General features: G+C 35.6%; 11 protein-coding genes across 15 annotated transcripts; 7 read left to right on the top strand and 4 right to left on the bottom strand.

Annotated features, from left to right (window-relative positions):
* Positions 1–6,600: 6,600 nt before the first annotated feature.
* c12.2 (von Willebrand factor A domain-containing protein c12.2) lies at positions 6,601–12,520 on the top strand. Its single transcript, XM_036362464.2, has 10 exons — positions 6,601–6,991; positions 7,243–7,502; positions 7,569–7,736; positions 8,223–8,387; positions 8,465–8,620; positions 8,689–9,031; positions 9,089–9,335; positions 9,406–11,544; positions 11,604–12,035; positions 12,097–12,520. Exons 1-10 carry the CDS (start codon positions 6,757–6,759, stop codon positions 12,194–12,196), a joined length of 4,245 nt encoding a protein of 1,414 aa, XP_036218357.2. The 5' UTR covers positions 6,601–6,756; the 3' UTR covers positions 12,197–12,520.
* A 1,348-nt stretch (positions 12,521–13,868) lies between these two features.
* Positions 13,869–37,477, bottom strand: LOC106621569 (mitogen-activated protein kinase kinase kinase 7). The gene is made up of 10 exons (XM_014240497.3): positions 36,862–37,477; positions 36,672–36,785; positions 35,826–36,014; positions 35,576–35,755; positions 35,375–35,510; positions 35,073–35,254; positions 34,561–34,968; positions 34,460–34,481; positions 14,586–14,944; positions 13,869–14,526 (listed from the first exon to the last, which is right to left on the bottom strand). The coding sequence occupies exons 1-10, from the start codon at positions 37,171–37,173 to the stop codon at positions 14,284–14,286; spliced, it is 2,145 nt and encodes a 714-aa protein (XP_014095972.2). The 5' UTR covers positions 37,174–37,477; the 3' UTR covers positions 13,869–14,283.
* Positions 37,478–37,719: 242 nt separating this feature from the next.
* On the top strand, positions 37,720–39,953 carry LOC106621561 (27 kDa hemolymph protein). Its single transcript, XM_070110332.1, has one exon. It carries the CDS (start codon positions 38,182–38,184, stop codon positions 39,118–39,120), a length of 939 nt encoding a protein of 312 aa, XP_069966433.1. The 5' UTR covers positions 37,720–38,181; the 3' UTR covers positions 39,121–39,953.
* Positions 39,954–44,167: 4,214 nt separating this feature from the next.
* On the top strand, positions 44,168–46,278 carry LOC106621565 (xaa-Pro aminopeptidase 3). Its single transcript, XM_036362459.2, has 6 exons — positions 44,168–44,186; positions 44,246–44,356; positions 44,419–44,684; positions 44,753–45,560; positions 45,627–45,757; positions 45,817–46,278. Exons 2-6 carry the CDS (start codon positions 44,299–44,301, stop codon positions 46,105–46,107), a joined length of 1,554 nt encoding a protein of 517 aa, XP_036218352.2. The 5' UTR covers positions 44,168–44,186; positions 44,246–44,298; the 3' UTR covers positions 46,108–46,278.
* On the bottom strand, positions 46,166–54,211 carry LOC106621564 (general transcription factor 3C polypeptide 1). The gene is made up of 13 exons (XM_014240490.3): positions 53,886–54,211; positions 53,625–53,821; positions 53,420–53,559; positions 53,152–53,361; positions 52,803–53,085; positions 52,237–52,601; positions 52,082–52,175; positions 49,190–52,024; positions 47,486–48,222; positions 47,268–47,421; positions 46,791–47,203; positions 46,439–46,710; positions 46,166–46,382 (listed from the first exon to the last, which is right to left on the bottom strand). Exons 1-13 carry the CDS (start codon positions 53,971–53,973, stop codon positions 46,267–46,269), a joined length of 5,904 nt encoding a protein of 1,967 aa, XP_014095965.2. The 5' UTR covers positions 53,974–54,211; the 3' UTR covers positions 46,166–46,266.
* A 374-nt stretch (positions 54,212–54,585) lies between these two features.
* On the top strand, positions 54,586–61,229 carry LOC106621570 (probable ATP-dependent RNA helicase DHX34). Its single transcript, XM_036362456.2, has 12 exons — positions 54,586–55,545; positions 55,620–55,986; positions 56,052–56,200; positions 56,267–56,488; positions 56,547–56,744; positions 56,802–56,996; positions 57,062–57,198; positions 58,054–58,647; positions 58,711–58,943; positions 59,020–59,299; positions 59,389–59,510; positions 59,581–61,229. Exons 1-12 carry the CDS (start codon positions 54,778–54,780, stop codon positions 59,769–59,771), a joined length of 3,456 nt encoding a protein of 1,151 aa, XP_036218349.2. The 5' UTR covers positions 54,586–54,777; the 3' UTR covers positions 59,772–61,229.
* pcm (5'-3' exoribonuclease pacman) lies at positions 60,564–67,819 on the bottom strand. Of its 2 annotated transcripts, none has more exons than XM_036362453.2 (19): positions 67,655–67,819; positions 67,346–67,460; positions 66,838–67,275; positions 66,336–66,777; positions 66,039–66,268; positions 65,864–65,979; positions 65,612–65,804; positions 65,377–65,550; positions 65,027–65,317; positions 64,688–64,956; positions 64,449–64,599; positions 64,209–64,377; positions 63,910–64,142; positions 63,516–63,830; positions 62,994–63,342; positions 61,939–62,903; positions 61,631–61,861; positions 61,434–61,568; positions 60,564–61,374 (listed from the first exon to the last, which is right to left on the bottom strand). In XM_036362453.2, exons 2-19 carry the CDS (start codon positions 67,418–67,420, stop codon positions 61,309–61,311), a joined length of 4,842 nt encoding a protein of 1,613 aa, XP_036218346.2. In that variant the 5' UTR covers positions 67,421–67,460; positions 67,655–67,819; the 3' UTR covers positions 60,564–61,308. The 2 variants fall into 2 exon arrangements, with proteins under 2 accessions (XP_036218346.2, XP_036218348.2); XM_036362455.2 differs by having other exon boundaries at positions 67,781–67,798.
* Positions 67,820–68,365: 546 nt separating this feature from the next.
* On the top strand, positions 68,366–70,753 carry dsh (Segment polarity protein dishevelled). 2 transcript variants are annotated; one of them, XM_014240484.3, is made up of 2 exons: positions 68,366–68,418; positions 68,480–70,753. In XM_014240484.3, the coding sequence occupies exon 2, from the start codon at positions 68,831–68,833 to the stop codon at positions 70,583–70,585; it is 1,755 nt and encodes a 584-aa protein (XP_014095959.1). In that variant the 5' UTR covers positions 68,366–68,418; positions 68,480–68,830; the 3' UTR covers positions 70,586–70,753. The 2 variants fall into 2 exon arrangements, with proteins under 2 accessions (XP_014095959.1, XP_036218343.1); XM_036362450.2 differs by having other exon boundaries at positions 68,367–68,498; positions 68,554–70,753.
* Positions 70,754–74,273: 3,520 nt separating this feature from the next.
* On the top strand, positions 74,274–77,148 carry LOC106621562 (uncharacterized). 2 transcript variants are annotated; one of them, XM_036362449.2, is made up of 6 exons: positions 74,274–74,874; positions 74,941–75,553; positions 75,772–76,189; positions 76,249–76,427; positions 76,492–76,676; positions 76,736–76,853. In XM_036362449.2, the coding sequence occupies exons 1-5, from the start codon at positions 74,700–74,702 to the stop codon at positions 76,673–76,675; spliced, it is 1,569 nt and encodes a 522-aa protein (XP_036218342.2). In that variant the 5' UTR covers positions 74,274–74,699; the 3' UTR covers position 76,676; positions 76,736–76,853. The 2 variants fall into 2 exon arrangements, with proteins under 2 accessions (XP_036218342.2, XP_014095961.2); XM_014240486.3 differs by having other exon boundaries at positions 74,278–74,874; positions 76,492–76,646; positions 76,736–77,148.
* A 622-nt stretch (positions 77,149–77,770) lies between these two features.
* LOC106621563 (uncharacterized) lies at positions 77,771–80,884 on the bottom strand. 2 transcript variants are annotated; one of them, XM_014240489.3, is made up of 4 exons: positions 80,748–80,884; positions 78,902–79,209; positions 78,675–78,785; positions 77,771–78,222 (listed from the first exon to the last, which is right to left on the bottom strand). In XM_014240489.3, exons 1-4 carry the CDS (start codon positions 80,826–80,828, stop codon positions 78,063–78,065), a joined length of 660 nt encoding a protein of 219 aa, XP_014095964.2. In that variant the 5' UTR covers positions 80,829–80,884; the 3' UTR covers positions 77,771–78,062. The 2 variants fall into 2 exon arrangements, with proteins under 2 accessions (XP_014095964.2, XP_014095962.2); XM_014240487.3 differs by having other exon boundaries at positions 77,773–78,222; positions 80,685–80,884.
* Positions 80,885–87,845: 6,961 nt separating this feature from the next.
* Ttc26 (tetratricopeptide repeat domain 26) lies at positions 87,846–91,131 on the top strand. The gene is made up of 7 exons (XM_036362447.2): positions 87,846–87,932; positions 88,019–88,153; positions 89,034–89,443; positions 89,505–89,952; positions 90,027–90,359; positions 90,669–90,796; positions 90,865–91,131. The coding sequence occupies exons 1-7, from the start codon at positions 87,930–87,932 to the stop codon at positions 91,061–91,063; spliced, it is 1,656 nt and encodes a 551-aa protein (XP_036218340.1). The 5' UTR covers positions 87,846–87,929; the 3' UTR covers positions 91,064–91,131.
* Positions 91,132–124,694: the final 33,563 nt, after the last annotated feature.

Here is a 124,694-nt window from a genome sequence, read left to right as displayed (position 1 = left end):
AAATTTTTATTATAGTAAAATTGCGCTCGAACCCATTCTTTACTCGCTTGAGAGCACAGGTGCGCGCCTTTTGGATTTTGAGCGAATTCAGCTATTTGAAATACAAAGTCTTTGGAGTCGCTCAATACGCCAGCTCGCACACTGCCTCCAACCGGCTTTATGCTCAGTGTATTTCATGCTCTCCAAACACACAAATTGCCGTTTGTTTTATGCACCATCGCACGCACATAACTTTCTTTTGTTTGCTCTCTGCAAACGCTTTACTGTATGGCCTATCAGCGCATCCGCCAATCAGCGGCGCGCTTCTCTTGAAGTACCGACTTCCACTTGTTGTTATTCGGCGAGAGTGCATGCGAAGTTTTACACAGTAAAGACTTATTGTGTTTTTTTTTGCTGTTCACTTCAATTACCACATCGTTGTGTGTAGTTGGCATTTAAAGTGCTCGCGCACGCTGATTGGTTGCCCTCGTGTATATAAAAGTAAGCACCACTCCATATGTTTGAAAGCGCAGTGCCTTGTTTGTTACAATGTTTGTGTGCTCATGCATAGTTATGTATGTGACGTGGAGTGTGAGTTTTTATTATATTGTGGTTTGTTGTTTTTTCAGGCTGTGCTTGTGCCAATGAATAAATGAAAAAGGTTGGGCCTTCAACACGCACACTCGCTTACACACACATACAGCAGCGCATACAGGAATAACAACAACTGGCTGTGAGCATAAGTGTGGAAATTTATATGGGGCGCAGTAAAATGTATATTTGTATGAATATGTACATACTGTTCGCTTTGTATGCGCTCTTTACTTTTTATGTGATTTTTGTTGCTGCGTCTCTTGCGCACAGATTGTTGATTGAAAAATAAACCAGTTTTTGCACATTCGTAGATATGTCTGTGAGTAAAAATTTGTGTTTTTGTAATTTTATATTAATTTCTTTCTTGTTCACTTGGCACATTGACATATGGTCCATGGAAGATTAATATAATTAATAAGTACACACATGCCTTTTAGATTTGTTCTGAAGGAGTTTCTTAAAATTTTTTTGGTTATAATACGTAAAACATAACTTAAAAAAGGATACCCACACAAATGTAGGAGTTCAAACTTAAAATTGTATAGTTAGAAATAAAATGTTATTGCCATTACTGTCATTCTTGAGAGCTTGGTTTTTCATTTCGCTTACGACAGCAGCTATTTCTTCGCCACTCTGTTTTGAAATTTTCCTTTAGGATAATAGAATATACGTTAATATATGTGTGTGTATGTACATATGAGCTATGTTAATTTTCAGTGAAGAAGAAAGAGAAGTTGGGGAACCGGGCCTCGAGTTTACAGTGGGCCCGGTGCTATGCAACAATTTTTTGCCGATTTTTGCTCAAAAGAAACTGCACAAATATTGTTAGGAGCGAAAGTGAGGCAAATGATCTAAGGCGTGAGCATCCCTGCTTTAGATGATCAACTTTCATACCATTGCTCGATCAACTTTTTAGCACAAGCTTTTATAAAGTATGCAAATTTGACCAAAAAAAAAAAAAATAACTTGATTAATGCAAGTTGAATATTCGGCAAATAATCTCTCATACTATGATAATATTGTTGCGCAAATGACCATGTGACGTCGCTTATAAATTTTTTGTTATTTTCAAAATTTATTTCCCTATAATATTTTGGAGGCCAGAGCAAGCTCAGAATTTTATTGGCGCATTTAATCTGCATCTAATGGCAGATTTACATAGAACTTTAGCTTCGCTTTGCGTCAGGCATTTACTTTGACAAAAAAAGTGGATGTATACAGCAAGGCGAAGCAAAATGTTGGACAAGTCTCATCTTTTTACGCTTACCCAAACAACTGTCGACATTTTTATTTGAAAGAAACACTGCAAGCAAAGAATTCATTCTGGCATAACCTTGGATTTTTCGCTTCGTTTTTAAAGTATAAATTGTCAAACAAAGCAGAGAAAATTGTATGTAAATGGGCCATATCGCTTCCAGTTTTTGTCGCTTCAAATACTAAAACATAGTCTGGAAATATTTTTCAAATATACTGTGCATACTGTATGTATGTACATTAATACGTTTATGTTAAATACACACTCGTACATACATACTCGAATATACGTTTGTATGTATTGTAATACTGTGCTCTCGGCTCGGTACCAAACCAAGTTTTTCAAGAGATTGAGTCATAAGTAAAAAAGTTAGCCTCCAAAATCGAAATATTTGCCATATTTCAAAATGGAGTAATTTTACTCAAATAAATTAGTAAAAATACGGGCATTATCATTTCTCTTATTTCAATGGTGTATATCATTTTTCGGTCAAACTTATATGACTGATGCTATAAGGGCTGGCATTCTGATCTTCAAAATCAATAACCATTTTCTAATTGAAAAGCTACTGGCCCGATTATTGAAAATTTGATTTCTGCAAAAGTCGATTTTGCCGTACAGTGTAATTGAATGAATGATATTTTTCAATACATACTTTGGAATCTCTATGTTAGTTTAGGTTATATAAATAAAAATAAGAAATATATTTAATTAAACAAAGCAAGGAGAAAATCACATCACATAAAAAGTCTGCAGTTAAAATTTTAATTAAACTAATCTAAGAATATTATATTTTCTATTATTATTTTACATACATAAGAAAACGAGGTTTACATTACTGAGAGTGTTAGAGATCGTAGTTCAGGAAATTTTCAAAATATTATACAATGAATTAAATATTTTATAAGAAAAGTTTTTGTAGAAATTTAGAAGAAACGCCAAATATCCTATCTGTAAGTGCAAGATTTAATCTTATTATAAGTATTTTTATACTATTGCAACATGTTGCCACAGAGTATAATAGTTTTTATTTTTATTTTTTTTTTAATAAATTTATTTTTAAAAGCATATTCAACTAAATTTTCATATTGGAAGCCTTGAATATTTTCTTATCCATATGTACATACTTGTACATGTGCATGTGTATTTTATCTGAAATACTAAGAGCCATTTTCTCAATGTACATACAAATGAACATTTGTATATTAAACACATAAGTATAAGAATTCAACTTTTTAAGGTTATGTTGAATGCTTCAAATACTGTATATAAATGTAGAAAGATGGAGTATTGGTTGCGTAAGCCATAACTTAACTGTTAGATGGTTCCTAACCAGACACTGAGAAAACGGTCCTAAACATTCTTAAAATATATATTTCATTTTATGCAAACATTAATATGCATATATACGTACATTTATATACATTATTTGAAGCTTTAACATTCAGCATAACCTTAAAAAGTTTAATAACTATGCATACTTAAGTGTACAATATACAAATGTTCATTTGTATGTACATACATACAAGTATATGCCATATAGCAAAAGTTCATTTCTCAGCTTCACCATTGAAGAGTATTTCTCGCTCCTACCATTTATTACCAACATTCAGTTCCACTCCGCTTTAACTTTTGGTAAATAGTACATACTCGTATAGCAGTATGTACGCTCATAAGCATATAAATACATATGCATGTATGTATGTATGTTGAAATATATACTCGTTTGGTGCAGCCTTTTTTCAAAAGATGGATTAATTTTCATTACTCGCACAGACTTTTGTGGTTAATTAACGTTTTTACTATTGAATGGCACAAAGTATGGTAAGTAAAAATCTTTATTGTCATTTCTGCTTTAATAGAAGACGAGAATATGCAAATGTTGGAATGCGCAGAAGGTATGAAATTTTTTTAATAAAGCCACTGCTTTGTTTGTGAAATAGTTTAATTTCAGGGTCCATACTATTTGGACATGTGCAGTGGAGAGCAAAACCGTAAATATGTTTGCTGAAAGCGAATTGATGTGATTTCTAGTCGGATATATGAAAATTTGCAGCTTATTGAGTGGTTTTTCGAAACAGTACCAAAATCAAAAAAAAAAGCGTATCGGAAAGCGAGTACTTCTAGCGTATATATGGGTAATATGCGCTAATAGTATACCTATCTTTAGGGATATTTTCCTCGCTTTTGTTATGTACCTCTTAAAGTCCAACAATTGAGGATATTAATAAGTTTTAAGATGACTCCAAAGTGCTAAATGATTTAATGAGAAGCATTTTTTGCCTGCAATGCGCTTTGAGATGCGTGAAAAGTGACCTTTAATGGGAAAAAAAAACTTTGAGATATTGATCACAGCAGGTATAACACCAAGGTCTTCACCTCTAACCACTAAACAACAGAGATCACAAAGGAAATTACGACGTTCTGGAAATAAAACCAATATTTAGGACTTAGCCGGACGAAATGATAAAGATAGGCAGGAAATTATCAAAAATAGAATGTTTGAAAATTTAAGTTCTGGAAGAGACTCATATATGACTGAACTTAAGCGGTATTAATTTGATAGCAATTACAAAAAACGTTAACTTCAGCTGCACCGAAACTCGAATAACCTTCACAAGGGTATTTCTTATAGCATTAAATGGTATAAAAATATCTTTTTTCTTGATATTGATCGATCAGTTTGCATGGCAGCTACGTGCCACAATGGTCCGACCTGAACAATATAATCGTAGACTGTAGTGTTGCCTTGGCCAATAATTCATACAAATTTTCGTGAAGATATCTTGTCAAATAAAAATGTACGTACAAAGACTTGATTTCGACCGATCAATTTGTATGGCGGCTATATCTTATATTGGTCCGATAATGAGTAGTGTGCAACTTTTGTTTGGTAAATGACCCTTTGTTTACATTTTATGCGGTCCCCTTGACCCTTTTATTTATTTACATTTAGCCAAGTCCACAACCTTTGTTAACATTTGGGGTCTTTGAGCCTTTTGCTTACATTTCGTGCATATAGACGGACATGGCTAAATTGACTCAGCTCGTCATGCTGATCATTTATGTACTCATGTATACTTTATAGGACAAACTTAATATACCCTGTTGTGGGTATAAAAATATATTTTTGGCATCGTTCCTAACTCTATAGAATGCTCTCGATGTGAAATATGAGTGTCCTAACTATCTAATTTATCAAACGATTGAGTTGTTTCCGTTCTTTCTAGTTAATTTCAGAATTTATCGTTTTTTTTTGTTTTTGTTAATATATCTGTCTTACGTTGTTATGCTATATGTTTATTTCTGAAAAAATTTAAGTTCTTATAATATAATAACCTTTCAGAAGTGCATACATACATATATATGTGTGTATATGCCGCTATTACATGTATATTGTTGCTATATGCTTTTACGCTTAGCTTTGTTTAATCTTTTATTGTTTTTGTTGGAACATTACTTGTGATTTAGTTCTGTGGGAAAATAAATTTTTGATAAAAATTACTCGACTTCAACCGGAAAAGCAACATATGTGACACTACTATCAACAGCTGAAGCTTGCAAGCCCAGACATACATATATACATACGTCTATATGAGTAAATGTATGTATATAGATATGTATTTCAGTCGTCGGCATGTGGATGTGTAGGTGAGCATGAAAGTAAGGCAGCCTAATGAGACATTAATTGTCAATAAAACAATTGATAATTAATTAGCGCTAATTCAAATTGGCAAATACGACGCTGTCTCCTAAATTAGAACACTTAAAGGGCACACCTAGTTTGCTTGATTTTTTTTTTAAATTGAATTTTACCCACAATTTTTTTATTCGGATCAAAAAACTGGTAGTTCATTGTATAGAGATAGGCATGAGTGCCTTTCCTGCCGGGTATTTCGTTTGTTTAGTATTATCAACTAAGTACGTTGATCAATCCTTAAGCGAAGTGTAAGTATAAGTTCCCATTTGATAAAGCTACATATGTATATAGTGTGGAATATTTGATATAGTATAGTATGTATTTATGGGTCTGTTTATGAGAAATAATTTTTGTATATTCCCACTACACAAGGCAGAAAATTTAAATAAATTGCGTATTTTTTTCAATGAATAATAAATGCTGATTTGATAAACTGTGTTCTCATGATAATTTCAGATTAAATTTTACACAAAGTTTCCAAATTTAGGTATCTACGATTGTATTAAATTATTCAAAATTCTTTTTAAAATATTTAGGCCTAAATCTATTGCATCAGTAAAGGAATTTAATAGAGTCCTTAACACCTCAGCATCTTAGTTATTATAAGATCATATGATTGTAGATAAGTTACAGTTACTTTAATTCATTTGTTTACGGGAAACTATGCTTAAATTTTATTCGAAATTGCTGAAATTAGAGAGTCGGAAGTTTCGAAGTATATGGCGCCTTAAAATATTTTTACTCATAGTGAAAAGCAACAATAATTAAGGACAAATTAATACAAATATGCACATATTTGTTAAGGTTTAAACCAGAATAACAAATAATTAATAGTAGTCAAAAGAAATCAGAAAATAATTATGTAAAACTGTTTAACGTTATATTTAAAATAGTAATCTCTCGTATTACTTGTTACATTAAAGATATTCACCAGGTTTAACCAAAAATAAACATCGAAAACGAGTCTATCGGCAGTAATGAAAATCGATATATTGTTCTCAGTTCTAACGAATAAAACCAATAAAACTTGCAATCAGCTGTTGATGTTTACGTTTCATATTCCTTAATTATAATAAACGTGCGTGAGTAGTGTGTTTTTGGTTTTGTGCTTCGTTATCATTTCGTTTATTTATTGACAAATTAAAATATACAAAAGCGGCTTCGACTAATTATTAAAATAAGAGTATAGACAAATTACAACAATTTTCAAGTTTTCCAAATTAGTGAAATGCTTTTATTATTAAATCGCATAACAAAACCGACAAGTGCATTGCTATGGCAAAATATAAAGATAAACGTGAAACCATTTGCACCCGTTTTTATGAAGTTCTATAATACAACGTCAGAGGAAGCAATGGCTGTTAGCGATAAAACCAAAGTTACTAGTGAACGAATTAAAATCGGTGATGTAATCAAAGATTTAAAACCACCAACGAATCCAGAGCTAGTGCCACAAAAATATGGTAAGCAGCGTGACAAGTTTTGATGCGTTTCTATAATCTGTGAACAAGTCCAAAGTCCAATCGATGACATACAATCTTCGACGATCTGTGGTCCAATTACCTAGGGAAAATAGCTTACAGACAATTGTTTTTTTTTTTTTTACAATTTGCAGGTATTAAAAATGTGATGTTTTTAAGACTACAAGATAAAGATATAATAGTATATGTGAAAATTACATAAAAAATGGTGTAAATTATTTGTTTCCGCGCAGTGCAATACAACGAGGATGGCACACTACAGCTAACACAATCATCGCTACACCATTTGCGTTGGATGCTGCAGAAGGATATCTTAAAACAGGATATGTTTCTTATTGGTCAGCCTGGTTCACTACGGCGGCAACTGGCCATGCAATATCTAGAATTAACGCAACGCGAATTGGAATATATAGCCTTAAGCAGAGACACCACCGAGAGCGATCTGAAGCAGCGAAGAGAAATTAAAGATAAAGCTGCTATTTATTATGATCAGGTTAGTTTGCAAGCACTTAGTGTTATGAAAGAAATATATTCCAATACATTTTTTTTTGTTATGCAGTGTGCTGTGCGTGCTGCCGTGAACGGCCGTGTTTTAGTGCTTGATGGTGTGGAGCATGCCGAGCGCAATGTGTTGCCCATATTAAATAATTTGCTGGAAAATCGTGAAATGCATTTAGAAAATGGCAAATTTCTAATGGCACCCGAACGATACGATAAATTGTTGGAGGTAAGTGGTGAACACGAATTATATATTTAAGTTTGCCACGAGGTTTGTAACACCCAGAAGAAAACATCGGAGACCCTACTAAATATATTTAAAAAGTATTAGCATGAGTTGATTTAGTCAAGTCCGTCTGTACATACGCGAACTAGTCACCCTGTTTTTGAGCTATCTGTCTGAAATTTTACACTCGCACAGTTTTCTCTCCAAGAAGCTGCTCATTTGTTAGAACCGCTGTTGTCGGACCGCTATTGCTTATAGCTGTCATACAAACTGATAATCAAAACCAGTCCTTGTATGAAAAGCTTTTTTATTATACTAGATATTTTTACGAAATTTGGCATGGCTTATTTTCAAAGGCAACGGTACATTCTCCGCTTAAATTGTTCAGATCGCATTACTATAGCATATAAGCTGCCTTACAAACTGACCGATCAAATCAAGTTCTTGTATGATTTTTTTCTGACATTTTTCTTTTTATATTTTTTATAGACTTACACAAAGGAGGAATTGGACAAGTTAGGCGTGCTAAGAGTTTCTGAAGATTTTCGTGTGGTTGCGCTTGGGCTGCCTACGCACAAGTATAAAGGCACACCATTGGATCCACCTTTGCGTTCTCGTTTTCAATCGCGTAATGTGTCACATCTTGCATTCGACGTAAGTTCAAAAACTTTATGACACAACGATTTTTGTAACTTATTATCATATATAAAATGGCTGTTATATATTTTTAGGAAATGCTAATCGATCTACAGCATGTTGCTGCAAATGTACCTGTGGACCAGCTGAAGAGTTTAATTAGTTTTGGTATGGCAATTCAAGCTGCTGATCAGGCGGATAATCTGCCAGATTTTGCACTAGACAATCTTCATTTGGTGGCTGAAATGATGGTATTTGATGACACCTTCTCACTTATGTTTTTATCTACAACTAGTACCAATTTTAAATTTAATTCTAGCAACAAAATCCGCACATCAGCGTACATGATGCCATTACACGCATCTATCCATACCAGACTTGCATGAAGAAAGAGCACATTGAACGCGTCAAGACGTTATTAAATTCTTTAAAAATCAATCCATTAGAAAGCAAACCTGTGAAAAGTATCGCTATAGCCAAACCGAACGAGCAGACGCCTGATGTTTTGGAATTCCAAATCGATGATGTCTCCATCTCAGCACCTGGCAGTCATCGCGTAGTTGCACCGCAAAAGCTGCAAGAATTCGTAGATCTTGACCACCAACGCAATGTCTTAGCAGCAATGATACAAACGATTGCCGTGGGCGATGTTTGTTTGATTGGTAGAAAGCATTTAAAAAAATTTGCAAACATTTTGTGACCACTTTTTTTTCGCTCAGGTCAAAAGGGTGTCGGAAAGATGACGCTCACAAATCATTTGGTACACTTACTGAATCAGTCGGTGGAGACATTGATACTCTATGAGGATATGACATCACGTGATTTAATACAACAACGCATTACTTCGCCGGAGGGTGATACAGTATGGCGCGACTCGCCGCTAGTACGTGCTGCAAAATATGGCTCCATCGCCGTGCTGAATGGCGTGCATCGTTTGCATAAGAGTACGGTTACTTCGCTGCAACGGTATGTATATACTTGAAATTTATTGCTTACCCGCAAAAAAAAAAATTACTATATATTTTTACAATCGCAGTTTAATACAAGATCGTGAATTGCAACTCTGTGACGGCACAATAATGCTACATGCGGATCGTTACAACGCACTCATACAGCAGGGACACACTAAACTAGAATTGGCCGAAAAGAATATAATGAAAATACACGATTCATTTCGCATAATTGCGCTGGGTGAGCCGCCCAATCCTAGTCAACCGACACCAAACTGGCTTACATCAGAAATGCTAAGCCTATTTCTCTTCCTTGAAGTTCGACCACTACGACAGAGTGAAGAGTATGAAATTATACGCAAACTTTACGGAGATGTTCATGAGGATATACATAAAATCATTAATTTGTCACACAGTTTGCGTGAAACGCATGACACCACACTTTCGAACCTCGCTGGTACATTGTCGACACGTCAACTTTTGAAAATCGCGCGACGCATGTCAGCCTGCCCCGGCAGCAGCCAACAAGCGAGCACTTTAACCTCCGCCTATGATATACTGCAGAATACTTTTCTCGCCAAATTCATGCCCGCGCTGCCGCGCGCCGCACTTGAGGATGCCATAGCCCGTGCAGGCATCGAGAAGAGCAGCGTACGCGCGGGCGTACGACGCGAAATCAATATTGTGAACAATGTGTTGACCATAGGCAACACGACTATGCCGTTGGTCGCCACAGATGCCGAGTCGAAGGTGCCAAGCACGCTATTCTATGAGATGCCACAACATGTGGAGCTCTTGGAGCGCTTATTACAAGATTTCCTAATTGGCGATCACTTGCTGCTGGTGGGTAATCAGGGTGTGGGCAAAAACAAGCTCATCGACAAGCTGCTGCAGTTGATGAATAAGCCACGTGAGTACCTGCAATTGCATCGTGATACGACTGTACATAGCTTGACGGTGCAGTCGACACTACGCGATGGTCAGGTCATCTATGAGGATAGTCCGCTTGTAAAAGCCGTTAAGAGTGGGCATATATTGGTTATCGATGAAGCCGATAAAGCTCCCGTGAATGTGACATGTATATTGCGCACGCTCGTCGAGAATGGCGAAATGTTTCTCTCGGACGGCCGTAAAATTGTGCCAGCCGGCGAAGCGGCAGCGGCTAGAGATGCTGGTCATACTGGTGAAATCATTGAAATGCAGCCGAATTTCCGTGTTATAGTGCTGGCCAACAGACCGGGCTTTCCCTTTCTTGGCAATGATTTCTTCGCTTCCTTGGGTGACGTCTTCAGCTGTCACGCCGTTGATAATCCCTCACCTGATTCAGAAATATATCTCCTGCAGAAGTATGGCCCCTCAGTACCGTTGAAAACGCTCGCTATGCTGGTGAATGCCTTCGGCGAACTGCGCACAATGGCCGATGAGGGGCTTTTAAACTATCCATACTCTACCAGAGAGGTGGTAAATATTGTTAAACATTTGGAGAAATACCCAAATGAATCCATGTCCGAATTGGTAGGCAATGTATTAGACTTTGACAAATATCAACCCGAGGCACTGGAACAGGTGACTACGGTTTTGTCCAAACATGGTCTACCCATCGAAGCCTATGCACGTAACGAGCTGTTTGCATTGCGTCGCAAGAAGGAAATTCAACTGACGGTGGAGCGCAAGAGTGGTCTGGGTGTCTCCGGACCCAAATACGGTAAAGTGGATCCGAAAAATGAGCCGCATGTGGGTGGTAATACTTGGGCCGGCGGCACCGGTGGTCGCGACACTGCTGGTCTCGGCGGCAAAGGTGGTCCGTTTCGTTTAGATGCTGGGCACAAAGTTCATCAACTCTCCGATGCGGAGAAAGATGATATACCTGAGGAAGTGAAGCGTGCAGCACGCGAAATGAATCGCAAGGCGTTCGAGGATAAGTTGAAGGAGATACGCATGTCAGCGCATGATCATCAATTATATGCACAATTCAGCGAACCCATACGAAAACAAGTGCAACAGCTGAAAGCCGTTCTGGAGGCCATGCAGACGCAGAGTAAGGAACGACAATGGCAGAAATATCAAACACACGGCGAACTGGACGACACGCGTTTAATTGAAGGTATTACGGGCGAAAAGAACATCTATAGACGACGCGCTGAGGCCAATCCATGGGCCGATCACGTGCAGGAAAAACCAAATCGTTTGAAGTTAGTGGTCGATGTTTCCGGTTCCATGTACAGGTAACTGTCCTAGCTTTGAACCGCTTAACATTATCTAAAATTATTTTTTCGTTGTGCAGATTCAATGGTTACGACGGTCGTTTGGATCGTGAACTCGAAGCCGTTGTCATGGTTATGGAAGCATTCGAGGGATTTGAGAAGAAAATCGTTTACGACATCGTTGGTCACAGCGGCGAAGGTTGGGAAATACCTTTCGTTTGTGCTGGCAGTCCGCCGAAAACGGATAAGGAACGTTTCGAGACCATACGCATGATGCATGCACATTCGCAGTTCTGTTGGTCCGGTGATAGCACGGTCAAGGCTATTAAAGAAGCCGTGAACACATTGTCGAACGAGGAGTACGACAACTCAATCGTGGTCGTGCTTAGCGATGCGAATTTGTCACGTTACGGCATACAACCGCGAGAAATGGCGAAGGCGCTGATGAATGGTGAGCCCAAGGTTAAAGGTCACGTGCTATTCATTGGCAGTTTGGCAGAGGAGGCGGTTGAGTAAGTTTACTTAATTTGAGTTACGAGCATTTCACTCTACTTATAACTGTTTTCTTTGCAGAATAAATGCACAAATGCCAGCAGGTCACAGTTACGTCTGCATGGACTTGACGAAGTTGCCACAAATTCTCAAGCAAATCTTCACATCCTCATTGTTGTGATAACTTTTTACCGTTAATTTGTATAAATATGTTTCTTTAGCAAATATTAGTGTAAGTCGAAAGTAGTTGAAATTTTATAAAATGTAAATTTACTTTGCATTGTGTGTATATATGATTGTGTATACTTGTACAAGTAAAGTGTTGATAGTTATATATGTACATACATATATTTAATACGACTATAATATTTGTTGAAAATCGTGTTTATTTTTATAACCAGTGAGTGCATTTAAAATTCATTGTTAGTATATTTGTAAGTAAGAAGAAAAAAAATTGATATATTGAAAAAAAAAATTTTAAGCAAGCTTTGAAAACTGACATTTATGTAAATCGTTGTTATTATAATTATTTTCAGTTATGCATTAGGGTGGCTTGCCAAATACTATACCTATGGTGACTTCGTTTCTACCAAAAAGTTATACTTTTTTATTGATCAGCTCATATTTGTAGCGGTAATATTATTATGGAGCCGAAAATTCGGTCTGTGCACCTAAAACTATGCAGAATAAAGTTTATTTCTCAAATGCTCTGTGTACGCAAGAGTCCCCGAGGTTAACCGGTCTGCGTTAACCGAAAGCACACAGGTTTATGTCCTACCAATGATTGTTCACATAAAATAATTTACTAATATTTTTTGGATAGTATTTTATGCTGCAACAACAATAACAAAAACATCATATGTTCGCAGAGGCCGGATTAATTTCAAACATAATAATTAAATACCGTATATTTGGTTAGTTCGTTCTAAATTCTTATGGTTTGAACCAGAACTCTAATTTTAATCCATTAAGGCCATTAAAAAATCTCTGAGTTGAAAATTATTTTCATTAACATAACTCCTTCTAGGTCAAATAAAAGAGAGAGAAAGCGAAACTTTTTGGCGATTTATTTCTCAACATAATTTCCTATTAGCTCAATAAACTTGATGCAGTGATGTTCCAACCTCTTTAGCTCATCTGAAAAACTCGTTTTCTGGAGGTTTGTTAAGTAGGTATTCTTGGCAGTGATAACCTTCTTATTACGACATAAATGTTTGTTCGGCGTTTGACTTTCTTAGGTCTGGAAATATAAAGAAGGCGCACAGTGCCAAGCCTGAAGAAATTCGTTAATAAGGTTCTATTTCGACTAATTTGACTGTGGCGATCACGGAGATGTAAAATGGTGCATTGCCATGATTGTGTCAAATCAAACCAATAACTGGCATAGTAAGGCCTCATGACCGTTTTGCTCTTCTCCAAAAAGACGATGTAGATCACGCCTTGTGAATTCCAAAATGCATTCGCTTAAACGTCTAAAAGGACTTCGCCTTCTTCGGTGAAGGTCCGTCCTCTTTCGACTACTCCTTGATCTCTCGTGTATCGACGAACATAAAATGACACAGTAACTTATTCGGATTGTTCTTTCACAGCATTACACAGTGCTGTGAAGTGGTCTTGCAGTAGAGCTTGTTATCTGAAGAGAGAAGACGAGGCACCCATCGCCCCGACAGCTTTCTCATGTCCAATATTTTACTAAACCAATTTATGACGGTCGTCGTCGAAGAAGAGGGGTCGCCGTATACAGCATTCAAACGCTTTTTGATTCCATTGGGACATTTACCTTCTAGACACAAGAATCAACCGATATTGCTCCATTTCTATTTCTCTAAAATCCGCCGGATAAGCCGTTTCAATGTGTTTTATTTAAAGGTAATATTTATTGAAATATGTTGCACTTACAATTAATTATAGTCAATGTGGAAATATTGACATTTTTATATTTTACACAACCACAAAGGGCTTGTCTAACGAAGACAGTACACAAGAAGACAATTGTCCTAACAAATTCACACATACATTGGCTGCATTCACACATACTTATGTAATACTACAAAATTAGTTTTGCTTTAATGACATGGCTAAGGCGAATATTTTCATGACAAAACACTAAGGGTTTCTTCAAGTAGTCTACTCTTTTTTGGTTTTATCTTCTTTGAAAGCTCACAGAAACGACTCCCTTTTGTGAGAGCGTCATAAATTACTAAATATCACTTAAAATTATGTAAATAAAATCGTATAACTTAAATAATATTTTTAACGCGCCTCTAACTACGCATTCTGATTGGGTTGTATGACGACCCAACCGTCGTCGGCCAATGCTTCGGGCGGTTGTTGCTGTTGTTGTGCGCTCACACCAACGCTTGACGGCGTCGTTCTCGCATTTCCAGCGAGCAACTCCATTTGTTGTTGCGTGACGTTAGCGCCACTCGGCCGCACCGCCGGTCGTGCCTGTTCGGCAAGTAGGTTTTCACGTTGTTGCTTCAAATTGTTGTAGAGCTCCAACAGCTCTTGCTGTAGAAATGGAAAAAATTATAAATCAGTGTTTATAAAAGAATAATGTGCGTGCTCACCTTTTCCTTAATTTTCCTTAACATCTCTTGCTTCTTTTGACGTTCTTCTGGATCCAAGCCTAAGATAATTTTGTCTTTGAAATCCTGCGCATAGTAGAGTCTCGTGTCCACACGCAAATATTCTTTGGCTAAACGTCGGTGCTCTCTGTAGATGGCTTGTGATTCTTCGTTATCGGGTATCGGCTGTTCGGGTTGTAGTTCGGGATCTAGCATTTCAGCAAGCGGCGGATCGTCGCTGTCATCATTGTCATCCACATCATCATGTGTGGCCGCATTGAAGTCGCTCTCAGCCATGGAAGTACTTGTCATCATCGGCTTGGTTTCGGTAACGGTGAGTCCCTCTTTGCCATCGTTCTTTGCTATAAAATAAAAAACAATAAAAGTTAAGCGCTTGCTTATTAATACTAAATATATAATATATAATTAAACTGCTATATATGTATATTTTTAATTTGATTAAACTAGTCGTAGTTATTTATGGTGGAGTATTAACCCGGCTATAGTAAAAAAAGTTCGTTTTGTTTCCACGAAGTGCGGTGCAAAATACCGGAAAGCCAAGGCCAACAAGTTGTCAAATTGACAAAAAGTTACCAAAAATATTTTAGGAATGTTTCATGCTGCCACAGCAACAACCACAAAACAGCGACTAACTGATATGAATCTTTTGAAAAATGGTCGAATGATACAAATAATGAAATATAATAAAAAAAATTTTAATCAAAAATTATTATAAGAGCCATTCTCAACAACAACCCATGCGTTTTTTTTTATTAAGCTTATAAACTGTGAAGATCCAATTTTATTTCTTCCGTTCTGTCTAAACTAAAAATTGAACTAATATAACCCTAAATGTAGGCAACGTTTTATATTTTATATGCTGAACAATAATAAAATCATAAATAAAAATAAATATGTAAAATACAATATTATATCGACACACATGATGGTCGGACTTTCTGAATGTCCAAAAGAGATATGATCAGGGGTGTGAGTTTAGTGATCACTAGACATAACGTCTTCTGTATCTTTATACAGAGAAAGCAAGAAAAGGTAAGCTGTAATTTCGCAGAATCATGGCAGTAGAGGTTTTGTTACGAGAAGAGTAAACGAAAGTTACGATAAATCTGTCAGCTAACCAAGCACATATTTGAGGAAATAAACAAATTTTTCGCACAGTTAAGGAAATTTCATGCACGATTTTAGAGCAAAACAATTGCGAAGCTAATGCGAAACGTAACGAACTGCCAAACTTTCATAGCAAACACAAGCAAGGCCCTTCACTTCTTTTGTTCATGATGTCATAAATAAGTATGGTGAGCCACAATTGTAGTGTCAACTTCTATCATTTTTAGATATTTTTATTTTAAAGTTGGGGTTCCAGGCGAACATTTAGAACAGACGATAACATAGCTATATATTTCAACTTTTTACTATAATTAGCATAATACAGACTAATTTTAGCACGAAAAGATCTAGAAGTTTACTACATACACATTTTAGTAAATGAACTGGATGTAGACAGAATAATATATTTCATCTAAAATAATTTATTTACTTTAAAAAGTAGTGAGCTATCGGAAATTGTAGTAAATTAAAAAAATACGAATAAGTTGAATTTTTGAATAAGATATCATTAAGATATTTCAAACTGTAAACTTTTAAGTGAGTTTGAGCTTCTTAACAAGACAGTTACAATTAATACTGGTTATCATATTAGTCATGTTCGATTCGCCACTTCTTTGCTTGCTATGTTTGAGCTCTGTTATCTTGTAGAAAACAAATAAGTTTAGTTTAATAGAGTTGTGGATAACTTTTTATTTTTTTTTGACAGCTTGACAGCTTTTCCTATAACTATGTAGAGTTGCACATTTTATAAATAAAAATTTTTGAATTAAAAATTTAAAATTCAAAATTTAATTTTTAATTCAAAATTTAATTTTTAATTCAGAAATTTAGATTAAATTCTTTTTATTTTTTTGATTCCAAATTTTATTTTAAATTTTTAATCCTTTATTGGAGATAGATTTTTTTTCCAATTTGGCATTTGGGATTAAAAATTTAAAAATTATTTCTAAAATTGATTTTCGGCATTACACATTAAAAAAAAAGTGAATTCAAATGTTAATTAAATAAATTTTTTAATGCATTATTTCCAACAATGCCTATAACCTTTATATTAATTTAAAAAAAATTATTACTGTTAATACATACTATAGATAATCCAACAACTGTGAAGATCTGTTTGATTTGCTGTCGTCATTATTGTTGTAGCATCACACATTATTTGCTTTTGTTTTTGTGCACTATTTTGTTTGTTTTTTTGGTTTGCGTTGAGTTTTTACAAAATATGCCAGCAAATTACCAACATCTTTTCTGGCAATTTTTGTATTAATACTTTCTTAAATTTTAAATTAAAATTGTTTGCTTATTACTTTTGCTTGAGTTTTGGTTTGGGAGTTAAAAACAAAACAAATTTTTAATCACCTATTTAAAATAATAACTATTAAATGTTTCGGTGACTCAGTTCAATGCAGAGCTGCACTTTCGTAATTTCTTACTGCTGTAATGGTGCAACAATTTTATTGCGGAAGTGATTGTGGATTTCAAACACTAAACGAAAGATTTTACATGCAGATTATGCAAATAGTTTTCGTAGTACAAATCCATGTCTAGAATTATCCAATGTTGAAACACAAAAGAAAAAATTTCTAAACAATAATTAAGGTTTAATATTTGTTAAAGCTTGAAAGGTGTTTTTCAAAGCTGTAGATTAGAAACTCTACCAAAACTAATATAGGAGATTATCTTGTATCTAAAATTGTAGCATCAATCAACATTGTGAATTCTACGACACTCTCAGAACTAGAATATAACCTATAAATATCATCTCAAGTTTGAAATGACAATAAAGGATCATTCAAGGCGTCAAAGAGTAATAGGCACAGTGTCTATTAGAAGGCAATGCCCACTACCTACTCGTTAACCTTTAAAAAAACATTTGTGTGTATTTGCATTTAGATAGATTTAAGCTGTTGCCACATGTCTACAAACTAAACCATAACCGTTGCCAAAAAAGCTGGGAACACCAGAATGGACAAAGATTTATATTCGAATAAGAACATAGTTCACCAAATCTATATTTTATGCCACTACAACAACAACACATGTTTGGAGATCACTTATTTTCCATCAGTAACAACAACAACAAATGTTTCGAGCAATATTTGGAGGGCCGCGAAAGCTGTTAAAATGCAATTGGAAATGGGCAAAAAGCAAATTTACGGCGTGTAAAAAATTTTACATTACAAAAACACCGAAACCGAACATAAGAGATATTTTACAACAACATCATTCAGAAAAAAAAAATAATTTATATATATTTTATTTTTAATTTCTTTAATCTTTAAATTGCTGCTGCTCCATAGCATGTATTTCACACTCAACACAACAAATCATTAAAAGCACACATCTCCACATTCACAAGTTTTTGTTTACATGCGTGTTGCGCAGCGCGATTAGGAAAAATCGATTGGACATCAATTATGTAAAGCATTTCTAGCACTGAATTTACACAAACAAACATACAGATTTCAAAAATTTTTAATGATTTTTCGATAATTCGAAATAAGTTTGAGTTTTACACTAAAAGCTCGAACTAAATAGTTATGAGAAATATTTCGATTTTCCAAGCGGCACAAATATTTAAACATATATATGTATGTATGTATGTGCGTAGGTGCAGAAATGGGGCAATTATTAAATGGATACCGCGCGTACAATTCTAACGCCGACGAGAATTCTTCGTACAATGTACACAATCACGCTCGCTCACAGACTGAGACTAGCTACACGATCTCAACGTCGCCGACAGCAAGAACAATGAGCTATGAGTGTGACAACGGATGCGGATCAGCATCCCCATCGAGATTTCCACTCCACATCGAGCAAAGTAATTATACAATTATGCACATTGGCGACTATATGCAGGTATGTGTGTAGGAGTATGCATGTACGAGCACGTATATGAGCACGTGAAATCGTGAGTGACGGAGAGCCATAAGGAGCTCATGCAAGGCGGCTCTTCTCAATTTGGACAGCGTTGACGTCATACAAGAAATACTGTGAAGGTATGTGCCCGCTGACGACTCATCACAATGAAAATTGGTCGTACGCACAGTGTGTTAAACATGCTGAAAATGTGATTAAACAGTTTTTGGTATATGAAAATAATATATTTAATAACAATCAGTACATAAGAGATAATTCGCCAAGCTGTATGGGTTTTCAGAAGTCTCTGATAAGTTTGACATTAACCCTTGGGTATTATATGGACCTGTAGATTTAAATTTTTATATTTATGCAATAAGATAAATCCACACCACTCATTTCTTCACTCAATCTAGAGCGATAGACGTGGCAAGCTTTCTTTTGATTTTCGAAAATTACGTCATGAAAAGAAAACTGTGCTGAAAAAATGTTTAAGATGCGCTATAAAATTTCGCTCGTTAAAAAAATGTGTTTATAATATAGGCAATAGCGAGCGACATGAGTGTTAAAAAAACAAAGTTGTGAAATTTAAGACATATGATGATGCAGATGATGGAAAATTTTATGATTTGCTGATTCTTTACCCCGTTGATAAATGCAGGGTGTCATATTGACCCAAAAATAAGTATTTTTATTATCTAGCAAAATATTACACATTGTTTGTCCTCCCTTTACTCATCTAAATGTTATTGGTTTTACGTTAAAGAATCCACTTTGATATATGAAACTAAACAGATTCACCGAAATAGTAAAATATCGCGATGAAAGTTAGTACACAGTCAAAACACTTAAAATCCAAAACAGCTTTCATAGGCGGGCCTAAGCAGACTGCAATTCTGCCCACAAAACGGCAAGCTCTAACCCGGCCCAAAGGTTTATAAGAGAAGTTGGTTTTAATTGCTTGGAATAGGCTTGGACTCTCTCACTAATGAGTTTAATGTACACATCTCATAGACTATGAGAGCTAACTTAGCCAAAGCCTTTAATTTCAAAACTTCATGCTTCGGTTGAAAATATACTACATACTTAAATATAATATGTAAATATGTCTGCCTAATAACTAACTAACAGTTCAATGGTCCAATGCACTTTTTTAACTCCAGTCCCGCCCTCTCTCTGCTCCTACTGCATTTTAGTTAAGATAAAGATTTCATGATGTCCATCAACCGGCTGTCGCTCACGAATCGAACGTGCGGACAACCAACCACTAGAACCACTAGCGGCCAACGTCACGACGGACACTGACGCGCATATTGTTTTCACTTTTAAAGCATATGCATTGTGTTTGTTGTACAATACTTTGTATTTGGTAGGTTTTTTAGAAATGTTTATTTAGAAAACATGCTGACGTGTCAAAGTGATTTCTAAATTTGGGACAAGAGCCAGCGCAAACAAGTGATCTACGACAACTTAAGAACGTACATTTGACGTATATACTAAGTATGTATATATTATATGTAAGTAGATATGTGCTAGGTGGTAATATTTATACATGTACATACGAATGTATCCACTATGGTATGTGGAAATATGAACGATAATAATCACAAATTTGTCGATGTTATGGAAAATAGTTTACATGAAGCGAAATTTCTTCAATAATGGTAGTAGAATTGATCGCCTGCAACGAAATTGCGTTGCGTAACAAAATACGTCACGCTCGCAGTGTACGAAAGGAATAATTATAAAGCGAGCAATTATGTTTGGTTTAAAAAAATTTGGAAGCTTGCCACCTTAGATATATATTAGACGAGTGCTGCCACTTGTTAAAAAAAAGAAATTAAGTCTAAAAACTTTATAAGATAAATGATAACAAATGAAAAGTAAAAAGAGATTTTAAAATTGAAAATATGTTTTTTTTTTCAAAAGAGTTGCCACATCTTTACTTTTTTTTTAATTTAAATAAATTAACATAAATGAAATATAAAAAAGTGCGACTCAAACTAAATACGTTTAAGAGTTTTCTCTCGAAGTTGTTTCTATGAAGGGTTGCCGGCTAAAAATATTAGCCCAAAAGAATTATGAAAAATTCAATAACACTGTTTTGGAAAAACGGTATTTGAGAACTCATTGTTGAAAGAAACACTTTGAATAGAAACCGAAGTTTAAACCCATTTCATTTATTTTTACTTGTGATTTAAAAAAAAACATTTTTTTTGCTTATATAATACATATGTACATCGAATGTACATATGTAAATTTAAAAATATTCTTCGAGTTAATCCGGCAAATAGTTTTGGAGACATGAAAGTATTTGTAAGAAGTTTTTAACCAAGTGTAATCGGCAGAGCAAGTGATCAAAATTTCCGAAATAGCTGGACCGATTGACAGAAATTTTTACACGATACTTTTAGATATATGTATATATATAATTTGATTTATTATATATAATATATATTTATAATATATATCAGGTATGAGCGAAGGAATGTGAGTTTTCATAATTATTTCGATTTTTGTAATTACTCCAAAATGTTAATTTTTTCACAAAAAAATGATTTTTGGGAAGCCGCCATTTTGCTAAAAATCATAATTTTAATTTTTTCTATCATTATCTGTATTCTTCTTTTGTTATTGTATAATAGTACATTTTTTGGTTTTTGGATTTAAGATAGAGAAAGCCAATAATATCATTTCTAAAATATGATATTCGATTCTAAGCAAAAGAAAAATAAACGTTTTCTAATCTCTGAAAATTTCAGCTGTTAATGTCTGTACTACTTATACCGCTACTTATTGCATTCGATATCTGTGATATACTCATTGAAATCCCTTCTTTTGTAAAGTGACAACGAAAAATGTCGAACTTTGAAAATTTTTATTCGTAATAATTACAACAAAAGCAATGTCGTCTAAATTTTAGTTTTGAAACTTTGTTTTTTAGAAAAAATATCTAAAAAAATATAACATTTAACTTACACACCTAAAATTATCTCTGATTCAACCACATTTTATTTTTTGTTACTTAATTTTTTTTTTTAGAAATTATGTGCAAATTATCACTTTTTTGTCTTGACAACTTTTCGGAAAACTTTGCTTATAATAACCATAAATTTCTTCTTTTATTTTAATTTACAATAAAAACACTAAACGCACATCTGCTTGCATTAATTTGTACTAATATTAAAATACACATTTCATTTCGCTCGCGGATCACCTACACCGGCACACACCTCGATAATATCCTTCTAATTAATCGCGGCGATAATGACTCATACGGCGGTGCGGCGGTGCGGCGCGTAATAGTGCGTTGTCAAAATCGCGCTCGATCTCCTCGATTTGCTATTTTCGTACATTGAATTGGTCCGTGGCGTTGAATGGCTCACTACAAACATAAATCTCAATTATTGGGCGAGAAAACCCCTCATGAAATTCGTTATGTTTGTGCGAAGTGAAAGAAAACACAAACTTTCCTATTTAAAGACTATTTATTAGGAGATTTATCCATTGCACATATATGTTAGTACAATTGTGTATATTTTATATAAGTATATACACTTATACATATTTATACATATATATACGCGTATATGAAAATTCACATGTTTTTGAATCGGTCAATTTTTTGGACTCGCGGCCACACTTTTACTTTGCAGCAAGAAAAACTATAACTTTTTCGACTTTGTTTGTGTTTATGCGATAAACCGAAAGAGCAAATTTGAAAAATCGTACACAATTCCTGGAAGAATGGAAAGTGTTAGACGATGGCGAGGTATTTCCAAAAATTGGAGTGTTTTGGTGATTTTCTCGGAATAACACTTTGTAAAATAATAGTGATCGGTTTTTCTATAGCATGACATGGTGTGGATATTCATGAAGAGGGAAATAATTTAAAAGAACGACAAGAAGTCATAAGGAACAAATGGTGGTGTATCATTAGTTTTTGGAATCTATAATAATAAAATATAAGGGTAATAATAAATAGATTGAAATTTTTGGAAGTTTTAGCGGTATTTCCAGTGTGTTTTCAACTTGAAAATACTTATTTTAAAACAAACAGCTAAAGAGATGTCCTTTATGTAAGTAGAACTATCCCTGCACAATTAGAAAGTAGGAGAAGCAAAAGCACGATTCGGAGGGGAGCTTTGCAGTTTCAGATATGTATATAGATACGGGCATATTTCAGCTATTGTCACTACTGTCATTTGCAATTTTTTACAAAATTCATTACACCGATGAGTTGAATTAAAACTTGTATCTCCCCTACTTGTGTAATTATATCAAGGCTCCGCCAACACAACTATAAAGTGCAGCTCGACTAAGCCTACAGGTATATAAAAAATATCTAATTTTCTAAATCGAAAACGCCTGTTAGATCGCTTCATTTTATAAAAAGTATGTTCGACATTAAACGGCTTGGGTGACAACCAGTTCATAAAGTGTGTCTCAGGACAATTTTTGGTACGAAAAATTATATATATACATACATATCTAAAGACAAAATATGTAACATATCCAGCATTATTTTTGACATGAAATATGTTTTTTCATTTGTCATATTTTTGACACTTGTAAAAGAGTAATTTGTGCTCTCTCTGATTAGCACACCCAAGAGAGCTTTCTACCTTTATGAAAATACAAATCAAGCCTAATATTGACTTATATGTAACGGTCGTGATTCACGACCTATTAATAATGAATAAGTGGGAAAGAACGCAGCTGTGACATGAGACAGTAATGAAAAAAGTATTTACGAAGATGCGTAATTAATATTATACATTTTGATTGTATTTCAAAAGTGGCTGTTTAAAAAAATAAATTTAAAAAAGAATAATAATAATAATAATCTCAGTTTTTAACTACCTCTAAATGACTTATCACTTAAAGTGTAAGTTCTTACATTATAAAAAAACTCCTAAAGTTCCTCTTAAGGAAGGCCTACTGTAAATACATATATGTAAACATCCATCTGTCGCAATTTTATTGCTATCTGCCCATATAGCATCTAATGAGTCATATGAATAGTCAAGTTGCCATTGGTTGCTCATCCTCATCTTCACAGACTGTAGACAAATAGATGTATGTATGTGTAGAGTGCGAGATTTTTATCCGCTGAATTTCGAAAAATTTTATTATATGTAGGTATGTACGTAAATGGAAACAAATCAAATAATAAAAAAGCGATATTTTTTAGGTTGTGTATACCAAGCTGAAAATATTGTTGTTTTCAATTTAGTTGAGCTTATGTTAAGCCTCATTAAAATAAAAAAAACTTCATTTATTCGATTTTCGTAACCGGAACGGATTCGAATAGTCACTGTGGCGTCAAAATTGTGCCAATAATGTATGGAAGCCGTCAGTAGTCGGAAAGTTGCATTCAAAGAGTGCATTTGGTTATTTACAACTTTCAAATATTTCAAGTATATTCAAAAAGTGAAGTAAAGTTGCAACTAAACCAGTTTTTTAACATTTTTAGTTCATTGCAAACAGTTGTCAGTTTAACTCTCGGTGCGTCCTAGGTTCAAATCATTGCCTAGAAAATTCAAAAATTTTAGAAAAACTTGACGCGAAAAATTATTTCAAAGCTCAGTTGTATACACGAAATGACACATAATAAGAGCATCGCATAAGCACTCGGAAGCGGTTTACAATTTTAAGGGTCATCCTCATGGAATATAGTTACGGTTTTTACAAGTTTCTTGCCGCCATCTGGATATATGTAAGTAATTTAAATTCACCGGATCAAAAATGAGCCGAACTGGTCGAGTTAAACAGCACGCGCAAGCGGAATCTATAAAAGTTTTTTTTCAAGCTTAGTACAACATTTTTTATGTTCGTGTGAAGTTTGATCTCCATATATTAATTAGTGAATGTTTGACAGCTGCTTGTTTACGACGCAAAAAGTTTTTTATGGCGGTTTTTACTATAGAAAAACAAATTTAACGAGTTTTCTTGAAATTTTGTGTTTCCAACGGAATCAAGCTTACGGAATCTTTGCAAATGTTGCAAAAGCGTTTCGTCGAGTTTATTTAAGTAAGACATCGAAAACTTGCCTCATGCGCTTCGTCCATCCATCTCTGTTAATGACGATAATATCGAGAAAAATCAAGAAGTAGTGTCTCAAAATCATCGTGTTGGCATGAAAAAGATAGCAGAAGGTCTCAACAACTATTATGGATCGACTCAACACATTTTGGTTAATGTTTTGGGTATGAAGCTAAACTCGTACAAAAATATCTGAATCTTTTGAAAGAACTACATCGAGTAGAGGTCGCAAAAGAGCTGCTTCATAACGTAACTGAGCACCCTACATTCCTCAAAGGCAACATTACTGGTGGCGAGAAGTGGGTTTATGAATATGACGTCGCAATTGTGCAACAAGCCAGCAACAATAGCGCATGCCAACGTTGATTTCAATTCTCCATACGCCTCGTATGAGATGACCTTCGTTGCTTTGAGCGAATTTTGGTATTTTCGATTTCGGCTAATTTTAATTATGGAAAAATCGAAATCAACGTTGGCATGCTTGCATTGGCTTAAGAGCCTATTTTGAAACGATAATAATGATCTGTATTAAAATATGTGAAACATTTTTTTTTTATTAAACTTTGAAGCCTAATGAATATTGTATTTTTATTATTATACAAATACTATTTATCATTACAATTAATTTTAATTAAAACCCAAATATTTGGCATTCTTAGGCGCCCCGAGCATTCCCCAGCCCTCGTATTAGATCGCCCGTGCAATACCGCTACGTCTTTTCTACTTTCCCCCCAAGTTGACAATATTTCAAAGCAAATGCAATAATTTACAATTTCACAAGCATCGCACATTAACATAAATGGCATTTCGACATGCATAAATCAACAATTATATTACAGGTAATTTCAATAAAATATCACTTTGTATGAGACATTCATTTCGATGCAGCAGATGCGGCGCACTCAGCAAATTTTTGCACAATTAAACAATTTTCGTTCAACGCTTCTCAACAATGAACAGACAAGCCTATATAATACACACACAGACGCAATCATATGCCATAAACATATATACAAGTATGTACATACAAGTATATATGTCCGCATGTAGTGCAAATGATCGTGATGAGTCTGCAAGTGAGCTAGTGTGAAGGCGGCGCGCGGGCTGTGGATGAATTCTTCATAAATTATTGAAATTGATGAAAAATATACTTTTCACGCGCACCGTGTGAAAACTTAGAAAATTTATATAGTCATAAATATTTTGTGAGGAAAATCGCCGCAGCTTTTTGCGGTTCAGAGAAATCGACACCACACACACATACATATGTACATATATATATGTAGATTGTATACAAATTTACTGCAGTGCCATTAATTTGGCCCAACAGTTTTGATATTTCGGAAAGTCTTTGATTTGGACATTAAGGAGACGTGCTTCGAAACATACATACACATACATATAAACATATTCATACACATATGCATTGGCGAGCGCTTTGCTACAGAAACATCAAAATATTTTGACTGGTTGAGCACTTCTTCACCGTTGATTTACTGAAGTGGCGTAAATGTCGCTGACGAATCCATTTCGACTTTTGGCTGAGTCAGTGCGGTTTCAGCGCGAGAGCTATAGTTTATGGGCCAAACGAATGGTGTTGTAGCAAATGAAAATTGAACTGAAAATTATGTGTACATACTTGTATATATGTATATGTATATGTATTAATTTATATATTTTGAAATACATATAGCAACTTTTTTCCTGTCCAGCAATAATGAAATAAAAACTAAAAGGTTTCTCTTATACGTAACGTTGCCTACTATTAGGCGCATAAGCTTAATTATAACTTAAACTACTTATGTGTATAATTCTATAGATCTGTTATTTATATCTACACATATCTTGTATTCATTTTCTAACATCAAAAGCCTTTTTAATGCGTAACGATGCCTATAATTAGGCGCACATGCACTTTAAAATGCTTAAAGGTAAACGAAAATTTCAGCAGTTAGTTCCGAGGAGAAAATTAAAAAAAAATATGAAAACCCGTTAACTTCGGTTGCACTAAATTTAGAATACCCTTCACAAATAAAAAAGTTTCCATACAAGAACTTGATTATGAGCGGTCAGTTTATATGGCAGAAAATTGTAGCGTTGCTTTGGGCACTGATCCATGCCAAATTTCGTGAAGATATCTTGTTAAATAAAAAACTTTTTCATACAAGAACTTGTGTTTGATCGTTCAGTTTGTATGACAGCTATATGTAATAGCGCTTCAATATCGGTAATTCCGACAAATTAGCAGCTTCTTGGGGAGAAAGGACATGTGCAGAATTTCAGATCAATATCTCAAAAACTTTGAGGCTAGTTTATGTACATACAAGCAGACAGACTTTATAGCGTCTCCGACGTTTCCTTCTGGGTGATACAGACTTCGTGGTAAACTAAAAAATAAGAGATATATAGAGGTTACGTTTTTAGGGATTGCTTAAGATAAAACAAAAACATCGCTTCTCGAATAAGTTGCTCATAATAATTCAAGTTGTCCTCATGGACTTAAACCGACTTGACCTACTTTCATAGTCGCTTCTACATAATCGGAACGGTCTCGAATTTTTTTCTAACCAAGGTTGACAGTCCTTGCTTAGACAAAAATACTCGGGAGCATTCTCAATAAATATTTTTGGAATAAAACATTCCTACAACAATAATAGCAACTGAATTTTTGCTTTCGCTTTTTTTAGGTCTGATGAATTAAAACGTCTAATATAAATGTGTTTGTGTGTCTTTTGAAATCGTTTTTATTCCTATAATTTATAGAATTATAAATACGAGCATTAACATAAATATGTGTTCTCTTTTAACTTGACTGCGAGATTGTGCGTATTTTTGTTGGTTTTTATAATTCAGCGTATTCACATAAATCTCCTAAGAATTTCATTTCTAATTAATACGTATATTTTGATTTCTAATTTGACTAAAGTGTTTTTCTTGGAATTAAATGATTAGAGGGAAAATTAGCTGTATATTACCTTTAAAAATGTTGGCAACATAATTTATTAATTTGTTCACAATTTCAAAAATTTTGGATATGCAATTTTTGGAAGTGATATTTCTTTAGTATTAATCTTTCTTAGATGACAATTCACATATCATACGTTTCAGCAAAAGGAAATAGCGTTAAAAAATAAATTCCTCTATTCCATAAATTGTTATTAAAATTATTGAAACATATGTTCCTAAAATTTGAAATGAAAACACTGACTCGTGACGAAGCAGCTTTCCTTCTTCTTTAATATAGCATTATCAAATTCATTTTATTGATTAAATTTAATAACAGTAACCGCTCTCAAAAACTAAATTTTATAGAGCTTCATAAGTTGTGTACCCAAATTATATAGATTCGTTTAGTTGATTAATATTTTTTAATAGGCCGCTTTAACACGTTCTTCAACTGTAAGTAATTTTAAATCTCTTTATATTTTACTCAATTTAAGCATTTAGCAACTCTTTCAAAATATGTTCGACATATTTCCATTTTAGTGTGATGTATGTACATCTCTATTGTTATATTTTATGTATTTTAAAAATTCAATTTCATAAAAATTAAAGTGAAAACAGGTGGCAACTTTGTTCAAAAAATTATTTTTTAACCATAACTTTTGCTAAAAAACTAGGATGCTGGAAGTGCTATCCTTATTATTATTATTTTTTTTTCACATGCAAACAGTTGGCAACCCTTTAATTTGATTTTTGAATTTAAAAAAAAGCTCTTTTAAAATTTCTTTGACAAATTTTCATTTTAATTTAAAGTACATATTGTAACATTTTAAAAATTGAATTGCATAAAAAATTCAAATAGGTGGCAACTTTTCTCAAACATTTTTTCAATCATAAAACTCGGCAAAAGTGTCTTTAGTGTTTATTTACATATATTGTACATATTTTGCATGTAACTTCTATTTTGTGTGTGTGACGACAGATTGTTTGTCACGTAACTTCGTTGCAGGCAATCGATTTTACTACCAGGTCTTAACAATTTTCACTTCAATAAAAAAAAATTTTAGTTAAAATGTTAAGTTGCATAATATGTTCTTTGAAAATTAATTACTGTTTTGCCGGTAATGAACTATGCCGGAGACACTTGTATAATCGCTTAACATACTAACATACATATTCGTACAGATAAAGTACATGTATGCATTAGTGTTAATTTATTTATTTGTATTTGTATTTTTTGTATTTGTTTATTTATACGAAAATATGAAAAAAATTAAATTTTGGTAATTCTTTGGAGCTTCTGAATGCGAAACCAGTTTGTGTGTGGCAACGCTGTGCGCTACACAACATCGTCGCAGTCGATTGATTTTACTACGGTGCCTAATGAAATTCCACAACAAACATGTAAACATTAGTAGCGAAAGCATTTGCAAATCAAACGAATGCCTAAATAACGTGAAAAAGTGATAAATAAGTAAAATTGTTAGTGTGATAATAGAAATTTCAACGGTAAGTCTTCCAATTTAGTTACTCGATTCTAGTAAAATGAAGATAATAAATGTCATAATTCGCGATTCCACAATCACAGTTGGTCGACAACAATGCCAAAAACAGCTGCGGAACGGGCGAAAGCGTACAGAGAAAGAAAACGAGCGATGAAACCACCGAAAAAGCAGGCGAAAAGTGGAAAACAGCGAAGCCAAGAATACAGGGAGAAGAGAAAATTATTAAAAACAAACGCCAACGAAATTACTGACATAAATGGGGTTGCCGAACTACCAGCTGATGAGGGGGCAACAAGCAATAGGCCAGCTAGTAAACAGACTAAAACATCAGCACAACGAATGAGAGAATACAGAGAGCGAAAACGTACTAGCAAACCACCGAAGAAACCGGCCAAAACTAATACAGAGCGGAGTCAAGAATTTAGAGCTAAGCAAAGATTATTAAGCCCTGACATTCGTAGCATTGCTGCCATGTATGTTGTTGCTGAATTGACAGCCGATCAGGGACCTGCGAACCAAAGCGCTGACGCCTTTGAGTGTTCATCGAAAAGTTAGGAAGATTTAACGCTGAAATATTCTCAATATTGATACCTCTCTAAGCTAAATTTAAAATTTACGACACACCTAGTGAAGCCTTAACCATTGCGGACTTAGTTCTAGGACCTCAGTTTTTTTTTTTTAATTTTTGCTTTATGTGAAAATTAGCTAAAATTAATTAAGCACAATTTCAGAAGATAGCTTTAACGGTAAACTATATCGGTCAGGGAGTAATGTTAATTTAATTAAAATCTTTTCTCGATTTTGTTATTTTTTTCTGAAATTTTTCATAGTATATAGTACATATGTATATTGTTTGTACAATTATGTAAAAAATCACAATTGCAATAAAATATTTTAAAACTCATTTAGAATGTATTTAATTAAAAAATTGAAAGAAGTAACTATATCATAATTTTAGGTAAAAACTAAGCATCATTAACAGAGCACACATATTTTATGGTTTTATAATTTTTGCGCTGTTTGGGAAGTTAACTCTTACAGAGTGCCCAAAATGGGGATGCGAAAATAAATAAAAATAAAATAAAAATCATATTTTTTAAATAAATACGATTTTGAAACCATAAAACAGTGGAAGAATATACTTTCAAATGAAATTTTATTAAGAACTAATTAAATAACAGTTTAAAACAGTGTAGCTCCACAAAATAGACAAAGGAAAGCGTAGTGAACAAATGAAACACTTGTAAATAAACTTATAGAAGTTTGTGAAGAACTGTGGAATTATTGAATTATATTTCATAGAACCTGATTTCTTTCGATTTTGGCTGTAAAAGGCGCTAACAGATTAAAGATTTGTTGAGAACTTGAAACAAGAAACAAAAATTAGCGTTGGGGGTGTAGAGGCAAGTAGAAAAGGTCTTTGGTCTCTGGTGGAGCTAGTATTAAATTAGCAAATTTATGTTAATAATTAAATGAACAAAGTTTGGCAATTTTTTTTTTGCTCCCAGTTTAAAGTCGATTGACCAACTGTTCGCCACCGAAATGCCAGATGCTATTGCCAACATGGCTGGTGACTCATTGAGAGCATACTGAGTGATGGCGTGTCTTCAGAAAAGCGACCAAAAAAAATATACTAAAATAAAAAACTCAAACTACGATGTATACATATGTATATACATACATAAATACATTTTTACAAAAAATTTCAATCCATATGAATGTAAATATGTATGTAAAGGAAAGTGAATGATTGTTTGTGTTTTCACTTTGAGAAAAGTGGGAAAATTGTTTTCAGCTCGTCGCAAAAATCGTCACGCGGCACAGCCTCACAGCCTCGGCGGCTACAAATAACAATATAAAATACTGATACAAACACAAACACTAGAGTATAAGAGATATGTACGTGCATATGTATGTACATATGAGTAAAACAAAAAATAAAAAATTTCGCGAAATTCTTGTAGACAAACATCGCGGCTCATTTTACGACTGCCGCCAAATACTAGACCAATGAAAATTTCTCCGCACTAATAGTATTTTGGGGTTGGTGGGTCTGTGGAGCGGTTCGTAAGAGATGAGGCAGAAATGCTTTGACTGCTTACGCATCACAAAAATGTTTTTTGCACACATGCGTTGCAGATTTACTGCAGCGATACAAAATTGCATCGCAAATTTTTAATGATCTACGTTAATTCGGTCGCAGTGTTGGCACTCTCTCGCTCTTTGGCGAGGCCCCACCGCTGGCATAACACTCTCGCGTAATGCGGAGTATTTTGGGTGCGCACGGAAACGCAAATATGAAACTTAGTCGTTTACAGACAAAGATCTAAAGAAAAATATGTAAATAAAATAATGTAAACTAAAAAAAAATTTAATACAGAAATGTATTAAAGAGATAAAATGTAATAATAAAACTAAAAAAGGCGCTGAATTTTCAAAAAAAAAAGAAATAAAAAAAAAATAAAAAGTAAAAATATTAAAAAAAAAAGCAAATCATCGAGTTAATAAAATATAAAGATTTTAAAAAGAGAATATATTAAAATAAAATAAGAAAGTAAATAAAATAATTAACTAATATTTTTTTAATGAAATTTTGGAAAAAACATATTTTTTAGTTTTTGCATATTTTGGTTAGTCTATACTCTTAGAAATAACATTTGAACATTTAAAATTAATAATTTAGAATTTTTTTAAGTTAAATGTTTTTAAGGCACTAAAAATTTTCTGATATTAAGTCTTGTACTACAGATGAATAAATTTTCTACAAATGAAGAGGTTAAAAACGATTTTTTTTTCATATTTTCAAAGTTTAACTATTTAAGAACATGTCTACGAGAGAACTTTGGTTAAATTGAATTATTTTTGGAGATATAGAGATTTTACTAACTCGGCCTCCAAAATGGTTCAGCTGGGTCTAATCGAACAAAAGATTTTACGTGACTGTACTTTAAATGCGTTTTTCTCAGACCAGACTTTTTCAATACGGCACCCACGATTTCTCGAGTTCTACTGGACCGATTTACTTGAAATTTTCAGAGAATCTCTTTATAGACCTTTCTTGAGTATGAACAAGCCTCATCCCCAAATTTAGCTTTTTAATATTTTTAAAAAATACGAGAAAATAAAAGAAATGGTAAAAAAAAATTGTTTTTTTCTAAAACAGTCGCCATTTTGTCCAAAAAAAATTTTTTTACTTATCGCTAGTTCATACAATTGCGACATCATTGCAGATTGAGAATCTTTTTTTTTTCATTTCAGATGACTAGGATTTTTAATTTTTTGTTTTTTTAATTTTTCTGTACTTTTGTAACAATAACATTATAAATAACTGATAAAAAATCGATAGTAAAATTATTGATTGCCCTTTTTAACGACACTTTAAAATTTACCTAAAATTCATTCTCTAAACTAGAAACCCCCCTCAAAATATACATGATAATGCCAACAAGGTATGCCCCTTTAACTTTTGCTTTCAAAATAATTGTAATTTTATATTATTTTATAATTAAAATTCAATTAAATCTTAAAAAAAAACACTAAAATTTTTCTGATATTAAATCTAGTACTACAGATGAATAAATTTTCTACAAATTAACTGTATTTGAGCTATACAACTAGAAATAAAAATCAGCTGATACTAACGGTGCTTAACACAAATATTTTCAAAACGCTGTATTTCTAACGTAAAATGACAACAACAACATAAATTACAGTCTCAGAAATGCCGCACAGACAGATCGCCACCAAAAAAAAAAACAACAACAATATGAGTCATTTATAAATAGGAACACAAATGCAACTTTAAATATGTACGTATGTAAGAGTTTCTTATTTGTAAGAATGTATGTATGTAAGGACATTTCTTCATCTTTAAAAATAACCTATGTAACCATCTGTTGTGATTTTCGTAAGCTGCTTAACAATTTTGTTTTATATTATTTTATAACATGTCGTTATTAATCTTTTTATAATGCTTATTGTGTGTGTTTTCTATAATTAGTTTTTGTTTTTCGTAAATCGCGTTTGAGTGATTGCAGTTTGCAAAATGCACAAGTCTATAGCGGTTTTCTTCTAGCGTAAAATTATAAAACAATATACATATGTAAAAAATATTTAAATTTCAAATTAAAAAAAAAAAATTTCAGTTCTTAAAGAGTTTTAAATTAAATTTTTTTTTTTAATGTTAAATTTTAATAATTTTTATAATTTAAATTTTTTTTCTGTTGTGATTTTTGTTCTTAACTTGGAAAACTTTTAACTTTTTTTAAACAAATTTATGGAATTTAGTGCAAATTACTAAAAAAAATATTGTATAATAGCCATGTTGTTGTGGTAACGCCAGAAAACTGTTCAAAACTAATTTTGAAGCAGTCTGCCGAGTCAACGGCTATTGAACGAACAAAAATCATGTGTTTGTAGACTCGACTCTGTGGGAAGTTTCTTAATTACATTATTGTAACGGTGCAATGAATCAGTCAATCGCTTAGTTGAACTATATGTACTGCTAATGCCCATAGAATGTGTATTCAGGTAAAAATTATAAATCGTAACGGTATCTGATGGTCAAATATCAAAATTTTCAAGAGCGATGCAAAAATTTTCAAAGTCAGAAACAATTTTTTTAAACGTACAAAAATTACATGTTTTGTGGCAAAACAGGGTTGTTGCACCAAAAACTCCTAAAAGTATGTTTGGGAAAATTAAAAAAAAATATATTTCAAACTACTTTTTTAATGCTTGACAATTAAATGGCTAATGAATTCGAGTTTGTGTCACAACTTTAATGTACTGCAAGAAATTCTACACAGTAACGGTTGCTGTTAACATGATTTTACGCCGGAGTGTTACATTTACAGGTACATTTGAAAAAAAAAATCGGTCGGGTTCTGTTAAGCGAACCACTTAGCTTTTACCACTATAAGAACCGGTGCATGTTTGTTACTGAATTTTGGTTACTTTGGTTTAAATTATTATTATTTTTTGAGAGGATATCTCTTTATAAATATAACATAACAAAAACAAAAAAATTATTGCCAGTTGTCAATTTTAAGTTCACATATTGTTTTATTTGAAAACTCAAAATAATAATTATTTAGTTTATAGTTTGGCTCAAAAGACGACTCTGCAACTCTGATAAACTCATAGCTTTTTTTTTGCAAACTCTTTTTCTATTGGGCTTATGGTTTGCAGGAATTTCTTGGTTTACAAGAGTTACCAAAGGAAAGCGATTTTCTAAGTTCTCTCTCACCGTCTGCTTTTGATAGCAATCTCATGTTCTACTTATATCTTTTTTTGAATATTGCTAGTTTTTAAAATTCGTAAGTAAATAAAAATTGTAGTATATTTGTAGAACTTTAGAAGAAACTATGTAATTTTAGTACTAAGTTCACTCACCCCGAAGTAAGTCCCAAGCATGCTGTATAAACACAAAATAAAAATAAAGTTATAAGTTATATATAACTCAATTTGATATTAAATGTATGTGCTTAACTCACAGGGTCCACATCGATTGTCAGTGGATTCATAATGAAATTAGCTTTTTGCGTTATGCCGTTAAATATATTTTCATAACATTTTGATGCCGAGGGTGTTGGTGTCATATTGAACATATCTCCACTAGTGTTCCGCTGACTTAAGGAGGATTCAGACTCTTCGGGTATAGCATCCCAACATGTTAGTCCAGCTATATGTGCGGTTGGTATGGCTGTTGTTGTGGGCACTATAAAGTTGGTATAACCATCTGTGCTGTTTGTAGGTGTTATCGAGGAATCTGTGGTGTTTGTGTTGTCTGCAGTATTTGTTGGCGTTAAATCTAATGAAGTGCTGGAGTTTTCGGTGGACCTTAGACTGCTGAAATCAAGTTGATAACTGTCAGTCGATTGTGTGGAATCTGTGCAGACAATCTAAAAGTAAATATAAATTGTGTGAAATTAAATTGGTAATATTAGTACATTCAGCAGGTCACTAAGTCAAATCTTTTTGTGAGTTTTCTGTAATATTAACCAACCTGAAGATGTTTAAATTCATATTCTAACGGTTCATCAGCTCCAGGCAAATCAGCGGTTACCCTTTTCATAAAAGCCAACACTTGTGCCATTGGTGGACGCTCCGCTGGCTCCTTAAGCCAACACGCTTGCATAAGATTTTGTATTGGTTGAGGAATTTTAGGATTCATTGGGGGACGATGGCCTGCAATAAGTGAGTTGAAAAAAAGTATTATCCAAAAAACTTTCGTGATTCGATTGTTGAAAAATTTTGACTATAATTTTGACAAAAGAGACACTAATCCCTTGCTGCCTATCTGCTCACCTTTGTGTATTTGCCATTGTATTGAATAGGCGTTTGTGATTTCGGCAAAAGGCTGTTGACGCATCAGCACCACCCATAGCACTGTGGCCCAACTAAAAACATCACATTTTTCGTCATATTTGCACGATGAGAAAACCTTAAATTTTAGCGAAAATATTTCAAAATTTTTGTGAATAAAATTATCTAGCGATATAAATTCACCTCCGGGGCCATGTACACAGCCGTTCCTCGATTATTAGTCATCTTTGTAGCTTGGTCTGCAACAGTTCCGAAATCACAAATCTTCAAATGACGCCCCTTGTTTGTAAGTAATAAATTCAGAGGCTTTAAGTCACGATGAATTAGAGGTTTGGGTTTCATTGCATGCAGATAGGCAACACCCTATTTAAAATAAATATTATTTTACCGCTATAAGTAGAACAAGTAATGTGGTTAAATAAGGTTAGTTTACCTCTGCACATTGACAGGCCCAACTCATAGCATGCGCCGTCGAATAGTAGGGTTTCACTTTACCATGCAGAAATGTATGTAAGGAGCCACCTTCCATAAACTCCATTATGAGGTATATTGATTGTTGATTTGCAGTTATTGCATAAAGTTCTATAATGTTGGGATGGCTTACACGAGATAACTGTCGTACCTGTATATATGAGGAATAAAAATAAAAGAAATTTAGAAATACTTAAAATATATATATTTTTGATCATACCAATTGAATTTTACCATAATCAAATAAAAACAAGAGGAAACGTAAGCTTCGGTTGCGCCGAAGCTGGTAAACCCTACACAAATAAAGTTGTCATACAAGAAATTGATTTTGATCGGTCTGTTTGTATGGCAGCTATATGCTACAGTGGTCCGATCTGACCAATTTCTTCGAAAATATTGTACCGTTGATTTGGACAATATTCCATGTAAAAACTAGTGTCAAATAAAGACGTTTTCCACACATACATGCTTTTGGTCGTTCAGTTTGCATGGCAGCTATATGCTATGATTCCGACAAATGTGCAGCTTTCTAGAGAGAAAAGGACGTGTGCAAAATTTCAGATCGATATCTTAAAATTTGGCAACTAGTGCGCGTATATACACGGATGGACGGACAAACGGACATGGCTAAATCGACTCCGTTCATCATGCTTATCATTTATATATATACATTCTATAAGATCTCCAACGTTTCCTGCTGGGTGTTACAAACTTCGCGGCAAACTAAATACACAATGATCAGGGAATCACTTATCATATATATTTTTCATATAGAAATTATGAAAAGCGAAAAAATTACGATAACTACCTCGGTTTCAATAGCTTCTGCTTGGTCCGGATTAGCCATGAACTCTTTTGCCGCTACCTGTCTGTCTTGCCATTTAACTTTGTAAACTACTCCAAAGGAACCATGTCCGATTTTCTGTAATAAATAGAATCATGTATATAAATGTTTTTGGGACAATTTGCAGTATTTTTCACAATATATTTCCACATACTTCTTCGAACAAAAGATCTTCAAAAGATATGATAGGTTTAAACTGCTCCAAACCTTCAGTTATACAAGGCAGATATGTTGAAAGAGTTGGTTTTGAAAGAGTAGGCGAGGGCGATGGTGCATTTATCGTCACCGCTTTGGTTTTTGGTGTAGTCACCATTTGTTCTGGTGTATTACTTGTGGAATCTTCACAATTTAAGGATGGTGAGGATGGAACACCCGCTGTAGCCGTTGTTGTATCATTTTGTGACGAAACATCTTCGACATCCGTTCCAGCAGTCATGTGGTCGGTGATATTTTCCAACTCTGCCATCTGCAGATTACACTTTATTTGGAATAAATGGTGTATGAACGGTCCACAGCTGTTTCGATATAGGATAATGTAGCTGGCGGTTTCAGCGTTGAAACGCAAATTGTTTTGCTTTTATCTTTGTTAACAACTAACACATTTTGGTTCTTCAAATACACATAATTATTTTTATATGTTGCCTTAACTTAATAACGAAAACTATTAGTTTATGTGTTATTACGAGCAAACTACAATCAAATGGAATAAATAAATTAAATTATTAGAAATTAAAGTTACGACAATTTTCAATTAAACTTATTCACTTCTTAGTCGGTTATCAGCTGTCAAAAATGTAGGATGTCATGTTAAAGAACACTTTGAAATTAGTGTTTAAAGAAATGTGCGACATCTATCTGAATATAGAGAAACGTCAGAGAACGTCAAATTAGACCGTATGCATAGACCAGAGAACGTAAATATAATATACGTTCTCTGCACAGACCGTGGGAATAGTAAAGTGCATAACTTTTTTACTGTGCGTTCTTACATTCCGTTTTACCTATAAATTCGCTACCTGAGAAGTTTTCCTATTCGATTTTTTGTTATAAATACCATCGCTAAAATATTCAATAATTCAATAAATAGAGACAGAGTGGACAAAGCATTGCAACTTGTTATTTACCAAGCATTGCAATCTCAATCCATAATCAACAAAGGCCAAAGGCGAGAACAACTGAAATACGACGAGAGTAATTTTGTCGTTTTCTTTAACGCTTTGTTTTAATAACCAACGAAGCGGCCCTCACTCATTCGTCGATAGAGACTTATAATTATTATCAACTCAATTCGTGAATCAGCTTTACCATCGAGGTAGATCATTCAGTCTTTGTGTGCCAGCGATATATTGTAGTTGATGTTTCAGTTAAATTGTGCATTGTTCCAGATATAAAACAAAGTGTTCCGTACGCAAAAGCTGTTCAAAATCTGAAAACCTTAGTGCCTTAGCAACTGATACCTGCCGAGTAGAGCAAAATGAAATCGTCACCAATAGCAAAAACTTTGCTGCCGATAGCTTATTTTATAATCGTCATTAATTGTGTTTTGGGTAGCAGCTCTTCGTCAAGCGACATAGACCTAAGTCAAATAAATGTTAACGACCTAAAGCAAAGCTTACCTGCAGAGTTTGCCAATACGAATTTGACACTGGAAGACGTTAAGTCTCTAGTCCGCGACAAATGTATTGAAGTAGCTGGCAAAGAAGAGGGCGAGACAGCATATACTGATATTGTAAACGCTGTATCAACGCTTTCCGAATGTGCTACAAACATACTTAACTACACTGCACTGCAAGCGGAAATTGAAAAGGCAAGCCCGGATGGTGAATTGGATGTTGTTTTTAATAAATATTGCAACAAACAGCCCGAGGCGCTAAGTTGCATTAGTGAATTCAACAATAAATTAGCGGTGTGCCTGGACAAAGAGGAGAAGGAACATCAAGATGTATTCATGCGCATCGTTAAAAGTCTACTCAGTTTCATATGCCACAAGGGCGGTGATCAAATAGCGCTATTTATAGCAGAAAAAGGACCAGAGTGTCTGGATTCAAAGAAGGATGATATTCAAAATTGTATCAACAGCACATTATCTGGTTATATACCGAAAAATGGAATTGATGATATCAAATCTTTGCCAAAATTCGTAATGGGAATGAAACAATGTGGAGAAATGGAGGAGCTGGAAAAGTGCATTGTGCAGAAGTTGGAGACCTGTAGTGAAATCACACCAGCTAACATTGTGGAATCAATGTTCCGCTTCATTAAAAACGAAACTATCTGTCATAATGCACCCCGCGTAGCAAAACAAGCATCAATTACAAGTGGTGTGGACAGTAGTGCAATGACTGGGGGCGTAATCTGGCTGATAGCTGCACATTTATTGTACCAAATTATAAAACGTCGTGTGCAGACATAGGTTGGTTCATACACATATCGCAAATGCTAATTCAAGCAAATAGTAGTATGGTGTGTAAAAATACCCCTATCATTCGTGTATATATTATATGCACACCCTTTAAATGAACGGTTTTCAGAATTTTATTTTTTAATTTTTTTTTACACCAGCCGATATAGTAATTGCAAAGGTAATGCGGTAATGTATTTAGTGCATTAGTTAAATGTTTGTAAATGGGGTATTTGAAAATTTGCGTTACTTGTTGCAAGAACTAAAGTTGCCGAATGCATATTAATACAACATTGTGTAATATTATAAATTGGAATCTCATGAGGCACAAATACCCCTTATTCTACTATAAACATATTTGTTTAGGTTCTTACTTGTCTAAGACTTAAAGTTTTTATTTACGCTAAAACCCATAAAAGTAAACCTTAATAAGGGTATTTTGTCGAAATCACATAAAAAAATCTCATTTTCTACTTTGAAATACAAAGAAATGTTCGAAAATATTATTGATAATTACAAGGAAAATATGTCATATATAACTACGTAAGGTCAATCAAAATATATTTTGTATTGAACCAGATAGCTGCGATAACATACTAAATGTCGTGAAATAAATTAAATCGAAGTACAAGCAAAATACAATAAATGTTATTAATGCTTATTGTATATGATTGTACATAGGTATAATGTGCGAAAAATATTAAGTGTGTATTATAATTAAGTAGATGGTTTGTACTTTTGTTAGCAACTACATATGTATGTAAGAATAATATAAAACGAAGTGGTTACAACATGTAATTGAAATTGATTTATTTCAATAAAGCGAAATACAATATATAAATACTTTATACTTAGTTTCTTTCAAATGTCGTAATTTTTCAAGTGTCAAACCGCCGCTTGGGAAAAAAAATCGTACTTAGAAAAAGTTATAAACATTGTAAACATGTGCATATGTGCATTTGTACCAATTTCGCTAACTAATACATATCCCACATTTGGCAAACAGTTGCTAAAAAAATTATTCGCATTAGTTACTTGGCTTTTTCTGCTATTCCATTTTCTGTAATGACCCGCATATAATTTCTACTGTTTGTAATTTGAACTTTGCCCAGGTTTGATTCAGATCCGCGTTTTCTCACTTACATATTTACAACATCGGTTCGTATGTGTGGGCTCTGAATTTCGCGCTTTCAAACTGGTTCGTGCTCGTACTTGCGTTTTTATGTAATTTTCGTCATTTCCATCGAACGACTTACAAATATACATACCATATACATACACACAGTACGAGCATTTTAAAATTTTGCCATACTAGATTTATTTTCTAATTCTATGACTTCGCAAGATATTTACATATGTACATATATAAGAAAAAAAATATTTACATATATTATTACACTCTCGCAACATGTTACTGCTACAGAGTTTAATAGTTTTGTTCATCTAACGGTTGTTTGTATCACAGATATCGAGTTATAATACATATATATAAATGATCAGGATGTCAAGACGAATTGCAAGCGTTAACTTGAGTTAAAATTGAGATATCTTGATGAAACTTGGTACACATATTCCTTGGCACACAAGGGAGGTTGGTATTGCAAATGGAAAACGGAATCAGATCATTATATATCATAATATTTTAAAGTGCCATAACTAAGTCGCAAATTAAGATATAAAACTGTAATTTGGTACAGGAGAACGCAGTAGCCAGGGGCAACTGTGGGTTAAACATTTTTTTAAAGTGGACGTGACTCCGCCCCCTAAATGGTTTAATGTACCTATTTTCCAAACCGCTTAAGATATATCAACTTAACTTGCTGAGAAAAAGTTATTTTTTAGTTAATAATAAAAATCGGATAATAACCACGCCAACTTCCCATATAATGGTTATGCTGAAAACTACTAAAAGTACCATAACTCACTGAATAAATGAACCATAAGCAATAAACTTCACCACCAGGTTGGTAAAGAAGGACTTTATAGGATCCGGTGTGAAAATTGGACAAGAGGCTTGGCACCGCTTACCTTTGGGTGAAAGCCTACTACTCGACCGATTTCAACCAAATTTGGTGTGTGAGATTACCCAAATATTAGACACTGCGAAAATGGGTGAAATCAGTTGACAACCACGCCTAATTACCATATAACAAACTTTCAAATTCCGTCTGATTCTTTCACTTTACAGTATACGCATCAAACATTAATAAAGTTATCAGAATAAAACTTTGCACAAATAGTGCCCTCAAGGTATTTCATTTTATTTCCAAAATTTGTCGAAATCGCACTATAATTTTTGTCAAAAATATGCCTAACATAAATATTTTCGAACCACCGGTTTACTTTATACCGCATCTATCGGTCAATATGCAAGAAATCTTAATAAAATTCAGAAAGAATCTTTTTTTAATAACAGTGTATCCTCTTTCCTTAAATGAATGCAATCACGTCAATACTTTCCTCAGTTTGAAATAAAGTTTTGCCAAAACCTGAAAGTGTTCCTCCGCCTTTGTTCCTTGCAAGTTGCAAGATTATGAAATGTTCGGTTGCACCCGAACTTAGCACTTCCTTACTGGTTTTTCATCTGTGGTTTTCATATTAAATATGTTATCTCATTTACTTGAATTTCCGCTATTAAAGGCGTCCATATGTATGCATATGTGTATTTATTTCGATAATATTTTAGTTGATTAAACTTTAATTTGAAAACAATCATATATTTAAATATTTACGTACATACATACTTATGTTTTATATCAAACCTTCACAATCCCATTGGGAAAGTGCAACAGAGCTTACAAAGCGAGGCCGGCGGTGTTTTGACATTTATTAGCAACTTTAATTTAAAGCTGTTTTGATTTATTTGTTATATTTCCAATTGGGTTCATATTTATATTATATGTACGGATGTAAGTGAGAATGAATACGCAAATATATTTTTATTTGTTTATAACTGTTTACTAAAATTGTTTATAATATTCAAGCAGCAACATACTTATTCATATACATAGTCGTATGTGCAGTCGCCGCGCATTGTGGGAAGTTGTACTTTATAATACAAAATATCTTGAATTCAACAGATTTCTCGGGAGGGAATTTCGTGTCACCAGATGTTTCTACATTTACTAGCAGCTGTGGAAATTTTAAATAAAGAAGTTAACTCGTGTGGGCGGAAAATGAAAATTCGAAGAGTGGCGGATAATTGTTTGCTGAACAAAGTAAATAACGTGCCCTACATTAATTAACTGAGAAGAGCTTGTAAAGTTTTTGTATGTATAGTAAATAATTTTTACTAATACTAATAATACTAATACTACTAATCAAACAATCGCGATCCCTAATGTCCTCTGGTGGCAAAGCCACTTCCATGCTTTCTCACGACAAATCTGTGAAATGTTGCTGAACTTGAGAAGAAGACTGTGACTTGGAAACTTGACCGGCAGAAGGATGAATAATAAAGTGAAGGATGAAAAAATTAATTACTACTACTTACTACTAATACTATTTTATAATATTTTTTTTTGTGTATGTTTTATTTTTGAAGCAAATTATACTTGATTGCAAAAAATATTTGCCATGGGATCAATATTGTGACGGAAATATTTATATATTGTATATAAACATATCAGTAAATTGGTATGTACATAAGTATGCATTGAATCATTTAAAAATTCTTTAGCAAAACTTGTGTATGTATATGTCTCGAATTATATAGTAGTTTTTTTTACAATATAATGTGATTTAAAGACATACTACAATACAAAAGTATAATTACTCATTCTAACCTACATAAATAAAAATATATGTACTTATGTACTTACATATGAGAATACAACAAGCAAGTACATGTGTACGTAATTGGCAACCGTTAAGAGATGTAAGTAACAAATCAAAGTTCATTCTATTTCCAAGCGAATGAGCTCAAATTGTTCTGAACACAACAGTCTACATGCATATATGTTCATAAATCATAACAAAACAAGTCAATAGTTGCATTTAAAATTTCTTCTTAATTGATTTATCATAGAAATATAATTACACTTTTACCTATAGTTTCATTAAAATTCCCTCTCTAAAGTGGTGATTAAAAAGTAATTCAATAGAAAAATACCTTATTAATAGTAATTGGCTTCTCTAGCCAGACAGCAGCCAATTGAAAATAACTGCTGGTCTTTGGGGAATCTTCTGTTAGCAAATACATACATATGCACCTGCAGATTTAAGTGTTCCTATTTTAGAGCAGACATAGTGGGAGATTTTACATGGACTTCAGGTATTCACCTACATAAAAATGGTAGGCGGAAAACCTTTGTGTATAAATAATAGCAAATAACAGTACTAGGTAATTCTTTTCTTACATACTTGTGTCCATGTGTAAATATTTGTGTTTGCGCCTCCTACTTACACGATATGCTTTTATTGGTTTGCAACAACTGTGTGACACATGATACTTTTAAGCGCCGTAGGTTGCTATTAGGTAAGCATATTATTGGAATAGTTGCGAATAAGACCCGCAATAGCTGAAAAAAATGTTCGTCCACATAACACTAATTAGTGCATATGTACATATGTATGTATGTAAACAAGCCAATTAAAAGTGGTTGCATGTGTTCGGACTTGACCTCGACGGCGGCAGGTTCGTTAAGTTTCGCACATTTTCCACCTCCGGTTTGTTATTTTCTTAATTTTGGTTTCAGATTCATACATAAAAATAAATTTAATCCAAATAAACCACGAATTAACGATTTTTTTTTTTCAAAAAAAGTATATTCTGCCTTCAACATCTCAGTAAAATTAACATAAATACCCATTGAAAAACAAGTTTTAAATCATATAACTCAAAACTCAAGGGAAGTGAATTAAACAAGTCACATGTTTTTATTTTCCGTTAGGGGCTAGCTAACTGATCCATTACTAAAATCCGTGCGGTAGTGCACTTGTTACAGTGCTTTCCAAATTGTTAAATGAAATGTTTCCCATAAAAACTACAACAAGTATATGGCTGGTATTAAAAATTTGTTCACAATAGCGATCAGCTGTTTCGTTATTTGATATTATCGAATAGATAAGTAATCAAAGTGATTACGTTTTGACAAACTCATATTTTTATCATTTATTAAACAAAATTTTTTATTAGGAAATCGTCAAAATTTGTATCAGTTCATACATATAAAGAAACAAATCAAAAATATGTCTATTCTAAAGAATGCAAGAAGAGCTCATTTAATTACAACGCTCGGCAAATTCGGTAACAGTATTGTGTCAAATAAGGTATATTGCTTGTACTAAATGTGAAGTCTCTTTCTCTAGACCACAAAGCACTGTTGTCATCATCGGCATCTTCATCAGATGCGCCGGCTGCTGCAACACTCAGTAGGAGTTTTTTACAAACTTTACGTTCAGAAACATTTGGTCAACCTACTTATGTGACACATCCACATCTTATAAATGAGGGTGAGCTTGTTATTGGGCAAAATGTGGAAACATTTCGGGAGCGACGCATGCGGCTTATGAGTGGCATGCACAAATACGCTGAAGATCATGAAGCTGACCAACAAATGAAGAAATCGAATTTGGTAAAATAATTAGCAAATAAATGGTATAATTTTCCTTTGTGCGCTTACAAACCAAAAAACTTTTCAAGGTAATTGTGCCGTCCGCTTCTAAAAAATACATGAGCGATAAGATTCCCTACGTTTTTCGACAAAATTCTGACTTCTATTACTTGAGTGGTTGCCTGGAACCAGACTCTGTGCTCGTTATGTCAATGAACGAGAAAGCAGACATCAAGTCCATATTATTTATGAGGCCAAAAGATAAGCACGCTGAAATGTGGGATGGCGCGCGTACTGGTATTGAGAATGCGCCCGATTTTTTCGGTGTTGACGAAGCATACACAGTGCAACAGTTTCCAGAAATTCTGAAAAAACACATTACAAGCGAAAAACCTCACGTGTGGTATGATATACCTGCCTCAGATCAACAGAGCATAACCAACGATGTTCAAAATGTGGCTGGCGATGCATCAGCGCTAACGTCACCCGCTACATTTATACAAAGTATGCGACTTTTCAAATCGATTTGTGAACAAGAGCTCATGCGTAAAACCTGCCAAATTGCCTCGAGAGCTATAAATGAGGTAATAAGCGAATCGAGACCTGGTATCTCAGAGCATCACCTATTTGCTGCAGTCGATTATAAGTGCCGCATGAAGAATGCCAACTACTTGGCCTATCCGCCCGTGGTAGCCAGCGGTAATAACGCAACTACAATCCATTACATAAACAATACGCAATTGACCAAAAGTGGTGAAATGCTGCTTATGGATGCTGGTTGCGAATATGGCGGATACACAAGTGACATCACACGCACTTGGCCTATAGATGGCACATTCACACCCGCGCAAAAAGTTTTGTACGACGTATTGCTGCAATTGCAGAAAGAATTGATATGTAAAAGCAAAATTATATGTAATGGTTACTGACCATCGACTCATTATTCCAATTATATGCTTGTAGGCACCTTGTTGAAGCCCGGTGGCGAAACATTGGACGAACTATTCGATACGATGTGCATAAAGTTGGGCAAGTACTTGCAAGAAGTCGGTATCGTGCCCAAGGATATAGCTGATGATAACGGTTATGCGCGTGTAAGTGATTTGCGTTTCAATCATTAAAAAAAAATGTTGTTTCAATATTGTTTGTGCAGGTCGGTTACAAATTCTGCCCACATCATGTATCGCATTATCTCGGCATGGACGTGCATGATACACCCTTAATGCCACGCTCGTTGCGTATGTTGCCGGGGATGGTGTGCACGGTGGAACCTGGAATTTATATAGCACAAGACCGAACGGATGTGCCGAAAGAGTTTCGCGGAATCGGTATACGTATTGAGGACGATGTGCTAATTACCGACGACAATAACGTAGAAGTACTTACGGCGGAATGTGTAAAAGAGCGCAAAGAAATCGAAAATGTATTTTTATCGAAGCGATAAATTAAAAAACACACTCATTTATAGTAAAAAAAAAATAATAATAATTTATACATTGTGGTTGTAATGTAAAGACTTTGCGACAATGCCAGATTAATTTATTCTGTTCTAGTGTTAACAAACTAAAATAAAAGGGTATTATCAGCTAACTAGATAAAACATTTAAAAAAATTGCGTGCTGTATTTTTTCTTGCCAATGAAGATGGACATGCGTGTCATGGCGTCCGCATGCGCAGTCACGTAAGTATGTTCTGGGTCATAGAACTCCGTTACAATAACTGGAAGAGTTGTTTTTGTTAATATTTACTTTAATACTTGACAATCAACTACTTACTCTCTTGTACGTCTTCATAAGCTGAGAAAAGGTTTACAGGTGCAGGTTTCATCTCGGTTAAATGAAGGCACTTCAATTCGCCTAGTATTTCGAGTAGAAACATTATTTCCACTGGAGGCAAATGTGGAAACTTCATGCAAATATCTGAAACCATGCAACCCGAACGGCTAATGCACTCGGTGAGTATCGAGCCCAACCAACGATCTAATACACGCCGATTAATAGTGCCATTCAGCCGGACCCAAGCATGGGGCTTCATTACAATAATATCGCTGCAATATGAATATATATACAATGCGTCAAATTATACCGTTATGATTTAAATTAAATTGCAAATGTCACTAAGGATTACCTCTTGCTTTCCTTTTCCTTGTTCTTGCCTTCCTTACTTGCGCTTTCAAAACGTTTTACAGGCTTCGGCACACGCTTACTTATCCGTTGATCGTCTGCAGAGACTCGCGCAACGTCAGCTAATTTAGCTCTTTTACTGGCACCAGGACCATCAGCATCATCGCTATCCGCTACTTCCGCATTATCACTGGTGCTGGGAACGGCATCGCTTGCGCCTCGTTTAAGACTCACTGTGCCATCGGGTCCCAATTTTTCGCGCTCCAGTCTTTTCAGGTGGAAAGTGTGCACGACCCATGGACGAATGTGTGTTTTATGAACATACATCATGGTGGCAACACCAACACGCTTGACCAGATAATGCTCGGATAGTAGACGCAAAGCGCGCGAAAGAAACTGGGCGTAGGGAAACTCACGCTAAGGAAAAAATAGTTGTATTTTATTAATTTACTAATTTTTTGTTTTTAAGAAAAGTAAATACCAGCAAATCCGTAACGGGCACGCCGAGTTTACGCGCTTCAATAAATCGCAGCAAGTCTTCAACATGCTGTTGTTCCATAGCATTAAAGCCTAGTTTACTCAATTTCGGCTTGAGTGCTTCAAAGGTATTTTCCGTATACTTCCAATGCGATTCACTGCAAACGTAAAATTTAATCAAATTCATGGATTATCATCGAAGCGCACAGCGCATTTACTTACTCTACTATTTTCCTCAGTATATTTTCACGATCCAGTTCAGTCTCCACCAAAAGTTTGGATATGCACACGTCGTTGTGTGACAGAATATCTTTAAATGTGTTGGGCACAGTTGTCTTGGCTTCCAACTGCAAAGTGGGCAGATTCACTACAAACACATCCTGTGCACGCGCAAGACGCTCCTCTTTGTTTAGCGTGGGCTCATATTCATCGTTTTTGTCATTGTCCTCCTCCGCCACATTGAACTGCAGTATTTCGCAACATAACTGATGCCAATCAACTGTTTTGTTGATCTTCACATTCGCCGACACACGCCCCAGATCTTTGCGATCATAGGCAGTTTCTTTTTCGCGCCAAAAAGACTCTAACATGCGCACAAGCGTCAACAGATTCGATGATTCCACAGTCACGGAACAGCCGCTCAATGCCAGGTTCAGCAACTTTTGTGGTGGCATCTCAGTCAACTCTCGCAAAATGTTGCGCTTCTCCTGCACTATCCGTTCGATGGCGTTAATGTAGTTGGCATGCGTGAGCACACAGTTGAAGGGGCATTCGATGCGCAGTGTGTCGTGTTCGTCGTCTTTATGCATTAGGCGACTGAAATTTAGCTCCACCTCCTGGTTGAGGTGGTCGAGTGCACAGAAAAAGTGTAGGTGACGCGTGGGCAGTTTGGATATGAAATCGTAGGGGCTGTAGGTGATTTTGTAGCTCAAATTGGCGGGTTGAAACTTAACGCGGACCTGTAAATAAAAAAAAAAAAAAACAAGAAAAAACATTAATTTCGGCTGCGACGAAGCTAGAATACACGTCACAGGTGCATTTCTTATAGCATAAAAGGATCCTTATCTTTATTTTGATCGGACGGTTTGTATGGCAGCTACAAGCTATAGTGGTTCGATCTGATTAAAATGTTCAAAGATTATAGCGTTGCCTTGGACAATCATCTATTCCAAATTAGGTGAAGATACCTTGTCAAATAAAGAAGTATTCCATATAAAAACTTAATTTTTATCAGACAGTTTGTATGGCACTATAGCATGCCCGAAAATAGAGATAGATAGATTAATATGAGGTTTTGCACCGCGAACTAGGGTCTATTGTGCCCTCTCCTCTATCACGTGCATTCCCAGAGTCCCAGCACCCTGACAAACTCCAGAAACCTGCTGGGTGCTATTGCGGTAATGTGATCCCTGTCCACATGAATGGAACCGAGGGCAGTGCAATCTAGAATCAGGTGTTCTACTGTTTCCGGCCCTAAGTCGCAGAACCGATTTCGACACATGAGCAGATTCTTGGGAAGTAGAGAACGTATGTCAAATTTGAAATCGATAGCTCAAAAATTGAGGGATTAGATTACGTGTAAACAGACAGACGGACATGGCAAAATCGACAGAGCTCATCACGCTGATCATTTATATACTTTACAGGTTCTGCGACGTTTCCTTCTGGGTGTGACCAGATTCGCATTAGCTAAACAATACATAATTGCCAAAGTCGATTTTTGAAGGTTCAGAAAATAGCGATCCTAGAACCAAAATTGAAGCGCTCAAATAACAATTTTTGTATATTAAATATCATTGTCTTGAAATGATCGAAATAATACTTTAAAACCGCATAGTGAAAATAAAATTGAAATTTTTACCGGACTCCAGTGTCTATACAATAGAATAACGGTTTTGCCGAAGTAAATAATTGCTCAAACTTTACCTGCTTCTCGTTAGCCTCATTTTCGAAGTTCTTCGTGTATTCCGTTTCGGGCGCATTATCGAAGATACAATGATAGTGATCGAGTATCCGATCCATTGACGACAACGTCTGCCTTTGTTCAGCATCTACAGTCAATATATTGCTTGGAAATTTTATATTACAATTCCAATAGTTTCGCGCCAAACCCTCGGTAATGAAGAACAATTGTCCGGCATTGGGCGAACGTAGCTCTACAAAGTTTTTCGCTGGCTGCGCGTTGCTAGTTGATGCCAGGTCCATAAACTCCTCTTCGGGTTTCATAAAAACACCCAGAGCGCTCTCAAAGAAGCCAAAGAGAGAGTCGTAAACGAAATATGGTATGCGCAAATAAAATAAACGACGTTGATATTGCACCGACAGCGAGTAAGCCGGGCTAGTTAGTTGATTGGGTAGCTTCTCGATGTTCTTGCGTTTATTCGCCACGATCAGTGCGCCATTTCGTGCTATATGGAAAGCGCGTTGCAGTATTTCTTCCGAGAATTTTTTGAAAATCTCAAAAGCTTGTGCCGTATAGGAGGTCTTGTCGAGCGCCGAACATAACGAACTGTGCAGCACGTTTATGGCAAGCATTGCCAGCGCATCCTGTTCGTCGCTGGGATCAATATATTTCATAAGCTTCTCTTCCGTTGTCGCCATACGCTTCACGTACCGACGCTCGAACTCCTCGATGCTGTCGGGTATCGTGAAGCGTGGTCGCAAAGCGGTTATTGTCTCTTTACCTTTAGTGTTGTGCACCAACTGATGTAGGAAATGCAAAATGTTTATGAAATGCACCGCCAAAGCATCGCAGTACTCTTCACGCACCGCATAGACACTTTTCAGTTGTTGCAGAAAATGTTCACCATAGCGTTCTTGGATTTCCATATTCGTTTGCAGCATGTGCACCCAAGTGGGCACCTCTGGTATATGTCGTCCTTTCTTCACGATATACTGCATACGACGATGGCACGCCTGTGTAGTCTTGTTGCGTATGCCTAGGTTATGTCTGATGACGTCACGACAAATTTTACCGACCACAATGAGTCCGAGTACCGGTACCGGCGCCGCTATGTATATATAAACGGCGCGTGCTAATTTCAACAAATCATCCTCATCCTTGCCCCAGCTGGCGCGCAGCGTGCGCATGTTTTTCAGTGCGTCACGATCGATGGCATCGCGCATGGAGGCCGACTTCTTTTTGGCACTACGTTTGATTGCCACCGAATGTGGCAGGCGCTTCACGTGCGCGCCATGCCCGCCGTGCAAGCGTGTCTTGCGCAAGCCCATAAGACGCAAGTGTTTAATGCTGGCGTTGCGCAGTAACGGTATACGGCCGGTACGTGTTTGCAATGGCTTCACATTCGTGCGCAAAATCCACGACCAACTGCGCAATGCATGCGCAAACAGATGCGCCGCAAAACCGGCAGCGCCTGCGCGATCGCCGGGCACTTCACCGTTATCGTAGTGTGGTGCATCGTCAAAGCTTACAGCGGGTAGAAAGTGCAAGTCTCTACGACTTTGAGACTTCTCATTATGCTTGGCACTTAGCAGACCGAGTTTGGTGTACACACAAATACGATGCACATGCGTCCAGTACATGGTAATGTCCTCGAATGTGGCAAAATGAAAATTCAACTCTTCATATTTGCGCTCCGTATTAACGGTGGCATAGCTCGCCTCCGAAGGTGTTGTATCGAGTATTTGTGTACGCCGATTTAGATATACCCAAATCATCATTGTATCTTTGAAATTTTGACTCTCCCCCACTTGTATTAGACCCATGTGATTTAATAGCTTCAGCACCATCGTGCAAATGCGTTGCAAGTAGATGCGATTTATTTGATTTTGCAATTCGATTGGCAACTGTCGTATAAGATAGTGCTGGCGTATGGGATGGGTCAAATAATCGTCGAGCACATTGCCACCGCTTGGCTGGAAACGAAATATTTTGTTGAATATTGAAAGTGGCATTCGGTCAATGGCGTCCAGAAAGTTCACCCAACCAGCTGGCTTGTCGGCATACTTCGGCAGCGGTGGTATGAATGTGCGCCAGTTAAGCTCCGACATATAGCTCTGCTGCACTTCTACACCAGCATGTAAACTTTGTAAAAACTCGTTCACCTGCAGAGATGGTTCGGTTTCTTTCCATGTGCGCAACAAAGCCTCGTCGATTTCGAGCATCTCTTTTTTTTCGTGCAATTCAACAACTATATAGAAGAGAAATTCGTGCATATAACGGGATATGAGAAATTTCGGTGGCTTAGGCAACTGCTCGGTTGTGGCGTTCGGCGTTGTAGATTTGGTGTCGACGGTTTTTGGCACCTTTCGTGTTTGTTTTGCAGCATGCTTTCGTAACATGCGCAGTTTATTTTGTTTCTTTTGCTCCTCACGCTGTCTTGTTCCTAAGAGCATATTTTTTAAACGCTTTACTTCTCTATCCACCAATTGGTGATCTTGATCAATTTGTGGATGCGCTACGTAATGGTATCTACGTACGTGTTCTTGATATCTTAAACGAATCTCGTATGCTTTCAAATTGTCGGTTTTCTTCATTTCCATGAACATGCGCCGCAAGGATTTGAAGCAAATTTCGTCTTTGAAACCACGCTGTCGTTCCGTTTCCTGTAATTTATTACGTAAAATAACGGTTTGCATAATGGCATGCTCGTTCAGCTGTTGAATTATAAAGTCGCGACGCGATTGTTGTCGGCTGGTAAAGGTTATGCGGAATGGCTTGTCCTTATGTACGTACTCCTCTACAGTTGCTTTGACTTGTGGACAGTCGACGGCCAAAGTTTCTTCCAGCTGTGGTGTGGGCTGCAATTAAGCGAAATGTTAAACACTCAGTTACTGATATAAATGCACTTGACGTACCGGCATACTGTTGAATTTTACCACTTCCACTGGTTTTACAACGCCTTTTTCTTGCGACAATTTTTCCGCATTAATCACTTCCAAAGCAACGAATCTAAAACGTGCAAATTATATATATAATATAAGATAGTCAAAAATAATTTATTTGACGATACTTGTGGATCCTTTGGCGTCCCTCATCAACGATATGCGGTACTATCAAGCCGTCGCGTTGCATCGCTTTGACCATCTGACGCACCACGCAGTGCGATTCGCTGAGATAATTGGAGAGCTCTGTGTGACTACAACCGCGCGTGCCATGTCGCAAAACTGCACGATAAAATTCCTCCTTCAGCGGCATATCAACAAAAGAATGCTTATTATCCGTGAAAGCGTCTTTGAAACTAATTCCGGTCTCTTTTTCATCCTCCGTAACCTCCTCCTCTATAAGTTCTTCCAATGGTGTTTCAGGGTGGCGCAAAGTAATCGCAAGAACACTAAGCTCTTTACCTTTTCCGCTCTTTCGGCCAGTTAGCACTTTCTATAAAATAAAATGAAACATAATAAACAATTCATACAAAGATATGTATACAATGTTGTTGTTGTAACGGCAGAAAACATTCTTGACATAACTTTGAAGAATGCTGCCGAATTGACAGTTTTTTGTGGAATAAAAAGCCGATTCCGTTCGGTTTACCCGACTGTCGTAGGAACGGAATATGTATAAGATCGTTTTACTTACTTTCACCTCAAAGATACGTCGAAAGAAAGGAGTCAGTACAAGACGCCGAAATTTGGATTTACGTGCAAATATCGGTACCATGGTACGGAATTCGGTTAACGGTAAGTTTTGTTGTTCCGACTGTTTTACTAGCTCATAAATTTTTTCTATGAGAGTAATGATATTTCGCGGAATTTCTGGCACGTACTGTGGTAAATTAAGTAAGGAAGTAACCACGAGCCGATCACCACGAAATTCATGAAAAGGCTGTTGCGTTATCAAACCAAAATGCGACAATTTTTGTCTAAAAGTATGTGTGTAATTAATAATTACTCGTCATCATATATGAGTACTGTATACACTTATTTACTTGATGTAAAATATCACCGAGGAGTCTTTACAAAACTGAAATAGGGAATAAGGACCAGAAGTTGTCTCGCCATTGTAACGTGAACGTCCCACAGCTTCCCAGAAACAATATTGTACCAGGGTTAAGTCTCGCGGAATAGGTTTATTTCTTGGTGTAAGTACGCAAAAGCGCAATTCTTGTGAGGCCACTACCACAAAGCGTTTATCCCACCTGCAATAATTGTTTGCATTAACAGCAAATTCAAATTCCATACAAATGTTTCACTCACCTTTCCAAAACAGCTTCGGCATCTAAATCGCTAACTTCAGCGGCTGCTATTTTCTTCCGCTCCTTATAGAACTCACACGAACCGCGAATTTCACCATCTTCAATTGGTACATATTTGTACCGCATAAACTTGTTGGGGTCCTGTAATTGCAAGTGATGTGTTATAAGATATTGTACCTATTGAAAATATTGGTAGTACTACCAACCGGCATAATGGGTACCCCGAAATCCGGATCTACATTTGTAAAGCGACTCTCACATTGCACAGTTACTCTCTCTGTTGGTAATTCATAAAAATCTAGCTGATGGCTGTTTTGTTTGATGAAATTCCACACGCGGTTTATCACATCAGATGGCAAAGGTAATTCTACTTCCAAGTCGATACTTAAGTAAGCCCATAGTGCTAAAAGAACAAATGATCATGACAAAATATGAATTGGAAAAATTTATTTATTAAATTTCATTACATGGTAATGTTATGCCCTCTAAACCTTCCAAAGCAATTTCTTCTAATATAGCTCGGGAAATCGGACAACGTCTGATGGGTCGAGCCATATTTCATTGAATTTTGTTCTACTATAAATCGTTTTTTCCCGAGACAGCGTAAAGCACACTTTACAAAATACAACGTTGAGAATTTAGGCACTACACAAGAGCTACTATTTCGTACTTTGGTAAACAACTTTATTGCTGTTGTGTTATTTTGGTTTTTGTAGTTTACGGAGATATAAATTACACTTTACTACGCTATTGTTTTGTTTAAGAAACTTTAAACATATGTTCACTACAGATGTCCTCAAACTATTTGTAAATGTTAACAGTTTCGTATTTTTATATATTTCTCAATGGATGTGCAATTCTTAGTTTGAGCTTACACACAACAAATTTTGTTGCTCATTGTCGATAACTTTCCGCTTGATTTTGTCAGAGATATCAAATATAGAGAAGCTTCATGGTGTGCCAATTTTATGAAAAACTAAGCTGGATTTTCATATAATGAAAAATTCTTGTATATACACATATTAATAAAGTTAATAATATTTAAGTTATTATTCTTCTTGTAAGAAGTTTTATTTAATATTTTAAGCCATTGTGAATGGCATTTACAATTTACAGTAATTGCCGGCTGTTTTATGTTTTCCTCTTCACAAACGTAAACATTTTAATATTAGCGTTCCTCAATTCGGATAAAAGAAAATAGGTTACAATCTACAAAAGGAACAAATATTTATTAAAGATCATTTACTACAATAAATATACGCTTCTCTAACTAGTGTTTTTTGCACAATTTTAGCTATATAATTTAGACACATTGCGTAAACGTTGTTACAAGAATTAGAAACAGACAACACCAGAAGAATGTCTAAATCGTCCAAACATTCTAAAAAATCGAGCTCTTTTGAAGAGGAAACTAATTTAATACATTTTTCATTTTGCGACCACAAGTCTGTCTTTCGGCATTTGCTGCAAGGCGATGATAAACACTCCGCCCCCATTGTAGAGGATGAGACCGATTTTTGGAAATTTGTCAATAAATATGAAAGTATGTTACGCAGCGCGGGTCAACCAATACTCGGTAATCCTTTATCGGACGCTGACTTGTGTAAACCAGAACCATATCGCAAACTCAAATATATACCCTTACAATTGGAACGCGGCAATGACTCCGAACAACTAAGACGTGGATGTCACAATAATGATGAACGAATATTCACAAAACTAAAAGCGCGACAGTTCAAAGAAATTGTGCTCATCTATCTGGATTTTAAGCAAAAGGAAAAATTTACGAAAATCAAGAAATTACGCAAAGCACAAAGATCCCTACCCATCGCAAATTTTAAGCAAAAAATACAAGATGAGCTCAATGAAACACGCGTACTGATTATAGCTGGGGACACCGGTTGCGGAAAGTCTACACAAGTGCCACAGTATTTATATGAATTTGGTTATCGTAGTATAGCGTGTACGCAACCGCGGCGCTTAGCTTGTGTTTCACTCTCTAAACGGGTTGCGCATGAGATGCTTGACGAATATGGCTCAAAAGTTGGATTTCAAATAAGGTTTGAAAAAAATAAAACAAAAAATACAAATATACTCTTCATCACTGAAGGTCTACTGTTAAGACAAGTAAGTATAAATCTTTACATATATATTGTACATAAATTTAAAAAATTTAATATTTGAAAATTTATTTTCTCTAGTTGGCAGTGGAGGCTAATTTGGAGCAGTACGATGTGCTTATATTGGATGAGATACACGAACGTAATCTCTTCGGTGACTTCTTGTTGGGTGTCACCAAATGCTTGTTACATGCCAAGCCAGATTTAAGGCTGATACTTATGTCAGCCACTATAAACGTAGAATTATTTCATAATTACTTTAAAAATGAGGGAGCTGCACTCATTGAGGTGCCAGGCAGATTATATCCGATTAAAACTATCTTCAAGCCACCACCAAGTTTGGAACTGAAAGGCGGAGCAGGCGGCAGCAAAACTGCTAAAAGCACAAATCGCTTAGATCCAGCACCTTACATACAAGTGTTAAGTTTGATTGATCAAAAATACCCAAGTGAGCGAAAAATATTTCTTGTGAGTTAATTAAAACCAAAATATATGTATATATTGTATTTTTAGCAACTGAACGCGGGGATGTCTTAATATTTGTTAGCGGTGTAAACGAAATCACAACAGTTTGCGATGCCGCCAAGGAATATGCTGAGAAAAACTCACATTGGATCATATTACCGTTGCACAGTGGCTTAGCGCTGGCCGATCAAGATAAAGTTAAACTAATATGGAATATTTAAATTTGCATGTATATAACTGTAAATATGTTTCCGCATTAACAGGTATTCGACTACGCACCAGAAGGCATGCGCAAATGTATAGTGTCCACAAACATTGCAGAAACTTCACTCACCGTTGATGGAGTACGTTTCGTCATCGATTCTGGGAAAGTGAAGGAAATGAGTTATGATTCGAGTTGTAAAGGTCAACGCTTAAAAGAGTTTTGGGTTTCGAAATCCTCCGCCGAGCAACGTAAAGGTCGTGCTGGACGTACAGGTCCGGGCGTAAGTGTTGAAAAATAATTAAATTATGTTAGTAAGTATTAATGACTATATTTTGCAGACTTGCTTTCGCCTCTTCTCAGAGAAACAGTATGCTACTTTCGAGGCATATCCAACGCCAGAAATATTTCGTGTTCCTTTGGAAACGATACTTTTGCAAATGATCTCAATGGGTTTGCCCAATGTGCGTTCGTTCCCATTTATTGAGTCGCCCGAAGAAGAATGCATTGAACAAGCCATTTGGTCTCTCAAGCAGCATGTGAGTTTTATAAACTTTACCCTTATAAACTTTCGACAGTATATTTCTGTATTTTAGAACGCACTTGCCGTGGATGAAAGAATCACACCACTTGGCAAGTCACTCTCCAATTTACCGGTTGAGATTACAATCGGCAAAATGTTGCTTATGGGTTGTGTTTTTCCCGATGTTGAAAAGATATTAACGCTGGCAGCAATCATGAGCGTACAGAATCCCTTCACAAATCGCGCCTATACGGATCGCAAGTGTGAGGTTAGTTGTCGATACATTTGATTAACTATATGCTATTTTTGAAATATATTTCATTTGCATTGCAGCAAGAACGTGAGCCCTTGCAGTCTGATCAGGGTGATGTGTTTACCTTATTGCGTGCTTATCATGAGTGGCTACAATTGAAATGGCATAATGAGAACACCAGAAAATGGTGTCATAAACTTGGCATTGAGGAACAACGGTATGTGTTTATGTTAGGGCAAAAAGAATTTATCCGTTTCGAATATGTTAGGTATAGTTTAAATGTACATACATACCATACATATCTCAATAACTATTTGAGAGATCTCAATCAAACTCCGTAAGAATATTACATTTTATCAGCTGATGGTAAAGAAAAAGGTATACATAGATATATATAAGTGTAAAAACTAACGCCAGAAAAAACACTAAAACAAGAACTAAAACTCTGACTGCGTCAAAGCTATAATACCTTTCACAAATAAAAAGTTTCCATACAATAACTTGATTTTAATCAGTCCGTTTGTATGACAGCTATATGCTATAGTGGTCCGATCAGAAAAATACCTTGGGAGATTAGAGCGTTACTTTGAACAATAATCCATGCCAAATTTCGTGAAGATATCTTGTCAAATAAAAAAGTTTTCCATACAAAGACTTGATTTTGATTGATCAGTTTGTATGGCAGCTATAAGCTATAGTAGTCTGATCTGAACCATATGTTTGAAGATTGTAGCGTTGTCTTAGACAATAATATATTCTAAGTTTCGTGAAGATATTTTGTCAAATAAAAAAGATTTCCATACAAAGACTTGATTTTTATCGATCAATTTGTATGGTAGCTATATCCTATAATGGTCCGATATCGGTGGTTCCAACAAATAAGCGGCTTTTTGTGGAGAAAAGAACGTCTGCGAAATTTCAGTTCTTAATCTCAAAAACTAAGACAGACAGACACGGACTAAATCCACTAGCCGTATAAAAAATTTTGTCATTCCCGACTAATACCGATTATTTCATATGCAAAATGTTTTTTCAATAAATGTTTACTCCTCATTTACCGCTCGCACCACAGCTTTTATGAAATCACCAAATTGCGCCACCAATTCCAAAATATACTCGAAAGTTGTAACATGACCTGTAAAAATGCGGATGGCGCACCACTGAGCAGCGCTGAGCGTGCGCGCCGTCATGGCGAAGTGCGCCAGCTGAAAGCGATCAAACGCAAACAGAAATATCAAGAGCCGCGCAAACGCAAAGTGCTCAAACACAGCAGTTACGGTGCAGGCGCTGATGAGTACGATGACGCTGCCGCAGGCGATGACATACGCGATGTGGACTTTCGTCTGCAACACGATGCCGGCAAATTGGAGGTGCTCTTAAACTCCGCCAAAGGCGACAAACTGCGCGATGTGTTGCTGCTCAAGCTAATCATAGTCAGCGGTTTCTATCCGCAAATTGCGATCGCTGACGAGTTTAACTACTGCAAAAGTGGCAGTCAACAATTCTTTCACACGTTTCTAAAGCCCTTCATATCCATACATCCGAACGCGTATTTTGCCAAATATTTTGATGTGCTCAAATTGAACGATAGCGACATACTGGACAAACCGAACTACTACACGCCGAAGCAGTTGCTAAGCACGCGACATCAGGTGTTGTGCTATCAGTAAGTCAACTCACATATTTACTGAATGCGCTTTTTAATTTTGTATTGCTTCTACACCCTTAGAAATTTGCTGGAGACCGCAAAACCCTATTTGATGAATTGCATACGAATGCCAGCCGCGCAGACTCTACTGCTGTTCTCCTATTCGGTGGACACCAATGCATCCGTTACACGCATAGTATGTGATTCGTGGCTGTGCCTGGAGTTCCCCGTGCCGGAGACGGGCTGTGAGCTGCTGTGCCGTGCCATTAAGTTGCGCCGTTTGTGGGCCAAACTGTTGTCACAAAAACTGACCGGTAATCATACTCATATACATGCTAACCAACATAACGGTTAGTTAAATGCTTTCAATAATATCTTAACATACGCTAGATTTGGTCAACAATGTGGAGAGCCAAAGTGTTAAGAAGGCGAAACACGCCAAAGATGAGGAGTCCGAACTCTGGGAGTCACTCATCGATTTCATAAGCGCTAATGTGAGCTATACGACAAAACGCTTGCTGCCCGCCGATTTGAAATCGCTTTATACGCACGAAAAACTCAGCAATTTTGAAGCTTTCGACGACGTCAATCCGTTTGCTGCCGACTATGCGGTGAGCCATAACGAAGAGAAAGGTGGCATAAACGTGCTGGAAAATGTGGTTTATGGTTGGTGAGTTGAAGGCAAATTATATAACATAATATAATTAAATATTTCATTGTAATTTAACCAATTATTACACGCTGCACTCTCTAATCTAGTCTTCAAGAAGTGCAATGGACGCTGGCAATGGAGGCGGAAATGCGTCAACACGCATGGCTTTGCAAATTATGCAACACAGAGCTGGCGTTGGACACCATAGAGAAATTGTTGCACAAAACAAGTGAGTAAATAATGGAAATCGTAAAATATTTGCAATATTCATTTTCACATTCAATATGCAATGCTTGCAGCTTGCCGCGCCACCAGTACATCCACAACAGCTAAAAGCGAAACCGCTTCACCAACGCTGCCCAGCACATCAGCGTCAGGCAAGCGTAGCGCTTACTACTGCGAGTTCTGCCTAAAGGAGTTGAGAAATATGAGTAAAATTGACATTTTAAAACACAAAAAATATTGCAATAAAACTGATGCGGCGAAATGAAATACAAATAATACAAAAAACTAACGAAAATGTAAACTTTGACTACACCCTAGCTATAATATCGTTCACAGCTAGATAACGTATAGCATGTATTGATCTTGACTTTACTTGATCAGCTTGTATGACAGCTATATGCTATTGTGGTCCGATCTGAATAATATATTCAGATATATATTATATATATAATATATTCAAGACATTCTATGTCAAATTTTGGGGAGAGATTTTGTCAAATCAAATGGTTTTCCATACAAAGACTTGATTTTGATCTGTCGGTGTGTATGTCAGCTATCAGCTATAGTAGTCCGATTTGAACCATATGTTCGGAGATTGTAGCGTTGTCGTAAGCAATAATATATGCTAAGTTTCGTGAAGATATTTTGTTAAATAAAAAAGTTTTCCATACAAAAAAGACTTGATTTTGATTGATCAACTTGTATGGCAGCTATATGCTATAGTGGTCCGATCTGAATAATATGTTCGCAGATTGTAATGTTGGCTTTGAGAATAATCTATGCCAAATTTGGTAAAGATATTTTATCATATAAAAAAATGTTCCATACAAAGACTTAATTTTGATCGATCACTCAGAGAATGAGAAGTTCTTGCAAAGAAAAAAACGTTTGCAAAATTGCAGATCGATATCGCATTAACTGAGTGATTAGCGCGCACATATGCAGAAAAGCAGTCGGACATAGGTGATTGGACTCAGTTCGTCATACGCTGATCACTTGACTATATGCATACATTACAGGGTCTCCAAGGTTTCCTGCTGGTATAATAAAACAATACTTGTTATTTTTGTTGTATGCCCAATTTTTGTTGTTTGGTTGTTATTATTAATGTACATAATATGGCCAGCTAATACATATACACATATATATAGTTGTAAGTCTAGGCGCGGCCAGTCGCTTTTTAACACTTAACCGTTAAACTAATTACAATAATTAAAATAATTTACATACATGAAGAAATGTGTGTGTTATTGTTTTTTACAAAATATGAGATTGGGCATGGGGGGCATATACATATATGTATATATATATATATATTTATGTATACGGTAGCATGAGTAGAGTTTGTATATCGAATAATTAAGCTTACTTGCGGAATTTTTTTTGCTTTTTTTCTTAAATAGCGCTAGATTTAGATTAATATAAGTATGTGACTCGATTCGGGAAAAAATCAATATGCAGCTAAACATTAAGTTGTTTATTTAAACTTACATATATATATGTAGATGTCTAATAATTTACATTAAAACTTCGTTAGGAAAGCGTAATGAATGGTCAAACAACATGAAATACTCAAAATTTGTCGCTAGTAGTTAGCAATAAAACGTAAAACAATTTTGTGAAATTTGTAAGACTTTAAAAACGCGCTGCATATAATTTTCCTCTTTTTCTTATTTTTCCAAATTTTTTAATTAAAAAAAATTTTTTTTTTGTATTTTTTTTTTTACAAAATCGAATGAATGTGTGCGACAACCATTTGTTCAACAGTAGCTGCCTATAATTTTCACCACAAAGCCAATAGCTCACTGAGCGTTGTCAAAACGTGCACCGATCTTGGGGACGCGCGGTGAACGTTTTCTTTTCGGCTGCTGCAAAGGCAAGAAATTTAGTGAAGTAACATGACAAAAGCGAAAACAAACTGAACTACCTCAGCTTTAGCAGTGCAACCATCATTCTTGACGACACTGGTTGCTCTTGTGTTGGTTTGCTCCGGCAGCTGTTGCTCATTTTTTGGCAGATTTTGCGTGTTCGATGCTTCCGAGTTGATTTGCAATTTGCTCAGCTGCAGGCAGCGTGTGAATATAGTAAAAAATGTGCTAAAAATAAAAAGTATTATTAACTTACGTTTTGCTGCAGCGCCTGCGCGTTGGACTTCTTTGTGTTTATTGGTGCGCTTTTAACGCCACTCACAGCGCGCTGACACTCCTGCTGTTGCGGTGATGACGGGAAGTGCGTTGGTGCCTGCTGATGGGCGTTGCCACGCAAAACCTGTAGCGGTATGAAAAAGCTGCGCGCATGACCCATGCTCTCAACTGGCGAGTTATGTTGCGGCTTTTCATTAATCGGATGGATCAGCTAAGGAAAGTGTGGGGGAAAAAGACGAAAAAATATAAATGTCTGGCGCTGTGTAAATAGAACAGCAAGCAGTTTACTTGAAAGGGCAGGGCGTGTGGCGTGTGCTGCTGCATTGGAAACGTCGTTGTGTGTAGCAACTTTGGTGGATAGTAGCCGCCCAAGTTGTTGTAATGTGTTGGCGGTGGTGGCAATGGCTGGCAAGGCAGCCTATTGGCGCCGCCATAAGGTAGCAATGCATTCGGCTGTGGCGCCAATTGTGGTGGTAGTGGTGGTTGTTGATGTTGTAGTGGAAAAATGGGCTGCGATGGCCGGTTGGGCGTTTGATAATGTTGCCGCCAATTTGGTGGCTGTTGTGCTTGCTGCGCATCGCTGCGCCAACCAGCCGGCGGTTGAGGTAACTGCTTCTTCGACGGTTGTTGGTCTTTTTGGTTCACTTGTGGCTGCACAGTTGCTTGGTTCAAACCGACACCGAGTAAGCTCTTCAACGCTTGCGTGCCAGCTTGGCAGTCGCTCGCGTCGCTTACATGCGCATTTTTCGGTACGGCAATTGTTCGGTTGCCGAGTAGTAACTTTTTCATTAGCTGTTCTTGTGGATTCTCCGATTTCACCGTTTCATTCGAACTTGTATGTTCGCTCTTTGTCGTCGAATCAACTACTTTGCTTTGGATTCTTCCATTACTTTGCTCTACATTGGCCAGCGGCAATTCTTTCGCCACCGTGTGTTTCACTTTGGTTTCCGCCGCTGGTATCCAGAAGTCATCGGGGTCAATTGCAGCGCCACCACCTGAACGTTTATATGTGTTTTGGGCTGGCAACAATGCCTTTGGCGGCGCTGCTTTTTGTTGCAGTATGCTTATCTTCGCATTATTACTGCTGCTGGGCTCATTGGAACAGCTCGGTTCATTTGGTTCACTCGTCTGTTGTGGCGGCGGCGGCGGCTGCTGCTGCTGTTGTTGTTGTTGCGTTTGTGCAAAGCCATTGTGATTGCTCTGGTTTGGCAACTGATTCGGCTTCGTATCCTGCATTTCGTTTTGCTTATTATCTATCACAATGGCAGAGGCAAGAAAACATAAAAGAAAGGATATAAAATATATAGAAAAACCGAGCCGCAAAAAAGCTAAAACTCGCTTACCTTGTGCGAAAATGAGCAACAATGCCGAATCCGATACCCGGTAAACACGCTCCTCGGCAATACCGTACACATCATTGCCGCTCGGCAGATGCTTATCGAAGAGTATCTCATAGAATATGTCTACGGACTTCACACATTCCATGCGCACGGGATTCGGATCGGTTATCGGATATACGCCGATAACGGTACCCTTCGAACCTAGTGGCACCATGTAGGTGGTCTTCACTACCACTACACGATCGAATAATTTCACAGGTCGCTTTGGCTTGTAGATATTTGCCAGCGTTACGTCGGGTTTAAGCAACAAATGGGGCTTCACTTGCAGCTTTACAGTCTTCACGGGTAAAGTCTTAACAAAAGAAAAAAAAAAAAAAAATTAGCAAGAAATTGAAAAGTAAGCACGTTAGTAAGATTGTGCTAAGCAGTGCAGATTCTATCTAAAAATATTTTAGTTAAGCTGCTATTGCGTATTCTTGAAAGACTTCATAATAATTTTTACAACAATAGTTACAATATAAATACCTTTAATTGTTCGATAGCGTCCAGCACGCTCTCAACAGCTTCCTTCTCCATTGTTTGTGAGCCACATAAACGTCTATCTGCCTTTACATGATCTTGGCTCTTTAGCCACGTGATAATTTCATCTAATTTATGCTCGCCAACTTCGTCGGGAAAGAGATCTTCTTCAAAGCAGAATTCATTGCGTTCCGAGGAACGACTTAAATAATCAAAAACCATTGGATAGTTTATATAATACTCTTGTATTAGCGTTATGGCTTTCGATGAATAGTACCATTGATTGTTTATGCGGCGGCAATAGCCGGCGCGCTCTTCTTGCTGCAAAGAAAAATCCATAAAATTAAAATCATACGAAATTGTGAACTTACTACTACTACTACTACACACACACACACACCTGTTTGGGAAATTTGAACTGCAAGCCAATATTGACTTTAGAGACATTTTCCGGCAATTCCTTACGGCGAGCGCCCGCTACCACGAAAACCGTGCCAGTCACACGGCCAAGCACACGCATTTGCAAACTAACTGTGGCGCCGGCTTGGAAGGAATTCACGTAGTCACGTTCCAATTTGTGTTGCAATAAGCGGGCGACCGTGAAATCCGGCTCCGGTAGTACAGTTATATTTACTGAAATTAAATTTTTTAAAAAAGAATTAATGAAAAATGAAGTACAATATAAAAGCGCAGTTATACCTTTCAAACGGCCACATTCGTATACTAGCAAAGGATTTAGCACAGTGCCTTCGCTGCCAAAGTATGGACTGCCTAAGAAAAACACTATACTGTCCTTAGGAAATAGGTGCTCCACCTTTTTGGGCTGTACCACCACACTTTTTTGCACAGCAATTTCTGCAACTACAGCCTGTGTAAAAATAATGGTGTTATCAAAACAATATTTAATATATTGTCATTCAAGTCATATTTCCAACTAACCTGCGCAGGATAGGCGGTCACCGAATAGCCCCAAGCATCGCTGACAATGATCTTGGCTTGATTGCCACAAACGCAAGTGGTGCCTATGTGTACGCGCACATGCACCAACACCGAAAAGTCATCCAGTTCTATGCCCATGCGTGTGCTGAGACTAGAGCAAGAAAAATAAATATGAGAGTTAATCATATTCGGAACAGGAAATAATTGGGAACACACAAGCACACAATTTATGCACTTACTGTTCCTGTGCTGTCTTCATGTGTATTTGAAATAACTTCGGTTCCATGTCTTTTATGCCTTCGGCATCAATGTATTTTTCCTTGTTGGATATGCCAACTACTTTGGATTTTATTAAATGCGGCCAGCCAGTATAAACGATTTGATTCAAATACTTTTCAGCAACGGTATAAATATCATCTAAGCCTTTGCGTATATGCGGCTTCAGTATTAGATTTTCGCTACGACTTGGTTGTTCGAAAACGCGCACGTGCGCAAATTTCAACTCGAACTAAGTTAGAAATGGTATTAATGGCAAATATATAAAATAAAATAAAGAGTAGTAATTAAATTCTACATACGTCGTATTTTAGATGTTTCATCGTTGGGAAGCCAGGGAAGAAGACGTCACGCGCGGCATTCGGCAGCTCCACACATACGCTTTTGTCGGACGGCACAGCGATCTCTTTAGACCAAATCTGCTGTTCGGTGCAAAACACACTATATAACGGTCTTAACGAGAATATACCTGGCGCGCTACCCTGTGATTCTGGATGGTAATCGTACTGTTGCATTGGACCATGACGATTTCGTTTCACTTCGGCTGGTGTGAGATTCTTTTCGCAAGCCCTCATTGCGTCTAGCAAACGTTTCTGTGAATATGCATATATAATTATAACATATAATTTTATGACTTGTGTATGCTGTTTACTTCATCAATAAATGGTATTAGGACGACTGCTTCCCATTCGTGTCTTTTGCCATTTAAATCGGTTTCGAAGTCTTTTGGATAAAATTCGAGCAACTCGCTGCTGGTGCTGGTCATTAGTTCACGGTATGCTGCCGGCAACAACTCTTTGCTAGCGGCTGGTAGTACAGCCAAGAGCTTTCAATAAAGTGCAGTTAAATTTTTTAATTTGTATTTTCTCATTTGTGTGATTAATTACCTGTTCGAATGGCAGGAACGGTTCACCCAAATTTAACTTAATTTTATAATCTTTGAAGTTTGTCAAGTCACTGATAAATGGTGCGTAGTGATGGGGATAATACCAATCCCATGATTGCACACCTCTGTAGTAATAGTCCAAAATCCACTGTAATGCCGTAATGTAACAGATAGCTTGCTCACGCTTCGATTCACTATAATTTATATATTATATATATTTGTATCACTAGCATCAGCTTTGTCATGTGTTTACCAATTCATATCGTTTTGTTTCAATTTATTCATATAATAATTGCGCTTATAAGTCTCAAACTCATCTGCCAAGTGTTGCTCTTCATCGGACAAATCTTCATTGTCATCTTGTAAGAACTGTAAGCAAATGCCGTTTTTAGAAAATTTACAATTGCTTGGTGTGCCACTATGCTCACCTGTCTGCTGCTCTCTATTAAATCAGCGAGATCAGCGTCATGATTATGCATTGTTATCTCATTTACATCAAAATCGAATGCTTCATCAATGCCATTTTTAGTTTGTTTGGCTTCGAAATATTTCAAATCTGCGTGATTTTCCTGAAATATATCGTATTCGACATTTGAAAGTTCGGCGAAATATTTTTCCAAACGCTCCAAATTTAATTTTCCCTTCACATTTATGTTACCTTAAAATAGTATAATTAATTGTTATTGTTTCACAAGGCAAATGCAAATAAATGACCAATCTATTACCTCCAAGCGTTGGGTAAACTTTGATGTAGGTTTTATATAATAAAGGCAACGCATTTGAAGAGATATGCATACACGGCAAATGCGGTATAAAATCATTGCCAACAAGGAACCCCATCAGTACCCAGTCATCGATAAGATTTGATATGTTAAAATTGTCATCATTTCTCTTTAATTCATCAAATTCCAGTTCTAGATATTCACGTAACAATCCTAAATGTAGTAGGAAAAAGCGTGTCTCCTCAACGGAAGCTTGCTTTGTCTTTCGTCCGAATTTCACTTCTTCGCGCAATACTACGAAATGTGGCTCATGCGTACATTGTCCCAAAATAATTAAATCTGCATCCAATCCATAGAGGCAGTGGCGCGTATTCGGATCATAGTCTTTTTGTGATTTGAGGTATCTAATATAATCCATTATTTTATGTTCCCCCTCGCCTGGTGCCTAAAACGTGCATATACATTTAAATATACACACATAGATTTTAAATATAACTGGACCTACATCATGTCCACTCAGTATAACACGGCACTTTTGCCATAATGGATCTAAACTGATTTTACTCTTAACGAAATAGCGCAGTGCTTCTTGTAGGCGCACCATAAATTCTGTGCCAGGCGTGATGCAGTTGCTATCAAAGCGTTCAGTTGTACGCACTTCACCGCGACTTTTGGCCCTTGCTTCTAATAGCTCAGCATCTTTGGCAGAGCGAAAACGCCGACTGCGCTGTTGATTCATTTTAGCGCGAGGAGCTACGCCGTCAACGGCCATAAAAAATAGTTTTTGTGGCTTAATTAGAAAGAATAACTTATCGATGTAATTAAAAATGTCTTTAAACATGTTTTCCTCTGTTATAGTAAAGTGAAAGTTACTGTCATCAGGATGTGAACATGTATGTATAATTCCGTTCATATCTAGATAAAGATTATCAAAATCCGGAATCTGGAGGAGAAAACCACAAAAACCAATTATTTGAATAATTGCTTTAAAACACTGTAAATTTAACACTTACACTTTGTTCTCTCGCCAACTCACTTAGGCAAGGGTAACGTTCGCTGATGTAGCGGAAAAATTTTGGTACTCCCATATTAAGTTTTTTTCTACCGGTCACAGTCACAGCCCACAAACTATATAAAAAATAAGATTTTTAAATTGTACAATTTTAAAACATTCAATTATATATATATTTTTTCAAAACAGTATAAACACCAATCTTATCGGTGTCCTTCAATTATTCTGCATCCAATAAGATTTGCAATCTGTTAGTTTGTTGTTGTGCTTCTTGAAAATACTTCCACGCGCTAACAATAAAAAAACATACCAAATTATGGAATTATACAATTCTAATTCCTAGTAACATTCACTGTTTATTGAATAATAATAATTGCGAAATTTATGCAATGTATCCTAATTTAATCACTATAAAAATAATTGAACTAAGACCAACTTTTTTGCACCATTTGTTGCAATGAAAAGCAAATAAAAACGAAAAATTTGGCAATTTATTCAATTCAAAGTCCCGTTCGATTTAGAAGAATACACAGTGTCGCATTTTCTAACGGTGGTTGCAAGGTGATGCCAGAGAATGTAAATGATATATATTACTGGTAATGTCTTCACCTTAATTGTTTTTCAGTAGAGCATTAAAAATATAAGAAAAACTATTATTCAAATTATGCCAAGAAACTTGCTAAAAGTAATAAAAGCCAATCAATTAGACTCTAAATAAATATATATTTAATGAATAGCACACAATTATCATATAGGTTGTATATAAATTTAAATATTAGACTCCGAAAGTGTGGGATTTATGTCGAAAACGGATTGTAAAAATTAGATAAAAAATTTAGACTATCAAATATATTAATAAAAAATATTTATATATACCATAAATATACAAATTTCGCATTTACGTTTAGAGAACTTTATATATTAAGTGTTAAATGCGGCTGCATAAAAAATTCCAACACTGCTTCTAGGGCAATGCACGAAGTATACCGTGAACTCGTCATCCACAAGTGTGGATTTCAAATTCGGAATGTCAAATAGTATTACTGCTTTTTCGCTGTCTGCGTATTTTTTCCAGTAATTAATTAGTAAAAAAGTACTTGTAAACAATAAGAAGAATAGTTTTAATTAATTTTAGAGAATAAGTTAAACATTTGGTATACGATCTGTGTTATGTGTGGAGAAGAATATTAAAAACGTCGCTACTTTTAGCTAAAAAACATGCTCCGGCGCGAGCAACGCCTTCGGTGAACAGCAGCGGAGGAGCAGCGCCCAAGCCCCACTGTTAACCCAACCCAAAAGAAAAAATTCTTGAAACTTCGTCGGGGTATTAAAATGCTGTGTATTGATGCAAATTAATACTATAGAAAAAACAATAAGAGTGCATGAAAACAATTATTCTTGAAATATAAAGTGATACGGCAACAAAGCAAATAAATAAATTTAGCACTTATCGAATTTATAAAACACATACACACACAACAACAAAATGGACGCAGATAAGAATAGTCATGAAACAAAAGTCATCTATCACATTGATGACGAGACTACCCCTTATTTGGTGAAAATTCCCATACCCTCGGCGCAGGTTACACTAAAGGACTTCAAAATGGTGCTCAATAAACAAAATAACAACTACAAATATTTCTTTAAATCTATGGATGCGGATTTTGGTGTCGTAAAAGAGGAAATTGCTGATGATTCCACTATATTGCCTTGTTTCAATGGGCGAGTGGTTTCTTGGTTGGTTTCAGCTGACGGTACAAATCAGTCTGATAACTGCTCAGAGTTGCCAGTAAGCGAATGTGAGGTGCGTCCAAATATGCGTGGTGCTCAACAACAGAAAATCGGTGGCGGAGGAGGAGTTGTCGGTGGAATGATGGGTGTAGGCATGTCTTCTATGGGAGTTGGCGGTGGCGGAGGTGGAGGCATGGGTGTAGGTTTAGCGAATACTGGCGTTATAACAAATCCGATGATGCAACATACTCTTACATATCAATCTGCTTCAGTGCTCTCAAGTGATTTGGATTCGACCAGCCTGTTTGGCACTGAATCTGAAATAACACTTGATCGTGACATGACCGACTATAGCAGCGTTCAAAGGCTGCAGGTGCGTAAAAAACCACAAAGGCGTAAAAAACGTGCTCCAAGTATGTCACGCACATCCAGTTATTCATCGATAACTGACTCGACAATGTCGTTGAATATCATCACCGTATCCATAAACATGGAGGCGGTTAATTTCCTGGGCATTTCGATTGTGGGCCAATCAAATCGTGGCGGCGATGGCGGAATTTATGTAGGCAGCATAATGAAAGGCGGCGCTGTAGCGTTAGATGGTCGCATTGAACCAGGCGATATGATACTTCAAGTAAACGAAGTAAACTTTGAAAACATGACCAATGATGAGGCTGTGCGTGTGCTGCGTGAGGTTGTACAGAAGCCTGGTCCCATCAAATTGGTTGTAGCTAAATGCTGGGATCCAAATCCAAAAGGCTACTTTACCATACCCCGAACTGAGCCGGTTCGTCCAATCGATCCGGGCGCATGGGTGGCACATACTCAGGCATTGACTGCACATGATAGTATTATTCCCGATATACCAGAACCGATTAAAGAGCGATTGGATCAAAATAATTTAGAGGAAATTGTAAAAGCCATGACAAAACCTGATAGTGGTTTAGAAATCAGAGATCGAATGTGGCTGAAAATAACCATACCGAAGGCATTCATTGGTGCCGATGCCGTTAATTGGGTATTGGAAAATGTTGAAGATGTGCAGGATCGCCGCGAAGCACGTCGTATTGTGTCGGCAATGCTACGTAACAACTATATTAAACATACCGTTAACAAGCTGACATTCTCTGAGCAGTGCTATTATGTAGTTAATGAAGATCGTAATACACATTGCCGTTCAAATATCAGTCATGCCGATACGGAAAGTATTACAAGCGACATTGGACCACTGCCGAATCCTCCAATCTATATGCCATACTCAGCCACCTATAATCCCAGTCACGGTTATCAGCCCATACAATATGGATTAACAGAGCGACACATCTCTTCCGGTTCGAGTAGTTCGGATGTGTTGACGAGCAAGGATATATCAGCATCGCAAAGCGACATTACATCGGTTATACACCAGACCAACCAAATGACCATCGCACATGGCTCAAATAAATCTTCCGGTTCGTCGAATCGTGGCAACGAACAGGATGCGTCGGTTTTTAATTACGTACTGTAGAAATTGCAATGAAATTGTGTTTATTCTTTTTATATACAAGTACATACACACATAATTATACATAAATACATTACATGCATACATACATAATTTTGGATAAAATTTGGAGAATTTAGTAACCACAATGATAATAAAAATGATTAAATACCACATAACGATAACCATAAAGTAAATAAAATAATAAATATATATATTTTTGACTTATTATTTAATATTTCTAATGGTTTGTAGAATTGAGGGAATATTTCAGATATGTGCGACTATAGCTACCAAAGTGGATATTGCAAAATAAACGATTAATGGGTTAATTTAAAGTGACGACCACTTATACATATGTACATATTCAAATTACATTCAATTAAAAGTTTATGGTACTTTTTTAAAAAACAAAGGTAAAGAATCTCAGCTTTTCTCTGTCTGATTTCGTATACGTATGTAAGTATAAATATTTCAATCGTAGGAATATGCAAATTATAACTTTTGTATTTTTTCTAGGCTCTGTTAAAAAACGTATTGTAATTTCTTTACACTGAGCATCACAGGCAAGCTGCTGGTTTTACGATATGGAGTTGTAAACTGTAGACGCAGGATCAATGCCCTTGAATTACCGAATAGGGATCACAACGCCTCAATAGTAACCAGCAGGATCCTGGAATTTATCAAATTGCTGGGCCTATGTGAATAGGGGAGTGCATAAGAGACCTTATGCTGCAGTGCAAGCCCCTATTTATTTTTATCTTCTGTCTTTATCTACAACAAATAGGGCGAATATGAAAATCATTGCAACTTCAAATCTTTTAAATACTAAAAACAAAAAATAGCTATGTTGTCGGGAACTATATTCTTCTTTATGACGTCAAAATTCTTACAGTAAATAACTGCAACAACAGGCCATAACCGCCAATCACAGAAGAGCAATTAGCAGCTTCCTCACCTCCCTTGCAGCGAATAGCATTTTGGCAGTAATACCACCAACTATTGCAGATGAGGAGTTCGAGTTATCTCAGGAAACGAAAGTGACCTGTACACGTTTTGCATATTATTGCAACTTTTCCTAAGGGATCTTGTCGAAACAGCTAGTTTTTTTATTTACCGATTCAAACAGGACTAGAACTACGAAAAAACAGACCTTGGCCAGATAAAATTCGTCGCATATCCGTTCGCGTAGAACCGTTTGTCGTGGGAATTGTAGTGACTTCTATGACAAACAAGGTTTAGATATTCCACTACAACAACAAACTGTACGCTTTCTGTGATCGACTTACATGACCAGCAAGATGCATTTTCTAAATTACCACGACGACATTTTTGTGCTAATAAAAGGTATATCAGTTATAGTAAGACTATCTCTCTCCAATTGAATGCGTTAAAACAATTTCTAAGAAAATTTCGTAAAACAATTATAATCCTTTCACAATTGCGTTTTGGTTATAATAGCAGGTTAAACTACCACCCATTCCGGCGCTGAACCCCGTCAAACCAAATGTATTTATTTAACACTCCCTTTTTTAGGATCCAACACCAACGAAATAGTACAATTTCTAGTCCTACCGTTAGATGACACCGCTGACAACTCGTAATTTTCAGCAATAAACTGGGGTAAGGTAGTCGCTACAATAACAATCCTGGAGACATATATTTGTCATTTCAAATAAAAAATATCCGTAGCATACTTTCTGGCACTAAGCGATCGTTAAAAAATATACTGAAATTCAATCGCGTAGAAATTGAAGTATTTTTATTTTATTAAGGGGTTAGGGGTAACCAGAATTTTCAAAAAATCAATTTGCTTTTTTTTACATTTTCCTTAAGTGTAATATCTTGAAAATATTCTCTGAAAATTTCAAGTTGATCTGATAATTACTTTTTGAGTTATTCCATAAATAACAAAGAGTGCTGGGGAGCAGGTAGTTAGCGGCAGCTGCAAGAAACTTTAAAAGCGTTTTTCTCAAAACTATGTTTTTTGAACTGGGGACAGCTGTAACTCGAAAACTGCTGAACAGTAGATTTTAATGAAATTTATACAGCTTTTAGAATACATAATAAACTCGGGCCTGATCGAAGTATCGAAGACCAATTAACTGTTGATTTTTTCCCAAAAATCTAGAAAAAAATTTCCTGAGACAGCCATTTTGTTAATTTTTGAAAAAACAAAAAACGCTTCGATCAGGCTCAGGATTATCTATTCATAAAACTAATTTTTTTATCCGATTGATTTTACATTCTCCAAGAACTTATGATTGTCACCGCAAGGACCTTTTTTTGGAACTGGGTCAACACAGACAGCTATAACATTGGAAATTAAAATTTTTTATTTGAAAATTTTTGTGACTTTACTACTTTTGTAAAATAACATGATTTAATAGCAAAAAAAAAAAAATTACTGAAAGCTCTAATTTTTTTGTGCCTCTGACTACCCCTAACCCCTTAGGAAATATCCTTCTTAAAATTTTGACTAAAATCTTTTGTATTTTTCGATTCGTTTAAATTTATCTGGCATGTTATACTTGGTGAAAATAATATTTAGTAAATTCGCAGATGACAAATGCACTTCAGTTCGTGTATATTATATAATTAGTGAAAATTATCACCATGTGAAATATTTGCAGAGAAAGGGAAACTGTGGACTGTTTTCACATTAATTAATAGAGAATTTATATCTATAAAAAAATAGAGCTCGGTTTTGGTTGGTTAAATATTGCTATTAACTTCTCTTCTCCTTCGTAGGGCTACTGAATAAAAACACCACAATTATACGTCCATTGTTTTTTTGTTTTTTAATTTCCGAAATGTGGAATTGAATCAAATTGCGGTACAGAGTCTAGAACCCTTTTTTGATTCGGTGAAATAATCGCATTAATATTTCATTCGGCTAACATCACCGGTTGGTTTTTCAAAGGTCTAGAATCGAGAATTTCCACGTTCACAAATATTTAGTTAGACGTCGCGAGTTTGCTGATTCGTGATGTGTTGCTGCACTTGTTCTTCCAGTTAATATTTGAGCATTTTTTGCTACAGCAAACGGTATTCTCTTTGTTAGGAAAAAGTCTGTATAATAATGTCCGTGACGCCTCAGCCAGAACTTCCATTATTCAGAACACTGTGATCTTTCGAGAAGATAAAAGTCCAAAGACTTGGTGAAGAAGTGGTGACTTGGAGCGAACGCCATTTTAGCAAATTCGAAGCTACTTTTTGACTAGCCACGACCAATGTCGATTGGTTTGTTTGAACCCAACAGAGCTCAAAACCTCGGTTATAACGATTCACCGCCAATTTGTCTCCCAGACTTTAAATGTCATCGACCTTGCGATCATCGCTTCGCATCGTCTGTGTTTGCGTCAAAAGCGCCTAACGGTTATTGGCTAGATAATAAATTTTCTTGCTCAGTGCACACCACTAGTTTGTAGAACAACTTGTTAAAGATTCTACGTTAATGGTGACTCGCCTCCAATTGGTAGAAAAGTTATCCAATATTATTTTAAAACTTCGTGGTTCTTATGTAACAATATTTCGACTTTATAGACTAAAATATTATATTTATAAAATATTTTAAGGGGTTTTTCTCGCTACAAAGTTATTTAGACTTCGTCGTCTCTGACCCTTATAGAAGCCGATTAGACTATTTTCGATTGAAGCGCCAGCTGTTGCATTGAATTTATCACATCCCAAAGTGTTGACAAATAGACGCTTTACTGCGACTTCGCTTGTGGAATGAGTCAAACGCAGATTTCGTTTCAAGCGTTTGAGCTCAGGTATGTCTCTACTTTACACTTACGATAAATTTGGCATATTGGCATTTCGTATTTATTTATTTGTTGTGCTAACTGATTAACGCCTTCTCATATGGATCTCGCCGAGACATTTGTACGTGCTCACATACACACCGACAGACATAGACGCATGCTGATAATATTTTTAGCCGCTAATAGAGAATTTCTAGTTTGCTGTCATTTCGAGCTGAGCACTGGAGATCACAAGTCGTGACGGGATTATTAATTAATACACACAGTGCCCGAGTGCATATAGAGTTTTATAGAGATTGAAAGAAACTATAGGCAGAACAGTGTAACTGCTGCTGCAGTGGTTGATTGTTGCTGTTTGGGACTTTTTCGAAATGCGTTTTGAAATAAACGAGCTTTTATTGCTGGCGATCGCTTTTGCGCGTCACTGTGCGGGCATGATGCGACCGAGCGACGCGTTGTCGGTAATGGCTGGCGAGGGTTTCACAGCCTACTTGGATTTACCGAAGACCTTTGGTGCGATCGAGAATTGTTGGTTTCAATTTGGAGGTAAATAAAAGTGTGACTAACTATTGTAATACACTGCTATTATTCTCCAGTGTTCTTCATTTATAGCTGAGGAGAAAATTAAGCTTGACATGAATGCCGCTAATGCCATCATAACGGCGAATGCTGAGGAAGTATTACCGTTCTCCAGTATTGTTTGTGGTATACGTGTTAATAAAGTGTCTTACGCTTCCGCGGATATTTGGAAACTGGAGGTTGAGAATGCGTTTGGGGATTATGAACGCGGCGAACTGAAACTCTCCGTACTCGCAATGCATAAGAAACACTTCAATACTAGCGTACAGTTGGCGATTGGAGAGGGCGCCATATCCTGTAGTTTGTCCGACACTGCGACAAAGGAATGCAAAATCATCGATCATAAGAAGAATCAGGTTTGGAATTCGTGCAATATTTATACAACCATAAAACCGAATCGAACATTCGATTGTTACACCAAAAATTGGGGCAGTATGACGCAGAGCCATGAACACATAGTTGTTGAGGCTAAAAATAGCAGCCTATATACCACGGCTAGTGTAACGGATGGTGACGACAGCGTTGTAATGCGCTGTCAGTTCAAAAGTGAGCTACGCGGCTGTCAGGCCGAATCGTCAGGTGGCAAGGAAGAGTTGCATCTTATGGAGGGGCTGTATAATGGACGTTACTCGGCTCATGATACATTGTGAGTGAAACTATGCATTATATAAATCTTATCATATTTTTGACATACATCTGTAGGATAAATATTGTTTGACAAAGATTGACTTATACTAGGTAAAAATTTTATTATTTCCGGTTTTACCTCAGTCGGTTTCCGAATTATTACCTATATATATATTTACTAGGCATCTGAAACTATTGGAAGTACTAATTTTTCCTTCTTCCCATTTACATTTGCAGATATTCGAAGCAGCGATGTGCCTTGGAAATTCCCAAACCACTCAAGGAAGCTGAGTTGGGCCTATGGCGTATATATAATACCGAAGTAATCCCGCCAACAGGTTGTCTCTTCTACATTGGCAAGTCAAAAGTACAAATTATGGCTGAGGAGCTCAATACTGTGAATGATATAAAACAAGTCAACGCTTATGATACAGACAAAAACATCGAATTGTTTACCTGCGAAGTACCTTTCATTATATACGATTGTTATTTACGCGACCCGAATAATACAGTCTACTTTCCGGATCCCATACGATTTGAGCGCACGCGCACCTATGGGCAGTGTCATTTCAGCAATATGCCGGTAATAGCAGGCAGTTGGATTTGTGGTGCGCGCGGACATGACTATGCCAAAGAAGTGCTGCAGAATTTTGAGGTTAGTTTCACTAGAACTGCAATTACCGCTAAATACTTGCAAGTTTTCCGCGTTTTTAGGTTATAGTTAAGCCAAAAGTCGGTGAGGTACTCACTGAATCGCTGAAATTGAGACGCGGCAAGGCGGTAGAGTTGATCTGTCAGAGCGCCTTTGAGGAGCCACTCACCCATTGCGCATTCATCGATCCATTGGGACGTGTACACTTAGTGGGCACAGCGCACAGCGTTAAAACCGCAGGGTTGGTACTCTCTAGCTCTCTTTCTACGCGTATTATTTATATTTTTCATTATGTCGAATTACAGTCACGTGAAATACTATGGACGCGGTTTACTTTGGGGTGATTGTGGCGCGCAGATTATGGAAACTAACAGCAATGATTATGGCAAATGGAAATGCCAATTTGTCACATTCGCCGACAAACGCACTTCGATTTTTACTTTGCGTCTACGTGAATCCGGTAGGCGGTTATACAAAAGAAAACTTTAAGGTTTTTTCACACAAAAATTCTTATTCTTCTCGGCAATCTCGTCTTTTGTTTTCTCATAGTCATTTTTGGTTCAACTATCGGTCTCGGCGTTGGCATCACAATCATACTTGTACTTTTGTTCGGTTTATTACTTGCAACTGTCGTTTACCGTCGTCGAAATCGCACAGCACAGCATAATTTCACTTCATCCGATCCTCTCGGTGCGAATTCGAGCAACTCTGTGGTAATGACTACGTTGGGAACCTTTGAACGGCCGAATATTGAGAGGTTATAAGGGTTATATTTCCTAAAAACATGTATTAAAAGTAATCTTTTGATCCAATTATGGGTGGGTTTTAACTTAAGCTATAAGTATTACTTAGGATTGTGTTCATTATGATGTATTTTGTATAATTAAAAAAAACTGACTTTTTTTCTAAAAAGAGGGTTTATCTCAAAATATATTATTGACACTTATGGTACAATCTTGGTATTTATGTGACCGTATCTTTTTTCTCTTTATGCTCTTTTTCATGCATGTGTGGTAGCCGTAGTCAGCGGGTTACTGCGAGTTGGCTATTTTAAAAGTGTTTCTCTATAATGTTAGACTTCGATTTTGCCACGGAATTCACCCCAAAGTCAACCGGAAGGGAAGTAGTATTAAAATTAGGGCCTCAAGTTGTTATCTGTGGGTTTGGAACTCGCCAATTAAAAGGCAAAATTCATTAATGACCATATAACCTAAGATGAGGTCTTTCTTGTTTTTAACATCCCCAGATAATGACTTGAAAATATGTGCCGCTAAATCCGGTCACTTTTTGAATTAAAAAGACATAAAAAAACGGATTGAAAAAAAGAAAAATTTCAATCTTAAGCATATAATTAAGAATTAAAAAAAGAATTTGTTTTAGAATTAACATTTTTTCGAGTTCATTCAAATCCCAAACATCTTGGATTAAAATGAAAATTTAATTTTTAATCCCAACAACAAGAAAAAAGAAACTATTCAAATAAGGTAGTGAGGAGCTAAAAAGGCATATGTATTAGTGGCACGGTTCTTTCGAATATACAGAACTTACCTTAATAATTTGGATGTAGATTTCATAAGTCAACTACTTATCAGATATTCATCATGCGCTAAGTCTTGAAAAATAACGAGAAGTTCGGCCAAAAAAAAATTGTTCTCTATGCAACTATGTCTCACAATTGTCAAGAAGTGCTACTTTGGAGCTTACGAGAACACGTATCGAGTAACCTTCTTAGTAAACGGTGACCTTGTATTTTGAAATTAATAAATAAAAAACTTCATTCTACGAAGCGGATCTGTAAAAATGACCACCACCGTTCCGGCTTTATAGAATAAAAGATTTTTTAACTTTTTTATTAAAAACTTCATAAATATATTTTTTAATCGTCTAGCTCTAAAACGGTTGTAATTTGTTCGATTGGCGCGTAGGCACACGCAGGATAGGTGGCTGCACAGTTACCGCCTTTTCGGCCAATACGTTCCGCGTGTCCATAATCTTTGTCATTCGGGTTGCCGAGCTCATCACGTGAGCGTGAAGGACTGTGGAAAGAAAAAATAAAGTAATTAAAATAGCAAACAGGTGAAGAAGAGAGAGAATTAGTAGTAAAAACACTAATTAAGAATTAAAAAAAACCAGAACAAGAAAAAATGTTAGCTCGACTGCATCGAAGTAAAAATACTTTTCACAGGAGTATTTCTTACAGCATAAAGGGTAAAAAAAAGTTTTTTCTTTTCTTGACTTTAATCGTTCAGTTTCTATGGCAGATATATGCTACAGTAGTCCGTTATGAAAAATTTGTGCGGAAATTGTAGTGTTTTCATAAAAAAATTTTCTTGTAAAAAAAAATGTTATAAAATATACATACAAGAATTACTAGCACTGTAAAATTGTCAAATGTTTTAAATAAAATAAAATAGATAAGTCTGAGTAAATTAAAAACAAATCAAATTAACATATATTAGCTTGATTAATGTCGCCCAAACACTCTTACGTCAAAATAATGTGCAATATCTCTCCCAAAATGCCATTATCGTAATGTAACGGTATTGCCGCATGCTCACAAATGCTCCGCAGCATACATTCACGCCCCGCCAGACCCGCTCTGCTTCGACAATAAGAAAAGAAGAAGAAAACATAATAAATCGCATAAAAAAACAGCTTCAACAAATTGTTTAATAAATGAGCTAAATCAATATAAATAAATAGTTTCACACGCACCTATTCATCAAGATTTCCATGGCTCTGTAGATGAGCCAACGATAGGCCGCAGCCGTTTGCTGTTTGCTCTGCCAATTAGTGTGGAAACTGGCACTTTGCCGCTTGCCGGTCTTCTGCGCATGCGTAATTGTATTATTGTGATAATCATCGTTCTCAAAGCTACGTCTGTTTACAGATTGTGGCTTCAAATACGTTGGGCGCCATTCGTCCGCCGTTTCGGGTAGAAAATATTCTGCTTTTAGTACATAACCAGAGGTAACCGATTCATAAGTTAGATCTTCAACGGGTATACCAATGCCGCCAATAAACTAGATCGTAATTATGGTGAGAATAACGGTATAAAAGGAATAATCATGTGCGTATGTGCACATACATATTTGTTAGCTTAAAGAGCGTAAGTGTAAAATTATTTTTATTATTTTCCAGCGCAATTCTACAATTTACTACAAATTAGACATTTTAGTTTAGATTGATGGTGAGTGCTTATTAGACATATTAATTATTATTTGTATGTGCAATGTATTATCAGCTTAGTTTAGGTGCAATACCCATTTAAGGACTTCATGAGGTTATACTTATACGTAATAAGGTTATGTTTGTTGGTTTAAAGTTATTGAAAAGAAAATTCAGCAATATTGAGGTTAATTTTTTAAAGAAAGTAGTAGAAGCAGCGAAATATATTTAATGACTTAGTATTAGCTTAAGTTTATGATTAGCTTCGTTCTCGGAAAATTTCATCTTCACTCTAAAGAGATATAAAAAGATCCAACTACTTGAGTATAAGACAAACGACTGGCTGTTTGCTCGTTATCGTCAGTAAAAAATCTTTAAAATAAGACATAATAAAAACTAGTAATTAAGCGCTTCGACCAGATTTACGGAAAGTATATTTTTGAAGAGTTATGAAAACTGTGATAAATTTGCATCAGTTGGGCTTCGAACAGCTTCAGCATCCAACAGCATTTTGCTCCACTTCTCAGATCCTCGAAGCACATATGGCAGGAATTTTGCTAGAATAAGGACGTAATGCCGTACTTGTCTATTTTGAAAGAAATGACATATTGTACAAACAAAAAAAAAACAAATTACAGAAACAAGTAGGTCTCTGTAATCATTGTATGGTCTTCGATGGCAAATATTTTGGACAATAAACTTTTCAGCCTGTCACTTAAGTGAACTTAGATATTGGACCATGTATAGAGGTAAATTATTAGAAATATAATCTCTAATAACTCGCCCTTCCACAAAGCAAATGAACAGCCAGATGCGTCTAGATTTGTAATCGTGAAATTGGATGATCACTGCTAACAGCTGTTCTCTCATCCACACATTTTTTCCATGGCGCCCACTATATTCCACTCTTTTCGTTAATGAGAGCGGCAGAGTGGTGTACTCTTGTATACTGTTTTATACTCTTTAAGCTCTAAAAAGGATGTAGAACATTTTTTTTTTCACTTATTTGGACCATAACAAAAGTTAAGTTAACAGTTTGTTAGTTTGAAGTTTTTGTTATTTTTGTGTTTAGTGCGGAAGTTGGAAGTTATTTATGGTATTTAGTACAAAAAAAAACAGCTCACTGGGTTTTCACAGTTGAAATGATGTGCATGTAGATTTTGTAATCTCTTTTATAGCTTTTGCCACATTTTCACTCGTTATATTTATTATTTTTTAACATTTTCATATTAGTTTGTTTAGTCGCATATATAGTTAGTATAATTTTATTGGTTTTGTTGTTTAAAAAACATTTTTCACTGTGTGTATTCAAAGTTTCTCAGTTCCTTACTTGTAGACGAGTTGGCGCTGTGGGGGGATATATCAGTGTCCTAGCCTGTCTATGTTTTCTTACGTTAAATACATGCGTTGAAATCACATAATCAAAACACAGCAAAAATGGGCAGAGTGCCATGAAAACCGTTCTCAATGCCATCTTTTTGATGAGAGACCACGAATCGCAACGTTTTCGAATTTATATTCACGATATGCTTCGTTGACGACGCGCCATTAACTGATCTAAAACTGTCAGTTCAAATGGAATTGGTGCTTACGAAAGTGACAGCTCGCACTTAGCTGTGAAGAAATGTTCTGACTGGAAGATTTCTTTGTATATAATATATACAAATATACATATATGTATGTAAAGGAAAATGTTTGTGTGGTCTCATATAACGATTTAAATCTCATGAGCACCCAAGTGAAAGGTGTTACTTCAAATGTATTTACGTACTTATTTATTTAATGAGCGCAGAAGTAATGATTAATTCATGCGTTTAAGTGTAAATCTGTTTATAACGAATTATTAAAAGGGTTCTCTGTGCTTACCTATGATTTTTACATAGTTGAGAACAAATATTTGTGCACTTACAGGCCAAGAGTTTCTCAGACACGAGTTAAGTAATAATAACGGTATTTGATAAAAAGCTAAACACTGTTATAAGTGAACAATTTAAATAGGTCACACCGGTGATTTTATGCGCTTTTATCAATGGTATTCGAGGACTTTTTAAGAGATTGACTCGAGTTAATACGCCAGTTTCGAAAGCATTTTAACGAAGATGAACTTAAAAACCTTCCATTATATATTTGCTTAGCCTGAGAGTAAAATTTGTTGATTATAAAAAAAGAAAATTTTTGGAAAAAAAATATTTTTTAACACTCACTTTTTAAGTAAATTTCGAGTTAAAATTTTTATTTCGTAAAATTTTTTTAATAAGTGTTCTAGGAGCTGTGGAGAGTCCTCTTTGTAGCCAATTATTGGAGCTGGTGATTTTTGGAGTTTTAAAAAAAAGTCTTAAACGATAACATGCTTTCCTTAAGCGTTAAAATAAATTTTGAGTCAAAAGCCGTCAAATTCCGTAATTTTTATATAAATGTGAAAAGTTAAACCAAAAAAAACTCCAAATTTACTTTAAAAGTGAATGAGCCGCTTCTAGATATTAAAAAAAAAAAATTTTCCCAAAAATTTTCTGTTTTTATTATCTAAAAATTTTACCCTCAGGCTAAGCAAAAAAAATAGTTTTTTTTTTCGCTCCACCCTAGTGTATATCAAACTTATTTCAATTTAAGAACCATTCAAAATGCAGTAGTTTTGTGTGGTTTTGTACACTTAACGGTTTTTTTTAACACCTAAAAACTATAGTTATAATATTGATAATTTCAAAAATTAGACAATCTGTGTGGCTAGGAGTACTTCTAGAGCTATTTGTTTTTGATATAGTTTCGCCATAATCGGATTACAACCACGCCTACTTCCATAGGCATTTTCAAGCCATTGGATTCTTTTACTTAACAATAATACGAACATTAACGAACATTAACAAATTGCAACAAAGTTTAGAAAAAACCACAGCGGCTCTACCTTAGACAAGTGGCAACACTCCTTTCAAAATGCGCGAAGTTGATTAATATTGTATTTGTTGTAACATATATAATATAACCGTATAGTATGAGCAACTCTGTGCCTCCTGCTGTTGTTTTTTATATATACGTACCTATATTGGTAGATTTGGGCCAATTAAGCTTTGACTCTCGATTAATACTCTCCATTAAGCAAACTGTTGCTCTTTAAGCTTTTTAAAAATGAAAAAAATCCGAAGTCTTAAGCGGCAACGGCATGTGTGTTATGCAAATCTTGCTACACTTCCTACCGCTTGTTGCATTATGGCAAACATATGAGGGGATGTAGCTTAATGTAGAGCAGCTTCGTTAGGTTACAGCTTTTTACTACTCTCACGAAGTGTATTACTTGGATATGTGGTCGAATATACGCTTGTGGCTGCTCTGTAGGGATATTCATAGAAAATGAAAAATTCTTTAGCTAATTTTGAGTTGTTGTTAAGCGATCAATAACGAAAACGTGGAAAACAAGCTTCAAGAGCGAAGCGAGTCGGCGTTTCAAGAGAGGTGAAACCCGAGTTTTAAGAGGTGGGTTGTTAGAAATAGTTATAGGGTATAAGGTAGTGTTAGTTTGAGTTGATTATATCAGGAAATCTTCAAATCCTATCCCTGATGGGTTGTAGAATGTAATATATTTTATAAAACTTTTATTTAGGATAAGTTGGAGCAGCGGAAGTTAGCGAAGCACAATGTTCGTTTCTCTAAAACAATAAATTTAGTATTCCCAAATTAAATCTTCGATCCAATAATTTTTTTGTGAGTTATTATACTCCTTAGAATATAGTGAAGGTTCCAAGTTCTTCTAAAATGCGTTATAACTATCATTTATCATAAAAAATAGTTTATAATTAATGATAAATTATATAAAGATTTAAGATGTTTTCGAGTCATAAAAGATACTTTTCCTACAAGGTCTTCTCTACAAGCAACAAACACATACACACATATGTGTAAATATTTAAAGGCACTTTGTCGTGGCGTTCGCTTGTTGACTGTCTTAAATCTGATGCATGAGGCATGCAACATGTGCATTATGTGCCACAGCGGCATCCGGCGCAACTAAACTGGCTCCTCCTCAACAAAGGACGAAATCTTGATTCAATTGCGTTTACTTGCTCCGCAACCTTGTTTGCGTGTGTGTGCTTGTATGCCTTTGGAGGCGAATGTGATGGTGTGCATGTGGCAACTGTTAAGCAGATAATATACTGACTCACCATGGCGCTTGACTCGCTTAGCTGCCACAATGTTCACATCACTTCCGTTTCATTTCGCTTCGGCTTAGGCGGTGCAACACAAACGCTTTGGGATTATGCGAACAGAGTGCAGCTAATAAAATATGCTAAGTTTACACATTTTCTTAGCATCTCATAAAAAAATTATTGCAAGGGATGTGAGTGCATACATACATACAAACCAACATATGCCGTTGTTTATGTATTTGCGAGCAGCTCTCCTCGTACATCAAGAAAGTTAGTCAGTAAGTTGAATGTGTGGTGTTCCGATGAGTAAATCGTATGACAGAAATTAGAAGAGAAGAAAGAAATGATATTGAGAAAAAAAGAATGCGCACATTTAATTAAACCGAATCTTTCTGCCATTATTTTTTACAGATAAGGCAAAGTCAAGTGGCTTAGAGTTACCCTTGGCAAAATGATGTATGTATTTAAAGTTCCTTCTGGAAAAAATAATTTTCAGAGCAATTCGTTTCCAAGCACTTTATATATTTTTGGTAAATTTCGATCAGACAAATATGGGCAAAATGACTCTTTTATCTTGATATTAGGCATGCCGAAGGGTCTATGTTGATCCAGGTAAGTATGAACAGTAGTTCGAAATACTTTCTGTGTTTTTGATTTAGCATGGCGCGAGATGCTTCTTCGCTCTGCAAATTGGTTGATTTCAGACACATACTTAGTATAATTCTTCTCCTACAGGCTATTAACCGAATCTGATGTTATTATTGTCCGTGGTTCTACTCTATATGTCAGGACGTCCACAGTGAAAAATGGTTAATTTGCCGTTCCTTTGGTCGATACTTTATTTCTCACTTGGCGGATACTATGAACGGTCTCAAAGCTGTAGCCTCGTTTAATTTCAAATGGACTCTCGAGCACCTGCACAACAGGCTGTAGACGCAGGATCAAGGCCTTGGAGCTATGTGTCGGTTCAGGGATCACGTCGCCTCAATAGCACCCATAAGCATACTGAAATTTATCAGTGTGCTGGGCCTATGTGATTCGTTTAAACAAGGGAAGGCACAATAGACCTTAGCTCATGGTGCATGCCTCAATTTATTTCTACTACACTAAATACGCTCTTTGTTATTTTCCTATTTACTTCAAAGCGGAAGTGACCACTAAGAAGGTTAATAAGAATTAAGGTTAAGCTAGTTAATGACCCGGTATTAGAAAATTAATTATATATTAATTTGAAATAATTGCTTCCGCCCACACCCAACAACTTGCCAAGGCATAAATCTCAGCGCACCGTCAAACGATGTCAGAATATCATGACCGAGTGTCAGCATTTCACTTTATTCCAAAGATATTGACCGTTCGTCGCTGCTGTTGTTGTTGCTTTAGCATTCGCTGCCATTGTTTTTAGTGATTTTGTCGCTTTTGTTGTCTTTGTCTGCCGTCGGCGATTGTGCAACGCTTAAATGTTCTCATTATCGCATTGGCGTTAACGACGGTAATGACAGTGATGGTTACGCCGGCTCAGCTCAGCTCGTTCGCACTTGTTTCGACTCCATCCAGTCAGCAATTGCTCGCCGCTTCGACTTCTCTTACGTCGCATGCCCTGCTGTGGCATGTGTCGCATATAGCTTGGGGCATTGAATGGAATTTGAAAGTTGATGCCAGCTACCAGCGCGGTGGTACTTTACGTCAGCAAGGCGGCGGAGCAAAAGTCATCTTTAGCGCCATTTTTTACATGTGCTGCAGTGTCATGCGTGAGAGAAGTGTATGAGTGTGTGTGCGTGCGAAGTGAGCGGCGTCAGTTGCCGATACTGTGCCACGCGCTTTTGCATAATTTGCGCAATTTTGCATAAAGCATGAATGCAAAGTGCATATCACCAGCCAGCAGCCAGCTCCAGTGCCGTAGAGCCGCCTGCCCTTGCACTGCAGCTTTGTTGCAGTTGTGGCGGCGTCACATAATGAAGGACTACCAGTCACCCATTTGTCACACGCGCACATCCACACACACACTCACTCACACATATATCCACTTAAAGTCTGCATTCTTAATCCTTGCACTTTGGCTCCTCCGCTTGCGGCTGGCCACACACACGTACATACCCTTTGCGTTGTGGTTTCGCACAGCTCGACACTTGCGCTCGTGCGGACGGTCGTTCGCTTGCCGGTCCATCCCAACGCTTCTGTTTATGTGCTAAATAGTAGCCTGTTGTAGTTTGCTGGAAAATGCAAGTGGTTGCATTACAGTCCTTGACTGCAAAGCTTGCCCCTATTGAATAGATGATAAAGGGTTTTAGTTGCTATTAAGCGCACTGTGGGGTGATTTATGGTAGGTAGTATGTAAAGTTAAACGTCTATTTCATATAAGGCTCCGAAAATTCTGCCCCAAATAATACGTTTACACAAGATTTCCAGAACAGTTTTTCACAGTGTACTTTTGGGATTGATACCACGACTGTTAAAGGAACCCACAATAACATTTTTTTGAATTTTTGGTTTGTGAGCGATTCTTTTGGTTTCTATACGAGTATTGCCACTTCTAATTCTCTCGAAACAAAAAAAATTTTTCTAAATATTCTCTACAAGCATTATTTTGACTAAATTTTCGAATCAGTTTGTCGAATTCGATTTAGGCCACTTGGAAATCAAGCATTTTGATTGTTTTAACCACCTTTTTTGGGCTTTGAAAATCATTGAATATGTACTTAGTTATCGATGTGAGGGGTCCAAAAGTTGTTAATGAGTATCGAAGAGTTTATTTAATTCTGCCGTCGTGTACCAGCTAATAAAATTATACACTTTTTCCCGTCTTTTAATACAATTCTTTATTGCCGCCTTCAAAAAAAGCCAATACAAGCATGCCAACGTATAATCCAATTTTCAATACACTTCTTATGTGCGATCAGCGAATTTTGGTATTCTTTTTTGGTTACGGCTCACTTTTGGAACGCCATTCGATAGAGTGTTGAACAGTTTCGCGGTCATATTCATAAACCCACGTCTCGTCGCCGGAATGTGAGGTCCTCAGTTACGTTGTCAAGCATCTCTTTCGCGTGCCCTATTCCACATCGTTTTTGCAAAAGATTCAGGTTTTTTGGTACGAGTCCACGCTTTATACCCATAACATTAACCAAAATGTGTTGAGTCGCTCTCTAAAACATTTTGAGATTCTTTACTATCTAATCACTGTTTCTATAACCTTCCACAAGGGTTTAAGGACTAAAATGAACCAATAAAATTTGTCCGATTCAAATTTGATCAGATGGTAAGAAAATAGGTGGGCATTTTTTTCAAAGGATTCATTGTTTAGTTTATAAATGCTTATAGAAACTTCGCTGTTTGAAAGTTGCGATTCTGAACTTCTCACACAAAAGCTATTAAAACTGTTGAAAATTTTAAAATTACTGGCTCTCATGCCAGGCGTTTATCACAAAAGATTCTCCTAAATAAAACACTTAATTACTGACAGAGAGAGAGAGACTCCTCTATCTTGACCACGGATACTGTTTTCACAATTTCGCGTAAAACATGGTAGTTTCGGATTAATTATGACCTTTGGCCTTTGATAGGGTTTCAGGTATAGCAAGTTTGGATTTTGTGTTGGTCACAGATATTATGCTTTTGTCACATACTTGTATATCATCTTTTCAATTTGTTTTGAATTAATTATTATAACAAATCTTACACATTGGTACTAAAGTCAAAAAGTTAGAAAACTTACAACTAATATTATTTGAAATATCACTTCTCTAATGACATCAAAAAAATACAAAAATAATAAGTTAATATTATATGTTAATATACACTGTTCAACAAATTATATGCAACAACTAATTTGAGCTTGCCACTTACATCGCTTTCCACTTTGCCACACTTTAGAGAAATATATTAGCATAACCTTAATGCATGAACCTGCGAGAGTGCAAAGGTAAGCACAACTGTTTGTTTGTATTACCACTTATATCTGCTAAATTATTATTGCGTTGATTTATAGGTGACTTTTCGCTGCCGTCTGCAGTTGAAGATTAATCTCCTCACCTTGCAGTGACATTTGATTTCGCTACTGCAAATGTCAAATGGGCTCTTAGTTGGTCAAGTGCTGTGGAAAATAAATTCTGTTATGAGTAGATAAAAAAATTAATTTTTTTGGCAATAACGAAATATGATTCTTTAGTATATTCTTATAGAAATGTAAAGAATTAATAAATGTGAAGCATAAAATATATTTAATGCCTTAATAAATAAACAGTGGTAAGGGTGAGTTTACACGTAGCTATAAGCAACGTTAACTTTTTAGCAGTTTGACCACCCTAGCAGTTGGGTCGTATCTTAGCAACCGTTAACCAAAACAAGACAAGGCATGATAATAAAATTCATTTCAGTTTACGCGGCCTGCGAAAATTCGTAAAAATAATTTGTGTTTGTCAAGCTGAAAAAATAATATGGTAATCAGTTAAAAATATTATATATGCTTTTATATATTCAATTATTATAAATTTTAAACAATTATTGTTACTTCAAATATATATAGATTTTATCCAGAGGTAAAAGTGATTCAGCAAATTCACGGCAGGCAGTTAGTGCCACAACCGTCAAGCGTCTGCCCAATTCACTGGAAGATTTCTTACTCAAGCGGGACTACACTGGTGCAAGAGCATTTCTCGAGGTATACACTACAATTATATAATATATACATATATTGCTTGGAAAGTACCTCCGTTGAGCCACTCCGACGTACAGGAAACTTACCGTAACGAAAGTGGCACTGTTACGAACAACTTCAATAGCGTTGTTCGAAGAAAATAGGGGTGTTTTTAAAGCGTTAGAGGTGTTTCAAGTCTGAAAATGTAAAGTTAGGCGAGATTTTTGGTTTCGAGTTTGAATATTTGAGTTCCTTTCGTGCTTTAGATTTCTTAGATAAGATTGAATTCGGCTGGGAATATTGAAAAGTCGGAGTGAGCCAAATAAGGCTAAGAAATTACTTTTATTTGTGTGTCAGATTATATTGAAAATTTCAAAGAGCTTCCTCTATAATAATTTTTAAGTCCTACTACTTCTTACTTTTGTATATTGCTTTATTTAGTATTAAACCTCGCAGTGTGTCTGTGTACTTTCCAAATTCTTTCTTATCTTTCTATTGCCTACGAGAGTTTCGCAAGTCCAGTTCGGAAAATATACTTTCGGCATGATGTTGGAATTGGTTTTCTCACTTGGTATTCATTCTTGGTTGAATTAACGAGGGTTGTAGTAAACACGAGTAAGGTTGGCCCAAAACGCTGAAGGAATAATAAAAGTAGAAGAAATAACTCCTTTGTAGAACTTTTACACTTTCAGTAAATGTTTAGAGGTTAGCTAAATGTACTAACTTATATAGAGATCTGAACATACACATGTTTATGAATTTAAGAATTTGCTTTTTAAAATTACTAATTTTGTGTATAAAATTTCTTAATAGATTTAATAGGATGATTTTTTTAATAGATAAAAACATATATTTCTTTTTTCAGAATTTATAATATTTTTATTGATCTTATACATTTCACCAGTTCTCTAATGAAGATGAAGACGAAGAGCAACATTTGGTCAAGGAACAGTGGATTGCATTCTGCAGTTTCCACTTAGGCGACTATCAGCAGGCATTGCAACAATACAAAAGTATACGCGATACCGAACCCGCTACCGAAGACATAACCCATAATGTCGCCGTTTGTATGTTCTATCTCGGAATGTATGAGGAAGCGCATCGACTGATGGAACAGACACCGAACACGCCGTTGAAGCTGCGTCTGCTCTTTCACTTGGCACATAAGTTTGGCAACGACACGCAGCTGACGCAGTTACAGGATTCCTTGCAGGATGACGTCGAAGATCAGCTGAGTCTCGCCTCGATGCACTACTTGCGCGCACACTATCAAGATGCGATTGATATATACAAGCGTTTATTGTTGGATAACAAGTATGTTGTTCGACAACTACACGATTGCAGTGAAATTCATGTGGTTCTTGATTTCTTGCAGAGACTACTTGGCCATCAATGTCTATCTGGCGCTTTGTTTCTACAAACTAGACTATTATGACATGTCGCAGGAGGTGTTGGATGTGTACTTGGCGAAACATAAAGACAGCACTATAGCCACCAATTTGAAGGCCTGCAATCGCTTTCGTCTATTTAATGGGCGCGTAGCCGAGCAGGAGATACAAAATATTGCGGATAATGGCACTTTCGGCGCTGATTTGATACGACACAATTTGGTTGTGTTTCGGAATGGTGAGGGTGCGATGCAAACATTTCCAACCCTCCTGAATATCGTGCCAGAGGCGCGTCTGAACTTGGCTATTTATCACTTGAAGAACGGTAATGTGCAGGAGGCGCATGCGTTGATCAAAGAATTGCAGCCGACTGTGCCGCACGAGTACATTTTGAAGGGGGTGGTACATGCGGCGCTCGGTCAACAGATCGGTTCGGTGTGTAGCTTTTGGTTAATATAGCATGAAATCCATGAATGAGTTAGAATTAACTTGAATCTATCTTATTATAGAAAGAGCATATAAAAACCGCTCAGCAGAATTTACATTTGGTTGGTAGCTCAGCTACTGAATGCGACACCATACCCGGTCGGCAGAGCATGGCTTCGGCCTTTTTTCTTTACTCGCAATTTGAAGAGGTCTTAGTCTACATGAATTCTATAAGAAGTTACTTTGTGAATGATGACACCTTTAACTACAATTATGCTCAGGCGAAATGTGCCACGGGCTACTACAAGGAGGCTGAAGAATTGCTCATGCAAATAACGGATATGGATATAAAGAACCAACACACTTACTGCATGATTGTAGCGAAATGTCATATACACGCCGGGCGCCCAGAGTTGGTAAGTAGTGAAAGTTATTTATACTTTTGCTTAAAAGTAAGTAAGTAAAGTAACTGCAAAGTAAATTAAAGTTCTAACAGCATTCGAACTTTGGATGTGTTATTAAGAGAAAACCCGAGACGAGAAATATAATATATCCGAGCTACTAGAATATATAAGTATTATACATATTATACTTGTATTTTTATATTAAAAGGTTTTGTGACAGAAAAAGTATTACAATTTTTTTTGCTTTTATATCTTATTTTATATCGAAGTTCTTTCCGAACCTGTCTATCTCTAAACCTTTGCGAATTTATTCTTTTACAGGCTTGGAATGTTTTCATAACTCGCGACACAAACTCTGAAGCGTTCTTACTACTACAACTTATTGCAAATGAGTGTTACAAGTGTGAAGAATTCTGGGTGGCCGCAAAAGCTTTCGATATGCTTGAAAAGTAGGTTCTATTAAAAATATTTTTAAAAGTTGCATTTTTAAGATTTTTGTATTTTTTTTTATAAACAGGCTTGATCCAAGTCCAGAAAATTGGGAAGGTAAACGTGGCGCTTGCGCTGGTGTAATCTATGCTTTGGCTTCGAAAGCCGACAAGGGTTGTCCACCGAATGGCGTTTCGGATGTGATCGGTTTGTTGCGCGACTCGTCAAATCCACAGGCAGACACAATGATAAAAGTCATACGCAAACATATAAATAGTTTGAAATAAATGTGGAAAGTTTATATGTACTTAAAGATAAGATGTACCCTTTAGATAAGATGGAGTAGAAGCAAAGTTGTCCAATTACACATAATTGTAATAAGAAAATATGAAATACAAAATAAATATAAATTATATTGTTATCGAGTTGTTTTAAGGTATATTCTACGAGAGATATTTTTAAGCTAATCTTCGTATAGTTAAAGACAGTCCAAGAGAGTATATAATATAATAGCTGTATAGTGGTAGTACAGACGTAAAAAGATTATGGAAAACTCCTACATTTGACAAGGCATCTGCACAAAATTGGGCATGGATTATTATCTAAGGCAGCCATGTAATCTTTGAAGAAATTGTTCAGATCAGATCATTATAACATATAGCTGCTATACAAACTGAACAATCGGAATCAAGTGCTTGCATGGAAAACTCTTTCATTTGATGAGCTATCTTCACGAAATTAGATGAGAATCAAGTTATTGTAAGGAATCTTTGCATCGTGTGTTTTTTCTTGTTTTTATCACTTTTGTTGTCGTGTGGCTTCGGAGTTCAATTTTTTGATCACAACTAATTTAGAAGTTAACTTTTTCGAAAATCCATCATACCGACGAAGAATATGTCCATAAATAATTTCGAGATCACAAGATCAACTTGCAACAAAGCTACAGTCGTGATCCTCGAGCAAGACTAACGAAAGTGTTGATGTCGAAACTTTGAGGCCTTTGGGCTTAAGTGAATGAGTGAGACACTATATATTATTATTCTAAAATATTTTAAATAGCGCCTGATTATCTGAAGAAGCTTATAGAAATTCAGTTTTTCACTCTCATAACAATTTTCATAACTCAAAAATATTTTCAACAATCAACACGCTTGCGTGAATCTCCAAAAATATGTTATGCTAATAATATTTGCATTTGAATGCCACAATGCCACAAGCTCTTCCCTCCCAAAAACCTCGCCGGCAACAGTATAAACTGGTGTAATAGAATCTTCAGCGCGCCTCATGAGCTCCTTCCAAATACATGCAGGCATGGGCGATGCCTTTGCTCGCACACACACACACACATACACAGGCGCTGGCTAAGCCCGTTAGCTTTGATGGTTAGCAACTTCAGTGAAAATATTGCAGAATGGCACCACTTTGGACGCGCAAATATCTGACGTTGCCACAGTTTACAATTGGCGCATTTGCAATTCAACGGCGTCAATGGGACTACAACAACTACAATAACAATAGCACAGCACATGAACAGCCGGGTGTGTGTGAGTGTGAGTTGTAAAGGCTGCTGACGCCTTGTGTCAATGTTGCTTACCACTACGCGCCTGTATGTGTATATGTGTGAAGGGAGAGTGAGTGGGTGTGCGCGATGATGGCTACATTGAATTTGCATATTTGATATGAGTGTGCGGAGCGCAAATATTTGCAGGGCGTGCGGTGTTCATTACGAGACACTCACACTTCCAATTACACAGTCACACACACACACACAAACACTCATACACACACACGCGCATGGGCGCGCGTGCTCATCTATCGACACTTACTCATTCAAATGCATGGTGCAACTATGCCAATGCCACAAGCTTTCACGCCAACATGCAACGCCTTCAACGCGCACCATCGCTTGCCGCAATACATTGTTGTTGCATTGCCTTGCTGCCTTTCTGCCACTGCGCCGGTCGCGTGGGCGTGCGGCGCTCCGCTGAAAGACTGTGCAACACGCTTCTGTAAACGATTTTCCTTTTGCATTTTTCATGTGGCAAATGAATGAATGCGGTTGGTTGCATGCCACTCAGAATGTTAACGGGTGATTGTGGTATTTATATTCAATGCTTCTTAATTGCATTGTTACCGTTCCAGTTGTTATTGTAATAACTAATTGTCGTTGCGTGTGTTGTTGTTGTGTTAGTTTGTGTGTTTTTCTTGTTGCAGCAGATGTGCACTAATAAATGGAATAAAGTAACCATATCGTTTGCATTATAATTTATGGCATACATTTGTTGTCTTAGATGCGCTAAAATTTTTACCATTGGAAGGCAGCCGCTGAGGGGCTTCTCTTTGTCAGGTGCGCTGGTCATTAGGTCACATGGATGCAAATGCGCGTTCTCATATTCCGGTGTCAAGATGAGGTGTTTGCTAATTCATGCAACTCGCTCGTGGCATTCATAAATTGCAGCAGTTAACCCATTTAAGTGAGGTTAGTTTATGCTGAAGTACCTATTGGCCTGTTTTGAAGCATTCAAAGGCTCTTAATTGGAAAAAGTGGATCAAGTGTTTTCTTTGCTGCAAAAATATTTCACAAAAATGACATTATATCTGCTTGACTGTTTATTTCTATGTTGCGAAGGAATCCAAGATCCACAGAAGATTTGCTACCAGTAAAGGCAATTTATTTGTTTTCACTTAATACCCATTCTAATACACTATAAAGGACTAACTTGCTGAGCATGAGTACAAGCGGTTTGCTCTTCCTCTACTTATACCCAAATTTAATGCCACGAATTTTGTAACATCGTCTGTCTGTGCAAAGGCGAACTAATTATTCAGTTCTTGAAATATTGATCTGAATATTTGTTCACGATCTTTTCTCCTCAAGAAGCTGCACATATTTCAGAAACACCTATATCGGACCATTATGGCATATAGTTTTCATATAAACTGATCGATCAAAAGCAAGTTCTTGTGCGGAAATTTTTTTATTTGACAAGGTATCTTTACAAAATTTCTTGTTTCTTATCTTCAAAAATCGTACTTTCTTCGAGAACACTTTTATAGCCGTTTAAATCTGGTGGGCGAGTTCCCAATAGGTTCAATCAGCTTCAAAACTTAACCGACATTGATCGCTTCGTCACTTGTTGTACTATTACCCTTATAGCATGTTCACACCAAATTTAATCTTCTGAAATAATAATTACAGCTCCGTCGGAGTACATCAGTACTTGGCAAGAGATTCATAATATGTCATATGTCATATGCTGAAACACATTTATGAACATATCCGTCGAAAATACTTAGAAGACTGTGACGCTCTCACGATATGTATCTCTCCGTGAGTATGAAAAAGCTATGTTATGCATTTATACGACTCTTAAATAGGTGTAAAGCAATTTAATCATTGACACGTCGCGGCTATTTGAGGCGTTGTGAGTTACCCAGTGTAACAAAGGAGAGAAAATGCAACGAGATGGCATTTTTATTTGGTATGAGATAATGTTTTAAACAATCGGAAAAGTAAGTATAATATATTTGTATGAATATATGGGTAATAATATAAAATAATTTTATGTAATACTAGCTGCCAAGCTGCTAATGTCCTTAATATCTATATGATTTGATAAAAGAATTTTGGAAAGTATGCTGAAACTATTCACAATATTGTAGAAAACACACGCACATGCAATTCCATGAAAAGTGTAGGAAAACACCATCGCTTTAAAGGTGCTTGCTTTACTTTGATTGTGTATATGTTTTTATGAATTTATATATGTATATCCTCATCTCAACTTACATATGTACGTAAATAACTGTACATACTCATAACTGCTATGCGCAAGGCGGACGTGATTCGAATAGCAAAGAGCTTACATTATTATTTTCTACACAGAGAGCTAACAGTTAATACCACCTAGTACAGAAATTTACAGTAACCGAACGAACACACGACAAAGAAGCTATGCGTATGGTTACCAACCTCTAACTAGTACGTTGTGGTAGCGTTGTGAAGCAGTTTGAAAAGTAGAACATTTTTAAAAAGTATGCATTTTTCATTTCTATATGTAACTGTTACCTACAAAGAACGTATATACCGGATATTAATAAATGGGTCTTGAGAATAATTAAAAAATCCAAAACTCCAAAGTATTTCTTGAAAAAGTTTTTCCTTGCTGGAATGTAGAAATGAAGAGGCTTAGAGATATTTCCTTATACAAGTTTGGACACTAAAAATTGTACCTATTAATAGGGTTGGTTTATGAAATCCAAAACGTTTCCAGACATTTCTTATATTAAATTAAATACCGTAATATACAGTTTATTTGAATAAAAAATTTCAATCAAGTGGTAACTCTCCTAAAAATATTTTCACTATGAATCTTTTCCTAAATATAATATACTGTTTTTGTAGCCCATTTTTTAATATTTAATATTATTTTAGAAATTTAGTTTAATAAAAAATTTAAACAGGTGGCAACACTTTCCAACAATATTATAGACTTTAAGCCTTCTTCTCTTTAGTTTCTAGTCTTTCTTTAACTTGCAAGTTTTTTGGCCTAGCCGATAACCAGTACTAGTTCCAAAGCAACTAGTTACATGTGACGCACTACAAAAAATTTTTCATACATGTGTAAAAGCTTGTGTCTTCAACCATATGTGCCTGAATGGACAGGTGTTAGATGGCAAGTGAATGCATATAATTGAGAGTTTATAATGAAAAGGCTGAGAATAAAGTCAAATGTGAGACGTATTTTAGTTAACAGTAAATTGTTATTGTGTATTTTTCAACTAATGACATTGTCGGAAGATAACCACTTTTTCATATTGGTAGACACAGTAGACAAGTAATAATAAAGAAATTCAAGTAAAGAGCAGAGATATTTAATGCTACATATACTCAAATGGTACGTGCAGAGAAGATTTCCAAATCCAGTAAAGCGCTTATTTTGTAGGAAATTATAAAGAAAAGGATATTTCTTTCTTTATGAGTTGCTATTGAATGACAGAAAAGATTGTTGTAGGTACTCATTTATTGATAAGAAAAAACAAAAAACAGACGTCTGCACGTCTGTGTCGATTATAACCTTTTTCCTTTCAATTCTCCTAAATCTGGCTCGCTGACCCAGATGATATTCACGTCATTGCTTTTACCTGCAGATGTTTTAAAGAAGAAACCGTAAATATCATTTATGAAACCAGCAATTTTTCCGGAGTTTTAAGGTTTTTTCGAGGTATATATTTTCAGTATATTTCATGACTCTATTAGTGGTCATTCCGGAAGCTGATTCCATAAAATCAGAAATATACTTTTACTTCCAAATTGTTCGATTTCTGTCGCACAAAAACAGAAAGTGTTGTTCGGATCTTTCTATTCGAGATTTGTCTATTCCGAGTTTTTTTATTAAGTACTGGTTGATTTTGGTAATGAAATCGTGAAATCCAAGATATAAGAACGTAATGTGTTAATTTTAGAGAGAACGAGTTAATGGATATTATGTTCTAGATACATTCGATGGTTAAAGGTTTGATAATGCTATAGAAAGTGAAGTTTATGTTCCCAAAAAATTCAAATTAAGCTAAAATTATTTTAATAATATATTATAGCTAAACTAAAAATATGCTAAATATTTAATACCTTTAATCTTGATAGTATTTGTTTTTTTTTGTGCGCTTAGTTGATGTATGGTCATTATGTATAAAGAAGCTTAGTGGGGAGTAAATCCAATAAATCAGAGAATATTGCAAATTGTTTAACGGTAATTATGTGGGTCATTAGGTATTAATTAGATCATATTAAATCAAAGTATAAATGCTGTAATTAAGCATAGCTAATGACATTTGTACACCCACATGTAATATACCTACATACGTAATGACATCCGCAAAGCGGACGACATAAACATATTGTATACTCTCCGGAACCACCTAAATACATACGCATACGATATTGAGATATGCTATGAAAGATTTATACCGAAACTAAAATGTAAAAATATATGTGTTTATGGCCCTGGATATAATTATGTGTCTGACCAGTAGGCAAAAATTAAATTGTTGTACAATACTCTCTGCGTAATTTGAGTCTTAGTTGTTCAATTATTGCAAGAAAAGAAATGAATTAAGCGTTGGGTCTGCGCGTATGGTAACAATATGACGAGAGTGGTTACTTCTTCTAAAGTAGATACAATACCAAGTAATTTTAGATGGACCTGAAGTGCTTCGTAGAACTCCAAATGTATATAAATATATCTCGATTTAAGTCAACTTACACATTTTCAACATTATTTAAATAATTTTCTACTATAGTGCTTAAGAGTGTTTTCAATTGGCTTTTTCAGAATGTTTAATATCTCAGCGATAACTGTAAACATAACAGCTTGCTGTAAACTCGTTGTATGGTCTGTTTAAAGTCAAAACGGACATTTATCCTTGTATACAATAAGTATCTCTGAAGAACGTATAACGCGTCACAACAAAGGAAATAAATATTACAATACTTAGAGCGAAGTGGAGTAAAACACTCGCAGACTGTGACTGCGGACATACGTAATAAGAGGCTAAAGAAAATATGAAATCGTTAAGCCAGAGTGAATAATTATTATTTTATTTTTTGTAAAAAGACATACACCAATAACAAATAATCACTATTCACTAGCATACAACGTAATCAGCTACGATTATCTTCAATGGAAAGTGATCGGGGGGACACAAAGCTATCCGGGAAAATGGTAGAACACGATTCATAGTTGTTGTCTTGAAATATTGATTACTGGAGGATAAGATCTGGATAAGATCTTACTCCAATAACAAATCTAACTGTACTGTATTTCAGTAAGAAAGTAATGGATGTATGTTAGTTGGACTATACATAGAGGACCATATAGGTATATAGAGACGTTATTATATTTTTACCTTAAATATATTTTGTGTAAGTTATATGAATCTGCATTTTTAACGAGAATAATCACTAGTATGAAAAAACCATACCAATCCTCATTTCAGTAGCAATAAGAAATTGATACACTTTTTTTCCTAGTTTGGTACAATCATTTTTATGTTCGTGTGATGTTTCATCTCCACATATCAATGAGTGTGTGTTTGGCAGCTATTTGTGCGATCGGATGATATAATCTAAATTTTAAAAGAGCTTGGAAGATAATAGAAAATTAGGAAAATAGAGTATAAGTATGTGCTGTGACACCTTCCTTGGGTTCATTATACGAAATTATAGTTCAACCATAAATACCACATTATTGACTAATGGTCGCTCGCTTCGCTACTATGTACACTCCCTCGCTAACTCTTCAGTGGCAGCAAAACTGCAACCCAAATAAATACAGTTATTACAAAGAGCCAGTGAGTTTGCTGAAAACTGTTATATTTTCGCTGATTTGGCTGCTTTCCTGCTGACTACTGGCGGAAGCGCACGTTTGAAGATTTAAATTACGTATACGCGTAGGTATGTACACTCACGCAGCGGTAGCCGCCTCAGTCCAGCCGAGTACGTGAGCAGCCTTCGGACGCGTACATTTTCAATTAACTCTCTCCAGCCATTGTAATCGCTTACTTTTATCTGCTACATTGCTATAAACACGCACATACACATAAGTTGTTTGCTTGCAGTATTCCTTCTTCTCCCCACAATTAGTTTTAGCCAATTCCTTTTATTTTTCAAAGCAGGTGCTCACCACTCGCATTACAACTTTATTGTCTATTCAGTTCGTATATTTTGCTTTTGCTTCATAAATTCCTGCTAATTATAATTATGATTACTTTTTCTTTCTTCCTGTTACAGTGGACTTTTTGTCTATATATTTGCTGTTGTTATTATCATTATCGAAATTGACAGATAATTAGCAATTAGAAGACATTCAGAGTTCAATATCGAAGCGAGTGTGGGAAATTAAATGTGGTGTAGAAGAGTGAGAGAATTTATTAAATTTTGCTTTGCTAATAATTAATAATTTATGCCAAGTGTTATTTCAATATTCCCCAACCCAAATTCAAGTTCTTCACAAATTTGAGTTGTGTTCAGAATACATAATAACTGGAAGAATAAGAATTTGTGGCAAGGGTTGGTCTTTTTGGTTGAAGTAACTTTCGTTCGGTATGTAATAAATTAAAAAAAGTTCCGCTTTGATATACTCCAAGTTGTTTTTCTGAACAGAACGAAAACGAAAGATGCGATTCCTTGCTATACGCAGATGGGTGGGATTCTTTGCTAAAATTTAGCAAATACATAAACCAACAGTATTACATCGGATCATTCAAATTATTAGATATATGGGTTCCATAAATCCGTTCATGTATTTGTTGTCTGAACCGCTGAATGTTAAAATCTCGATAATCAGTGAAGACGAATAGTCTCAGTAATCAAAAAAGGTGCGTGAATAAAGACAAAGGCACAAATGTCTTGTATTGGATGGTATTTTATGATGAAATTTTCGCCATTAGAACACTCTCTTAAATTCATGACAGTTAATACTTTTTTGGAGGGTTTTGTTATCTTACAATTTCTTGGGTAAGATTTTAAATAGGTTGAGCCGTACTGGCAAATATTTTTCACAGTAATTTTTTTTTATTTCAAGTAGTTCATTTATTTTATCAATTTAAGTTAACAGAAAATAAGCAGGCGACAACCCTTCTCAAAATACTTTTGAGTCCAAGCGTTCTAAATGTTTTCAACTTATTACGCTCACCCGATTTATTTCAGCAATTTTATTGGATTAAACATTTCGTATAGGTGGCAACCCTATATATTTATTTTTGAATATATATACACATATTAACACTACTTCATGATGTGAAGTTTCCTTATATTAAAACTTTATATCTAATTTTGACTTTAATTTAGAAAAGGTGGCAACCTTCTATCCGATTTTTAAACTATCCGACTTTTATACATAACAAACTTAACTAAAAATTTTAATAACCATTTAAGAATACTCTACGCTAATATATTGCAAGCGTGTCGTTATTCTGTTGTGCTACACAATTTCGTTTTATTACTGAATTTGAAGCAGTTTCATATTTCAATTAAAAATAATTTATTATTAAACCGCAGAAACTTTAAATACAATTTTCATAGACTCAAAAGAAATGCTTGAAACAGATTTTCCTCCCAGCTTCCTGGTTGAGATTTGATGACAACAAATTGAGTCAAGTTAGGAGTGGCTTTGGTTGTCTTAAAACACAAGAAGCATAGAAAATTGCACTCTTGGCATTTGTGCAACCTAATGCATGCACTAATGCAAAAGTGCACACGTGTAAACATGTTTAAATTTATATGTGTGAGTGTGTGTGTGCCACACTGGGTTGCACGCGCATCCTCTTGCTTTTGATTTCATGTCAGTGAAATCTAATTTACTGCTTCACGGCTTCACAAGCTCGTTCGTAAGCATACTAGAGTATATGCTATGCAATTTTTTGGCAAGCTTGAGCGCCTAGAAGTATGCAATGCGTGCGCCTACTTTTGTTGTTTGTGTTGCATTTAGTTCAGGTATAAACTTTTACCTGCCAGCAGCAGCGTTGGAGCGACAGTTTTTGTTTTTGGAAACTAAAATTTTATTAAAAGAAGAGTGATGTACATATATGTCTACATATGTATATGCATATGTATAATAAACCTTATTTCCATCAAATTGTTTTACAAGCCTTCATTACTATTTGCCTAAAGCACTTCCTTTGAGCTTGTTTTCAGTCAGGGCTCACAAAGGCAGTGATTATAAAATGGCAAACAAATTTTAGCATAAGCACATATTTATGTGCAGAAATATATAGCTTTAGAGTTGGCGAGTATTAGCTTGCTCAGTGGGCGTTGCCTGTCTGCCAAGCGGTAAGTTCTTGGCTCATCAAAGCCTTTCGATGGCACACCAAATGTGTATATACATAGCAATAGCTATCCACCTGCATTTAATATTGTTAGCCACAACGCTGTTCTCCCAGTCGCTCTTTGCATGCAACTGATTGCGCTTGCCGTTGCATATGCAATTTATATGCTAATCGCTCGCCATTGCCGAAGATAATCAAGTGTCGATTTTCGTGTGTTGTTATTAAACATACTAAGGTGCTAAAGAAGCAAATGCTAATTTTTTTGCGGCAAAGTAGTGAACAACGGGTAAACAATGCTCGGTATTCCAATAATAATAAAATTCATATATGCAATATTTTAGAAAAGGTGATACATACATATTTATAGCAATATTTATCAATAGCCATAGATGGTTATGAAATTTCAAAAGTAGATGTTTTGTTGCATACTTTTGGCATTAATTATTGCTTTGCTTTGATGTTAAAAAAATTTGTTTCTTTGTTGAGATTCGTTTTTGGTAGTTATAGCTTTTGTGCATATGTTTTGACAATTTTCAGCTGTTCACCTGCACTTATCTGTTTTTTTTTATATTTTTATTACGATTTTTCAACAGCACCCCAAATGTAGGCAATTATGGTATGGTGTATGTGAAATGTTGTCTACAATTAGGCGTGAATAGAGTATGGCAAGACTTCCCAGCTGCTGTTTTCCAAATAGTTTTTAACCGATCTTGAAACATGAGGCCAAGTCATGTTGGAAAATTATTGCCTCGTGTGTAGTCGCAAATTCTGGGCATTTTTCGGCAATTGCTTGCTTTAGTTTGTTGAGTTGTTGTCGGTAGCGTTTACCATTAATGATTTTTCCCGATTTTAGTAGCTCATAATACAGCACGTTCTTCTGATCCAAGATAATATCCAAGGTAATGGTGCAATTTTCTAAGAAATTGTTCAGTTCAGACAATTATCCGCATATAGCTGGCAATTATCCGCATATAGTTGAACGATCGGAGTCAAGTTCTTGAAAGTAACCTTTTGTATTTGTGAAGGATATTACAGCTTCGGTGCAAACGAAGTTAACGTTTTGTTTTGTTTAACATTGTAATACTTCATACTTTTGAATTTTTCTAACTATTTAACCCATGAAAATACAAGTAACAAATTTGGAACACTATTTGCAACCAAACTAAGTTTAGGTACCATTACCATATGATGATTGCAAACAGCTTTGATTTTACCAAGATATTGGAATTCTCTAATTTCGTTGTTATGTTGTTGTATGTACTCATGTAGATTCATTACAAAAAGTGATTTTATAGAATTTTTCGGATGTGCCAAATCCTATATTTTTAAATAATTTAGAACAAAAAATGTGTCAGACAACAAAATAATCAAACTCTTCTCAGTTGACTTGCGCATTTACTATACACATATTAAATAAATAATATGTAAATACATATTTTTTACTTTCTATTGAAACGTTTAAATATTAATATGAAATCCGTTTAGAAACAATAATTCTCTTCTCGTGCGTTCGTTATAATAAAAGGCTCGACCGTTTGAATATCAGTTGTCCAGTGTGCGACTTTGCTAACATAAAAAATAATTCGCCTAAATGTAGGCAACGTTTTATTGGTATTTGTTTTAAATTCGGCTTTTATCATAAAGGTTATTTTTTTAAAGATAAAAAAAGTCCGCTAAATTTTTATATTGACAACAAATCCTGAAAATACATACATTAAGTAAGCAAGTTATTTAAAAACGATTTACGGCCAATCCGGCGCATTTAAACTATAAGTATATTTTGCAATCATTTCACGAACCCATATTTCAGCAGCCTGCTATTCTACTAACCATTTACTGAATAATTCATAGTTTTTTCGAAATAACTATTATCTTTTTTCATATGCATTGCAACATTGCGGGGAGAGTACAAAGTGCCGTAATATGCTGCAAGTTTATTTGTTGCCACAATATTCACTCCTTTTATTAACACTATTTGCATCATCAAACAATGCTTTAAACATATTCACCAGCGATACCACTGTGGTAGCCAATAAATTCCGCAATTGCCAATTATGCGTATAAAAGTATGAAAACAATGAAAAATCGCCAAAAGCGAAATTGTGATGAGAAAAAAATAGCTCAGCAAAAAAAAAAGAACAGTGGGCTAAAATATGAGTATAAAAGAGTCGTGAATAAATTGTGGCTGTGAAACGCATGAAAGCGGTGAAGGGGTGAGGTTGTGGGGTGATGTATGACACCCGTTGGACGTGGTTTCTAGCCGCAGGCTGAGGAGGCTTTCATAACCCTGTTGGGATGATCAACTACCAAGTTTATTTAATCATAGTATGGTTGTTTTATTTTATTCGAACCAGTTGAAGTTAATTTTTAGTAGAGACTATTCTATAACTAGCTTAGAAGGAGTACAATCTTCGACAGTTGATAGTTGACTTTTATCTACTATGCATTTTTATCTGTTAGCTATTTTTACTTACAAAGAAGGATTTTTAGAGGTAACCTCAGTTTTCTTGTTTCTTAAAATTTGGTAAAGAGCGGAGCGATTTTTCCTAGAAAAAATTGGAATTATTTTTAATGCTACTTACAGTTTATAAAGTTTTGGGTTTTTTTTCGGCAAGAAGAAATGAAACTTTAGATTTGCTTTTCGCCATTTATTAATTTAGATATTCACAGCACATATTTAAATTAAAAACGGGTCGGTGGTGATATGTTTAAAACTATGTATAATATGGTTCTCATAATTGGCGAAAATAAAGTGTAATTCCAATAAAATATTACGGAAAAATTTTACAGAAATATTTAAATGAATAAAAGAAAAGTAAAATGTCGGAAAAAGCGATTAAAATATCGATAAAATTAATCGATATAAAATAATCGATTAACATTTTTTTTCAAATAGAAAAGGATATATAGAATATATATTTAAAATTGTAAATTCAAAACAAACGAGAAATATCAAAAAATATTTCATATTGCATATACAATATATCTAAATAGGAATCCCAACTGTCATTAGTTGAATTGAATGAAAAAAGAACATAAAAACACTTTCGAATTTTTATTATAAGAACACCTATATCGCTGTTATCGATAATATTATCATATTTTTTCCATAAGAAACAGATATCTAAAATATTTAACTGTTATCGATAATATTAATGTATAAAAGTATCGATTGCAAGTTATCAAAATATGATAATCTAAAACAGATTTAAATAAAGATAGCAATAATAATCATAAAATAAACACACAAGATCAGAAAACACGAACGACTGTCATTAAATAAATGTTGAAAATGGATCAAATAATTTATTTAAAACTATCGATATTATAAAATAACAAAATACAGAATACATAACATATGATAATTAAATGATAATTATTGGAGAAAGAATCACAATTTTTTGAGTTTATTAAAATAAATCGTGAAGAGCTATAAACGATTTTTTTTTCAATTTAATTTGTTTTTAAATTACAATTAAAAAAATATATATATTAAAAATTTAAAACTATTATATTTTATTAAATAAAATGTATATTCCCACAAAAAAATACATTGAAATGAAAGCACCTTTATTCTGCCCAGGATTTACTTATATCATCAGACGTACCCACATATCCATGCATACACTTGCAGACATTTAAATGCGAATGCATATAACGATAACCACACACGGTGATAGATGAAATTGTGCACAGCCATAAATGTGATTAATCGATGCGACACGCCCGAGTGACTCCCAACGGTGTGTCAACAGCAGCAGCAGCCGCTGCAACAGCCACCGTTGGCGATGGCGACAGCGACAGCGCCCGTAGCAGCAGCAGCACCGTTGCAAGTAGTGAAAGCAGTTTGTCGCTCATATGAATGAACTTTTGACATATCTACATAAATTTATGTAAGTAAGGCTGTGTTTCCTAAGGTGGAGTACTGTTAAATGTATGAATGGCAATTTTAGTGTTTTTATTACGGTCGTTGTTGTTGCCAATTGCAAAAGTGAAGCTCGAAGCCAATGTTTAATTTGGGAATACGTTCAATGAGTACGCACACATATGTACACATATGCATACATAGACAGTCATAACTATTACAAGTATGTAATGAATATGATTCGAAATGAAAATGATGTGGAAAATGAAAGAAATTATAACTGAGGTAAGCGGGAAAGAAGTAAATAAATGAATTTGCAATGGCGAGTAAAGTGACAAGAAGGCATGAATATTGGTTGGATGTTTAAGAGAGGTGGGAACAGTAAGCAATACAGTGAATACATTTTGTAAGAGCTAAAGGTTAAGTTGTAATTGTATAAATAAATGACAAATATTAAAGTATATGAATTTTATAATACAGTACTGCCCAGATGAAGCTTAAGCGTAAGCTAACGTTTTTTCGAAATACCTTGAAGAGGTTGGTAACTCTATAAAAAATGAACTCGAATAAATTGGAATAGAGAAATATTTGCTGGTGAATTGAAAATTTGCTTATATATTGCGATAGAATTTCACGTATTTGAACAAGTGAAATCTTGGGAAATAGTCCGAATCGTGACAGCATTCATTAATAAATTTTCTAATAGTTATCTGTAGATGTTACTCATACGCCATGGTGCATAGTTATGCTTTCTTGCTATTTTTAGAAAAATTACCTTATTAAGAAATGCAGTTATGATGGTAACTACTAGTTGACCACTATTATGTACATATGGAGTAATGAAGCCCTTATCGTGTATATGGGTTGTTACACCCTGAACGGAGTATATTGTTGTTAGTTAGCTCAGAAGTTTGCAACACCTGAAGGAAACGTCCCGAAAAAATATATATGATAAAAAATATAAATGATTAACGTGATGATTGATTTGGCAAAGATATGTGAAGAGTTATTATTTTCTCCTCATCATGGGCGTTTAGTCTAGGGTAGTCTAGGGTCTAATACTTTTACACTATTTATCGATCATAACCACGAAAATGCATTCCATAGCACGAAAGGTGGCATTAATAGTTAAAGAGCGAAATCTATTCTCTATCATTGTGTTTCCTTGCCGACTAAAATTCGGCACATAAAATGCTTGATTCCACGCTTTACTTATTATCACGCTTTACTTATGTGTATGTTTAAGCTAGCTAATAGCCGGAACCATTCGATGTTTGAAGCATTAAAGAACGGTTGAAAAGGAAATAAGATCCCACTAAAAATTTCATGAGTTTACGCATAATATATATTAAAAATTTTGAATTTTTCAACCCGAACGATGCACGAGTACATTCACCCACCAAGCGCTATATCCAACATGCAGACCACGTTGCGTATGAGTAACAATTTTCTCCATATTATTCCTCAATGCTACTCATACGCAGTGGTCATCAACTTGGCCCGCCACTCGTACTCCATAAACGCTGCAGGGCTTAAGTATTAAACAAATAGCATTTATATCCACTACCATGCAATTTAAGTAGAAATAGTCTGTGCCTGCAAGTTGAGCAAGAGCGTCCGCTCGTGGCAGCATTTTTGGTTATTTTAAATGCAATTGCAAATTCAATTATACGAACTCGACAAATATATTCGTTTGTCGACACAAATTGCCACATGCATTTATTGGTGGATAAGTCCAAAACTGTTTTAGACGAATGCTTAAAGCTAAGAGCTATGAATTGCAGATAATGCTTAGAGCATATTTATATAAGTCTTACGCTTTATTTTATATTCGGCGTTGCCAAAAAGGAATATTTTGTTAAAATATAAGAATAAGATATTTTTACATTAATGGTTAGTCTGAGAGTTGCAAAAATTTTTGACACGACCCGCCACTTTATGCTTGAATACATCATTTATGCAATGAATGCGAAATTTTTTATGCTTGCAGCTATGCATTATAGCACAAGTGTCACAACTCTAAGGTAAGTACTAACTTTTCCCTTTTTACATTTTGTTCATCATTTTGCTTGCTTTGCTATTATTTGTCCTGTGCATACATTCTTAAAAAATCATTTTCGTATCTTTCCGTGTGTTTACTTTGAAAATAGTTTTTAAATTCAATATTTACCGAACTCATATTTCGCCTTTGGTTAGTTTGTTCAAGTTGATGCTATTAACTTTGCGTGCGCTCTATATGACTTGTGAAGAATAGCATTGGAAAATAAGCGAAAAAATTCGAGTAATATAATTTAAAGATTTTGTGACTGAAATAGGAAAAATGGCTTTACTAATTTGGAGGTTTTTTATTGTTCCATGACAGCTTTTAATACGTTTTTCTCTCTCAAACTCTTTCTTTGAAAAAAATATTAGTGTATTATTTTTAGAGGAGAATACTACCAAAATATGCAAAAAGAGAATAAACAATTTTTTTTTCAAATTTTCACAAAACAAATTATACCTTAAGCAATTATCTCCGTAAAGTGCCTCTCAATTCGCATATATGAATACTTTGTGATCTGTATGCGGCAAAATGAGCAATTTACATGCATATGTATATATTTAAAAGCATTTATTCCATTAAGCTTAATGCAATTTATACAAAACTTTAAAGGGCTGCTTGAGTTTATATTTTGTTTCGAATTTCATAATATTTCGCTTTCTTGAAAATAGATCGTTTTTATTATTCCAGGCCACACAATGTGCCACAAGTAATGAGAATTTGTTTATACAGTTATCTATTTATTTATTTATTTTAGCGCAATGACAGCGCACACAAAGAAAATAAAACAAACTTTCCAACAAACTGTGTGACTTGAATAAATTTTCGAAACTTTGCTAAATTTAAATTCTTCGAAGACTTTTGAATATATTAGATAGAAGAAAAAGGACCAAGACCATTGTCCATTGTAAGAAGTAATTATAAATGCAAAAACAACAATATTAGTAATAATATGACAAAGAAAATTGCTAAACGAAAAAAATTGCAGCAAAATACATAAAATACATATACTATATAAAGGTATGTATGTATGTATATACGTATCATGTAATGTGTATGCGTGCGTGTGAACCAAATAATGAAGACTGTAAAATTGTAACAATGACATTGAGAATTGACTGGAGTTCAATATAAGCAAATTTAACAATACAAGCATGCTAGCACACACACGCACACGTGGTAAATATATCGTTAGATTTGTAGGTGTGTGTGTGTATTTGTGTGCTAAGCAAATAGCTCCGGTGAAGAGCATCATTGAGCGCCGGTTCAAGTGTTTGTTGTGAGCGAATCTGTAAGAAAATTGAATGCTTGAAAGTCAATTTAATCTGGGCGGTCGTTGCTGTTTTGCATACAAAATGCGAAATGTAAATAATATCATCAAAATGTCAAATAGGCGCAGCACACAGCGTACTGAGAATAACAACAATGCGCTGGCAAGGTGAGCGATAACAAGCTAGAGCTAGATACTATGTATGTATATGTGTGTGTGTGTGTTTCTGATACAGATACGCAAAACAAAGCATAAACAAACAGAAACATAAATAGAAAATAAAATATATAAGAAAAGAAGGGATTTTGAGACGCAAAGAAGAGCTCGTAAGTCGAAACAGTGTTTTAGAGTGCTAAAATAGTAAACGTTTAGCAAGAGATATACTATATGTATATAGTTAAGTGAAGAGAAGTTGGTGGAAATGGAACTTAAATACTTTGCAATTTATAATAATGTAAGAATAGGGGAAATATTTCGATACATCAAATTTGGGAGTTAATATGGACCAAATTGTTCCAGTTTACAGTTCTCAAAATCTTAACAAATTTAAAAGCTTTCGCACGATCGGATCGATCGATTAACTTTACTAAAATACATTCAGTTAGTCATTAATATGTAAGTTTCATAAGAAAGGGCCTTTCGACCTATGTTTACTTAATATTCGGTGTTTGAAGGCTTGTATACTAAACGATCTCATCCAATTTTGACATTAAACTATAAAATGCTTACAAAAAATTATCAATTAATGTTATTTAGATATCTAATATGTTAACTTTTATTATAGCGAACCGCTGGGTATCATCAATTTCGATATATGAGACTACAGAAAGGTCCGATTGCATTCAATATTTACTAATTTTTTTGGAGTATCATTATAATTATTCTCTTGTTACTATAATATTATGAATGCAAATAAGCTAATAGAATCGAAGAGAGCTTTAATTAAGAACATAATTTTCTTCCGTTTTAGACCGGACCGGCATCCTCAGAATGTTTTATACCAAAATCGGTAAAGCATTTTTAGAGTTGATACATTTTAATAAAAAGTGGACGAGCCATGCTTATATTACAATGTTTTAATTGATGCCTTACAAATATCAACTGCACCTTCTACCTTTGAAGTGTAAAACTAGATAATGATTTTCACAAATAATAAATCATAATTTTTTTGTTTACTTGAAGGTTACCAAAGGATCGTAAAGACATTATTCAATCGATTGAATAAAAAAAGAAAAATGTCCCTGGCCTATCTGCTGTAGTGACGTGTCATTCCCACCCATCCACTTGAGCACGTATTCACTTGAAATTTTATTTCCACATTCACAATAGTATTATTTATCAAATTACGTATGGTTTTTGGTAAAAAATTCAACATTTCTTTTTATGTCCGATATTTTGCAGAAAATTGAAGCAAAACTAAAAACATTCGTACTTTATTGGCACGTATTTTATATATATAGATCGGCATTATTATTTTGTTGCAGATAGTCGGGATTCTAGAATCACTGTCTTCCGTAGAGGCTTTCTTGAAAAAAAGTGAAACCGAAGATTGGTTCAGTAGCCGGCATTTTTATCAAAATGTCTTCATATAAGCTTGAAAGTGAGAAATCCGATTACTATGTATCTAATCTCAGACAGGTTTGTCAAAGTTAGGTATTTTTCGAGGGCTCTACTTTGATCTAAGCCCTTAAGTTATACTTTCATAATTTAAAGAATCATCGCAGGAAGTAGATATTCACAATGCTATCACATATTACGATCAGCGTGGTTATTATCAACAGAATTTGGTAACACTTAGCACATAGCTTAGCACACACTTCCCAAAAGTTATAAATCTGCAAAACGAAATCTTCAACTAGCTGCGAACTATTTGACAATGAAGAGTAGGCCAGGGAATAAAAGTTGATTAAAGTGATAGTCTAAGAATAACGATTTCAGGGTGTCCAGATTCAGAAGATCGATCGATGTGTATCACATGTTGTCTTAGCCAATACAGTTAGATTCCATCTAACGCTTTTGACTTTTTGTCATCTGCTTTGTCATAGCGATTTGTTAAAACTCTGATTTTGAGGCTGAATGAAAAAACGTGTTAACAAGTATTAAAACAAGTGAGCGGTCGGTAGTAAAAACTAAAAAACTTATTTTAATAAAAAAGGATCCAAATAATTCTGTATAAAGTGCTTAAGAGCTTGGCCAGTTTTAAGTTTTCGGGCGACCAATTAAGATATTTCAAGCTAAATTCTCTGACTGAATACTTAAAACTGTGAAATGTGCTGGAGCTGCCATAAGAATGTTATAAAGCGGACATTATCAAGCAATATCAAACCATGATTCCAATGTGGTACAAACAGCTCTAGTTTTCAAATTATGAGAAAGTACGTTCTGATGAGCTATCTTATCGGAACCTGAACTCTCAATGCCAAAACCTGCGCTATTCTTGAGTGAGTGTGCTTTTCCTGTTAAAACTCTCTCTGAAAGATTGAGGTTAGTGATTAGAAAATTAAAAACGATTAGCAGCTCCTTTTTAATTTTCTAAGAGAAAAGAAAGATTTTGAGATTTTTATGAAATTATTTACCAAGTCGTGTTCAGTGTGCACGGCTCTTGAAATATATGACGAAATCAGCAGCAACAACAACAAACACCACATATATATTTAACGATAATAAGAAACGTTGCAAACAAAACAACAGCAGAATGCAGGAAATTATTCATTGCGGTAATTGTTGTTGTCACGCTAGTTTTGTTCGCATTTCTTCGTGTCTGCAGCTACGTGTGTTATTTGGTCACACGTACGATAAGGCAAAAACAATAATAACCAGCATGAGTTACGACAAAATGCCAAAACAAATATTTCGCCACGCTGTGGTTGGTAATCAAAGCCAAAGCAGCGCAACAACAACGGCAACAGCAACAACGAGCAGGGTGGCCACTGACGTTGGCAGTTAGCAAGCCAGCCGACAATAATAACAACACAACCGCAGATATAAAAACACTCTGTCCACGCCAAATGTACGCATTCGGCGCTCACATTCAAGGCATTGCGGCAAATGAAAAGTGGAACAAATAACTGTAACCTAACCGAAACGGGAATGCGACATAGTTGTTGTTGTTTTGTTTTCATTTCTCAGTTTTTAGTATCACTGTAGTCGTATATCCACCGCTAAAATATCGTCTGGCAGCGCATCGACACAACTTTCACCGCGAATCAGGGGGAATGTCGCAGCGCCGTTGCTGCCCCGACCGGCTGAGAGCAAGGTTGCTCTTTCGGGATGATACACAGCCGTCTTTCTACTTGGTTTTAAGTTTTTGTTTTTGCTTTTGTTTTCATTTGCAATTTATACTGACTAGCGATATTGGCTGTTGGATGGGCGTCTCACCGCTCGACAGGCGAATCCGCTGATTTATTGGCGTTTGCAGGCGCAGACACAGTCGCCACAGATCATCCTTGCTGCAGTGATATTTTATAAACAATGAAGAAACTGGCTTTATGTTATTAATCATACATACATACGCAAGTGAAGGAGAATCTTTAAAATTTTGTAAGAATTTTGTATATTTTGAGAGCATATTGCATAATGAAGAATATATAATATTTGACTTAAGGCTATGCCGTAGATTTAAGAAAGTTACATTCCAAAGACTTAGTTAAAGACAAAATATTAGCAGGGCATGATATTATCTCAGAAGTATACTGTTCGAACCCTTAGTTCCGATGGCTTTTCATCGTAGCCCTTCCTCGGGCTGTATCTTAACTGGTGAAGAACTTCAAAGTAATTCGTTCTACAGTCTAAATATAATCTCTCTAGAACTTTATTGCCTTTCAATAAATCATGAAGGTATTAATTGGAGATGGGGTGGTCGAAATAATATATTATTACGAACATATTATTACGCTCATTTGTCAAAAAGGGTGTTTCATATTAGTGATCTGATTTAAAGATCGCTCAAATATCTTTTTTATTTTAAAACAATGTCGTCAGGTTTACCCGAAAATTCCGGGTGTTTCGGAATTTCATTGTGTATGTGCACTGAAATATTATAAATTGATGGTTAAGTAGAAAAGTTTTGTGAGTGGTGGGTGAAAAATTCTCGGAAAGCTTGGCCGGTTAGGGGGAATGGATTTTAAGTAGATTAATTTTGTATATAAAGAGCTCGTTAATGCTTGAAGTCGATAGCACTTTCATGTATATTCGCGCATTCGATGTTAAACCGAACTCTCTCGATACGAGAGGTGCGCAAAGTTTGGATCCTATCAAACTAATTTTTAATGTTTCAAGGTTCTGTTACACGAAAAGTATCGTTTCTTAATGGAAATGTTGCCTGTATCTGCTATTTATTATCTTCGGGAAAACATTGACTATCCGAAAAATGGTACCAGAAACTAGGATCTATTTGGCCGCGTGAAGGCTATAGCTATTTTCTTTATCTCGCTAACAATGGTACAGACTCCGAGCGCGAAGCCACTAAAATTGCTGTTCGTAGTTCTTGGAACACTTCTTTAGAAAGCCCTGGTCTCAAAGACGATAATTTTAGCTGGTCAAAGATCTCATTGAAATCTATCGAGGTGCTTATATCCAGCACTTGATTCCATTATAAGAAAATTCGCCAAACTAGTTGACTGCCTCCAGTATGAAAAAACTGAAACCAATTATAAGGTATGTCAGTTCCTTAATCGAATCGGATGAATGTATGTCTTGTTATGTCATTCGCAGGCGCTGAGATTCTGAGTTTTACTCCACTAGGTTGAGTCTTAGTTCTCTACGTTGATTTACCGGTGGGAACTGCTGAGTGAGTGAGTGAAGGATCCGGAGCGAATAGATATGTTCTCATGTGTCTAAAGTCCACTTCGCTTTTGGCGAATTGCATATTTTCAAAGATCTTAGCCTATACATCTTGTCAAATGCGAATTGACAAAGCTGTTTGGAGAAAGTAGAGGTAAAATCAGCTAAATAATTTGTTCTCATGTGCAATTTATATCTACGAGTGGTATTGGCTGTTGGATAGGCGTCTCATCTGTCCAGCTTTTGTCAGACTGAGGTTGAAACATCTTCGGGAAACCTAGCAAAGTGATTAGAATGATAGTAGCTGCCGCTCTGGCAAGCACGAAATGTTTCTTCGACTCATTACGGTCTGGTGGTCTATACCTGAGAGTTTTGGGAACCAAAAAGGACCAGTATTCACAGTGGACTCCTCGTTCCCTTTGGTGCGTCGATCAACACTATAACCTAATCTAATCTACAGATTGACTGAGCTGACTTTTTAGCAGAGTCAATCACTTAAATGGATTTCTGTTCGACGCAAGCTTAGAGCCATGCGCTTAGGTTGGTGAACAGCAATGTATTTAGCGACATAGTTGCAGTAGTTCTCTCTTTTTTGGGTCAAGATGTGTTCGAAAGTGGAAAAAAGTTTATTGTACGTTCACTTTTTAGAGATGACCTTCTCTACTATCGCCTGTAAACTTGAGCTTCAAAAGCTCTAAAGCTTTAAAATTGTTAAATATTTAAGGAAATCAGGCCAAGAATGTAAAGATTTCTGTACAAAAAAAAAAAAACAACAAATTACATGCATCGCTCGACTTAAGACTTCGTTGCCAACCTTTCTCTTCTTCTTTGCGTACAGCAAACCGGCCAGGCGTCGCCCAGTCAAGCATTCATTCATTTGTGTGCTCTCCAAGATGTCACACGCATTCACCTTTGAAAATGATGCCAACAGATTTATGGCGGTTTATCTCGTTCCGCAACAGTGAATATGAACTTCGGCGATTGAACGACACGAACTTTGGTGTCACATTTGCAACAATAAAATATAATCAAATACGAAAATACTACGCGGCTAACAAAATGGTTTGACAATACACAGACACATACAAATATATATGTTGTAAGCAACGGTAGATTAGTATTAAAGCAAATGTCATTGCGGAGTTTCCAAGGCGTTGCACATAACTGTTTTTTTACACATACACATACACACAAATACTAATGCAAGGCGTGCCTTCTCCCGACTGACTAACAAAAGTCCTTTGGACTTAACACGTCTCAGAGTAAACGAGCGCTCACACATATCCAAGACGTCTTCGCTAAGTTTCGCCAGCACCTCTTGTTCGCCCAGCTCGGCGCTGCTTGCTGCGGCCACGCGTCGCTCTTCGGCGCTACCGTTAGCTTTAACACCGTCCAACAGGCATTGATTTTGTAACGCGTTGAAGAGGCGTGCAGGAAAATGCGGTGGTAACCCTTTTTTCGCCAGATAAAAAAAATAAAGTAGACTTTTCGGTGAACGCATAGCCATGCATACCAAGGCATGGCATGAACGGTCGAAAACAAGATGCAACGTATGTGGAGTGTGGGAGAGATGGCTAAAGAGCTTGGCTGACCCGAATGATCAATGGTGCTCATGTGGAGTTTATCATCCTGCAATTGACTTCACTTGTTGGTTGCTTTTTCGATTTTTGCCAAGTTTGCTAGCTTTTTTTGCTGTGCTTTGTTGTTGTTTCGCATTCAGAATTTCTGGTGTTTTTTTCTGTATTTGCCCACCACTTTACGGGCATTTTGCTTACAAATTTTTCTTCGGTGTCGGTATCGTTTTTCGCATAAATATCGCCGCCTTGCGTTTCCACTTTTTCGTTGCGTCTTTTGACTTTTCGCTGTGCACATTTAAAGAGATGTCGGTTCGATTTTGGACAAGCTGACTGTTTTGCTCCTTAACATGTATTTCGTTTTTCATATTCACAGCTTCTTGAACTCTTCTATTTTCAATTTTTTTGGTGTGAAGTGCTTGACTTAAGTCGCAGTCAAGCGTCCGAGTGCAAGGCGAGTAAATTTCGTTCGACAGATTGTGGTAAGTCTTGATGATAATGTATGCGTGTGTGTGTTTGTATGTATGTGTGCAAAAAGACTGTGAAAAAATGTATCCCTAAATAAGGTGTTATTACATATGAACTGTAGTTTGGGGCAAGAAGTTTTTTGGAACTAGTTTTGGCTGGTCGTTTAGGGTTAATAATACTAGGTCAACTGAATTTGAGTATAAATGCAGAAATATATATAATAGTTAAAAATAAATTATGGAAAGTTAAAAAAATTAATATCTAACTTTGGATGATGCCTTCGTTATCCTAGTCAGCATTTTTAATTTTTCCAAGGTAAGAAGCTTTTGATTCATCTTATAGGAACTTCAATTGGCCTTGACAGAGTTTTTAACACACAACTTCTTGGATCGATGTAACGAACTCACCACGCTTGTCATCAGCCTATCATTAGGTACCCGAATATTGGTTAGAAAAGTAAATCACTTTTCTATAGAGGAATCTACAGAACTAAACGATTTTAAGAAACTGTTATCATATAAGTATACCTCAACCCAGTCAGATGTTCTATTAAATTCCATTTCGGTTTTTAAGATCTAATCAGAAAAGTGCGTTATCTGTATTGAAGTATAAAGAACAGTACATACAATACCATAAGACTAAAAAAATACTAAATCAATTTTGTCATAAATTAGAAATTGGTAAAACGATTGAAGAATGTAAACTTTTAATATTTTCCAATCATTTTCAAAAGCCACCAGTTTTATCTCCCATTTTTCGACGATATTTATTTTTTCAATTTTTTCATATCTTTTGATCATTTTGCTGTAAGAGAGCACTTCTGTGAAAAAACTTATAAAAATAGAGAATTGTTTCATTAATCAAATATTGACTGTATTAATTTCCATTTTATTTTTCGAAATATTTCAAGAAACTTAAACATTATTACAGCTTTTTAAAGAAACATCGGAAACTTTTATAGCCTGGCCGAAGAGCGCAAGGTGTTATTAGGTGGTGCGAAAAATCATTCATATTATCACTTTTCGTTTCCTTTCTGTTGTTTTGAGAACTTAGGACCGACAAATTATTTAGCAGCGACAGTGTGCATTTCTGCGATGATGAAATCGTCTTACTGAAATAGAATTGTCAACTGACAGCAAAAACGTTGCCTACAATTAGGCACATTGATAAAAAGTTCGCACTACAGTCAGATTTACATAACTGGAAGAGACCGAATTTTTTATCTGACCTAGAACTGCCTGCAGGCTTCGTTTAATGGTTTGGGGATTGTTTTCTGCCGTTAAAATAACAACAGAATACTTGATCCCAACTCAGCGAAGTTCCACACCTTATAGTTGGAAATGAATTGCTGGAATTTTTTGATCAATAATCTATGCCTAATTTCGTGACGACATATTGTTCTGCTCCATACAAGAACTTGATTTTGATTGGTCAGCGTGTATGGCAGCACTATTCTATAGTAATCCGATATCGGCGGTGCCGTCAAGTGAACAGCTTCTTGAGAAGGAAAGGACGTGTGCGAAGTTTCAGTTCGATATCTCAACTGACTAGTTTGCGTATATACAGACAGACATATCTGTACTTCCTTCTGGTTGTTACAAACTTATTTTAACATGCGTTGAGGTATTTCTAATAATAGTTCTGTTAATATTTAGTAAGCTATTATATGCTTATTCTAATAGATTTCTTTGTGGCAACGTTAAAGTCTATTAACTGTATAATATCTCAACTGCAATAAATTGCTAGCAAAATTCATAGATAAATTAGTATGAGAAAAAAAACGCGAAATTAAAGAAAAAAAAGCTAGGAGTTGCAGGAATTCACAAGGATGACTGTGCGGCGTTAAGTATACAGTTAACATTGCTCACTCAAACACGAAGTGAGGCGAGAAAAGTAAATATCAAATATTTAAATTCACACTCGAAATTCGATTTCGTTCGAGTTTTAACATTTGTAAACACAGCAACTTGACTGCGGACGCGCTGCCGCTTCAGCCATGGCTTTTCTTAACATACTTTTGTGCGTTCTCCCTTCATTCTTCTTTAGTGTATTTATGGTGTTCCATTGAATTTCGCTTCAACACACACCCACACCAAGAGAACACACTGGCGGAAAGGTCGATGTCAAGGATGTGTTTGTGTGTGAGTAAACGCTTGAAGTTGGCCGGAAGTGGAAACGAACACTTGCAGTTGATTGTTGTAAGTAACAAAGGAGAGCAGCGAAAGGAGGAGGTAAAGAGGACGGAGGAGTATAGACGAACGCTGTGCATTGAAGTGTGAGTATGACTAAACGTTTTCAATGGAAATGTATAAATATCGTAATATATATCTACCGTTATATGCAAATAAAATAAAAAATTGTTTTTACAAGCATTGCACCTTTGTACCTCTCGCACCTCCCCTCCAACACGTTTTTATACAGTTATTTGCTTCTAGAAACACAGCTCGCTCTTTATACTCACACATGTCTTACCGCTCTTCGCTCATTTTCAACTCGAATTCCCGTTCTTTTGCTCTTGTTTGTATTCTTTTATGACATTTTCGCACTTGACTAACTCTGAAATGTAGGATTAAATCGTCTCCACTGGGATCCAGCGAAAAAAGCAATAGTAAAAAATAGAAGTGAACGCAAATAAATTCAGTTATCCTGCCAGCGGTTGCAGGAATGCGTTGGCAACACACAAATGTGGCAACAGAAATCCTACGTCAACTTCACCTTTCGCAGCGTACGTGCGAGGGTCAGCACCGGCGTGCCAGTGCGTCTAACGGAGACAGTATCACAGTAATCTTGCGTATCCATGCAACCTTGTGGCTCTGCGAACTCTTGCTGCTTGCCTTAAAGTCCTGCTTGACCACCGGTGTAACCAAAGGCAGTTGCAGCTAAAGCTGCCTGTGATCCGCTGGCCAACGTGGGTCCGACTTGGGTTGGCAACTCCTGCCCACAGTTACATAGGACATCTATGGAAGAAGCAAGGCGGTTGTGTGTATGAGAAAATGCCATCCGACTGTGGCATAGAAATGCATATCTGAAGGTGCGACCGTTTGCGAAGAGAAGGGGAATTATTGTAGCCGAGTGTTAAAGAATTCGGACATCTGCAGCCAAGCGCGAGTTTTACGTTCCCTTTAGCAGCTGGCTTGGCTGTGTGTTTTACTAAATTAAATTTTTTCTATTTTTGTATGCTGTTGCTGTGCGAGGTTTAGAGTTGTTGTTGCCTTGAAACTTAAAGAAAAGTGAAATTAAAATGAAACAAACGCACGACTGTGTCATGAAAGCAGGTATATTTCGGGTAGCACATTGGAATTATGAAAGTTATCTGAGGATTGCGTAACAGCTTTTTTTCGAATAAATTAGCTGGTGAAAATATCTCGATTATCTCGGCCAAAGTTCTTAACTCGAGTATAAATAATTCTCCTGAACTCAAAAGGAATTTATTGCAGAACTTCTATACTTTTAGGTAGTTATCGTACAAAATTATATATTTTGAATAATATTTACTTAGCTTTCACTTCACAGATTAGCTTAACAAAGTTTCAAGAGTCACTAGGACTCGGGATTATGGAATATCAGCAGTCACTTATATATATGTATATTACTCTCGATCATAAATTATGAAAGCACTAAGTGATTGAAAGATATGGACTCACTCCACATGTGATGGTAGACTTAGAGCATTTCAGGATGTTCTTAAAGTTCGTGCCTAATAAGATTGGTTCAACCCGAGAGACCAATAGTGAATGGAACGTTTATCCCCACTTCATTTTCTTTACGAACACGGATCAGTTTATAAAAGTTAACTTTAAAGAATATACATAAGAATTAGTTAAATTTTTTTTTGGGGGAATTTTTATAGGGAATCCACTAGTTAGACTTTCGATTACTATTCGGAAAACAATTAATTATCCTTTTGTGTATTTCCAATGTCTTTAACGAACATTTCAAAATATAATATATCTCCATGGAAATAACTTTAATATTCACAATTCATGCGTGTCATTCGTAAACGCTTAGAATTTATTTGAATTATATAAATAGCACTCGAATTTAAGTGAACGCAATAAAAGATTTTACGAGTCTCCACTGGCTGTTGCACTTATTGGCTGCTTAAGAGAAAAGAAGATTTAAAAAGTTTACATGCATTCGTATTATTATGAATATTTACACATTAAGGTGATACATTCTTTTAAATTTTATTTGAACATTGGTATGAATATTTAAGTTTAGTTGAATGCATTGGAAGTTAACTTGCAAAAGGTTCGGTCTTCTTCGGACCTAATTTGATCTAAGAAAGTTTTTATTATAATATTTTTGAATCGACAAAAACCCATCTAACTTCAAAACAAAACAACCACCCTAATAATTGATGCTTACCTATTACCATACAACTCTTTAAATATGCGTTACATAAAAAAAAATCTTTAAGTCTTTATTTGAGCAAAGTTTGTATCAATAAAACTGGCATGCAACTAGTCTGCTCGTATTTGTTGCACCAAAGACTGTTATGCGATTATAGCTGTCATTTAAAGCGAATTGAAGGACTCCGTATGCATGCAAATACTTGTATATATGTTCATATGTCTGCTTGCATTTAACTGAACCTGTTGTTGCTGCAAGTAATCAAGCGCTTGTATCCATGTCTTTCTAACTTTAGTGCATTCTAAAAGTTTATCGCCACTAAAGGCAAGTAATGTCACTTGTGACTGCATCAAAGTATCTTTGAAGGATTCACTTTATTTTTCGCAATATTACAAGAGTTGCGTTTTCGAAATTATTGCGTAGTTTTGTGGCCACCAAGAGAAATTATTAGTATACTTCTGTTGAGCTGAGCTTTTAGTGGAACGCATTGTAAATATTTATTGTATTTATAAAACTTTTATTACCCTGAACTGTTAGGTAGGTAGGTAAGAGTGTCGCCCCTAGGGGCGAGAGTATGAAATATTTTGATATAAATTTTTGTAGCAATTATTCATTTTTTACACTTATAGTATACATATACTTAGACTTGGACTTAAACTTAAACTTAGACTTATATTTGAAATTAGACTTAAATTTAAACTTAAACTCATACTTAAACTTAAATTTAAAATAAGACTTATTTAAACTCATACACACTTATACTTTTATTTATACTCATATTCACACATATACTTATGCCATGCTTATAATTATACTTATACTTTTATTTAGCATCAATTTCTCTCACAGCTTTCTGTTTCGAAAATTAATTTCTTATATTTACTGATGCAACTTTGTATTACATGCAAATTCATACTCGTATGTTACTTATACGCCTTAGCAGCTACCAACAATTATAACAAAGTGGCTACTTATGCTCAACTCACTTCTGGGACTGCGTAATGGACGAACGGTTAATCTCCCACATGAGCTCACCTTTTTTGTTAGTTATGAATTTGAAATAACTCCCATTTGTTCAAGTTTTGCTGCGAGTTACCTGGAAGCATATTCGAAAGCTTGAGAAATATTCATTGCGTCCCTTGCTCTAAAGCTCTCATGTATGTTTGTAAGTGTATCTATACTCTATTGTTCATCAAAGTTTTTTCATTTTTCAAAGTTCGGCAGCAAATAGTAAAGTCTTCACTACATTGTTGTTGTTGTTGTAGAATGACACGCTCGCTACTGCGATTGCGAGGGCAGCAAGTCAAGACTAGCCTAGACAAAGTTTTAGTGGGCTGATTTGTCCGGCCATGAAGTGATTTGCTAGCGAAAGTTTGCCGGTCGCCAATGTTGGCTCCACTCGGCTGTAGTCAGTGAGTGTAAAAAAGGGGTTAATGTTGACAGTTTTGTCTTTGGAGAGGGTGAAAGCTGTTCTCTAATCGGTGCAACAGTCACTTTGCATTTAAATTCAGATCAAATGCGATGCAAATTTCGAAATAAAAATGAAAAATCAACATATTAGGAAACAACGGCGAAGGAAGGCAGAGAGTGCATGCAGAATAGAGTGATTTTAGTTGGTGCCAGTAGCTAACTATTTTGTTTTGTGTCCACTTTTTCACGCCAACTATTTTAGTTAGTGTCTCTTATTTTATTACTAATCTAAATTTTGGAAAATGAGGAGAAACTTGATGTCTACATTTAATGCATGAACTGAACTTTCGTTGAAATTGTCCTTTTTTTTCTAGTCATTGGATTTTAAATTCACTTTCATGGAGAAGCTCACTTAGTATGCCACGCTAAGTGTAAAATACTTTAAATGGATCATTGTAGAAGATAACTGGCGATAAGCGCAGTAAAACGGAAAGCAGCTCAAAGTGACAGTGAAACAAAGCTTTGGCACTTTCAACGGAAGCATCGGATTAATTGCAGCTTTCAGGAATATTTTTTCAGTACTAATCGTGCTGCTCTATGTAGCAATCGGCGAAAGTGTAATTGATTCGGTGAAAGCGAAATAGCTCAAAATACATTGAAAGACAATCAGAGATCATTGGTTACTGGGGCGTATGAGTAATATTTTTTGTTTAGTGTCCCAAAATTTTCTTAAAAAATTAATAAAAGAATATTAAATACTTGATAAAAGAGAAGTTGAGTGAAAATACATTTCAATTTTTGGGTTTGAAATTAATTAAATTAAATTGAGGAAGGTTTAAGTAATAGAGAATATATACGCAGATAAACTAGTATGTGTTTTAGGGTGCTTAAATTTAAAATTATTTTCGGTACGGTTTTATAAGTGATCGAATTTGATCAGGACAGAAGTGAAAAAGTACATTTCCACGTATTTTTATACAAATCTTTATTATCGCTTTATTATTTTTCTGAGCCAAAACAAGTATGCCAATAGTTAATACAAGTTTCCATACACTTGTTTAAAGCCTCGTCTGAACCTCATGTTTTTCAGTGCTTTCAGCGAATTTGGGTTTTTGCGATTTCGACTCATTTTTGAAGTGTTATTCGCTAAATTTTTGGACAGTCTCAAAGTCGTATTCATAAAACTATGTCACGTCTTTAGTAGTGATGCCTTTGCTGAATGGAGGGTGCTCAGCTACGTTGTTAGGTTTCTCTCTTGCGACCTCGACCCGAAGTCGTTTTTATACAAAATGCATGTCCTATGGTACAGCATTAAGACTCTTTATATCTAAAACATTAACCGAAATGCGTTAAATCGATTGATAAGAGATTTTGAGATCTTCTCCTACCTCTCTGAAGCCAATACGAAGTATTTTAAGCACAGTTTCTTTAACTTTTTCGATGTTATAGTCATAAAAAGAGGTGAATGGACGACGCATGAATCAAGTTTTCGATGACTTTCAGATCTTCATTGCATACTTTGCGCCATTTAAATACTTATGCTTGTGATTAAGTACTCCAAAAAACTTCTGCAATATTGTCAATGATTCTGTAGCCGTGATTCGATCCGATATCGATTCGTTTTGCGCGCGTCAGTTACTTGGAAGTTAGCTGAAAGCATATGGAGTCATATTTGATCAGATGTTGTCACAGTTTGAAGGGGAACATTATGCTTTGCGGCTATTGCTGAATTTAAATATTGATGAAATTAAATAACATAAAGTTCGGTGTAAAAAATATCGATCAAAAGTTAGCTGACTATTCGTTCCGGTTTGGCCTGGACAGTCCGGATTCCGAGTCCCGGCCGCCCCGAAATAAAAAAAAGGATTAATTGAGTAAAATTGTGTTGCTCTCTCACCTATTATAAGTCGCGATTTTCAGTGACTTATAATATGGAAAAAATCGATGACTAAAAAAAACCGTCCGGGATTTTGCCGGGAAAAATATGGTCACCTAAATCTAGACCTTTCCGCTAGGTCTCCTGTATCTAATATAACGAGTACTGCTTTACTAATGAAGTATAATAAGTAATGCGGGAGACAGCTCAAAATATTTGGTGAGAATATTGCACTCAGCTTAGTGTGCTTTGTTGCCAAAATTTTCAAAACTTTTTAGATCTTTTTTAGTTTCTTTATAGCTTTTATAAAGACTCCTATAACTTAAATTGGTATTATATTTCCTATATTTGTCAATATGTAAGATATCTTAACAAAAATAATTAAACTCATTAACTCAGATATATGTAGGTATTATAGTTTAACAACAATTAATAACAAAACATTAAAGTTATACAATACCCTCCACTTGCGCTAACACCTTGAATCTACTAATTTTCGTTAACGAGATGAATTTGAAAGTTAATATTTCCAGTGTTAAGTGGATTTAATAAAATTCATTTCCCCCTTCTCCACTTGTTTTGACATTCACTTGAATAAAACATAATCCGTAGAGGTGAAAATTGAATTTATTTCTATATATACATACTCGTATTTTATAAAATTTTAGTTCTACAAATTCAGTTCTCCCGTCTTCCTCCAAAATTTATAAAAAAAAAAGTGATTTGAATACCAAATAAAATTTCTGAGAACGACGCAGATGACAGCGTAAATGCAACACTGTCATACCTGGAATCACGTGACAACAGCGTGTGAACAAAAGTAAAGGCATAAACATATACAACTACAAACATTAATACATACCAACACACATATAAATAATGAATGAGTAAGTGTGTATGAAATCTGAGAAGGTGGCAAGGCAAATTATGTGTCAAATAAAGTAAAATTGCATGAAGCCAAAGCAAAAAAGTGAAGAATCTACAAAATCACACACATATATACACACAAAAACACTCACATGTGTCGATGACGCTGCAAAAGCACAGCACGAATATTAAATAACCAACAGTCAACGCTGCTCAGCTGAGCGACTATCACATTTCCCCCACATTCAAATGACACAAACTGGCAATAATATCAAAAGTGGCCCGAAAATAAAAACGCAACGCAACGGTAAAGCGAGAAACCAAAAACGAGTGAAATGCGATGATTGTGCAAAGTGATTTGAATGGCAGGCAATACTGCAACAAAAACACATGAGGCATGTCTGGTGTGTTGGGGGGGGGGGGGGGAGTATGGCGAATGAATAGTAAAAATATTATGCAAACGTGTGAAAGGATTTGTGAGTGAATTGAAATTCGGAGTAAAAAAGGCGAAGAGTGGTTTGCACTTTGAAAATAGATATGTGTATGTGTATGTGTATGTGTCAGCAGGCAAATGTCACTTTGATATAGCAAATTCATATGAAACTGTCAAAATATCATAACATAAATTAATTCTGATGTGTCACACAAGTCATGACAGCTGGCGGTGTTTTGGCAACCGAACGAAACCCGTCATTTACGCGGTAACTGAAAGCCGAAAAAAGTATGCATATGTGACAGCACGCACATGAACATATATCAATACGTATATAATATAATACGAGTATATACTGTTCGGCAATATACTGGAGTTGAGAGAGTAAGTTTCGCCAATGTGATCTCGAGTATCGAGTTGCATATTCATCTCATAGAAGCGTAGTGAAGCTTTATAACAACAAGCAAGTTAAAGAGGCAAGGAAACGAACTACACATACTTTCTACACTCAACCCTAAAAGCGGCTTTAGTAAGACATTTTATTCAAGTGAGGCTTATCACGAGTATACAATTTATCAGAGCCGTCTGCAGTAACCAAAAAATCAGAGATAATCAAAAGCTTCACAATATGCCAGCAACGGTGGCAAACCTCAGTCAAAGGATGTTGGACCCACAGACCGATACCGGACATCCATTTGTGAATAGAATTTGACATCATGAAAATAATTTCAAAATGGAAAAGAATACGCGTACGCAAGCAACTCTGTGTACGTCTTCTTTTCTCATCAACCGCTCGCCTACAAACTACGAATTGTGGCAACAAAAATCCTTTTGTGTGAACTAGTAATAATATTTTTTATTAGAATCCAATATACAAGTATATCTAAAATATATCTTTTTATCAAGCTTTTTCTACGAATCTACGAATATACAACTTTTATTTATTATAAACTAAAAATCGGTAAGTTTTAATTGTTCACTTCATTCAAGTGTTCCTCAGTGTATGCGAAATATATAGTTCCTTTTTTATACTATACTCGTATGTGTAACTGAAGATAACTGATTTTTATTTATTCGTATTTATAAACACAAACATATTTGTTCAATTAAATAATAATATAAATGTTGTGGTTGCACGATATTTATGCATATTA

The sequence above is a fragment of the Bactrocera oleae genome, chromosome 5, assembly GCF_042242935.1.
Source record: "Bactrocera oleae isolate idBacOlea1 chromosome 5, idBacOlea1, whole genome shotgun sequence".
Taxonomy (NCBI): Eukaryota; Metazoa; Arthropoda; class Insecta; order Diptera; family Tephritidae; genus Bactrocera; species Bactrocera oleae.
The sequence above is the reverse complement of the archived record's forward strand: the minus strand, read 5'-3'. Positions and strand labels throughout refer to the sequence as shown.

Excerpts from the sequence above, each read along its gene's own strand:
- c12.2 (XM_036362464.2), top strand. The coding sequence starts at position 6,757 with ATGCTTTTATTATTAAATCGCATAACAAAACCGACAAGTGCATTGCTA. Across the intron at positions 8,621-8,688 it reads ATTTGGTGGCTGAAATGATG|CAACAAAATCCGCACATCAG; the intron begins GTATTTGATGAC and ends ATTTAATTCTAG. Across the intron at positions 11,545-11,603 it reads GTTTCCGGTTCCATGTACAG|ATTCAATGGTTACGACGGTC; the intron begins GTAACTGTCCTA and ends TTCGTTGTGCAG.
- LOC106621569 (XM_014240497.3), bottom strand. The coding sequence starts at position 37,173 with ATGGCAGAGTTGGAAAATATCACCGACCACATGACTGCTGGAACGGAT. Across the intron at positions 36,786-36,861 it reads AAGATCTTTTGTTCGAAGAA|AAAATCGGACATGGTTCCTT; the intron begins GTATGTGGAAAT and ends TATTTATTACAG. Across the intron at positions 35,255-35,374 it reads ACAATGGCAAATACACAAAG|GCCATCGTCCCCCAATGAAT; the intron begins GTGAGCAGATAG and ends CACTTATTGCAG.
- LOC106621561 (XM_070110332.1), top strand. The coding sequence starts at position 38,182 with ATGAAATCGTCACCAATAGCAAAAACTTTGCTGCCGATAGCTTATTTT.
- LOC106621565 (XM_036362459.2), top strand. The coding sequence starts at position 44,299 with ATGTCTATTCTAAAGAATGCAAGAAGAGCTCATTTAATTACAACGCTC. Across the intron at positions 44,357-44,418 it reads TACAACGCTCGGCAAATTCG|ACCACAAAGCACTGTTGTCA; the intron begins GTAACAGTATTG and ends CTCTTTCTCTAG. Across the intron at positions 44,685-44,752 it reads AAATGAAGAAATCGAATTTG|GTAATTGTGCCGTCCGCTTC; the intron begins GTAAAATAATTA and ends AAACTTTTCAAG.
- LOC106621564 (XM_014240490.3), bottom strand. The coding sequence starts at position 53,973 with ATGGCTCGACCCATCAGACGTTGTCCGATTTCCCGAGCTATATTAGAA. Across the intron at positions 53,560-53,624 it reads TCGGGGTACCCATTATGCCG|GACCCCAACAAGTTTATGCG; the intron begins GTTGGTAGTACT and ends TTGCAATTACAG. Across the intron at positions 47,204-47,267 it reads TGCCCGTTACGGATTTGCTG|CGTGAGTTTCCCTACGCCCA; the intron begins GTATTTACTTTT and ends TTTTTTCCTTAG.
- LOC106621570 (XM_036362456.2), top strand. The coding sequence starts at position 54,778 with ATGTCTAAATCGTCCAAACATTCTAAAAAATCGAGCTCTTTTGAAGAG. Across the intron at positions 56,997-57,061 it reads ATACGGATCGCAAGTGTGAG|CAAGAACGTGAGCCCTTGCA; the intron begins GTTAGTTGTCGA and ends TTTGCATTGCAG. Across the intron at positions 57,199-58,053 it reads CTTGGCATTGAGGAACAACG|CTTTTATGAAATCACCAAAT; the intron begins GTATGTGTTTAT and ends CTCGCACCACAG.
- pcm (XM_036362453.2), bottom strand. The coding sequence starts at position 67,420 with ATGGGAGTACCAAAATTTTTCCGCTACATCAGCGAACGTTACCCTTGC. Across the intron at positions 65,980-66,038 it reads TAATAGAGAGCAGCAGACAG|TTCTTACAAGATGACAATGA; the intron begins GTGAGCATAGTG and ends ATTTGCTTACAG. Across the intron at positions 62,904-62,993 it reads GTTGCTCATTTTCGCACAAG|ATAATAAGCAAAACGAAATG; the intron begins GTAAGCGAGTTT and ends CCATTGTGATAG.
- dsh (XM_014240484.3), top strand. The coding sequence starts at position 68,831 with ATGGACGCAGATAAGAATAGTCATGAAACAAAAGTCATCTATCACATT.
- LOC106621562 (XM_014240486.3), top strand. The coding sequence starts at position 74,700 with ATGCGTTTTGAAATAAACGAGCTTTTATTGCTGGCGATCGCTTTTGCG. Across the intron at positions 76,428-76,491 it reads CACAGCGTTAAAACCGCAGG|TCACGTGAAATACTATGGAC; the intron begins GTTGGTACTCTC and ends GTCGAATTACAG. Across the intron at positions 76,647-76,735 it reads TTTGCGTCTACGTGAATCCG|TCATTTTTGGTTCAACTATC; the intron begins GTAGGCGGTTAT and ends GTTTTCTCATAG.
- LOC106621563 (XM_014240487.3), bottom strand. The coding sequence starts at position 80,828 with ATGGCATTGAGAACGGTTTTCATGGCACTCTGCCCATTTTTGCTGTGT. Across the intron at positions 78,786-78,901 it reads ATGGAAATCTTGATGAATAG|AGCGGGTCTGGCGGGGCGTG; the intron begins GTGCGTGTGAAA and ends TTGTCGAAGCAG. Across the intron at positions 78,223-78,674 it reads ATATTGCACATTATTTTGAC|TCCTTCACGCTCACGTGATG; the intron begins GTAAGAGTGTTT and ends TTCTTTCCACAG.
- Ttc26 (XM_036362447.2), top strand. Across the intron at positions 88,154-89,033 it reads GTGCAAGAGCATTTCTCGAG|TTCTCTAATGAAGATGAAGA; the intron begins GTATACACTACA and ends ACATTTCACCAG. Across the intron at positions 89,444-89,504 it reads CGTTTATTGTTGGATAACAA|AGACTACTTGGCCATCAATG; the intron begins GTATGTTGTTCG and ends GATTTCTTGCAG.